The sequence below is a fragment of the Panthera leo genome, chromosome B1 (genome assembly GCF_018350215.1).
Source record: "Panthera leo isolate Ple1 chromosome B1, P.leo_Ple1_pat1.1, whole genome shotgun sequence".
Classification (NCBI taxonomy): domain Eukaryota; kingdom Metazoa; phylum Chordata; class Mammalia; order Carnivora; family Felidae; genus Panthera; species Panthera leo.
The window spans coordinates 52,258,202-52,402,380 of NC_056682.1; the positions used below are offsets into that span (position 1 = coordinate 52,258,202).

The 144,179-nt window shown below is 40.0% G+C and overlaps 2 protein-coding genes, 1 long non-coding RNA gene and 1 pseudogene across 4 annotated transcripts; 3 read left to right on the plus strand and 1 right to left on the minus strand.

Moving 5' to 3' along the window:
* Positions 1-1,041: 1,041 nt before the first annotated feature.
* Positions 1,042-35,903, minus strand: LOC122217680. The gene is made up of 3 exons (XR_006201626.1): positions 35,689-35,903; positions 28,731-28,785; positions 1,042-1,208 (listed from the first exon to the last, which is right to left on the minus strand). It is a non-coding gene; the product is annotated as an uncharacterized LOC122217680 (long non-coding RNA).
* Positions 35,904-36,337: 434 nt separating this feature from the next.
* MTMR9 (myotubularin related protein 9) lies at positions 36,338-86,588 on the plus strand. Of its 2 annotated transcripts, none has more exons than XM_042935021.1 (10): positions 36,338-36,927; positions 49,812-49,920; positions 54,244-54,369; positions 61,453-61,626; positions 63,948-64,165; positions 65,129-65,290; positions 67,856-67,997; positions 69,796-70,016; positions 80,170-80,321; positions 86,241-86,588. In XM_042935021.1, the coding sequence occupies exons 1-10, from the start codon at positions 36,746-36,748 to the stop codon at positions 86,402-86,404; spliced, it is 1,650 nt and encodes a 549-aa protein (XP_042790955.1). In that variant the 5' UTR covers positions 36,338-36,745; the 3' UTR covers positions 86,405-86,588. The 2 variants fall into 2 exon arrangements, with proteins under 2 accessions (XP_042790955.1, XP_042790956.1); XM_042935022.1 differs by lacking the exon at positions 36,338-36,927 and adding an exon at positions 39,072-39,157.
* A 14,546-nt stretch (positions 86,589-101,134) lies between these two features.
* On the plus strand, positions 101,135-120,848 carry LOC122217682 (L-threonine 3-dehydrogenase, mitochondrial). The gene is made up of 9 exons (XM_042935023.1): positions 101,135-101,217; positions 111,293-111,491; positions 113,511-113,553; positions 113,853-113,923; positions 115,704-115,853; positions 115,946-116,118; positions 116,949-117,039; positions 119,490-119,759; positions 120,335-120,848. Exons 2-9 carry the CDS (start codon positions 111,308-111,310, stop codon positions 120,472-120,474), a joined length of 1,122 nt encoding a protein of 373 aa, XP_042790957.1. The 5' UTR covers positions 101,135-101,217; positions 111,293-111,307; the 3' UTR covers positions 120,475-120,848.
* LOC122218374 lies at positions 108,382-109,500 on the plus strand (annotated as a pseudogene).
* Positions 120,849-144,179: the final 23,331 nt, after the last annotated feature.

Below are 144,179 nucleotides of genomic sequence, written 5' to 3' on the forward strand. Positions count from 1 at the left end.
TTTTTAAGCAATTAACATTTTTTAAAAGTTTTAGTAATCTCTACACACAGCATGGAGCTTGAACTCACCACCCGAGATCAAGAGTCGCGTGCCCTTCTGACTGAGCCAGCCAGGTGCCCCTGAAAGGATCTTTTGCTACTCACAGATTCCAAGAGGAGAGAGGACACTGAGCTGTGTGTGTGTTTGGGGGGAGGGGTGGGTGGGGGGGCACATGGGGAAGCACCAGAGTCAGTCAGGGGGCAGAAACAGTGGAGGGAAGTATGGTCAAAAGTCTTTATTGTGGTTTCCGTGGGAAGAAGTGGGTAAGACAGGGGAAGCAGGGCATAGGATTGGTTATTCTGAATAATTTCAGTGGGCTCTGGGGTCATAGACGCTTCCTTAGTTGTCTGGTACTGGCCCTGAGGTGAGTAGGGCAGGTGGATAAAGGCCTAGAGAGTGGTAGATAGCCTAATAGAGGAGGTGGTTGGAGATGTGGGCTCCAGATTGGCTGGTTTGCATAAGAAAGTCATGATTTTTGCTGACTCCCTCACTCTAAGAACTGGTAGCCATGGGAGGCGCCATTGCTTCAGGTCAGCAAGGCCCAGATGTCAAGGCATCAGAATAAAAAGACTTGCTTAATGCAAAGTCAAATAAAAATAATACCTCCCTGTGAAGTCCTAACTCCTGAAGAATGTGGAAACTAGAAGGTGCATCAGGCACCTCTGCAATTAACAAACATAACATCTAGTCCATTCCATGAGTCGACACTTGTTCATTAAATAGCTGCCATGAGTGAGGCACCGTACTGGATGCTGGGGAGACAGGCGTGAACCCAAAAGCCCTGACCTTGCCTCGTGGAGCCCAGGGCTGAGCTGCCAAGCCCACACAGGGACCAGCTACACAGGGTCTTGAGCAGTTGTCTGTGGAGCATAACAGCCCCCTGGGAACACTGACTTGCCATCTGAAAATGGAAGGTGCATTTCTCTGGAACACACTTGAGCCTGAAGGCAGAGTACGTCCCTAACCACAGTGGCATATTGGGCTGGAAAAAATGACCTTGCCTTTTGGAACTCCTCGTCCCACCGGAGACATTTCCAAAATTTCCTCAGCAGCCCCGACGACCCGCCTGAATCCTCCCATCTGGGCCTCAGTGTTATTTCTCTGTCAGATTCGATGAACTATGGCTGTAGCTGGTACAGTCCATCACTGCAGTTCTCTGGTGTGCTCTTCTGGAAAAAATGGGAAAAAAAAATTTTTTTAAGTGTTTCTGCAGCTCAGAAGTTCATTTGTCTTAGTCTGTTTGGGCTGCTATAATAAAACGCCATAGACTGTGTGGTTTATAAACAACAGAAATTTATTTCTCACAGTTCTGGAGGCTGGAAGTCCGAGATCAAGACACCAGCAGATTCAATGTCTGGTGAGAGCCTACTTGGTTCATAGACAGCTGTCTTCTCGCCATGTCTTCATATGGTGGAAGGAGTGGAGAAGCTCTCTGGGGTCTCCTCTATAAGGGCCCTAATCCCATTCATGACCTAATCACTCCGAAAGGCTCTACCTCCAGACACCGTCACATTGGGGGTTAGGATTTCAACACATGGATTTTGAGGGCACCCAAATTTCAGCATAAATAGCAGCATCCTAATTTGGGGTTCCCCTCCACTGTTATCTTCCCCCCACGCACCTCCCCCTTCTCTGGTGGGAGGAATAGACTGCTTTAAGAATTTCCCTCTGTAAGAATTTCCCTCTGAGGCCAGGTTGTCTTCAAGCCTTTGATGAAGGCACAGACAGGGGCTCAAGAAAATGCAGGCTACTCATAATTATGCAAATATAAACTTCTGGTAAAATACACACCAGTGCCCTAGTTTTAAAATCCTAATGCAGTGAAATGTTTCAATTTGGGTTTCTGGCAACTACTATGATCATCTTAAGAGATGTATAAATACATGTAAATAAGATATTAACACCACAAGATTGTTTTAGATCATTTCCCCATCTGGTTCGGTCCTGTAATTGTGTGGGAAGGAACAGTTCTTGGAATCTGGCCTGAGCATGAAAATACAGAACAGAACGATCACTCAGGGTTTTCAGCAGCCTGCAAGATGCTTACCTCTGAAAGCCAATTCCAAATTAAGTTATAACATCGTTGTAGTACTCATAGGCATTAGGTCAGCATTGTATTGTTGCCGGGGAGAGCGTTTCCAAACCTGGTTGATTATCGAGCTCTCTGGAGAGCTTCTAAAAATTCACATTCTGGGCTCTGCTTTTATCATCTCTTATGATAGTATAGGTATGAAGTGGGGGCTGGGAGGCTGTATTTTTAAGAAGCTGCTCAGATAGATACCCGTACTGATAAGCTGGTTTGAGACCCGTGGCTTTATTCGGAGAGTCTTTCTGTTCTAAGTAGGGGCCCTTGTCCGGGCAGCTTCAGCATTACCTGGGGGCTTGTTAGAAACACTGACTGCATTTTTACAGCAGCCCCGGGCAATTTGCAGGAAACTGAAGGAGCCCTGGTGGAGGGGATCCACAGGCCAGGTGAAGTCTTTGGGAGACCGTGACGATTTCACCGTTAGTAGGTCAGGAAGGATGTTATGAGGAAGTTGGGCTGCTAAAAAGATGGAAAAAAAAGGGAGGGCAAACCTATTGCTTCTTTTTGACCAACACAGAAATGGAGGAAACAGGGCAGAAAGGATGCAGGGAATGGGCTACATGTGTTCTACCTCCCCAGTCTTACCAAAAGATGAAATACAAACTTGATTTTGGGGGCAAATTTTTGCTGTTACGTACTCATTATTTGTATCGAGTGCTATAGGTATTCACTGCGGGTATTTGTGGAGTGCACTAATACTACTTTTTTTGTGGGGGCAGTTCTGACTCAACCGAGGCAGCTTGGTGCCAAAGAAAGCCTTGCAGAGATTAGGCTGGAGCGAGCGCTGGGTCCCAACTTTTTGCTAACCCACTGTCATCCTGGGAGAGTCACGTGGGCTCCCCAGGTCCCAGGTTCATCATCCATAACACATCTACGGCTCCCAATCTCATCCGACCCTATGCCCTGTTTTGAAATGAACTTTTGAAACATCCTCTTGGCAATCTGAAAATGAAAATCATAGATATACAGATATGTAGACAACTAGTTGTAGACCTAATTTTTATAAACCACTCTCATGCTCTAAAAGTAATTTAAATAGGAAGTTCAAGTGAATAGGTTATGAGAAAATAATACATATTGTAGTACACAAAGGCTTGGGCAGTGTATTAACCATGTCTTTGATGGTCTGTATTCTGATGCTTTGACATCTGGGGGCTTGCTGACCACGGAGGGGTCTCCCCCTGTCTCAGAGCTAGTGAATTTCTAGAGCTTGTAAGCAACTTGCCCCAGAGCAGACTTCTAAAATGCAAACCAACCAGTCCAGAGCTTACAACCCAACCAAGTCAGGCTTGCGCACTCCGGGCCACCATCTACCTGCCCTTATCACTGTGGGGTCAGGTACCAACAGCTAGGGACAGCTGTTATGCCCCAGAGCCTACTGAAGTTTTTCAGACTAGCCAATCCAAAGCCTGCTTCCCCTGCCTCACTTCTTCCTTCCCGTGGAAACCACAATAGAGACCCATGTGCACATTTCTTCCTTGTTCCCTCTGCCTCCTGACCTACCCTGTGCTTCCCCAAGTGGGCTCTCCATAGCACAGTGCACCCCCTTCTCTTGGGATCTATGAGTAACAAGCTATCATCTCAATAGTAGTCATCTCCTGGTCTGTCAGCTTACTATACCCTGAATTTTCTATTAATACAAATATTTTAAGAACAGAACTATATGGTGAGACATTTGAAAATGGTTTACTGCTCCCACTCACAATGAATAAGCTAAGATTTAACAAAAGTTGGGAGATCAGGAGCTATTTCCTAGAAGGACAGAGGAAAAGAAAGCAGGAGAATGTTACACAGAAGGATAAATGTTCATGGTTAGTATTAACAAAGCTGAGTGATTTGTATACGATAGGACAAAGAGGAAAAACCTTAGGTAGGGATAAGATGCCAAGAAAAGTTATAGACTATACAGGAAAAGGAAGTAGAATATTTTTTAATGTTTATTTATTTATATTGCGAGAGAGAGAGAGTGTGTGTGTGAACACATGCGTGTGCAAGTGTTGAAGGGACAGAGAGAGAGAGGGAGAGAGAGAATCCCAAGTAGGCTCCATGCTGTCAATGCAGAGCCTGGCACGGGGCTTGAACTGACAAACTGTGAGATCATGACTTGAGTCGAAATCAAGAGTCGGACATTTAACTGACTGAGCTACCCAGGCACCCCAGGAAGTAGAATATTCTTGCAAATCATCCAGGCTTTATTTATAAGTGTAGTGTCGAAACAATTCCTTTTGATGACACGGGATTTGGGAGTGATGAACTGTCGTGGAACAGACTTCCCAGATCTTGAAATCCCATGACAGATTGGAGTGGACATTTTCTTTCAAAATGTCTGGCAGGACACTGGAAAGTCTTATGGGACCTGGGTAAATTCTTCCTTGTGTAACCTGTGCTGGCATCGAAGGACACTCAGTGTCCCTCCCACTATACATCAGTAGCCACCCTCCAATCATTGTAACAGCCAACACTTCCTCCACGGGCTTTCAAGATACACACATTGGGAAACCACTAAATTGGACAACACCCAAGATCCTTCCAGAACTAGCTCATTTCAATTCTATGGTTCTAAGATTGCCGGGGCTTCACAGATGAAGTATGTTGCTAACGTTCCTTAAAGTTTGAAAGTTACTATTGCTAGACACCATAAGCCATGGCCATGAACTGAGCAGAGCATGTGAAGACACAAAAGTACCAAAAGCATGGGAAAATAGTGACAAACCAAGCCACGGTGGCTTACTTTTGAGAGCAAATCACAACCTTTAAGTGAACATCAAAAAACTACTTTTAAATCTTACCACCACAATGGGGCAGTTAACTATAGTTCTGGAAGCACAGTTTGGGTGGGCCCTCCTCCAGCCCCACGGCTCTAAGATGCAGAGCCGGTATTATGTCCGTAGTGCTTAAGAACTTGGCTCTGTTATGAGACAAAACTAACTTCAATCCCAGCTTTGCCACTTGCTAGCTGTGTGGCTGTGGTCAATTTACTTGACATTTTTGAGTTAGTTCTACAATAAGTAAAATTGGAATCAGATGCCTAATTTGTAGAAGGTTGTAAGGCTGGGATAATGCATACAAAGGGCTGAGCTCAAACACGGCAGTTAATAAACAACATAAGCTATCGTTGATTTACTCTGTTTGCTATTTCTATTTCAAACTGTTCACCAGAGGGCGGCAAACCCGGTTCTGGAATTTGAAAAAGCTGTTGTCCAGTTCCCCGCCTCCCCACCCCGCAAAAATTCCGTATTTGTAAAACATGCTCTAAAAATCCTAAGTATTGATGTCTGAGAAAAAGAATTTAGCAACATTCCATTTGTTTGCCCTTTCACCCTTGAGGGATCTTACATCTAAAATAAAAATGCTCAACTTCAAGACTTGGTTTAAACGAAGACAGATGTATAACCTTGTAGCTTTGAGGCTACCTCTTAAACTAGTGACAAACCAAGGACAGAGCTGTGACAGCAGTGTGACTTTGGGGCAGGCAGTAAGGAATGGATCTTTTGCAGAGAACTTAAAAGTCAGTTTTTCGGATCACTCTGTACCAGAAATTCTGAATGATGTCAGTGATAAAATTCTCCACACAAAAAAAAATCTTTTGTTGTTGGAAGTTCTAAACAATTTCTGCAGGTATGATTGCATTTTAGTAACATATACATAAGTTCCACTTGGTACATTTTCTTTTTTCTTTTCTAAAAAAATTTTTTGATGTTTGTTTTTCAGAGAGAGTGACAGACAAAGCGTGAACAGGGGAGTGGCAGAGAGAGAGGGAGACACACAATCCAAAGCAGGCTCCAGGCTCTGAGCTGTCAGCACAGAGCCCTATGTAGGGCTCGAACCCATGAACGGGGAGATCATGACCTGAGTGGCAGTCAGATGCTAAACTGACTGAGCCACCCAGATGCCCCTTCTTCTTCTTTTTTTCTTTTTCTAAAGTACAGGCACCTCCTTTGGGGCGAACCTATTCCAAGATGTCCTGCCCTTCACAAGGAAATGAGAACTCTCTCCCAGGGCTCCCACCAGCTTCTCCGGGATTGGTTGCATTCCTGCACTACATTTTCCTATTTATCCATCAGCAATTGTATTCTGTCTGGAAGCTAATGCAGAGAACTCCCAGTTGTGCAGAAGTTCCTGCCACATGGACCCAGCTCTCTGCATTTTCCTTCTTTTGTACATTTCTGTCAGTTCAGAAACATGGCAAGGGTCTGTAAAGTGACCGTCTCCAACCACTCTGCTTAAATAGTAGACTCAAGGGGTGCTTGTCTGGCTCAGTCAGTATAGCACGTGACTCTTGACCTCCCAGTTATGAATTCAAGCCCCACATCGGGTGTACAGACTACTTAAAAAACAAATAAAAAAATAATAGGGGCGCCTGGGTGGCTCTGTTGGGTGAGCATCAGACTTCGGCTCCGGTCAGGATCTCACAGTTTGTGAGCTCACGCCCCACATCAGAGCGTGCTTCAGATCCTCTGTCACCCTCTTTCTCTGCCCCTCCCCTGCTTGTACTCTCTCAAAAATAAGTAAACATTTTTAAAAAATTAAAAAATGATAGATTCAAAATAAACCGTGATAACACAGTGATTGTAAGGATGAAGAATAGGCCTTGAGATGTTTCATTTTTTACATTCTACGTGATACAAACTTGGGAGTTTTTGTTTGAGTTAAACATTTGAAACAGGGGTGCCTGGGTGGCTCAGTCGGTTAAGCAGCCGACTTTGGCTCAGGTCATGATCTTGCAGTCCGTGAGTTCGAGCCCCACGTCGGGCTCTGTGCTGACAGCTCGGAGCCTGGAGCCTGTTTTGGATTCTGTGTCTCCCTCTCTCTGACCCTCCCCTGTTCATGCTGTCTCTCCCTGTCTCAAAAATAAATAAAACGTTAAAAAAAAATTTTTGAAACAGTTCCAGCTAAAGGGTAAATAAGTCACAGGATGTAACATACGGCATGGTGACTGTAGTTAAGAATACTGTGTTGTACATTTAAAAGTTGCCAAGAAAGTAGATCTTAAAAGTTCTCATCACAAGAAAAAAATTTGTGACTGTGTGAGGTGATGAATGTTAACTAAACTTACTGTTCTGACCATTTCCTAGTATATCAGACTATGTTGTATAACTAAAGCTAATACAATGTTATATGTCAGTTACATCTCAATAAAAAAGAATTTTTAACAGTAAAACAGAGAACAATGTGAGATCTAATATCTTCTAGTGGCAAGGGAAATTTTGTTCATCCATGAAATAGGTTACTAAATTTGAATAATGTTAAATTGAAATGTTTTTGTCCTCAAAGTTGTGTGATTTGAAACTATAGACTGAATCCAGATTACTACTGGATATTACATGATCATTATTAAAAGTAATTTCATTGTATAGTGGAAGTGGGGGAGTGGATATTAATTAGGCTAGGTCCCCTTTGGTCTCAGATTCAAAATAATTTGCTTTCCTTCCTTTCTAGGAAGTATCCAGCTGGTGACAGCCATTCAAGAAGAAAAGGAAGTCTTTCATATCAGGAAACTGAACCCTGCTTCAGAGAAGCTGGGAGAGCAGTGCTCTGCTGGGAGAAGCATTTCAGAGGTGCAGAGACTATGACTGGGGGCTCTAGCCAGGCATGCGCTTTCTTCCCCCTCCAGCCCTCACCGCAGAGATGGTGTTTGACTTTCCCAATCCTGCCCAAAGCCAAGCTCATCCCACTCCCGCACCTTCCCTTCGTTTGAGGAAGCCCTATTTGGGAAGATTTCAGAGTATCTGACAAATACCAGCAACTTTGGTCTGTGAGATAGAGGAGGTCCCATCTGTGCATCCCAGACGGAGGGGCAGGCTCAGGGAGGGGACCATTCATTGAAAGACCCGCGGTGCGTGTGTTCTGGCCAGGAACACACTCCTGATACACTCCTGATACATGCTCCGTGATACGTGCATCTTGTTAAATCCAGACACACTCTTCAAAGACGGTGTAATTCACCCCTCACCCCGCGACCCCTGCCTGGAGGTCAGTTTTTACCCGTGGAGGGAAACTGACAAGGTTTCTGTCTCTTCCCCTTTGCATTGTTGCAATGTTTCTGCCCCTCAGGTTTGCTTTGGAACCAAGATCCTGCTCCAACTTAGAGGGTGTCTGGGAAAACTGCCTTCCTTCTTGTCTGCAGGGCAGGTTACCCCCAGCCCTAGTCAGCTTCATACCCCAGTGGTTTCTGAGCTAACAGCTATTACCATTTATTAAGGATAGGACTGCGTGTCAAACAGTTGTACCTGCTTTATTTCTAATTCTTGCCACGACTTCAGTTTGTGGGTACGGGGATTAAAGTCCAGGAGTCAAGCTAAGTTTTTCCATGTAACCCAGCTCACGATATGCACAGCAAGTCCTCAGGGAAGGCTCATGGGTGACAGGCAATCTTCCAGGGGTGGTTCAGAAATGAGCTCAGTATTCCTCTCCTAAATCTTTTTTCAAAAAAGGTTTTATAATTTTTTCATTTCATTTCATTTCATTTTTCATCATGACAAATGTACTTTTCAATCCCCATCCCCTATTTCCACCACTGTCCCACCTACCTCACCTCTGGCAACTATCAGTTTGTCCTCTATAGTTAAGAGTCTGTTTTTTGGTTTCTCTATCTCTCTCTCTGTCTCTGTCTCTCTCTCTTTCCCTTTTCCCATTTGCTCTATTTCTTAAGTTCCAGACATGAGTGAGATCATATGGTATTTTTCTTTTTCTGACTTAGTTCACTTACATCATGCTTTCATGCTCTAAGCTTTTATAGATTATTTTTAATTGTGGTAAAATATGCATAACATAGGATTTACCATCTTAACCATTATTTATTTATTTACTTAGTGCAAGCAGGGGAGGGGCAGAGAGAGAGAGAGGGGGAGAGAGAATCCCACTGTTGATGCAGAGCCCCACCGGGGGTTCGAACTCATAAACTGTGAGATCATGACCTGAGCTGAAACCAAGAGTTAGATGCTTAACCGACTGAACCATCCAGGTGCCCCCATCTTAGCCATTTTTTTAAAATAATGTTTATTATTTCTGAGACAGAGAGAGGCAGAGCATGAGAGGGGGAGGGGCAGAGAGAGAGGGGAACACAGAATCTGAAGCAGGCTCCAGGCTCTGAGCTGTCAGCACAGAGCCCGACGTGGGGCTCGAACTCACAGACCGTGAGATCATGACCTGAGCCGAAGCCGGATGCTCAACCGACTGAGCCACCCAAGCGCCCCTTAGCCATTTTTAAGTGTACAGTTCCAAGGCATTAACTATATTCACACGTTATGTAGCCGTCACCACCTTCCATCTCCAGAACATTTTCATCTGGCAAAACTGAAACTCTGTCCCCATTAAACTCTAACCCCACATTCTCACCTCCCCTCTTCCTCTGCCAAATCTTATAAGGCAGACACAATTATCATCACCATCCCCATTTTACAGATACAGAAACTCAAGCCTGGAGAGATTCCGTAACTCTCCCGGATCCTAGCTAGTAGGTGACAGAGCTGGAATTCAAAGCCAGACAGTCTGGCTCCGGAGGTCAAAAGCTTAATTACTCTATGGCCTCAGGGACATCTAACCAATACTATGCTTTTCTGTCTTTCTGCTATTGACCTTATTCTAGAAGATCAAGAAACAGAGCCTAGAAAGTTGGAACAAGTTGCAGATAAGTCCTGGTAAAGGCAGGAGGAGGATTCGTGTTCAGACCGCTTGGATCCCAGGCTGATTGGGCCTGTGGTTTTCTGCACAACCACTCAGATGACAGCAGTGAGCCTCTCCCTTTTGAGTCCCACTCTCTGCTTCCATCCTTATCCCAAGGCAGCTCTGGTTGCCTCCCCTCAGTCCCGTGTGCAGTCACGGGCTCCAGTTTGCCTGTGATGAGGGAAGCAGACACCGGGCTTTGGCCAGCAAGGGGCAAGCTGGGCCTAAAATGAGATGTCCTGTCTTGAGTCTTCCGTAGTTCAGGGGGATGCTGTCTGTGCTAGAGCAGGCTGTGCTGATCATATCAGAACGTGACGCCTGAGAGTTAGGGTAGCCATATAATCTATCTTCCAAACTGGAACACTTTTGAGAGTGAAATGGGGGGGAGGGGTTATGAAAAATTACACTGGAATAATGCATTAGTCAAGGTTCTCCAGAGAAACACAACTAATAGGATATTTATTTGTTTATTAATAATTAATTAATTATTGTAAGAACTTGGCTTCCATGGTTATGGAGGTTGAGAAATCCCAAATCTGCAGTCAGCAAGCTGGGAACCCAGGATCAGATGGTGTAGTTCTAGTTCGAATCCAAAGGCCTGAGATCCAGGAGAGCTAGTGTGAGGAGGGCAGGAAAAGACTAAAAGAGAAAATTCTCCCTCAGTCGCCTTTTTGCTGGATTGAGGCCTTCAACTGGTTGGATGGGGCCCACCCACAGAGGGGAGAGCAGTCTGCTATACTCAGTCTTCAGACTCAAATCTTAATCTCATCTAGACATACACCCTTACAGACACAGTCAAAATAATGTTTAACCACCTATCTTGGCCTCCTGTGGCCCAGGCAAAATGGCACATAAAATTAACCATCACAGGCAACAGCATAAACGAGGACTGTGCTGGGAAAAAACTAGGATGTATTGTCACCCCAAGTATTGTCCTTTCATGGGGATATAACATGAAAATGCAGAGGCCTTCCAGGAGCTATTTCATAAGGATTCAGTGGTATTTTTTGTTTGTTTGCTTTGCGCAGAGGAATGAATTCTCATGAGTAAAGAGGAAAGAGACCAAAACGTTTCAGTTTCACTCACTAGATCAGCCAATTTGGCTTTGACACTTGTATCAATGTGTTTCACATTTCTGTGTTTGGGAAATGTAGATATAGATATGAATAGTAAAACTGGTAAATGGCCCCAAAAACCAGCCTGATAAGGCAAAAGAACAGTTCAATAGGGGTGCCTGGGTGGCTCAGTTGGTTGAGCGACTGACTTCGGCTCAGGTCATGATCTTGTGGTTCTGAGTTCGAGACCCACATCAGGCTCTGTGCTGACAGCTCAGAGCCTGGAGGTTGCTTCGGATTCTGTGTCTCCCTCTCTCTCTGTCCCTCCCCCGCTCATGCTTTGTCTCTCTCTGTCTCTCAACAATAAATAAACGTAAAAAAATTAAAACAAAACAACAACAACAAAAACAGTTCAATAAAGTGAGCCTCTGTCTGCGGAGTGAGCTGACATCATTCTCCAGGTTGGAAAGAATGACATGCTGTCCTGATGTCTTTGACAGGATAAGGGAGTGCTTTGTGACAGGGAATGACTTCACCTACTCTGAAAATACACATGCTTATGAAGATGTAGTCAACAAGCACTGAAAATCCAATTCATAGGGACCCAGCAATGTGTAATGTCTTTACCACACCTTTATAGATATTTGAAGGTTATGCTGGTTGCAAGTGAGGCAACTAGTTATGCAAATGGAATAAAATTTCCCCACCTCTGGGGATTTTTGCACTTGGGTGTTGATTCTTGCCTTTGGAGCCTGCATATGTTACTCGAGCTGGAGGTATGTATATTCCTCCGGATATCACCAAATGGCCATTTTGGGAAAATCAAAAATGGTAGTCAAAAACCATTTAGGCCATTTTGGGAAAATAAAAAAACCCACCTGGTTCTCAATTTGGGGCTGGATGTCAGAAATACAACTAAAAGGGGCTCCTGGGTGGCTCAGTCAGTTAAGTGTCCGACTTCGACTCAGGTCATGATCCCACGGTTTGTGAGTTCGAGCCCCGCATCAGGCTCTGTGCTGCCAGCTTGGAGCCTGGAGCCTGCTTCAGATTCTGTGTGTGTGTGTGTCTCTCTCTCTGCCCTTCCCCCACTCGCACTCTGTCTCCCTCTGTCTCAAATATATATATATATATATATATATATATATATATATATATATATATATAAAGAAATACAACTAAAACTAAACTGAAAACTAGAGGAAGAGGTTTTGCAGGACAGAGAAACTATTCGACACAATACAAAAATCATGGACATGTCATTCCACATTTTCAAAACCTATGGAAGGTACAACACAAAGAGTGAACCCTAATGGAAACCGTGGACTTCAGTTAATAATAATGTATTAGTATTGGTTAATTATAAAAGAGGTACATTATAATACAAGATGTAAATAATAGGGAAAACTGTGTTGGCTTGGTAGGGGTGGGGTAGGAGTAGATGAGAACTCTCTGTAAAGTTGTTTTTAAAGTTTATTTATTTACTTTGAGAGAGAGCGCATGAACTGGGGACACACAGAGAGAGAATCCCAAGCTGGCTGTGCACTAACAGTGCAGATGTGGGGCTCAAACCCACAAGCTATGAGATCATGACCTGAGTTGAAATCAAGAGTCAGACACATAACTGACTGAGCCACCCAGGTGCCCTAAGAACTCTCTGTACACTTAAAAATGCTATAAAAAATAAAGTCTTTTAATTAAAACAGAAGAGAATAGTTAATTTATTAAGATACAAGCAAAGGTACAAGAAAACAAGAAATGTCCATTATCTTGGCTGCATGATTAACTGGTCTCATATATTTTATAACAACAATGCCCAAAGGTAATATTACAAACACTAGGAATTTGCATAAAGTCCGGAAGTATCCAAAAGGTGAAGCCAACTGTGTACAAATGTTAGTAGTCTTTTCCAGAAACCAGAGCACCCCCTAGAGTGGGGACAATCTCTAGGGGCTCTACAGCCAGCACAGAAGGCAAATCACAAGTCACCTGGGAGAGCAAAGTTCAAGCCCTCAGCTGGGAGCTCACAGTCCTCTGTAGGATCACCCAGAGGCCTATCATTTCCTCGTTGTGGCAAAGCTCTCCAGTAGGTACAGGGCTTGTCCTGGGCACAGCCCTACCCTGCAAGGCCCCATGGCAATCCTGAACAGGTCCCGTGCTATCGCGGTGGGGACCCCTCCCCGCAGGCCCTGACGGCCCATCGCCTCTTACTTCCCAGGGCTCCCCCATGACTTGCCTGGATTGGCTTTGTGCCCAGATAATGTTTAAATGCCGATGCTATTAAACCCTTTGAAACTCTAATTTTATACACATAATTCATCTTACCAGGCATGTTATTAGGCAATGTTTATAATAGATCGGTTTTTACTATCTTCACTGAGTGTCCTAAAGATACATGTGTTTGCTTTTTAAATTTTGTAAACATTTTATTTACTTTTAATGATTTTTTTCTTCATTTTTTCATTTTATTTAAATCCAAGTTAGTCAACATATAGTATAATATTGGTTTTTCAGGAGTAGAACCCAGTGATTCCTCACTTACATACAACACCCAGTGCTCATCCCAACAAGTGCCCTCCTTAATGCCCATCACCCACTGAGCCCATCCCCCCACCCAACACCCCTCCGGCAACCCTCAATTTGTCCTCTTTATTTAAGAGTCTCTTACGGTTTGCCTCCCTCTCTGTTTTTATCTTATTTTTCCTTCCCTTTCGCCATGTTCATCTGTTTTGTTTCTTAAATTCCACATGTGAGTGAAATCATAGGATATTTGTCTTTCTCTGACTGACTTATTTCACTTAGCACAACACATTCTAGTTCCACCCATGTTGCTGCCAGTGACAAGATTTCGTTCTTTTTGATCGCTGAGTAATATTCCATTGTATTTATATACACCACATCTTCTTTATTCATTCATCAGTCGATGGACATTTGGTCTCTTTCCGTACTTTGGTTATTGCTGATAGCGTTGCTATAAGCTTCGGGGTGCATGTGCCCCTTCGAATCAGCATTTTTGAAGCTACGTGTGTTTATATGGACAAGAAGATGTAGGCCAAAACAACATGAGCATGGGCCTTATTTTCTCTTTATTTACAAATTTGAAATTTTTCCTTTGAAAAATTTCCAGATACATAAAGATTACTCCCTAATTACCTCAGTGGATAACTTAAAGGTCTCAAGCTAAGTATGAATCTTAGGATTATACTTGAAGAACATATAATCACCGTTTTTATTAAAAATTTGTAAGAAAAACACGACACTTAAAAATTGATCCAGGCAGTAAAGGTGGAGTGATTGATTCTAGAGGCTCACATAATTTGCAGTGTTTCACATGTAGCCATTAGTTGTTGCAACTCTCATTAAATACACATGCTTACATTTACAGTTTTTTAAAAAAAATTTTATGTATTTATTTTCTAATGTTTACTTTTTTTCTGGGAGAGAATGAGAGACAGAGTGCAAGCTGGGGAGGGGCAGAGAGAGAGACGGAGACACAGAATCTGAAGCAGGCTCCAGGCTCTGAGGTGGCAGCACAGAGCCCGACGCGGGGCTTGAACCCATGAACCTCAAGATCATGACCTGAGCCAAAGTCGGATGCTTAACTGACTGAGCCCCCTCAGTGACAGGCGCCCCCTCACTGAAATTTCTATTGAACAGTGCTGATTTAGAGCGATTCTCTGAAACATGGCTTACTACAGGTTAAGCACGAACCCCTACATTAACTTGTATATCTGCCCTTATAGCTTTTCCCTCTCTCTGCCCTCTCCTTGTAACAGTTTTGTTGAGATATAATTCACATCCCATACCCATGGCCTATTTAAACTGTACAGTTCAATGGTTTTTAGCACATTCACAGAGATGTGCAGCCATCACCACAAGAAATTTTAGAGCATTTTTATTACCTCAAGAAGAGATGCCATATCCTTTAGTAATCATCCCCTAATCTTCACCATACATACCCTCCAGCTCTGAGAAATCAGCAATATATTTTCTGTCTTTCCGTGTAGATTTGCCTTTTCTAGACATTTCATATAAATGAAGTCATATGACATGAAGTCCTTTATGATTGGCTTCTCATTTAGTATGCTGTGTTCAAAGTTCATCCACGCTACAGAATGTATCAGTTCTTCACTCCCTTTTTGGGCTGAATAATATCCTATTGTATGCATAGACCACATTTTGCTTATCTACTCATCAGTGGATTGACATTTGGGTTTCCACCTTTTGGCTATTATGAATAATACTGCTATAAGCATTCTTGTATACATTTTGATTTTAGACATCTCAAGTGGTAGCTCATTGTGGTTTTGATTTATATTTTTCTGATTTCAAGCATTTTTCTTTAAAAAAAAAAAGGTTTTTTTAAAATGTTTATTCATCTTCTGAGAGAGAGAGATGGAGACAGAGTGTGAGTGGGGGAGGGGCAAAGAGAGAGGGAGACACAGAATGCAGAGCAGGCTCCAGGCTCTGAGCTTTCAGCACAGAGCCTGAAGTGGTGCTTGAACCCACGAACAGTGAGATCATGACCTGAGCCAAAGTCCAATGCTTAACCGACTGAGCCACCCAGGCACCCCTGATTTCAAGCATTTTTCATGTGCTTTTTGGCCATTTCTGTATGTTCTTTGGAGAAGAGTCTATTCAGACCTTATTCATCTTTAATTTGAATTATTTGTCTTTTTATTCTTTAGTTGTAAGAGTTTTTTTTAAAAATATATTCTAGATACAAATCCCTTATCAAATATATAATGTGCACATATTTTAATCCATTCTGCAAGTTGTTTTTTAAATTTCTTGATAGTGCCCCTTGAAGTGCAAAAGTTTTTAATTTTGATGAGGTCCAATGTATCTATTTTTTTGCTCATGTTTTTTATGAAATATCTAAGAATCTATGTCAAGATCCAACATCATGAAAATTTGGCCCTATATTTTCTTCTAAGAATGTTATAGTTTAAATTCTTACATTCAGGTCTGATTCATTTTGAGTTAATTTTTTGTATATGGTGTGAGGTAGGGCTCCAACTTCATTCTTTAGCATTTGGCAACACAGTTGTTCTGGCACCATTTGTTTAAAAGAATATTCTTCCCCACTGAATGGTCTTGGCACCCTTGTTGAAAATCAATTTACCATAGACATATGGTTTCTTTCTGGGCACTCAATTGTATTCCATTGATCTATAACCTATTCTTATGCCATTATCACACACTCTTGATTAGCATTGCATTATAGTAAATTGAATTCAGGAGGTGTGAGTCCTCTAACTCTGTTTTTCTTTTGCAAGATTGTTTTGGTTATTCTGGGTCTCTTGCATTTCCACATGAATGTTATAATCAACTTGTTAATTTCTACAAAGAAGTTAGCTGGGATTCTAATAAAGATTATGTTGGGTGTGCAGATCACTTTGGGGGGAATATTGTCAAACACTGTTAAGGCTCTCAATATACCAACATGGGATACCTTTCCAAAATTTCATTTAATGATACTTTGTAGCTTTCTGAACATAAATTGTATACTTCTTTAGTTAAATTTATTGCTAGGTATTTTATTCTTTTTTGTAAATGGAATTGTTTACCTTATTTTCAGATTGCTCATTGCACGCATATAGAAATACAATGGGTTTTTATGTGTTGATCTTGCATCCTGCAACCTTGCTGAACTTATTAGTTCTAATAGTTTCTTTTTAAGTAAATTCCCTAGATTTTCTATATACAAGAGTATGTTGAGTGTGAATAGAGATAATTTTATTTCTCTATTTTTTTAAATCTTTTTTCTAATTTGGATGGATACCTTTTATTTTGCTTTATTGCCTAATTTCCTTACTAGAACTTTTAGTACAATATTGAATAGAAGTGGCAAGAACACTTGGCCTCATTCCTGATCTTAGGGAACCATTAGTATAATGTGAATTGTGGTTTCTCATAGATGTCTTTTATCAGGTTCAGGAAGTTCCTTTCTATAGTTTGTTGAATATATTTTCTTTTTTATTATTATTATTATTATTAATGTTTTATTTATTTTTGAGACAGAGAGAGACAGAGCATCAGCAGGGGAGGGGCAGAGAGAGGTTGAGACACAGAATCCGAAGCAGGCTTCAGGCTCTGAGCCGTCAGCACAGAGCCTGAAGCGGGGCTTGAACTCATGAACTGTGACATCATAACCTGAGCTGAAGTCGGAAGCTCAACCAACTGAGCCACCCAGGCGCCCCTGATATGTTTTCTTTTTTAATCAAAAAAGGGTGTTAGATTTTGTCAAGGGCTTTTCCTTCATCTACTGAGATAATTATGTGTATTGTTTTTTTATTCTATTGATACGGTGTATTACATTAATTGACTTTCAGGTGCTAAACTAACCTGCATTCCTGGGATAATACTCACTAGATCATGGTGTGTAACCCTTTTTATATGCTGCTTGATTTGGTTTGCTAGCACTTTGTTGAGGATTTTTGCACCCATATTCGTCAGATATTGGTCTGTAGTTTTCTTGTGATGTCTTTGTCTGGTTTGGGTGTCAGGGTAATACTGGCTCATAGAATGAGTTGTCCTCTTCTCTTACTTGTAAAGAATTGGTATTAAATCTTCCTTAAATGGTAGAATTGATCAATGAATCCACCTGGGCTTGAGCTTTTTTTGTAGGTAGTTTTTTTTATTACTAACTTAATGTCTTTATTTGATATAGGTCTGTTTCAATTTTCTATTTCACCTTGAGTTGTTTTCAGGTGTTTGCATCCTGCTAAGAACTTGTTCATGTCATACAAGTAGTCTAAGGTCATCTAACCCTAAATGCATCTGACCTCATCATATATAAATTATTTATATATCACCAATTTTTCTTTTCTTTTTTTTTAATTACCAGTTTTTCATAGTATTCCTTATAATCCTTTTTGTTTATGTAAGGTTGGTGGTAAAGTCTCCTCTTTCATTCTGACTCTAGTAACTTGAGCCTTCTTTCTTTCATTCTTGGCCAATTGTTATTGATTTTATCAATCTTTTAAAATAATCAACTTTTGGTTTCATTGCTTTTTTTCCTACTGTTTTTGTATTCTCTATTTCATTAATTTCTGTTCTAATATTTATCTGGTATTTCCTTCCTTCTGCTTGCTTTAGGTTCAGTTTCCTCTCTCCAGGATCTTAGGATGGAAGGTTAGGTTATTGATTAGAGATCTTTTCTTTTTTCATTTAGACATTTTCAGCTATAAATTTTCCTTCAGGCACTCCCATAACGGCATAAGTTTTGGTATGTTGTATCTTCATTTTCATTCATTGCAAAATATTTTTTTAAATTTCCATTATTATTTATACTTTGATCTATTGGTTATTTAGGATTGTATTGTTTTAGTTTCCACCTATTTGTAAGTTTTCCAAATTACTTTCTGTTATTGACTTCTAATTTAATTCCATTGTGGTCATAGAACATACTCGCATAATTTAAATCATTAAAAACTTATTAAGGTTTGTTTTATGGTCTAACATATAATCCATCCTGGAGAATATTCCACGTGCATTTGAGGAGAATATACATTTTGTTGTTGTTGAGAGGAGTGTTCTATAGCAGATTCTATTTTTAAAGTTGTTATGTAAAATTTCAAATGCATACAAAAGTAGAGACAGCTTATGGTGAACCCTTCATGTACTCACCACTCAGCTTCAATAATCTCATGGCCAATTTCAGGAGTTTTGACCAGTAATACCTCGGTAGTTCCCGATCACTGTAACAACTTGGATTCTCTGGTCAGTGATGGCTTCCCAGGTGAGAAGGTCAAGAGAGACAAAGATCTTTTGGCATGCTGCCAAAATGTCCCCCGCTCAGGAGTTGAGGAGCAAGCTCTGAGTAGTGGGTAATCTCTGTTGGACCTCCAAAAATGTTAACACAAAGGGAAAACAGAATTAAGCCTTGTCAAAATTTTATGGTACGTATAGTAGACAATCAAATAACAGATCCCCTGAGGGTCTTGGAGGAAAGATTTTTAATGCAGAACTATGTTGTTTACATTAGGTTGTTTGCTAAAGTAATTGCTTGTAAAATACTATCTTGTCTAATATCAGTTAAGATTTTATGGCCATATCTTAGCATGTCTTTGTAGAGTGTCGAGCAGATACTCTGTAATTTTTGTTTGTGTATTACAAATCATGGCAGGTCTCATGGCAGGTCTCAGTTATTGCTTGTAAAGCTGGCAGAATGCTTTCATGTTTGCTCCAAGGTCATACTTCTAACACCCCATTTCTTTCAATCAATACATTACAACATTTATTTTGGTTTATTTTGTAATGTCTTCAGTCTTTTCCGAATGTTTCTACTGTTTCTTCTTTCCCTTGACTGTCACTCAAGTGACCGTTTCCTCGTGTGTCTTATAATTTATCATTGTGAGATCGTGTTCCATGGAGCCTATCTGTAATAGTTCCTTGACTCGGGTTTAAGGTGTAATCCTTGAGTGAATATTTACATTTGTTTTTGCAAGCACCTGATGTATTAGCAATCCAGGATGTCTTTAAAGTAAATTATCAGTTTGGTGCTTCCAGGATTCTCAAACAGTATACATTCTGGTCCTACACCTATGTGAGGGTAAAATGCAAATTCTTAAACATATTTGTCTCCCTTTCACCTAGAGGAAAGGGCAAGAGAGACAGGTTTCCTTAATATCTCAAGAGAGAAAGGATTTTTCCCCTGGATTACCAAATGAGGTGTGGTTTCCAGGGTCCCAGCCTTATAAACAAAGGTCTCTAGGTAGGTAGACTTCTCACCTGTGTGGGTACTAGGCTTTGTCTCCCTTTCCCCTCAACAAAACTCTTTATTTATTATTTTATAAAACTTTTTATTTACTTTAAGAGAGAGAGAGAGAGCATGCACAAGCAAGGGAGGGGCAGAGAGAGAGAATTCCAAGCAAGCTCCGCACCGTCAGTGTGGAGACCAACTCGGGGCTCAAACTCAAGAACTGTGAGGTCATGACCTGAGCTGAAGTTGGACACTTAACTAACTGAGCCACCCAGGCGCCCCCCTTAACGAAACCATTTAAACGGAAACTCCAGGCCTCCAGATGTTCCTTGAGCAGTAACTTTTCCATATCCTTGCTTGTTTCTCTGAATCCATGATTTATATTAATTTTGGTCTTTGAGGATTTTCTTTTACTTTTACTAAGCTGGCTAGGCACTTAATAGTTTGTTGTTTTTTTTTTAATATTTGTAAATATTTGTTGTTTTAGGGGCACCTGGGTGGCTTAGTCATGAATCATCTCACTTTGGCTCAGGTCATCATCTCAGGGTTCGTGATTTCCAGTCCCACATCGGGTGAGCCTGAGCCCCACTTCAGGTAAAAACACGAGCCCCGCTTTGGGTAAACCCCACTTCTCTCTCTCTCTCTCTCTCTCTCTCTCTCTCTCCTGCTGCCCTTCCTGGGATTCTTTCTCTCTCTCTCTGCCCCTCGCTCACTTGTGCCCTCTCTCTCTCTCAAAAAAAATTGTTTTAAAAATAGACAATTGTAGGTGTCTTATGCTAAAAGGATTAATAGGGTTTGCATTCTGCCATATTGCTGAGCATGGTTTCTTTAAACTTAGAGCTTTATTTCAGCTAGAACTTATTTCAAATTTTTTTTATTATTTATTTTGAGAGGGGGGGAAGGGAGGGAATGAGCGGAGGAGGGGCAAGCAGACTCCACACTTGCAGCACAGAACCTGATGCTGGGCTCGAACTCACAAACCATGAGATCATGACCTGAGCCAAAACCAAGAGCTAGACGCTTAACTGACTGAGCCACCCAGGTGCCTCTAGTTTGAGATAGGGCTATATTTCACTTTTGTAGACTCAAATGGCATAAAAGGAAAGGTGCAATGGGAAACTGGCACTGAGTGAGTGTGTGTTAGGAACTTTGATGAGTTCACCTTTACGGACAAAGGATACACAAAAGCAAATGTCAAGTAATAAACAGATTGCCTTCATAACTTTGGTTACCGTCTGCTACCCACACTAGTCCTGATTCCTTTTGATACAAAAGGTTGAAATGACCTTTATTCTTTTTTGTAGTGCTTCGTTCATTGCATTTCCTCTGTTCTCATACACTAGCTTTTTCCTGATGAGCTTTCCTGTTGAGAAAAACTTCTACTTGTTCTTCCTGACTCCTCTAGGAAGGTGGGACCTAAATAAAGATGGGTGATTAGGATCATGGATAGATTCAAACACTTTGGACTGAGTTTGGGTTCACATAAAGGCAATCTGAGGGTGCTAAGAGAGTAAGTATTGAATTTTCAAGCCCATCTAAATACAGAAACTTAGAACCCAGGATGAATCCCATTGCAATTAACTTTGGAGAACCATCCTAATTCTTTGATATATCAAATACATATAAATAAGCCATTGACCAGAACTTAAAGGTGGTTTTGCTTCAGAGTGATTTAAATTACAATGCACAACCTTTTTAGAAATGAGAGAACACTAAGTGGAGACTATGTTCTGTTTAAAGGTTAAAATATCCAATTCGGGATTCCTTCCTACACTTTGGAATAGAAAAAGTTTAGTCTTTCTCCTTTTTGAGAACACTGTATTTTATTGCAAACTAGATATTGTAATTAAGTTATATCTATATGATAGAAGTCTAACAGTCTATTTTTACTTTTTTTTTTCCTGCAGTGAAGCCTATATATCCCTTTTCTTATTTTCTGCTTCTCTACTCAGAAGGTTCCCCTGTTTACTTATCTCTACCTCGCTGGGCTTCATGAAGCATTTGCCATTGTGTTTCCATAGTGCTAACTTACAGACATTCCAATAACTACACACTTCCGATAGTTGTTACAGTCACTATTACAACAATTCTTCAGGTCCTGCTTTTGCACTTGGCTGGGCACTGCAGAACCATAGCAACCTCAGAGATGTTGTCGAATAAGAAGACAGCTTCTGCCCCCCCTACCCCTGACCAGCTTTACTGAGTTATTGATGACATAGAACATATGTAAATTTAAGTTGTACAGTGTGGTGACTTGATACAAGTATGTACTGTGAAATGATTTCCACAGTAAGGTTGGTTAACACAGCCTGGATGTGCCTTTTTAAGGCTGTCTTTGAGACCTAGCCTAGCTGCTTCTCCTATGTGATCTTTTTTTTAATTTTTTTTAAATATTTTGTATTTATTATTGAGAGACAGAGAGAGACAGAGCATGAGCATGGGAGGCGCAGAGAGAGGTTGAGACACAGAATCTGAAGCAGGCTCCAGGCTCTGAGCTGTCAGCACGGAGCCCGACGCGGGGCTCGAACTCACGAAGTGTGAGATCATGACCTGGGCCGAAGTTGGACACCCAACCGACTAAGCCACAGAGGCGCCCCTCCTATATAATCTTTTTTACTTAAATTGTGCAGAACTACCATGAGGGTTCTAAATGGAAGTAGCTGCTCCCATCTCAAGAATCGACCCAGTGGGCTGTTTGGTAATCATCTATATCTTCTCGGGTGTTCCAAAAATTTGGCAAAGACCTGGCTTGTCTGTCAATACCCTGTCTTCCAATAACCCACTCGAATTCGAGAGCTGGACTTCTCACCTGTATTTGGGAAAGAGACTGAGAATAGCATCATGTTGGGACATTTTAATGGCTGTCTTAGACGTCTACAAGACCGACAAGCTGTGACTGGTAGTATTCCTGTGTCAGGTATTATAGTTCAATCTGATGTCTAGCAGGAATCACAGGTCTTAAAACCAGTCAGTCTTGGGCACAGATCCTAACTCCTCCACCAGCTGTGTGGTTTGCAATTTAAAAATTGTTCCCTCATCAACAATTGGGATTGCAATTGGGATCCCCATTGGAAAATGGGGATAACACTAACCAACTCATAGTATTGTTCTGAGGATTAAAAAATAATGTGTGTGAATGATGCCCCCCCCCAAATATCCAGGTTCTAACCCCTGGAACCTGTGAATATTACCTTATATGGCAAAAGAGACTTGGCAGATGTGATTATTAGAGGTCCATTGAGAGGATGTGACCCACCAGCTGGACCCAGACAATTGGAGGCTCTTCATCCCCTTCCATGTGCTTGGAATGTACATTCTGCCACCATTTCCACAATGGTGTTTTCAAGAATGCAGCCTTGAGAGAGCAATGTGTTTTTGAGACCACCTAGATAGTATATGTGATCAAACCCAGTTAAGGCCTCTGTTTAAACTTTTAAGTTTCTGGTGGGTGAGCATGGAGATCCACTGGTCTTGCAGCTGCCTGATAGGAATCTTGTGTGAATTTCCCTTCTTTATTACACCTGTCATCTACCAATCTGGAACGGTCTGCCTCTTTCTTTGGTCTCTTCTTAAGCTCCACGTACGGGGACCGATTTGTAAACCAACAGTAATTAAGTCGAAGATCTTAAGATGGGGAGATTATCCAAGGGGCACTTGGGTGCCTCATCAGGTTAAGCGTCCAACTCTTGGTTTCGGCTCAGGTCGTGATCTTGCAGTTTTCTGAGTTCGAGTGCCTTGTCGAGCTCTGCGCAAGCAGCACAGAGCCGGCTTGGGATTTTCTCTCCCTCTCTCTCTGCCCCTCCCCCACTCACACTGTCTCTGTCTCTCTCAAAATAAATAAATAAACTTAAAAAAATAAAAAGATGGGGAGATTATCCTGGATTATTTTGGTGGGCCCTAAATTCAATCATAAGTATCCTTATAAGAGGGAGGCAGAGGGAGAGTTGACTACAGAGGAAGAAGGCAAGGTGGCTACTGAAGCAAGATGCTTTGAAGATGGAGGCAGGAGCCCCAGGCCAGGGATGCAGCTGTAGAGGGTAAAAAAGGCAAGGAGCCTTTGGGAGAGTGTGGCTCTGCCCACAAGCACCTTGATTTTAGCTTAGTGCAAATGATTCAGACTTCCAACTTCTAGAACCGTGAGAGAACAAAGGTGGGCTGTTTTAAGCCACTAAGTTTGTGGTAATATGTTACAGCATCCATAGGAAGCATACACAGTATGTAAGGGCCGGAACATAGTAAATGTTCAATAACTATTGTTGCCTCACCTCCCCATCACATACATATGCTAGCCACCATTAGTTGAATACTCACTGTATCAAGGTGACAGCACCTGCAGCTTCAGAGTCACCTGAGGAGCTAGGGGAACAAGCATAGGCTCCCAGAGGTTCTGATTCCATAGGTTTGGGGAGGAGCCTGGGAATCTGCATGTTTCCCTCTGCCCCCGCCCCCCGCCAAAATTCTGATATAAATGTTCTGCACACAGTGTAAGAAACACTGCCTACAGCTAAAAATAATCTGCAGTCACCGCCAAGGTGACCTCAAGGGGGTGAAGGCAAGCAGGAGGAGGCTCTCTTCAAAGGCAGTTCAAGAACAAGCTACAGAAATCAGTGTCCACACCTGTAGGGGTGGCCTCCAGCATTCCAGACCTGCCCTTCTAGAGGACCTGTACAGGACACCTGGGAACGAGATACTCTATCAAAATGCCCTTTCCTGGAATCTATAAAAATGGTCACAGGAAAGGTCTTGGCAATCCTCCTAGGAACAGAAGGAATCTGCATTTCTCACCATCATAAACAGTTCAAATTTACAGGAACGGTCCTAGGAGTCAAGGAGAAGGTGCCCAGAGGACCAAAAAACAACGATGCCCTGTTTCCAATTTTATCAATACTTGAGATGTAGCCAGCTGTGTGCTAAGCCTGTGCTGGCCGCTTTATGAATTTCAAATAATTACATAATTCCATTTCATCCTCTTGACAGCATGCGGGGCGGGTAATTTTCATTTTATACGTAGGAAAACTGAAGCTCAGAGAGGTTCAGTAAATTGCCTGAGGCCACACAGTTGATAAGTACTGAGGCAGGCCTCCACATTCTTTCTCTGAGTCGACTGCCTGTGGAAGAATTCTGGATTGCCACAGGGTACAATCTGACCCACACAGCAGCATCTCTCTGCCACTGGCCACTGCTGTCCCCAGGGTGTGCCCTCTGATAAAGTAGTATGGACCTAGGGGTCCAGCCTGCTTAGTCCACAGCATTCTCCAGTTTCCTCCATTGATTTTCTTCTCCCATGGTGGGCAGGCATGGAAGCTTGTGTCCAGGATAAGGGCTACTGCCAGGGTGGGGAAGCTATGAGGACAAACTGATGAGCTGTGGCTCAAACACGACCCAGAGATGAGAGTCACGTCACATGGAGAACCATGATGGAGGAGTAAGGGACACCGGAATCACCTGGATTGTTCTTGTCAATTTTTTCTTAATCTTTTGTGTTATATAGTTTTTGTTTTTGTTTTTAAATAACAGGATGACCATCTGTTCTAGTTTGCTAGGGCCACCATAACAAAATACCAGCCTGGGGGCTTAAACAACAGTTTATTTTCTTATGTTCTGGAGGCTGGAAGTCCAAGATCAAGGTGTTGGCAGGGTTGATTTCCCCTGAGGCCTCTCTCCTTGACTTGCAGGTGGCCATCTTCTTCCTGTGTCCTCACATGGTCTTCCCTCTGAGAGTGTCTGTGTCCCACTGTCCTCTTCTTATAAAGACATTAGTCATATTGGATTAGAGCCCACCCCAATGACCTCATTTAACTTTAATTACCTCTTAAAAGATCTTATTTCCAAATACACATCCTGAGGCACTAGGGGTTAGAACTTCAACATATGAATTTGGGAAGGACACAATTCAGCTCATACCTGCCTATTCAAGCTTTCTCCCACTCCTCCTCAAAGGAGAAAATAGTGGTTAAAGCACAGATCATCAGAGCTTGGCTTCATTAAGTCCTCCCCTATCATTTTCTCCTGCATGACGATAACCCGCTAGCTTCTCTTATGTGTACCTTAATTTTCCCTTTTCCTGCATGACTAAAACAATGAGAAGACGCCACTTGGGTTGAATGTACCATCATTCCAACAACACACTCAGCTGTAATAGAAACCTAAACATCATCTTCGTCTTATATTTCCATGGCACCTTACAGTTTACAGCTTTATTTCATAAACAGTACTCGATGCTTAGCATAACTTGGTTCTGTAGGAGTTGCTAGCCTGATTTTGCAGGTAAGACAAGAGTAAAAGTGACCATCCCACCCCTATGTGACTAGCAGCGTGTGTTAATATGATCTGTTGAGGCCTCCCTCTAACCCTAAACACACATGGGGAGAAAATGTTGTTTTACTACAGAGTCAATTTTCCTACCAATGGCCAGGATGGGTAATAACACTGTTTTTTTCTTTTTCTTTTCTTTTCTATTCCTTTCTTTTCTTTTCTCTTTTTCTTTTTCTCTTTCTCTTTCTCTCTAAGAATGAATTCTCTTTGGTTCTTTAGAAAACAAGGGCAAATAACTATCTTTGGTGATGGTGGTAGAGGATGCCCCAAGGAGATTATTCCTTTGAAATCAGTAGTGTGTCAGAACTTCCCTCACCTTGCTTCCCCAACTTTATCTTCTGGCCTTTTGGAACTGATGACTGACATGGTTACCCCTTTTTTGATTGTTCCTTTATTTCATTAATATTTGCCCAGTGTCCTCTATGCACCTGGCACTGTGAGGAGCTCTGAGAGGGGAGGAAGCACTGAGATAAATAGGATATAGACCTGTCATTCTAAAAAAGCATATGGTCTAGTGAGAAACTAATATGACTGGGAATATTACAAAGGAGAGAAAGGAGGGAATGAGTAAAGGAATGTCAAGTGTGAGCCACATAGATATGTGGCCATATTCAGTTTTCAGATTTAAAATTGAAATCTGAGGATGAGGCCCATTTAAAAAATATGTTTCGGGGCACCTGGGTGGCTCAGTCGGTTAAGCGACCCGACTTCAGCTCAGGTCACGATTTCACGGTCCGTGAGTTCGAGCCCCGTGTCGGGCTCTGGGCTGATGGCTCAGAGCCTGGAGCCTGCTTCCAATTCTGTGTCTCCCTCTCTCTCTGCCCCTCCCCTGCTCATGCTCTGTCTCTCTCTGTCTCAAAAATAAATAAACGTTAAAAAAAATTAAAAAAAATATATGTTTCATGTTTCCTTGGTAGCGATGACAAAAAGTCTCTCCTCAGTCAGACTCTAGTCAGGTCATCTGGGCCTTCTTGATCAGGCCTCATCCTTGGTCTGTAAAAACTGCAGACTCTGCACAAATGATTTTATCCAACCCCCTTCCTCCCCTCACCCCCACTCTGAATCCTTGAATACACACTAACTTGATTTCTTTTTTTTTTCAAAGGATACATGTACCCCTATATTTATTGTAGTATTATTTACAATAGCCAAAGTATGGAAACAGCCCCAGTGTCAATGTAATGGAATATATGGTCCATCAATGATAGTAATATTCATATATATTTTTTATATATGGATGATATTTTTTGTGGCTGAATAATATTCCATTATTGTATATATTTTATATACACACTAACTTGATTTCTAACAGTTCAAGACCACATCCTTGGATGACCCTTACCCACCTTAAAACACAAAAGCTCAAGGTGACCGAAAGAATTTACTGTTTGGGTGCCTGGGTGGCTCAGTCTGTTGAGCCTCCAACTTCAGCTCAGGTCACGATCTCACAGTTTATGAGTTCGAGTCCCACATCAGGCTCTGTGCTGATAGCTCAGAGCCTGGAGCCTGCTTCCGATTCTGTGCCTCCTTCTCTCTCTCTGCCCCTCCCCTGTTCATGCTCTGTCTCTCTCCCTCTCCCCAAAATAAATAAATGTTAAAAAAAATTTTTTTAAAGAATTTACTGTTTGTTCTAGCCAACACCTGATGATAGGCCCCCGTCAGCCTCTATGGAGTATTTGCTAAAAGGGGCTTATAATTGTGAATCCTTCCTCTGTCCCTCTGGATGGATATGTATCTCCTACAACTCAGGAATGAATTTCTCACAGACCTGAAATCCATTCCTTTGAAATACAATCCTCAGGAAGTATAGGGCCCCTGTCTCCCAGTCTGTGAGAGGATAGAACCTTAAATTCGATTAACTGTCCCCTAACAGACACAGCTGGCCTAATAGCATTTACACTGACCAAGCTTTTGTAATTTTTCACTTCCATGCCTCTGTACAAGTCCCCTTCCTATTCTCCCATTCTCCCTTGGAAATGCCCAGTCACCTCTGAACAAACTGAACTTGAGTTCAGTTCACTCTGGACCCTACCCTACTGCAATAATGTATTACTGATGACAATCTGTCCTGACCACTTTAGCTCGTGTCTGGCTTTTTGCATCTTTGACACTGATAATGACAGAATATCCTCTTAAATCTTCGGGTAAGAAATTGAAAGTTGTAGAAAATAGACTTCCATTGCTCCTTAGAAACAAAACCCTGAGGGAGGGACACACACACACACACACACACACACACACACACACACTGAAACCAAGGAGAAAAAGTGAAAGTAAATCAAGGTACCGGAGACTTTTCACCAGGGAGACTCTGATTAAAAATGCAGCAGAAATCCGGCAGAGGATGCAACTACCACATCTTTCCTGGTGCCTAGTCACATATACCTCCATGCTCCTTGGGGACGAGCAGATGGAGGAAGTGGAGAGCAGAGGCCAGATGAAGAGACATGTCCTGGGCCATTAGCTGGTATGTGTAGACAAACTGGCTTTTCATTCTTTTCCTGTTCCCCAGCCATCCTATCTCAAAAAATAAAAACTAAACTAGACTTAAGTGATGGAGAAGGAAGTTTTGGCAGTAGAAAGAGCACTGATAAGAAAGTTATAAGAAGGAGCACCTGGGTGGGTTAGTTGATTGAGCATCTGAGTCTTGCTTTCAACTCAGGTCATGAGCTCAGGTTGATTAGATTGAGTCCACGTCGGGCTCTGTGCTGACAACATGTAGCCTGCTTGGGATTCTCTCTCCCTCTCTCTCTGCCCCTTCCCCACTTGTGCTCTGTCTCTCCCTCTAAACAAACAAACAAACAAACACACACACCAAAAAATAAAGCCCCAAGGAAATGGGTTTCCTTCCCGGTCTGCCACTCACCAGTTGTTTGATTTTAGGCATGTTGTTTTGCATCTCTGAGCCTCGGTTTCCTCATCTGTAAAATGAGAGGGTTGGATTAGATTATTCTATTTCATTTACATGTATTTATCAAATATTTATTGTGTACCCATCACTGTGCTCAACTCCAGGGCTACAAAGATCAGTGGAACCCAGTCCTTGCCTTTATACAGGTGAAGGAGTGAACACTAGAGTGTCCCGGAAGCCACGGACGAGGGCATGGGGCCTGCGCAGGGAAGGAAGTGAGTTAAAGAAGGCTGGCAGGGACTCAGAGTCTACCTGAGCAGGGCAGGTTGAGTGTAAAAGAAGGCTAGGAAAAGGAAACTGTGGTCAGAAGGTGGAATTTCAGGATTTGAAAATGTCAGATGTACAGAAATTCTGGCTGGTATAAGTTTACACTGTGTGGACTTGAAATTTTGAATGCATGATTTGGCAACTCATATTTGAACTCCTACCAGTAACCCCTTACAATAAAACAATAAAACAATTAAAAAAAACCCAATAAAACAATGAAGTTCACAGCAGGAGTCACTAGTGCCCAGTCTTTCCGTAGTCTTTGATGATCTTTTGGAATCTAAACTTTCTCAGGAGGGTCTTCAATTATACTTCTCTGTCAGGGCTGTATTAAAATCGAGTTGCCAATCCAAGCCACTCCAGACTAGATACAGTGCTAAGCCGCAGCTCCAAGTCTGCTATGGTGTTTAGCTGCCAGAACTTGCATTAATGACCATTATATTACAGTATGTCTTTTTTTATTTTGATTCTTTCAATCTCAATTTTGAAAAATGTCCGCATATAGAAAAGTTGGAAGATTGGTACCTGAGATATCCTTAAATCCTTCCCCCAAATTAACCAATTATCAATAATTTGCCACATTTTCATCCTGTGTGTGTGTGTGTGTGTGTATTCTCTATGTATGTGTATATGTGTGTGTTCTCTCTATGTGTGCATGCATATATATGCACACATATACAATCCATATATATTTTTCTGAAACATTTGGAAGCTGCAGACATCGGGATACTTCATCTTTAAACATTTCAGCATGTATCTTGAGAAAGAAGACAATTTCCTCCTACACAATCACATTATTATTATCCCATCTGTAAAAAATCAACATTAACTCAATAATGTCAACTAACATACAATCCATGTTCACATTTTGCCCCAAAGTCTTCTGTAGTTTTTTGGGTTTTTTTTTTGGGGGGGGGGGGGTTAGGGATTTAATCAAGTTTCTTGCCTTGCACGTGGTTATTACATCCCTTTCTTTACCTCCTATGAATCTGGAATGGGTCTCTTGCCTTTTGCTTTTGTTTTGGTGTTCCACGGCACTGAATTTTTAGGGGAGCCCAAGCCAACTGCCTTGTAGAATATCCCATTCTGTGGATGTGTCTGGTGGTTTCTCAGGCTTAGATTCAAGGTAAGCACATCTGGCCAGGGCATATCCCAGGAGATGTTGTGTGCCTATTACTGTCTCACAGCAGGAGGCTCAGAATGACTGGATGTTGCATTGTTGATCACTTGGTTATCGTGACGATCACCAGATCTCTCCATTATAAAGATATGCTTTTCCTTTGGTAATTACTTTGTGATCTGTGGGGTGACACTTGTGGATCTGTCCTCTTTGGGTGGTCATCTCTGAGAAAAAACAATGGGGTAAGAAGAGCAGAATAGGATGGGAAAGGAAAGGACTGTGGAGGAAAGCCAAAGGAAGCACAGTAAGGGAAGACATGGGGAGGGAAAGTGGAACAGTTGTCATAGTCTATTGAACAAATTAAAGGACTGAAAACAAAACTACATGTCACATTTAAAATTATACGTAAAGCCTCCTGTAAATAATGTGGGGGAAAAATGGGAAGCGACGTAGCTGTGACTAAAAGAGTCGAGGGCAGACTGAAGTTGCTTCCCTGCTTTATTGGACACTGAGCCCAACTTAGGTTCAGTGATGATAAAATAAACTCCAATAGTGATCACTTAATTAGCATTGTTGACATTGCCACCTAGTAAATTCTCCCACTTCTTAATTATGCCTTTATTTTAGATGTGACTCTTTATTTTAATTATATCCAATTAGATGTAATTGCATATTCTTAGTTCATTTCATTATGGCTATGAGCAGAGAAGCACTTTGCCAAAAAGAGTGTGTTGACTTTCTGAATATTCTCTTTATTCCTCTTCGCAGCTGCCAGAGTGTGCAGGGGTGGTTGAGTTCATACATAGGTTTCCCACTATCAACTGCATCCCTGTGGCATGCATTCATTTGACATTGCTCCTGTTGAGACATGGGGTCTACACCCTCTCCCATTGAAACTGGGTGGGGTTTTGTGCTGTTTAAAATCAAGACAGTGCTGTGGAAGTGACATTATGTGACATCAGAGTCTAGGTCATAAAAGTTGATGCAGCTTCTGCTTTACCCTTGGGAATATTCACTCTGGACTCCAGAGTGCTTTGTATGCAGCCCAACTGCCCTGTGGCCAACTTACTAGGAGAAATACCAAATTGACTCCCAAGGAAACCATGGGAGAGCCCTGGAGACTACAGAGAAGGGTGCTGGGCAGTGCCCAGATGCTTCAGCCTCTCCCCCTCCTACTACTCCAGCTCTAGCTACCAACTGCTGGATGTTGTTTTAAGCAACCATGCTTGGGCTGATTTATTTTATGTGCAATAGCAACAGTCCCTCATCCGTCCAGTTTGTCACCTTCTTCTAAGATGCCGGGTTGCTGTTCTGGTTGGTTCCAAAAACCAAAGTGGCTCAGTGAACAGACATAAGGAATGTGGCTATTAGAATGTATCTGAATATAGGCCCATTGATCATATCATTGTCCCCAGAGCTCTCCTTTTGTTGTGGTTGTGTCATGAAACTTTAGCCCTCTTTTGCTGACATAGCAGTGGCTGTCTTCTCCTAACACCCATAGCTCAGGATCTCAACAGACAAAAGCAGTGCAAAGTAAGTCTAATTACATTAGTGTGATGGCACTGAACTTTAGACTCGTTAAGTGTTGTCTTTGGGTTTCTGCCTTTCTGCTTGGTTTTGCCATTTAAAGGACATCACCATCCCTTGGGCTCAGTTCTCCCTCTCTGAGCCAGGAACAATTCCACTCCTACTTCACCAGGTCATTGAGAGAGGCATATGTGATAACATATTTGAAAATATAACATGAATTGTAACATAGTGACCAAACAAATCTAAGAAATTATCATCATCACTGACAAGTTATTCATCTGCTCTTAATTTCCTCATCTGCAAGGTGGGAAAAATATAATACCACCTTCCTCCTACTCTCATCAGAACACTGCTATAAACATCTGCAATGATATCTAAGATCAGTCAGATTTGGGAGGAGAGGCCAGGGTGAAATATGTTCAGTAAAATACAGGGTATCTATTCAACAAATATACATTGAATGGCTTCTATGTATAGACACTAAGCTGGTTGCTGGACATACTATAATCAAGAAATGGTCCTTGCCCTCAAGGAGCTTATTGTCTAGTGGAATGTTATGGACACCTCAGGAATCTATTTCAATACAGTTTATTTATTTACTTTTAGGCTTATTTATTTATTTGAGAGAGAGAGTAGGGGGGAAGGGGCAGAGAGAGAGGGAGAGAGAGAATTCCAAGCACGCTCCACACTATCAGTACAGAGCCCGATACCAGGCTTGAAACCATAGCCATGAGATCATGACCTGAATCAAAACCAAGAGCTTGGACACTTAACCCACTGAACCACCCAGGTGCCCATATTTAGTTATTTTTTTTAATGTTTATTTATTTTGAGAGAGAGAGAGAGAGCAGGGGAGGGACAGAGAGAGAGAGGGAGAGAGAGAATCCCAAGCAGGCTCCACGCTATCAGCACAGAGCCTGAGGTGGCGTTTGATCTCACAAACAATGAGATAACAACCTGAACTAAAATCAAGAGTCGACGCTCAACCCACTGAACCACCCAGGCGTCCCTCAATACAGTTTATTAAGAGGTGAAATCAGGGAAAGTAACCAAGGTGGGCTCAGGTCTCATGGGTGGCAATGGAGCATGGTGATGAAGAGCACAGAGTCTGAACCCAACTGCCTGGGTCTGACTCCTCCTTCCACCACTTATTTCTATCTGTCCTGGGAAAACTTATTAAGATCTCTGTGCCTCAGTTTCCTCATTGGTAAAAGGAGAATACAAACTAATTTCAGAAAATTGTGCAAGGACTACATGAGCCAATATATGCAAAGCATTTAGCACAATGTCTGGAACACAGTGTGAACTATTGTTAGCATTACATAGGGCTGTGGAGCCTACATAAAGTGGAGCCCATAGTTTTGGGGGCTTTGGCGGGTGTGGAATCAGGAGAGGCTTCCTAGAGGCAGTGACAGCTGAGAGGAGATCTGAAGGATGACAGGAATTAGCAGGCCAAGGTACAAGGTATTGGGGGTGAGGTGAATGTATACCAGGCAGAAAGAACACCCAGATTCTTTAAATCAGTGCTTTCTCAAACTTTGATGTTCATAAAAATCATCTAGGCATCTTCTTTAAGTGCAGATTCTGATTCAGTAGCTCTGGAGTGAAACATTCCTTTTTTTTTTTTTTTCTTTCTTTTTTTTGAGAGAGAGACAGAGAGAGTGTGAGTTGGGGAGGAGCAGAGAGAGAGGGAGACAGAGAATCCCAAGTAGGCCCCGTGCTGTCAGCACAGAACCTGATGTGGGGCTCAAACTCATGAAACCATGGGATCATGACCAGAGCTGAAATCAAGAATCGGACGCTTAACTGACTGACCACCCAGGTGCCCCTGGAGTGAAATATTTCTAATAAAGTTCCCAGGGAATGCTAATGATGCTGGTCCCTGTCCTACACTTCCCCACCAGAGCAAGATTTGAACTGGGTGCAAAATCTCAAGAGGAAACTGTCAGCTATTTAAGGATAGCTGGTGTGCAAACTGCTGGGAATGGGGTTTGGGAACTGTCGTGCCAGGTAGAGAGAATAGGAACGATGAGATCTGTGATGCTGATCACTGCCTAAGGGGCTAGATCACAAAAGGACCTACAAGAAAAGAAAAAAGAAATTTAGAACATAAAGAGGGCTTTAGCTACCAAATGGAAAAATAGTCTTGAGGGAAACCCTGTTGGAAGAAATGAGACCAACTAAGAGGCTTTCTCCTTAAGTACTGTGAGAGATGGTGGTGGCATCAGCCTTGGCGATGGAGAGGTGGGGGATTTCAAGAGTTATTAGATCACAATTTGGTGATTGATTTGCTTACGGGATGAAGGGAGGAAGAACACAAGGAAGATAGGCACGAGGTGATCAAGTTTGACTCAGCTGCCTGCTACAGTCAAGCACATGGAGAAAAACTGCTCATCAATGGCACATACAGGCAGTGTCTTCTCTATCTCAAGTGCTCCTGCTACTTTTGGCAACTGTAGATCGGCTTTCTTCAAACTACTTTCAAACGCTCCATTTCTACTAACTACTCAAGGCCTGGTAGAGAAACACAGAGCCGGGAAAGTAAACCTGTACTTCAAAATTTCCGTACTTACTCTCTTAGTTTCTGTTCATTAGTTGTGTAGGGTGTGTTGGCCTTCCCACATTAGCTGTTACTTTTTGAGGGCAAGTGCTGATGACCCAGTAGGCACCTAATACATGCTAGGTGACTATTTGATAGAATACAAGATGATTACACATTAATGCCATTTATTATCTCACAAAATAATAATAAAAGTAATAATACCTGTAAGGTGTTGAGTATTTTACATGCATTATAAATGCCATCATCTTCTTTTGTTTATCAGAATCATCTGAGACCCTTACAACCAGGCTGTTTGTTTTGACTACAGCCTCCTCGAATTTAATGTAATAGAATGGAAGCCTGTCCTATTACTGTTGAGCTCGACTGCCACCTACTGTTCAGGTACTTACTAAGTTCACAAATGGCGCTCCGTCTCCGCTCTATTCTTTGCTATTGAATATTTGTTTTCTGCAGATCTCGGGGGCTTTCTATGCTTTGAGTTTCAACCCAGAGTAGGTGTAATTTTTTAAGTTTCCGGTGTTCCATTATAGCAATCCAACATGATACTGACAATTTTCTCTTGTGGGCAAAGAGTTTATGCCTTTATGGAATATTAAACATTTTAAAATGTAATGACACACTGTTTTTTTTTCATAGGCTTTTTTTTTTTTTTTTCAGTTAAACTAAAAGAAAAGGTCACAGAATTTTGGAAGAATATTTCCCTACCTCAAGCAGACATCATTAACTTAAGACAAGACAGACATCTTGGCTACATTCCATTCAGAGTATAAATCTTACTCATCTTTCAAGGTCATTGTTTCAAATGATATCTTCTCCATAAAACTTTCCCTGATTCCTCATTCTGGAAGTAAATTCTGAATTGTTATAATGAATCACAAAGTGGAAGGACGATAAAAATTCTAATTCGAAAAATAGCTTTATAAACCAGTTCCCTCATTTTCTCTTTTCTGTTGGTTCCTTTTTTTTTTTTTTTTCGTTTGGAGACAAATAAAACTGGACTCTCAGCTGTAACCATCTTATAAAGTGTTTGTTTTAATAAAGGAACATTTTAGGAAGGGCAAGGCCAGAAGCAGGGACACTGTTGGGGGGCAAGGCCAGAGGCAGGGACACTGTTGGGTGATGGGGTGAGATTTTATTTATTTCTCTCCCTATTTATTTATTTATATATATCAGGTGAGATTTTAGACAATTCATTTTGACTTTGATTGCTGTGAGACTTTAGCCTATCCGTTGTCCTCAGGTACTAGATGGTGAGGATTTCAAAAGTTAATGAAGTTACGAAAATAGTTTAAAGAAGGGGGCACTAAGCAAGAATTTATTTGAGTTAATTTCTGGTATAATTTAGGTATCTGGGAGTAGTTCAGTGGCACTGTATTTAATGGGGTGGCTATGTGGTGGTGACCAATGTCCTCCCCGCCCCCCACCCCAGGTACCTTGATTTCACAGATCTAGATGAAGTCCAGTCTCCGCTACAGACTAAGATTTAGCAAGCCATTTGAGCTTCCTCACAGGATAGGATTAAATTTTTCCTCTTCTGCGCATTGTGTGTTATTTCTACCTAGGTCCCTCTCATAGGTGTTTGCATGCTTTTTCTTACTCTCGTTCAAGGTCACAGAACCTTGGCGCGGCGCTCTCTGGGAGTCTGCGGGGCCGGCCCTGGGTTCCTCCCTTACACCTGCGGTTTCTCTACGGTCACAATCACTGATTCGATCGCACACTTGCCATCTCACGGAGAATGGAAGAAAATCCTCACACTTTACGTCAGCCCCACGTTGTGACGAGCCCTTGCAGGGACTACTAAAGTGCAGGGAGGCAGGCAAGGACCTCTTCTCGTCGTCCCTTCTTCCCCGGCCTTTTCTGATAAATATTTGGAAGGGGTGAGAGGGACGGCGGTGGGCGTGAAGGCAGAAAGGCTCTTTTTCCTGGTAGGAACACAAACCTTCGGGTCCTTGTTTCCGGAAACATTCTCTTCGGACCTGGGGAGGGGACCGACTTCCGGCTCTGACTTCCCTGCCTTTCTAGTTTCGAGCTCCACCGCTTCCGCCCAGAGTTGCCCTAGGCTCCGGCTCCGAGCAGCTACTTCCGCCAGGAGTCCCAAGCAGCTCGGTCTCGGAAACTGACCCTAAAGCGGCCTCCTCCTTCTCCCTTCAGCCTGCCCACCTGAGGCAGGGTCCCCAGGTGGCGGCAGAGGCTTGCTGGGCCTGTCGCGGAGCGTTCTCTCGGCCCGAGACCTGGACCTGGGGCACCGGGAGCACAAGAGAGACGCCCGGGCCTGGCCCAGCCCCAGCCCCCGTCTTCCCGCGGCCAGTGACGGTGGCCACAGGCCTCGCCGCGCCCACCTTAGCCTGGGGCGGGGCCCGGCCTCCCCGCCCCGTCCCCGCCCCTCCGGCCTGCCCGGAGCCTGGTCAGTCTGGTCCCCAGCCCTGCGGCGGTGTAACCGCCTCGGACCTCCGGGACTCGGCAGTCCCGTGGCTCCGGCCGCGGGGCAACATGGAGTTTGCGGAGCTGATTAAGACCCCGCGGGTGGACAATGTGGTGCTGCACCGGCCTTTTTATCCCGCCGTCGAAGGGACCTTGTGTCTGACTGGTCACCACCTGATCCTGTCTTCTCGGCAGGACAACACCGAGGAGCTGTGGCTTCTCCATTCAAACATCGACGCCATCGACAAGCGGTGAGTGCCCATCCCACCCCCTTCCCGTAGGGAGCTTGGGGGACCTTAGGTGGACGTCTGAGGCCACGCGATTCAGTGTTTTCCTTGCGCCCCATCGCCTAACCCGCCAGCAAAATGAGCCCTCTCTGGCCTAGATTGAGGATAGGAATTTTAGAAAGCAGAAAACCATTCAAACGAGATGCCTGATTTCCGTTAAATCTGGGTGGAATTTCCAGGGTTGTCACATGTTATCCTGATTATCATTTTTGGTACATAACATCATTTGGGTGGATTTTCAACCTTAAAAAAAAATTTCTTCTTGCACCATCATATTCCTTGTATTATTGATTATTGATTGCCTGTCACAGTTCTTGAAGTGGTTGAGTGTGATTTAGGTAAAGTCTTTAGTTGCCACTTTTGAGGAAAACTCCAAAAACTTCGTATGTAGTGTCTAAAGTTCACAAAACTTTTTTTTTCCTTTCCCTCAAACATGTTTGGTTGATCATATTTCTCCTTATTTCTTACCTTCTGGGTCATCAATTGAATACTTCCTACCATAGGAGATTTAATATCTTTTATTTATCCTTACTAAGGTCTGCTTTTGGAAGAAACAGAATTGGCTCTTAATCAAAAATATTAATTCGTTAACCTCTTTTTTTTTTTCTTTTTGCACCCCAGACTGTCTTTCCAAAGTGGTGTCTCAGAGTCAAAAAGTTATACATCCATCTGCAGTCAAAATTCTTACTTCCCCAATGGCTCTGTGTACTTAACTCTAGCCAGGAGAAGGTGAATTGATCATCCAGTTTACACTAAAGTATAAATGAATGACAACAGCCTTTTTTATTACCTCTCAGGAAAACTTGGATATTAAGAAGATTCCTAGAGAGGTTATGCCTTAAAAGAAAATAATTTCTAGTGGTAGAATTTGAATGGTATGGATGAATTGGTGACAGATTTATTTATTTTTTTTCAAGCAGAGGATTCTTGCTAGACTCCTCAGATCAACCTTCTCCTGTGTAAAAGTTTTCGATGGTCTCTTCCTGGCCTGCATAATAAAGCATAAACCTCTTAACTCTATCATTTGTGGTGCTCCGTGTCTGGCCCTAACTTACTTTTCCCACTTTGGTTCTTGCCATTCCCTTTCACGAACCCTTTTTATTAGCCAGTCCTCACTCTTTATTTTTGCTTGCCGTGTCCTGCATTCTCTTGTGTATATCTTATCGATGCTCTTCCTTCTGCCTGGAATGCCGTGTTCCTCCCAAGTTTGTTAAAGATTTATTGAATGTCCTTAGGGTCTAGACATTTTGGGAGGCTTTAAGAACATCGAGATGAATAAAATATAGTGCTTGTCTTTCAGGACTTCATAGGCCATCATCCAACCTCTATTCGTCTATCAATAACCCTGTTAACTGCCGCCTCTTTTTGTAGGTTCTTCTTACAAAGAAGGAATTTCCACAACTAGAAGTAATTCTCACCTTGAAATCCTTTAGCTCTTTAATTATACCTCTTTAATAAGTGTATGTTACCATTTGTATTTTGATAGTTACATAGATGTTAGCTCCTTGAAGTCAGTACTTAACATTTGGTTAATTTTTATCTCTTTCCAAACTCCTAACGTGGGCAGATAGGCATATAGGAAGTATAAGATGGATTGACCCCCGAATGGTCTGTGGCGCTATAGAATACAAATTACTTATTTATTTTTTTTAATTTTTTAAAAATGTTTTTTATTTATTTTTGAAAGAGAATTAGACAGAATGTGAGTAGGCAAGGGCAGAGAGAGAGGGAGACACGATATGAAGCAGCCTCTAGGCTCAGAGCTGTCAGCACAGAGCCTGACGCAGGGCTTGAACCCACGAACCCACGATATCATGACCCAAGCCAAAGTTGGATGCTTAACTGACTGAGCCACCAGGTGCCTCTGAAGCAGAGTTTCTCCTCACCACCAACTCCCTTTTCTTTTTTCTTCTTTTTCTATGGTTGCTTTTCACACTTTCATTTCATCATATTTACGTAGCATTTACTACATGCCAGGCCTGGTAAGGCTAACAAAGTATATAAAACATGACATTTTAACCTGTTAGGGCAGAAATGACAAATTGTGTATACATTTACCTTTTTCTCCAGGAAGCAGCACGATGTGATGGAAAGAGCACGAGCTAGGTGGTCAGACCAGAGTTTGTTTAATTGTTGTGGTCAAGAAATACTTCCATGTGTCTTCTATGTGCTGATCACTGTCTGGGCTCTGCAGGTACAGTGGTAACTAAGGTGGTTGAATAAATTGTGTACCAGTGGAGGAGATAGACATTCAAATAAATCAACAAATAAGTAGATAACGATGTCAGGTAATAAGTTCCGGGAAGGAAAATAAAGAAAGATGGCAGGGTAGAGAATGCCTGTGTATTTAGAAAGAATTTCAGAGAAGACAAGTGACATTTAAATGAATGACATCTGAATGAAGAGAGGAAGCTAGCAGTGTGAATATGGGAAGAAGGAGCATTCCAGCCAGAGGGATCAGGGAATGCAAAGACAGGAATATGCTGGGATTAGACAAGAAAAAACATAGAGACCAGTTGGCTGGAGGGCAGTGAGCAAGAGTAGAGGCTAGAGGCATAGCAGAAAATGGTTGGAGGGATAAGCAGGGGCCAGATGGTGTAGGGCTTTATTTGCCGGTGTGATGGTTTTCACAGGAAGCCCCTGGAGAGTTGAAAGCAAGGAAGTAAGAGCAGACAGACTTTGTAGATGATTCCGGCCGCTGGCAGAAAATGGATTGCAGAGGGGGAACAGTGGAAGCAGTGGGCCCAGTTAGGAGACTGTTGAATAGTTCAGGGAAAGGGCAGTGGTGACTTTAGAGTGGAAGCAGGGGCACCTGGGTGGCTCAGCAGGTTAAGCGTCGGACTTCTGCTCAGGGCATGATCGCACGGTTCGTGAGTTCGAGCCCCGCATCAGTTTCTACACTGGTGATGCAGAGCCTGCTGGGAATTCTTCCTCTCCCTTTCTCTCTGCTCCTTCCTCTCTCTCTCTCTCTCTCTCTCTCTCTCTCTCTCAATAAATAAATAAATAAATAAATAAATAAATAAATAAATAAACTTGAAATAAAAAAAGGAGTGGAAGCAGTAGTAGCATGATCAGAAGCAGGCCAGTTTGGGGTGTGTTTTGAAGGCTGAGCTGCCATGCCTCGTGAGTGAGTTGCAAATGCGATGTGAGAGGAAGAGCAGTATTAAGGATGCCTCTTTTAGTGCTGCCTCCGGTGGGGTAGGTGTCCTTGGACAAGCCACTTAACCTCTCTGAACATCACTTCTATCACACAGAGGAAGACAGCCCTTCTCGTATCTAGTAGTAACTTCTATTTGGGTAACACGTCACAGGCTCATGTAGTGCTGTCGTGCACGTTGCATACATAATTTGATGTGGTCCTTTCAGCACGCAAGGTGTTACACAGGTTTTACAATTATACCTTTTTCTTTTCATGGACCTCACATGTAGAGAGTTGAGTTAATCCTACTCAGTTGATGACTTGTCATTTTCAGGATGGATTCATTACAAGGTTTTCTTGTTTTTTTTTTTTTTTTTTTTTTTTTTTAATTTGATTCGTCTTCAAGCCCTAATTTTCATGCCTGTTTTCTACCTCATCCTCAGTCCCTATAGGCAAGTAATGCTGAGTGTTGCTATTTGTCCTTGGATATATGTATATTCCTATAAAATATATAGCACTATCATGTGTGAGTTTAATTTCCCTCAGTATGAGTATGTTGCAGATCTTGTTCTATTTCTCAACATTAACTCAGTACTCTTTGTTCAGGATCTCTTCCTATTGCTGTGTGTACATCCATTTCACTGTTTCTGATGGCAGAATAGAATCCCAAATTATCTACCACATTCTACTTTTCTGACCCTCCAGAGAACCTCCAACTTCCTGCTGTCACGACATATTCTGCCCCTCCCCCGCTTCATGTGTAAATTCTCTCCCTCTTTTTAAAAAAAATTTTTTTTAAATGTTTATTTATTATTGAAAGTCAGAGAGAGTCAGAGCGTGAGCAGGGGAGGGGCAGAGAGAGAGGGAGACACAGAATCCAAAGCAGGCTCCAGGCTCCGAGCTGTCAGCACAGAGCCTGACGTGGGGCTCGAACTCACAAACCTCAATATCATGACCTGAGCCGAAGTCGGATGCTTAACCGACTGAGCCACCCAGGCGCCCCTCTCTCCCTCTTAAAAAAAAAAAAAGTGCTTAAAAGTCTTTCTAGAATTGATTTGCACTGGTTCCATGTATACTCTTGAGGTATTATTCTTTACTTGGACATGGCAAATGTCTTCTAGTCTCTCACCCATTTGTTGACTTTTCTGTGGTGTTCTTTGTTGAACAAAAGGCCTTAATTTTAATTCAGAATTCATCAATTTTTACTTTATTGTTTGTGCTTTTTAAGTCATACTGAAGAAGATCACTAGGATATTCTCTACATTTTCTTCCATATTAGCTTTATACTTTTACCCTTCACTTTTAGTACTTTAATTCATTTGGATTCTACCTTAATTTCAAGTGTTTTTCTCCATGTAGCAAGCCAGTTTTCTTAATACCATTGTCTAGCAACCCATTCTTGACTGATGCATCATAACATATATCAAGTGGTTTCATATATGTATAGCTTTCTCTGTGTCCCATAAGTTTTGTAATGTTATGTGTTTGTTTCCATTTGTTTCTATTTTTTCTAATTTACTGTGTGATTTTTTTTCTTTGATCCCTTGGTTGTTTATGTGTTTAAGAAAATTTTTTTAATGTTTATTTTTGAGAGAGAAAGAGATAGAGTGTGAGCAGGGGAGGAGCAGAGAGAGAGGGAGACACAGAATTGGAAGCAGGCTCTGGGCTCTGAGCTGTCAGCATGGAGCCCGATGTGGGGCTCGAACCCACAAACTGTGAGATCGTGACCTGAGCCGAAGTCGGACACTCAACCGACTGAGCCACCCAGGTGCCCATGGCTTAGTTGTTTATAAGTGTAGTGTTTAATTTCCATAATTTTGCGAATTTCCCAGTTTTCCTTTTGTTGTGGATTTCTAATTTCATCCCATTGTGTTCAGAGAAGGTACTTTGTAAGATATCTATCTTTTTAAATTTATTGAGGCTTTGATTTGTGACCTAACATATGTCAATCCTGGAAAATGTCCCATGTGTATTCTGTTGGTGTGTAGCATGTACATGTCTGATGTGTCTAGGTGGTTTATTGTGTTAAGTGTCTATTTCCTTATTTATCTTTAGTCTGGTTGTTCTAGCCACTATCATGAATAGGGTATTAAAGTCTCCAACTATTTTTTCCTTCAATTTCTGTCAGTTTTTGCTTCATATATTTTGGTTGCCTGTAATTAAGTGTGTAATATTTATAATTGTTATATCTTCTTGCTGTGATGAATCTTTTTTCGCATATAAAGTCCTTCCTTGTCTCTTGTAACCACTTCTGGTTTAAAGTCCATTTTGTCTGAGATTAGTATAACTGTACCTATTGTCTTTTGGTTACTGTTTGTGTGGAATATCTGTTTTCTGTCTTTTCACTTTTAACCCCTTTGTGTCTTTGAATCTTGAGTCTCTTGTAAGCATATTGTTGGATCATACATTTTTTTAAATGTGTATTTATTTTGAGAGACAGGGAGACAGAGAGAGAGAGAGAGAGCAAGAGAGAGAGAGAGAGAGAGCAGGGGAAGGGCAGAGAGAGAGAGAGAGAGAGAGAGAGAGAGAGAATCCTAAGCAGGTTCCATGCTGTCAGTGCAAAGCCTGACACAGGGCTCCATCCCCCGACTGCGAGATCATGATCTGAGCTGAAATCAAGAGTTAGGTGCTCAACCGACTGAGCACCCAGGTGTCCCTAAACACATTTTTAAAAAAAGTTTTTTATTTTATTCTGATAAGAGAGAGTGTGTGAGTGGGGGAGAGGGGCAGAGGGAGAGGATCCGAGGCAGGCTTCACACTCAGCGCAGAACCCAATGCAGGGCTCGATCCCACCTGAGCCAAAATCAAGAGTAGGATGCTTAACCGACTGAGCCACCCAGGCACCCCCAGACCATGTTTTTTATTCATTCTTCCAGTCTCTGTCTTTTGATTGAACGGTTTGTTTAATGCATTTACATTTAAAGTAATTTTTGATAAGGAGGGACTTCTGTTACTGTGCTGTTTGTTTTCTATATGCCTTATAGCTTTTTAGTCCCTTAATTACTGTTCTATTTTGTATGTAGTTGATTTTTTGTAGTGAAATATTTAAATTTCTTTCTTGTCTACTTTTATGTATATTCTGTAGCTATTTTCTTTAAGATGATCATAGGCATTACATTTAACATCCTGAAGTTATAACACTCTAGTTATACCAGAATTTATACCAGCTTAACTTCAATAGCATACAAAAAATCTACTTCTTTATAGGTCTGTCCCTACTTTTTTTCATTGTTAATGTCACAAAATTACATCTTTATACATTGTATGCCCCCAAACATAAACTCATAATTATTGAAAATGCATTACTCTCTTAAATTATGTAGTAAACAAAATTTGGGGTTATAAACCAAAGTTATAGTAATACAGTAATATTAACTTTTATACTAATAATCTTTTCTTTGAATGTACTAATCTGTTAAATCATGTAGAAAACAGAAAGTGCAATTACACACCATTATTACATATTAGCTTTTATAATTACCCATGTGTTTACCTTTATTGAGATCTTTATTTTTTCATATAACTTCAAATTACTGCCTAGTGTTCTTTCATTTAATCTTGTAGGACTCCCTTGAGCATTTCTTTTTTTTTTCTTTTTTTTTTTTTTTTAGTTTATTTTGAGAGAGAAAGCATGAGGTGGGGAGGGGCAAAGAAGGAGGGAGAGAGAGAGAATCCCAAGCAGGCCCTGCACTGTCAGCATAGAGCCTGATGCAGGGCTTACACTCAGGAACCATGAGATCATGACCTGAGCCAAAGTCAGATGCTTAACTTACTGAGCCACTGAGGTACCCCACCCTTGAGTATTTCTTGTAAGATAGCTCTAGTGGTCATAAATGCCTCAACTTTTGTTTATCTGGGATTATCTTAATTTCTCCCTCACTTTGGAAGGACACTTTTGCTGGATATAAGATTCTTAGTTGACAATTTTTTCTCTTAGCACTTTGAATATATTAGCTCACTGTCTTCTGGCTTCCAAAGTTTATGATGAGAAGTCTGTTTATTATCTTATTGTGGCTCCCTTGTATGTGACAATTTACTTCCCTCTTGCTGCTTTCAAAATTTTCTCTTTGTCTTTTGAAAGTTTGATTAAAATGTGTTTTGATGTGGTTCTCTGAGTTTATCTTATCTGGATTTTGTTGAACTTCTTGGATGTTTATATTCATGTCTTTCATCAAATTGGGGAATTTTTCAGCTATTATTTCTTCAAATATTCTCTCTCTCCCTTTCTCTTCTTGTTGGTATCCCACAGGTCCCTTAGGCTCTGTTCTCTTTTTTTCAATCTTTTCTCTCTGTTCCTCAGACTCAATAATTTTCATTTTCTTATCTTCAGGTTCATTGATTTTTCTTCTGCCTGTTCACATCTGCCTTTGAATCCCTCTCGTGAATTTTTCATTTCAGTTATCGCACTTTTCAGCCCCAGCATTTCTTTTTGGTTTCCTTTTAGGTTTTCTCTCTCTTCATTGATATTTCCATTTTGTTCACACATCACATTCTTGACTTTCTCTACATCTTCCTTTAGTTCTTTGAGCATCTTTAAGACAATTGTTTTAAAATCATTGTCTAGTGTATCTGCCATCAGGTCTTTTTCAGGGAAAGTTTCTGTTGATGTATTTTTTTCCTTTGACTGTCCCATACTTTCCTGTTTATTTGTATGCTTTGTGATTTTTTTTTTTTTTGGTTGAACATTGAACATTTGATCTAATAATGTGGTGATTCTGGAAATCATGTTTTTCTCCTTCCCCAAGGTTTGCTCTTTTTTTGTTGTTGTTTTGTTGTTGTTATTTACTTTTGTTGTTGTTGATGTTGTTATTTATTGTTGTAAGCTTTCTCTATGCCAAGGATCAGCCTAGAGTATAAATTTAAGGTCATCTTAGGGTTTTTTTTGAGCCTTTCCCTGGGCATTTCCAATCCTAGTTTTCCTGATTTATGTAATTGTCTTTGAATGTCTTAGTCTTTAATGTCTGTCTCCTGAAAGGAGAAGAGTGAAAAATGAAATGCAGGCAGGGAGGGGAAAGGGGACTGTTGTTTAAAACTCTGGAAGTCACTTGTTGGGGAGAGGCTTACAACAATGGGGAAAGATGCAATAACAGATGCAATAACCAGATGTCCACTGGCCTCTGCTCTTCTGTGATCAGAAGCAGCAATCAGCTAGCACACAAATCCTGATATTTGTAGGACAGGATCTCTTTTCTCTGATGTTTGGAGGACAGGGTCTTTTTTGCCCAACCTAGCTTCTGCAAGCTGTTTGTAAGTTGCTCCAGGAACGTGTGCACAGCTGCCCACCTCATGGGTAGGATGCATAGCTGCTATTTTGCTAAGAGCTGAATTTATCCAAAACTTACCATCCAGGTCTCTGGAACTCTGGAAGTTGCAAGCCTTAGTAGACTCTAGAGTTACAAAACAGTCACATCAAACACATCATGCCAATGAAATTGCTGTCTAGGTTGGGAGACAGATTCCTGGTGCTTTCTATTCCACCATCTTCCCAGAATCTTTCCCTTTACTGAGTTTTGAGTGTTTTTAAAAATATATAGTTTAGATACAAGTCTTTTATTATATAAGATCTGCAAATATTTTCTGTCTGTGGCTTGGCTTTTCATTCTCTTAGCAGTGTCTTTCAAAGAGAAAATGACTTAAATTTTGAAGAAGCCCAATTTACCAGTTCTTTTATAGATTGGGGTTGCGGTGTCTTATCTTAGAAATCATTGCCTAACCCAAGGTCACAAAGATTTTTTCTCTTTATCTTCTAGCACTTTTATAGTTTTAGGTTTTATCTTTATGTATATGATACATTTTGAGTTTTTATATATGGTTTATCGTATATGTGTGTATGTATGTATATTGCATATAGATATCTGATTGTTTTGCCCTTTTTTCAATGCATTGTCTTTGCATCTTTGTCCATATATAAATAGAACTGTTTCTAGACTCTTTTTTCTGGTTCATTGATCTGTTTATCTTGATGCTGTTACCACACTACCATACTGTCTTAATTACAGTAGCTTTGTATTAAGTTGAAATTATGTAGTATTACATAATTGTTCCAATTAAAAGTTCTGTCTATTTCAGGTCATTTGCATTTCCATATGAATTTTAGAATCAGCTTGTCAATTTCTTTAAAAAAAGCCTCTGATTTTGATGAGAATTGTGTTCAATCTGTTGATAAATGAATTTGGTAAGAGTTAACATCTGATATCTAAATATTGAGTGTTCTGCCCCATGAACAAAGTGAATCTCTCCATTTATTTTATTTAGGTCTTCTTAAATTTCTTTCAGTGATGTGTTGTAATTTTCATTCATTCATCTTAGGCATCTTTTGACAGATTTTCCTCTAGTCCACATTATTAGATGCTCTTTCAAATGGTATTTTAAAAATTTCAATTTCTAATTGCTCATATGTATTAATTATGTTTTTTACTTTTTGTATTTTATAATACATTGATGTCTTAAGCCCCTTGCAGACCTGGAGTGGGACTGCTTCCACTCAGGGTTAGCTATTTCCTAGAGATAGCAAGAAAATTGCCTGCAAGCACACCTTTGATACGCAGACCAACCAATCTCAAGTCCATACCCGCATCTGCTTCCTCTTATCAGGCTTCTGCAGTCAGGACCACTATTCTCTTGTCCTAAATTCTTCCAGGGCCAGGTACCAGACAACCAGGGATCACTGGTATAACCCAGAGCCTGACAGAATTATTCAAACTCTAATCCTAAACTTGCTCAGCTCACCTACCCTGCCTTTCCCATTCTTTTCTGTGAAACATCACAGAAGTTCTGGCCCATCCTTTCCTCTCACTCTGTCTGCCTCCTGACTGTCCCAGATGCTTCCCCATGTGGCTCTGAGTGACATAGTTTGCCTCTCCTGTTGGGAAATGTGAGTAACAAAATAACTTTTCAGTGACAGTTATCTCCTGATTATCAGCCTCACCATCCTGAATAAAAACCAAATCCTGGGCGTTTTAAACAATTGTTGCGATAGTATATAGAAATACTATTGATTTTTGTGTATTGAATTTGTATCTGGCAGCCTTACTAAACTCATCTTTTAATTCTAATAGCTTTTATGTATTTTTCATTGGCTTTTCTAAATAGGCAATCATGTCATCCTCAACTAAAGACCATTTTATTTCTTTGTTTTCAATCTGGATGCCATTTATTCATTCTGGTTTTGTTTTTTTGTGGTTTTTTTTGTTTTGTTTTCTTTTGTTTTGGCCTTATTGCACTGGCTATTAACTGTCAATACAATGTTGAATAGAAGTGGTGAGAGTGAACATCTCTGTTATTTCTGATATTAGTGAAAAAGTATTTAGTTTTCACTGTTAAGTCTGTAATTAGTAGTAGGGTTGTTTTGTTTTTGTTTTGTTTTGTTTTGGTAAATGCTGTTGAAGATGTTTCCTTTTGTTCCTAGTTTGCTGAGAGTTGAGGTTTTTTGTTTTTGTTTTTTAAAATCAGGAATAGATGTTGACTTTTGTCAAATGCTTTTTCTATATCTATTGAGATGATCATGTGGTGTTTTTCTTTTTTAATTTAGCAATATGATAAATTGCTTTGATTTTCAAATGATAAACCCCAGTTGCTTATGATGTATTATCCTTTTCATGTATTGTTGGATTTAATTTGCTAATATTTTGTTTAGAAATTTTGCATCTGGGTTCATGAAATATATTGGTCTGTAGTTTTCTTGTAATGTCTTTTTTTTTTTTTAATATATATATTAGGGTTATGCTGGCCCCATGGAATGAATTGATAAATAATTGCCTTTTCTTCAACTTTCTGGAAGAGTTTGTCTTGAATAGTATTTTTTCCTTAAACATTTTGTAGAATTCATCAGTGAAGCCACCTAGACCTGAAGGTTATTTTGTTTTTGTTTTTTGTTTGTTTGTTTGTTTATTTGTTTGTTTTGGTGGTGGTAGGGAGGAGATTTTAATGAACATTTCAGTTTGTTTAATATCTATAAAACTAATTAGGTTCTCCTTGAGTTTGTGTCTTCTAGGAATTTGTCCATATCATTTCCCTTGTTGAATTTATTGGCATGAAGTTGTTACTAGTATTTCCTTTAATGTTTTTAATGCCTGTAGAATCTGTAGAGATTCTCGTTTCTCTCCTTACTGGTATTGGTAAATTGAGACAGATTTTCTTTTTTCCTGATCACTTTGGCAAGTGGTTTATTGCTTTTATTATTTTCAAACAATCATTTTTGCTTTTCTTGTTCCCTATAATTTTCTTTTTTCTCTTTCATTGATTTTGGCTCTGATCTTTATTATTTAATGTCTTCTGCTTTGGATTTAATTTGCCCTTCTTTTCCTAGTATCCTGGAATCTGAAGTCACTATTATGAAACTTTCTTTTTTAATATAGATGCTCTCCTCAGACTATCAGCCCCACCCAGGTTCCCTCTCCTGTGGCCTGGAAACTCAAAACAGTAAACTGGGGTATTTGTAGGACTCATCTTGTTTCCCATCTCCCAGAGATCTCTGTTCTTTGTTGCTTGATGTCCAGTGTCTTGAAAACAGTTCTTACTTATATTTTGTCCAGTTATTTTGGTTGTTTCAGGTGGGAAGGTAAGTCTGGTCCCTGTTACTCTACCTTTGCCAGAAGTAGAAGTGCCAAGAATGTGAGTTTTCAAAATAAATTTTATAAGCGGCATTCTAGTGTGTTGATAGGTTGTGGATGTCTGGTGGAATTATCTTTACTGGGATTTGACCCGTGCTGATAACGTCTGCTTGTCCAAATTAACAACGCAGTGGTGAGAGGCATAGGGATGCTTACAATTCAGATGGTGTTCAGAAGAGTGGCTGTAGGAGATGTCTTTCTAAACTGGGCAAAAAGTAGGTTAAATGAACAGCATTTGGACAATCTAAGAATTCCTAGTTAAGGAATACCCAGAACTATTAATGGAAAAGATTTAGGGCCAACCAGTGGCAAAGCAAAAGAAAAATCAGAGCTGTTAGCAAGTACTGACAAAACAAAACAACTACAATAAAAGACAAAAATTCCAATAAAGGTAAAATTACATTTGCACAAAATTTACTGATACAAAATTTGTGATTAGATATGACATTGGTTTAGAATAGATTATGCAAGCTAATAGTTTTTAAAGACTGAAAAAGAGATATTTATATTTAAAATCAACTATTAAACTTGGAAGTAAGTAAAATCTGAAATGAAGTGTTTTTCTACGTTTCAGAAATACCTCTGTACAAACACTTACCACATTAATTACAGATCTTTTTTCTTCATTCTTTGAAGCAAGGTCCCAAATAATTTTCATTAAATGAATTGGCCTAGTATGAATTACTTTATGAATTTGAAATGTTTTTAAGTACATATATTTAAAATAATTTATGGCTCACATTTTAGTAATGCAGGCTTGCCTCTTCCCTAACTAGACTAATTGGGGAGAAGAAAGGTGAATGTAGATGGTAATTCTTTTTTCTACATTCTTTTTTCAAGGAAATAATCATATGCTTAAAGATAGAGACATATATGGGGGTGCTTGGGTGGCTCAGTTGGTTAAGCATCCAGCTCTTGATTTCAGCTCAGGTCATGATCTCCTGGTTTGTGAGTTTGAGTCCTGTATTGAGATTCACACTGACAGTGTGAAGTCTGCCTGGGATTCCCTTTTCCTCTCTCTCAAAATAAATAAATATACTTTTTTAAAAAAAATAAAAATGTATATGTTCCTAAGCATAATTTGTAATTTTTTACAGATTTGTGGGACCACTGGGTACCATCATCATAAAATGTAAAGACTTTCGAATAATTCAGTTGGATATTCCTGGAATGGAGGAATGTTTGAATATTGCCAGTTCCATTGAGGTAAAGGTTTCAGAAGCAAAATCTGGTGAAAGTAAATAGTAATAAAAAAGAACCTTATATTCTTACTCAGTATAGCTCTTATGTTTGTTTTACTAGATATTTGGTCATGTTCTATGACTCACATATTGAAAGTTGTTAGGAAAAGCCTCACCCGGATTCATTGTTATAGGAATGTATTAGGATTTTATTGACTTATAGCAGTTTTTAGTGTTCTGGGTTCCTTATTCCTCCAGGTTCACTCATTGTAGCATTTGACAGAATTTCCTTCCCTTTTAAGGCTGGATGATAATCCATTGTATGTGTATATGGTAAGGCTTTTGTTAGAAGTTACTTCTTTTATCAAAGCAAATAATTATACCAATGATTATAGCCCTGTGTTTGTTTTTAGCAAGTCTGAAGCAAACAGAGAATGTTTGCTTGTCTTACGCAAATGTTTGCCTAAGACTAAAAAGTGTGTTTGTTTTATATTTGTATAAACAGTATTGACTGTCTCTTCAGATTTCAAATAATAGAAATTTTACTTGGATAATTTAATATTTAAATTGAGGAGCTCACTTCATTTTCTTCCCCATTCAAACCAACTATTTTGGTTTACACTCAAATTTTCAATTGCCTTATTTTAAATCATTGCTACTAAATTATAGTAATTAACTTTATGTTTATGGTATTTTCTAGATAATTATAGACACACTGATTTCTTTTCCTTCCGTCTATGAGTGACTAATCTGGTCTTTGTATCCAAAACAAATGCTAGTGGCTTAACTATTAAAAGGAGGCAGAAAGGTTTAAAAATCTATAACTAGGATCATGTTTGGTTTTTAAACAAGAATAGAGAAATAAAAAAAACAACTGTTGTGGTGCTGAGAAAATGGCATGTAACCATTTTACCTTCTGCCTTTGCTAAATTTTCCTTAAAGGAAATGAGAAGATGAGCTGAACTGTTTGTCTTACATATCTGTCATTTGGAAGTGACAGAGTAATGTTGATTTGGCCACATTTGCTAACGTGGGTAAGAAACACACTGTGGTTTCTAGGCTGTTAAGCTGAAATACTGTCCTGCTCTTTGGGCAAGGAAATGCTACTGACCCATTTCATTTCAGTTGTGGGTTTGGATTTTCACTGGCCAGTCTGCATTTTTCTTTTTATCTGTTTTATGGGTTACAAGATAGCTGGTTGGTGGGTGTCAGTGAAATTGCATATGGTGAAGGATAGTGGTGAAGAAAATATAGGGCAAAGCTATTAACCCACTTTCTGATTGCATTTACTTAGCTTTGTTAGCATCTGACACTAATCAGTTGTTTCATTAGCTGTATATAGTACCTAAAATCCTTTAGAAACTGATTATATAGAAACCCTTACAGCTGAAAAGAAGCTATGAATTACGAGCCATTCTCATAATTTGACCTTAGGAAGTGAATGCTCTACTGGTTATTTTTACAACGTAGTAAATGTCCATAGTGAACGTGGCCTCTTGCCTTTTGCTGGTATCTAATTTCTTTCCTATCTCCCCGATATATCTTGATATAACTTGGAAGTAATAAGTGAATTTCTTATATAACACAGTTGAACTGTTCTTTGCAATCAAGAATCCATATACCCAAATATATTCTGCTGCCATAAATAGAATCCCACTGAAGTAATAACTTGCAAGTGCTCGTTTTTCTAAATCATAGTAGGAAGGCTGATGAAGCTTTTTTCTATGTAGTTTCTACTGTCTTTTGGAGTTGAAATGTTTTCAGTTCTTTCAGTGTTAATGAGTTTAAAGGAAAAGTCCTACCTCTAGCGATACAAATTGTGATCACAACAAGTCAGAATATGAGTGCTTATTATCTGCTAAAGTGACTGCTGACTTGCATTAAAAATCACGGGAAACCTGGGTGGCTCAGTTGGTTAAGCATCTGACTTCGGCTCAGGTCATGATCTCACCCTCTGTGAGTTCGAGCCCCGCATCGGGCTCTGTGCTGACAGCTCAGAGCCTGGAGCCTGCTTCAGATTCTGTGTCCCTCTCTTGCTCTGTTCCTCCCCCGCTCATACTGTCTCTCTCTCAAGAATAAATAAAACATTTTAAAAAATTAGAAAAAAAAATCATGATTGTACCAGTATGCAAACAGTAGGAGGTTCCTTGAGAAATTAAAAATGGAACTACCATGTGACCCAGCAGTCTCACTTCTGGATATATAGCCGAAGAAAACAAAATCATTATCTCAAAGAGGTATCTGTACTCCACTGTTCATTGCAGCATTATTCATATTAGCCAAAATATGGAAATACCCTAAGTATCTGTCAACAGATGACTGGATAAAGAAAATGTGACACGTATCTATATATATAATGGAATATGATTCAGCCTTAAAAAACAGCAATCCTAATATTTGTGACAACATGAATGAAATTGGAGGGCTTTGTGTCAAGTGAAATCAGACAGAGAAGACAAATAATTGCATGTTATTACTTATATGTGGGATCCTAAAAAACAAAAACAAAACTTAATAGAAACAGAGTGGAAAAGTGGTTGTTGGGGGCTGGGGAAATAGGGACAGGTTGGTAAAAGTTACAAACTTGCAGTTATAAGATGAATAAGGTCTTAAGATCTAATATATACCATGGTCCCTCCAGTTGATAACACTGTATTGTATAACAGACATTTTCTAAGAGAGTAGCACTTAAATGTTCTTAACAACAAAAGGTAAATATGTGAGGTGATGGACATGTTAATTGACTCAATGGGGGAGTCCTTTCACGGTGTATCAGATCATCACTTGAAATATCTCTTAGGTTTGGTAGTTTTGCCTCAGCAAAGATGAAAAAGATTTTTTAAATATTGCAAAAAATATCTTAAACCAATGGAAAAAGTAAACCAATTAAATAAAATAATGTTTGTCCTGAACGATGACAGTTCTGGCCTAGGTCAGATGTGGACACTGGCCATTCTGTTTCTATTTAGTGTGATTGGAAGCCAAAGACTCTACAGAAGTGGATAATGGATTATCCAGCCCTGCTTCTCCATATTTTCTGTTTTATGAGCTCTGGGGGGAAGGTGTCATGATTTATGAACAGACAGAAGAATAGCTTTGGATGGGGATGTTTTTGTTAAGCTGCTAAACTACATGTCCAGTCTATTTTTTACTAAGGCTTGGGCCCATTCTTGTGTGAGACTGATCCTTCTGTGACCTAGAGGGAGGTAGCTTTATTCTGAGAGTTTTGGGGAGCTAGCATGATGTTGGGGCCCCGCCCTCCTCCAGAAGAGTGTCTCCATAATTCCTGGAATTTGAATTATGCTAATTGATTTTGGTGCCTTTTTTTGCAGCCATAGAAGTGCTTTTCATAACTCCCCTGTCAGAAGGTTGAAATAGCCTCCATCACCTGGAGGCTATTTCATCTGTCTGTTCCTCCCATTTAGTCAGATTTTCTTGGTGGTGTTACCCAGAATTCAAGAGTTCCAGATGAACACAGGCTCTTTTGGGGACCACAGAGTTAATGCCGCAGGTTGAGAATGGGTCATTCATTGTAACATAAAGATAATATGATACATGACCAAATGGCATATCATTCTAAGGAGGTAGAACATGAACATTGATGGAGCATATGTGGTGCATATATGTGAAGCATATAATTGCCAAGATCAATTTCAGGGTTTATCATGTGCCAGGCACTATTATTAACAGGCCTGTTTTATACGTTATCTTTCTTAATGCTACCAATAGCCCTATGAGTTAGGTACTTTAATTCCCCCCATTTTAGAGCTGAGGAAATGGAGGCATTAGAGTGGTTACATTAGTTAACCATTATTGCACTGGGATCTGGAATTTGAGTCTAGCAGTTTGGCTCTAGTCTGACTCTTTGGCCACTTACCTGTGACACCCTTATTTATGGTTATTAACAGACACTGATTTTATGTAATTTACATATGTTGATACAGTTGATAGCTGGGATTTTGAGCCATGACCTTGCTTGCTAACAAAACGTGTTTATTTTCTGATTTCCAGAAATATTTGGACCTTTTTATTAGGCTTTGTTAAGTGGTATCAAAAGGAGTTATTTAGTTTTTCTCCTAGAATAGGTGTACACACTTTTCTTGTCCTTGTGTTCATTCAGCAAATGGTAACTGAGTGTATGTTATGTGCCAGATACATACCTTGTTAGATGCTAAAGGCATGGAAATTAGCTTCGATAAACTATACATCTAGTGGTAAGTACAACGTTAAAGAAATATATTGGGTGTGTATCATTATTGATCATATTTAATACCAATTTGGCAGTTAGAAAGTGTTGAAATTGCAGTATGTTCCTTTTCCTTTCTTTAACTTCCTTTTTATGCCCTAGGCACTGTCTACCTTGGACTCTATCACTCTGATGTACCCTTTCTTTTACCGACCCATGTTTGAAGTGATAGAAGATGGCTGGCATTCTTTCCTTCCTGAGCAAGAGTTTGAACTCTACTCTTCAGCTGTGAGTTAACTTTTCTGAGAGATCTATATGTAATGAGAAATAACCCAGCACCGTACTTGTGAAAATGATCACTTCCTTTTGACAAGTAATAAGGTGTTGTTGGCTTATCTATGCCTAAAAGAAATTTCTGGTAGTGATTAGTAATGCAACTTCTGCCATTCAGAGATTTGCGTAATTTATTTTCAATGCTGTAGCTCAAGTGATTTTTCCACTAGTGGATTTGCTGTATTCCAAATACTACTTTTTTAATTTCGAAAATGACATTGATAAACCATTAAGATCTTCATAAAGGTAATCCTGACATGTTTGAATTAATTGTTGATTATTTTAAAAGTGTCTCCATAGATACAATTTTATATGTAGTAATTAGGGTCTGAGCTATCCCAAAGAAGTCTGTTGAACCCACTGTGTACCTAAGACAGCATTAGAGAAACATAGATCACGTTTGTTTCTGTGGGATAATTTTTATGTTTTTAGAACTTGGGTTATTAAGACCATGTTACTAGAACCAGGTTTTCTTTCTCATTCTTCACTATTTTACTTCTTTCTTTTTCCGTCACACCTATGTAAATGGACCCGGTGGGGGTGGGGCGGGGCATGGGGATGAAGAAGTAGGGACCAGGGTGCTATGTAATTTAAAGAATAAAGATGTTCATGGCAAGCAAAGTGTCAAAGGAACAGGAAGTTCACATTCTTATTTATGGGGCATTTTTGTGTAGTTTGTGGATAACTACCTGTATTTACACTTACATTTAGTGTTTTTATTGCATTACAAACTGCATAGTAAACATTCTTTAAAAAAAAAATTTTTTTTAATGTTTTAATTTATCTTTGAGAGAAAGAGAGAAAGACAGAGAACAAGTGGGGGAGGGGCAGAGAGAGGGAGATGCAGAATCTGAAGCAGGCTCCAGGCTCTGAGCTGTCAGCACAGAGCCCGACGCAGTCCTCGAACTCACGAGCTGTGAGATCATGACCTGACTGAAGTTGGACGCCCAACCGACTGAGCCACCCAGGTGCCCGCATAGTAAACACTCTTAAATGCATGATGCTTTTCTGTTGTGTCAGCTGCCACCTAATGGTTACCTTAGGGGAATCCTCAATTATTTCCTAGGTGGCAAATGGCTGTCACATGGTGGTCAGAAAGAGAGATGTCTGGATGATTTGCTTGGTTACCCAAAACTGTCCATACAGATGACCTGCCTGTGATTTATCTTGGAGATAGGTGCTGTGAGTGAACCAGTGTAATTCTACATTCTACAACTCAACATTCAAGTTAGTCTCCTATTCTGTGCAGAAATCTCCTGTTCGAAAAAACAACCATGATGTTGTTGTTTAGCCTCTGCTTGAACTCTTAGTGTGGGAGAATTCACAAAAACACAATGATGCCCCGTTTGGGGACAGCTCTTATGCTGAGCTGAGCTCTGTCTCCCTGTACACAGAGCCAATGTTTCTGATGTTACCTTGTGTTACCCAATTTATCTTATTCCTCTACCATGAACTGTTCCTCAAATTAAGAACTTTTATGTCCCCATGAAGTTTTCTGTAGATTAAATGTCAGTATTTACCTCAACTTTTCTTCTAGTAACAGTGACCTCAGGTCCCCACACTGTCCTGGTTGCTCTTCTCAACAGGGCCTTCAGTTTGTCATTTATTCTCTTAAACATATGGTACCCATAACACTTGGTGTAGATTGGAACTATGGCTGGTACTTTAAGGCAGCTTAAGTTTGAATTAACATTTTTGAGAATTAAGTTACTAATGAAATAAGTGAAAATTCCTGCATCTCACATGTGTTACTAAGGGATCCTCCCTATGTTTCTGTTATTTTATTTACGTACTAATTTTTACTCAGATTCAATACTTCTCCTTGTAGACATTTTCTTTTTGGCTCAGCTAATTATTTAAGCAATTTGTATGTTTGAAGTTCTGGTATTTTCCTGCAAATTTTGTAATCCACAGATTTAATGAGAACATCTTCAATGCCTTGTTTGAGGTATTACTAGATTATGGAAATTTAAGATGAGCAAAGCATGGTTCCTTCCTTCTACTTGTTCAAAGTCTAGCAATTATTTAAGTAATCAAGTACAATAAAAATAAGTGCTGACAAAAGTATCCACAAGGCACAGGGAAAATGACATAATTAAATTTGTGTTACAGAAAATCAATTCTGAAGCAAAATGCCAAGAAACTGCTTAAGAGGCTACTGTAATAATATAAAGGTGGTTGGATATAGCACAGAAAGATTCAGAAAGTAGAATTAAAAGGCGTTGGTGACCCACTTACTGGATGTGAAAAGGATGCTACCACTGAGATAGGAAAGGCAGAAAAAGAAATATGTGTAGAGGGAATGAGTTCAGTTTAGTTTGGGGCATGGCAATTCGAATGGCCTGTACGGTACATGTCATTGAATGTATACAAGAGATAGTCTAGAGCTTACTTGAGGGATGTGTTAAAAATGAAAAACTGAGACTAACCAGCAAATACATTGTAGAAACCATGAGGAGAAACTGAGATTGCCTAAGGAGCATCTAAAGTAAAAAGGATGCTAAGGATTGAACCATTTAAGAGGTAAATGGAGGAAAAATCCAAGAAAAGAGCAAGTTTCACATAGGAGGGAGTCAACAGTGTGGACAGCTTCTTATTCATTGTTTATTTTCTCTTTCACGGCGTAGAATATAAGCTGCTAGAATATTAACTTTACAAGGGCAGGAACAATGTCATTCTTGTTTTCTACTGTATTGCTAGCATATGATCAACGAAGAGTAAATATTTGTTGAGTGAATGAACGTAGGAATGTGTATTTATTCAGGATAGGGCAGAAGGACAGGAAAGCCTTCTATGTATCATTAAAAATCCTCTGCCAGGTTAGACATCTATCACTTAATATTCTTTGAGTAAGTTTTTTTTTTTTTTTTTTACCATGTAAAAACTTTATAATATTAGCCAGTCCCTACTTCATTATTATGTCCAAAAGAAATGTGTGGTATTGAATTAGTACTAAAGCTAGCTATCAGGATATTGTGGGTTGCATCCCAGATATATTATTGGCTGCTTGACTTTCTGGGACTCCGATTCCATGTCTACAAAATGAAAGTATTGAACAAAGTGATCTCTAGATTTCCTCCTATGTTAAGCATGCTTTTTATTCTAGGATATCATGAAAGATTATTTCAGGTACTTTGTTGAAGTACACATACACAGTATATGTGTACTCACCTAATCTACCACTTTAGAAATTATATATAAAAAGGTGATGAAGTCCTACTTTTGATTGAGTAGCTCCTATCTGACAAGACCTCCTGCAGAGATAGATGACAAACTATGAATAAAACACAAAAAACTGCCATCTGAAAGCTCTGGTAATTGTACAGAAAGCAGCATATTTTGGAGGAATCAAAACATAGAGACAGTGAAGGCCAGAGTGGGATTTCTATTTGGGCGGCTTTGTCCTCAGGTCAGCATAGTTGTGGGATTGATAATGTGGAACAGCTAACGTTCCAATAGAAAGCCCACCTTCTTCTGGTGGGAGGAGCCGGGTGAACGGTTTGGGGCAACCAGAGAGCCAGAGAAGGGGAACCTTGATTTTGTGTGCAGCCTTGAACTTCGGGCTGATCTCGAACCTTGCTTGCATGGGGTAGACTGAGATCAGTCAGAACCAAGATCTGAGCTGCCATGCACCTCAGGTGTGACAGAATTTGCAGTTTAAATCTAATGAAGTTATTTGCCTACTGCAACAATGGGTAGTGCTATGTTCCAATAGAACTTTATTTATAAAAACAGGCAGTGGGCTGGATTTGGCTTGTGGACTATTGTTTGCTGACCTCTCATTAAGATTACAGTTGTTTCCAGATTGCTTTATAGATTCAGTGCAATTCCTATGAGAATTCCAATACGTGTGTTTAATAGAAATTGACAAAATTATCCTAAAATTTATGTGGATATGCAAAGTTACTAGAATAGTCAAAACAATTGTGAAAAAGAAAGGATTTACATTATTTGATTTCAAAACTTAATGTAAAGTTATAATAATGAAGAGAGTGTGGCATTGGTATAAGGGCAGACTTATTGATGAATGGAATAAAAGCTAAAACTATAAAACTTCTTGAAGAAAACACAGGAGAAAATCTTTATGACCTTGGATTAGGCAAAGATTTTTTAGATAGAACACCAAAAGTGACTGAAATCAGATTAATGATTTCCTAGTTTGAGATGTGGAGGAGAGGATATGGACTGCAAAAATACACATGGGATTTTTGTGGGAAATGATTGAAATGTTTGTTATCTTGATTGTGGTGGTGGTTTCATGAGTGTATATAGCTGTCAAGACTCATGAAATCATGCACTCTAAATGGATCTAGTTTATTTTCCCATACAAATAATAAAATCTCAAAATTGATTAAAAAGAAGAGAAAAAACTTAATGTAAGGTTAAGTACCTGATTGGAAACAAAGAGTGATCTAGAATACAGATCTGAAGTAATTGCTCAGAGTGCAGAGCAGAGAAACAAGGAAGATGTGCAAAATGATAGAAAAGTTAGACACGTGTATGAATGATAAAGGGAAAAGATCCAATATTCATTAAATGGGAGTTCAAGAAGATAATAGAGAATATGGGAGAAAGGCACTATTCAAGTAGGTAATGGTTGAGAGTTCTCCAGAATTGATGAAAGCCACAAACTCTTAAAGTGTCCCAGGAAGCACTATGCAAGACAATAAAAAATAAATCTTTAGTTAGATGTGTTGTAGTCCAGCTATTAAATCGTAAGGCAAAGAGAATATCACAAAGTAAGTCGGAGAGAAAAGAGAAACTACATATTGGTGTAATACAATTAGAATAGAAAAAAATTGGATAGAATTAGACATCTATTCATGATAAAAGCTCTTAGCAGAATTGGATTTGAAGGGCATTTATATCATCTGGTAAATGCTGTCTGATAAGTCTGATAAAGCTACCCAAAACAAAAACATGAAAAAAGCAAGTCTTTTATCATTCTCTTTAAGTTCAAGACTGAGACAAGTTTGTCCACCACCACTACTTGCTGGTTCATTAAGACAAGAAGGAAAAATAAAAGATACAAAGATTGAAATGAAAGAAGCAAGACTGTCATTTTTACTTATATGTTTGTCTACACAGGAAACTGAAAGAGTCTTGAGATTGTGAGCATTTCTGTATACCAACCACAGTTTTGAAAAACATATGACTAAAATGCAACAAAAATATAAGGTTTCTAGGAATATATCGAAGAAAAGTTAGGCAAGGCTTTTATTGAGAGAATTGTACAACTTTGTTGAAAAAATTAAGTAAGCTTTAAAAAGGTGAGAGACACTATGCTCATGGACAGGGAGATAGAATATTTTAAAGATGTCTTTAAATGAATCCATAAAATCAATGCAGTCTTACTAAAACCACAATGGGTTTTTACATGAAATTAGATAAAAGTTGCACAGAGAAGCTCAGGTACTCTTGAAGAACAAAAAAGAGGGAGGAGGAGACTTAGCCTACTAAATATCAAGTTTATTCTAAAAGCTATGGGACTTACTACAATAAACCAGTGGGACAGAATAGCGAACCTTCTACGTATGGGAACTTAATATATACCGGAAGTGGCATTGCAGGTCAATGGATGATCATACCATTCTCCAGAGTAGGAAATCAGTAAGTAATGTCTAATAGTGAAATTCAAGAAGTAACAGTATAATCACGTTATTTAGAAATTTGGATGTAGGGGCGCTTGGGTGGCTCAGTCAGTTAAGCGTCCGACTTAGGCTCAGGTCATGACCTCACGGTTGGTAGGTTCGAGCCCCACGTTGGGCTCTGTGCTGACAGCTCAGAACCTGGAGCCTGCTTTGGATTCTGTGTCTCCCTCTCTCTCTGCCACTCCTCCACATGTGCTCCGTCTCTCTCTCTCTCTCTCTCTCTCTCTCAAAAATAAAACATTACAAAAAATTAAAAAAAAAGAAATTTGGATAGAAACACTAGAAATAAAAAGCTATAAGAGTTGAAAATGATTACCTCTGGGGAAAGGGAATTACGTGATGGAGGTGAACAGGAAACAGGTAAATTCCTTTTTTCTTTTTTTAAATAATGAATTTTTTAGAAACCGTCTTTAAAATTGGTAAGAGAATAACCGAAAAGTGTAAGTGGTTTAATTAAAAAATATATTGTATCTTGTAAAAAGGTTTTTAAAAAAATTCTCTTTTCCTATAGTATGTTGAATATGCTTCAATTTTATCTTCCTGGTACTGCACCTCTTGGCCAGTATGTCACGCCAAATCTGATTTATCGGAATGTATCAAAATTTGCATATTCATAACTTTATTTTTTTAACTGTAAAAAGTTTTTTTTTTACTGTCTTCAAGTGGTTTTTATTTTTGATGTTTAAAATAAGTTGTCATTTGATAATCTTATATTGTATACTCTTAGTCCTCAGTATATTGAGTTAGAAATTATTTCATTGATTCCTAAGTATAATTTTTTTTAGCATTAAGTGGTTATTGTTTTAAGAAAGATATCACCAGTCTTTCTGTATTTTTAAATAACAGAAGGGAACAAGGGATTTGATGTAGGTAGTAGCTCTATTGTTATCATCTGGTTAAGCATTATCTAGAATATTACAGTCTTCCTGTTGCTGTACTTAAGAATACCAAAAATAAAGTTAAATGCTACCCCAAAAAGGATGAATGGGATGATGTTGGCCTTGATAGCATGGATATGCTTAAATATATTTAACTTGGAGAATAGGCGACTACAGGGGAAACAACTGTCTTTCACATATTTAATAGGATGCCATGTGAAATAGGAAACTGGGACTGAAGCCATGTAAAAACAATAGAGGAAGTTACAGAGCCACATTTGCCCAATATAAGGAAGCACTTTCTAGGAATGGAGAATACCTAGCAATGTAGGAAACGGACTCTGAAGAATAGAACTCCTTTAAGTATGGGTTGGGTATCCTTATATTAAATTCCCCAGAGATGGCTTCTTCATTGTATGAAAATTGATCTCTAAGGTCCTTTAAAATTTTCAGATTATTTTGTAACATTGAGATACTTGCTTAGCTTTGAAGTATTTTGTGTTTTCCAGACCAGTGAATGGAGGTTAAGCTATGTCAATAAGGAATTTGCTGTCTGTCCTTCTTACCCGCCAATTGTCATAGTGCCCAAATCCATTGATGATGAAGCTCTTCGGAAGGTAGCTACGTTTCGGCATGGAGGACGCTTCCCAGTACTCAGCTATTATCATAAGAAAAATGGAATGGTATGTGTACAGTATTGCTGCTTGATCTATGAATGCCTTGGTTTACAGATCTTTCCTTAGAAATGCTCCACTTTCTGTGTACTTGTTCATTGATGCGATTAGTCTCCCTTGCCAGAACTTCCTTCTTTTAAACATTAGGGAATCAGGAGTAGAGTGTTTTCCATGATTAGGATATGACTTTGAATTCTTCTCATGATGCTGCTGAAAATTAGAAAGGCCAGACAGGTGGGGCGCTTGGGTGGCTCAGTCGGTTAAGCGTCCGACTTCAGCTCAGGTCATGATCTCGCAGTCCATGAGTTCGAGCCCCACATGGGGCTCTGTGCTGACAGCTTGGAGCCTGGAGCCTGCTTCGGATTCTGTGTCTCCTTCTCTGTCTGGCCCTCCTCTGCTCTCTCTCTCTCTCAAAAATAAATAAATATTAAAAAAAAAAAAAAAAAAAAGGCCAGGCAGGTTTATTTTAAGGACTCAGTACTAAGGGAACTAATGTTTATTTGATACTTAAAATAACACTGTTAGGTAGAAAAATAAATTTCTCTGACCAGAATAATGGCAGAATTCTTTTTTAAAATTATTTTTACCCAAATTTCCCTGTAAAAAGTAAATTGAGCAGACATTTTTATTTTCAAAAAGGAGAAGAATGTCACGTTATTAGTTACAATTTAAGTAAACACAGGAGTCAGTAATTGAATAGTGCTTGCTGTATGTATGTTTCCTAAATATTTTCTAAATCTGTTTCTGTCCTCTTATTTTCTCTCAGTCAATAAACTTGGCTTCTCATTTTGAAACCAATAGTAAAATAGTGGATAAGTTATGGTCATTTTCCGTTGCCTTTTTTCCCCTGGATAATAAGTCAAGCATGGATATTTAGGGTAAAAAAATTTCCAAAAAATTTGCTACTTTGGCATCAGATCATCTATCCCATTTGCATAGTAGTATTTCTGTTTGTTAGAGAGTTCATTACAAAGCATTTTAAAAAGGGATATTAAATATACTATATGTCCATTTACATGGTTAGTGCAGTCTGGGAGTTAGCCATTGTCATCCTCTGGATGACCTTTCTTGATCATGTTAAATTTCAAGGTAGTGAAGATAACAGCACATGTTATGGGGAGAAAGTGAAATAACTCTAAACCATTCACCAAGGAAGAGATCTGTATAATATTAATTTCTTGAGAAAATGAAAGGTTTCAAAATCAAACCTTTCAAAATATATAGTTGATGGTCTTTGGAAATAAGTTTCTAAATCCTGAAATATTGAACAGGATGAAAGAGGGTAACAGGAGAATAAATAATAGACAAGCAGCTTTAAAGATATTAAAAATGATTCCCCAAACACAAATAGTACATAAACTTTATTTTACCATTGGTGGCTTTTCTCTTTATAGTTTTTCTCTCTTTATAGTTCTTTCTTTTTTTATTTTTATTTTAGAGAGAGAGAGCATGAGAGGGGAGAGGGGTTGGGGGCAGGGGGGAGAGAGAGAATGAATGTGAATGAATCCCAAGCAGGCTTCACACTCAGCACAGAGCCTGATGCAGGGCTTAATCCCATGACCCTGTATCATGACCTGAGCTAAAATCAAGAGTTGGTCGCCAAATCTACTGAGCCACCCAACCGCCCCTCTTTTTCTTCTTCTTCTTCTTCTTATTTTAGAGAGAGAGAGAGAGTACACTTGAGCTGGGGAGAGGGACAGAGGGGGAGAAAGAGACAGAGACAGAGAGAGAGAGAGAGAGAGAGAGAGGGGGAGGGAGGGAGGGAGGGAGAGAGGGAGGGAGAGGGAGACAGAATCCCAAGTAGAGCATGCTGAGCATGGAGCCTGATGCAGGGCTTGATCCTATGACCCTGGGACCATGACCTGAGCCAAAATCAAGAGTTGGACGCTCAACTGACTGAGCCACCCAGGTACCCCATCTCTCTCTTTATAATTCTTGATTAAACCTGCCAACCCTCTTTATGTAGTTGAAGCAAAAGTTTACTGGCACATAGGCCATTATTATTATCTCTGTTACAGGGCTATGTCCAGTAAACAATTTACTAACTAAACAAATTGTGGTAATTGATCTCTTTAGCAATTGTAATTTATTATGTGGAAGTATTTTGAGAAGTAGGAAGAAAAATTGTGTTAAAGTGCAAGGCTTATTTTTGTTCTACAGTTATTAACTATTGCAAATATGTGGAAATATTTCTTTGTTTTACGATCATATTCATCTTCAAAGTGCCACACAATTGTTTTTGAGATACTCTTAATCTAGCTAATTTATTTCTATTTTCAGAAACTTTCAAAGCAGCTACTCTTAAATTTTAAACTGCATCGTGCTTCTAGGTAATCATGCGAAGCGGTCAGCCACTCACTGGCACAAATGGGAGAAGGTGCAAAGAAGATGAAAAGCTGATAAATGCTACCCTCAGGGCAGGGAAACGTGGCTACATCATTGACACACGGTCTTTAAATGTAGCTCAGCAAGCTAGAGCCAAAGGCGGCGGCTTTGAACAAGAAGCCCATTATCCCCAGTGGAGGCGGATTCATAAGTCCATTGAGAGGTAACAGACTCTGGAGACAGTAGTAGGCTCTTATTTGAAGCGAATTAGAATGGGTGAGCCCTTAGCTGCAAAAATCACAAGTTCTCAAATGAACCTACGCATTAACTTAGAGTCGGAAATCGGCTGGATCTCCTGTTGCGTTTTATAAGATAAGCAGGAAAAGTATCTTGGATGCCCACAGCTGACTTTTAGTCAGGTAGCATGCTTTTCTCTCTCTCTCTTTTTTTTTTAATGCTTCATTTATTTATTTATTTTTATTTTATTTATTATTTTTTTTAATTTACATCCAGCATGCTTCCTCTTAAGTTAACTCTGAAATTTCATCTCCGCAAGGTCAGAGGTCTGCTCCTCTCCTTGTAAGATCAGTGGTCATCAAACTTACTGAACAGATACGCCACGGATAAGTATATTTTTCTAAGTCAGAAGACTAGACACTTTCCCCCACACCCTCCTATTCTCCCACCCTGTTTCCTCCACCTACATCTTGTTTATGTCTACAATTAGAGGTTTATAGGGACTTCTGGAAGGGTGGGTGGGAGTTGGAGCTAATAAAACAGTGGGGTCTGAGCTGGCCTTGGGCATCCCTGCTAAAGGTACTGGGTATCCAGTGTTGGATCTGTGGAAATAGGATTGCAGGTGTCAGTGGTGCGGCCTCGTGACTTCTTACAAAATGCGGTGTTCTGGCCCACTCCCCAGTCAGGTAATTTAGCTATGTAAACTGGGTTTAATCTGTTCAGGTGAGGAATGGTTTACCATGACAGGCATTTTAAGTATCTTTGCTGCCATGTTTACATATTATTTTTTCAGTGTTTAATCATCAAGTTATTGTCAGTAAGGTAAATATTTTTATACCATTTTGAGCTACTTTTCCTCTTGGATATATTGGAGGTTGAAGTTTTGGTTGGTTTCTCTCTTCATCAGTGTGTTTTCTATTTTCTTTTTACTTTTTCTTATTTTTTAAAGGTATCACATTCTTCAGGAGAGCTTAATCAAACTCGTGGAAGCTTGTAATGACCAAACACATAACATGGACAGATGGCTCAGTAAATTGGAGGCTTCTAACTGGCTGACTCACATCAAAGAGATTCTTACAACTGCCTGTCTAGCGGCTCAGTGTATTGACAGGTAGAGTGTATTTCGGTGTTCTGAAATGGGACACGCAGCGCTAACTAGACTTTGCTTTTATCCAGACATGTGTTTATATATTTGTTAAAAGTTTTTTAGTCTCTATTCTATGTTGAGATCATTGCATAAATTACTGTATAAGGTGGTCAATGCCATTCAGTGCTATCAATGAAGTGTGTGCATAGAGTCTGGCATTTAATTGGTGATTAATATTTGTTGAACAAATATGAACCACAGGCACACATCTTCAAGGACACAAAGCTTTTAAATACTAAAGGAACTCTTTTTTTCTATAAAATCCTTGAATTGTGAATCTACCTATTTTCCTTTGCTTAAACTGTGAACAAGAGTGAAAAGAAGTTTTCTTATTTGTTCTCAGAGGGCCAGGCTTGCCTTCTTACTTTCGAAATATCAATGAGAGGAAACATGTAATTTTGTTACACAGTAAAATGATTCTTTCTAATCTCTCAGATATCTTATTACAAAGTACTTGATACGTGCCATTATAACAGGATCTCAAGTTGAGAAAACCCGATGGCAGTGACGTAAAGTATATGAAGTGATTTTAGTTTATTCATTCAGCTGAAGGTTGCTAATCCTTGAGACTTGAAGCAGAGGACTTGAACAGAGAACTCTGGTATAAGTTGTTGCAGAAGCTTAGAATGCCCCTTTTAAGAAGGGGATTCTTCTGAGACAATAGGTAGGTGTAAGTATTGCCACTACATAGTTGGATGACACTTTTCCTTGAAACTGTAACTTGTCTTATTGGTGCTTCCAAATTAGGGAAATAGACATATGTAATTTTTTTGTGGTTAGTGAGAAATTGGTAATAGAATGGGTTGCTTAAGGTCATGTGGTGAATTAGTGACAACACCAGAAATGGGTAGAGATTTTTGGTCTGGATTCTCAGGCTGTCACTAGTTTTTTGTTTTAGGCAAAGCTCAAAGCTCATTTATCTAACGAAATATGGGAGTTAAAGAAGAGGTTCTACGACAGACAAATCAATACTACAGAATGATGAGGTGTTGATATTAAAGGTTCTGTTTCTTTTTAACCCAAGTTAAAAAGATTTCCCCTTACATGATGAGTACAGAGCTTCTGTTTTCTTATGAACCATAAATTGTAATAAACATTTCTCACCGTGTTGTCCGAATTTGCAGCCGTAATAATGGGATGCTGCAGATTAAGGGAACCCTAGGTGCAGAACAGTATTTGCTATCTCCATCTTTGTTTAGAGTCAGCTGGCCACCTTAAACAAGGACTTCCACATTCTTAACAAGAGTTGAAGGTTTTGGTTTATTTTGCCATGATTGAGTTACCTTTTCTGATATTAGGCTTATTATTTATACCTCCATAAAAGTCTGCCCTTATAATTAACTGCTCAAAATGTAAAAATAGACCTTAAATGAATTGAATTGAATTTAAAATACGCCACAGATAACTAAGATATATAGATTCAATATATACATCAGAAGCCTTAAACTATTTACTCATACCGTTCTACCTAGTCATGAGGTTGCATTCTTAGAATAAGGTTGTTAACCTAACCAGGGACCTTTATTTTCAAATTAAGAACTCTCAAATGATCCAGCAAAAGACAAAAAGCTAAGTATGTCATCTGTAGTGTAACAAAAATTGACAATGACCTAAATGTCTAATTCTCAGACATTTCAGCAAATTATAGTTGATCACCTAATAGAATATTATATAACCATGAATACAATACTTCTAAAGGTGGTATAGAAACATTGGAAAATGTTTATAATAAAAGTGGAAATAGTAAGAAATTACCTTATGTTATAGCTACATAAAGTATATATGTATGTGGGAAAAGAATTAATGGTAACCAAACTGGAGACTCTTCTGGGAAATTTTATTCACTGTCATTTCAATATAAGAGGTAGAAGGGGAGAGGAAAGAATGTAGTTAGTTTAGTTTTTGGTGTTTCCTTCCACTCTCTTTAGAATATTGGGCCCCAGACTCCTCCTAAATATTGTGGTATAATAGTATCATTGCCACTGAGTTTCTAGATTGAAATTTTTATGTTTTGTTTTATGTATCTTGTTTTCATGTTTCTAAAAATGTGGTTTAGGACTTGTTTCCTAGATTCATTACATTACAGTTTATGAAGGCATCCTTACAGTCAGCTGAGGTGGAAAGATAGAATCAAGGTCAGAGAGATACAGAAAAATAACTTTAAGTGTGTGTTCCTAGGTGTGATGAGAAAAGGCTTTAGTTAATTTAATAGGCAGAAAAGGTAAGTGCTTACTGTGTGTGCATGATAAGGACTGCTTTTGGGTTTTGTAAAGGGAGAAAAAATTCAACTAAAAAGTTTTGTGAAACTTGTTGTAAGTTAAAGAGGTTCTTGCCATGTGAAATTTGGAACTTATAGTTTTATTTATTTATTTCTCCTAAGAGAAGCTCTCTTCATTTGCCTTACTTAGACTCTAAACCCTGCTGGACAGAGCAGAATGCATGAGTTTGTACTCAGGAAATGTTTATTATTAACAGAGTTGATTGACCATGTTGGGAGTATCCCATTTGTACTCTGGATTTTCCTATCAGGGAAGGGGCATCCATATTGATTCATGGAACAGAAGGAACTGATTCCACACTTCAGGTTACCTCCCTGGCCCAGATCATCTTGGAACCGAGAAGCAGGACCATCCGTGGTTTTGAGGCCCTGATAGAAAGAGAGTGGCTGCAGGTGAGAAACACTGTTTGATGTGCACAGGAACTGCTAATAATAATGGGTGTGATCCTAGTTGTAGGACAGACATAATGTATGAAGTTTTGATTAAAATGTTTACATTATATGTTTAATTTTCTGGAGGCAAATAATCTGTCTTCCTCTCAGTAAATGTTTATAATCTTTACTGCCTCTCAATTTTGTACCTGTCTTTGCTTATATTGCTCATTTGGCATTTTATTCCCCTAACAAGCTCTCACTAGTTGTACTTTGTTACCTACAAGGGAAAGAACAAAGAGCGTAAAACGTAGTCTCTGTCTTGCAGAGCTTAATTTTGCTAGAGATAAAAAACATAAAGCAGGAAAGGGATGTGGGGATTTGTAATTATAAGACGTGTGCTTTAGTGCTTTCTGCCTTTTGCTTGTCTGGTTCCCCTCTATCCTCTTGCCCAACCAGGTGAAATCCTTCTCATGCTTTAAGATACAGCTAAATGTCACTGCTGTCCTAAAGTCTTGGGACCTTAACCTTCTTCACAGATAAAATCCATCCATTGTCTTCATGATTTGTTTCCTAGACCCAAATAAAGTGATTCCTTTGAGGTCAGGGAACCATGCGCAGCTACTCTATTATCCCTAGGAGACAATGCAGTGCTATCACGTAATGCTGAATGACAACTGAAAGAAAGTTCTCATGAAATAGATTGAAACCTCCAAGTCAGAGATTAATTTATAAATGTATATACACTGTGTAACTTAGCAAATAATTGTGATTAAGAACAGATGTTTAGATATATCTTGAAAGTGGAAGTATCTCTGGAGAAAAATAATTTCTGGACCTTCTAGTTAAAATTCAGGTTTGTTGCGTGTTAATGCTGTTATGGATACCTTGTCTATCTTGCCTGACAACTGATTTGTATCTCTGTTCAAATCAGACCATCCCAAATATTTGGCAAAAATCTATTCAGCCACATTCCTCATGATGCATAGCAAACAAATAAAATGAATATGACTTACTTACTCATATATTACCATTTTAATGAGTATCGAAGTACCATTAGCCACTAGAAAATGCTGATGTCATTATCTTTGTCTGGTAAAGTAGTATAAGGATCCAAAGATAAAGCAAGTTTGTGAAATACCTAGAAGGGTGTCATTTGGGACAAGGTCAGTACTCAGGTTCTGGGTGGGCCAGAGAGCCAAATGATTCTTGAATTTCCTTTAGTCAGTACATGTCAGACTCCTCCAATTCTTTTTGAGAGAAGAGGGGAGCTAGGGACAATTTTTATCTCTAATATAAAAGTATTCATAAATATCTCTTCACACTAACTTTTTTCCCATATGTAATTAAAAATTGAATATCAGGAGTGACTTTACAAAGTTTGTCTGTGAGAGCCCCAGATTTATTTCCATTTAGTAGTGAGGCTTACGTAGCTTACAACAATCTGCAGTGCTTTGGACAGATAAAATGTGATAGCTGTCTTTTGTTTTGTACTTGAAGACCTTACATTCTTTGACTTTGCTACCAATTACAGAGACCTAGAAAATTTTATTTTATGAAGTTCACCAAGGATAATTGCAGTTCTTATGGTTATGCCGTAACTGCATGGCCTTGTTACATGTTTGGAAGTTGTGTTTCTTTCCTTAGATGCTAAAAATTGTTTTAAGCCAAGAAATCATTAATGTAAACAGCAGCCATCCAAATTACATGATGTTCCATTTAATAAGTTTTGTTGTAACTGTGTGAAATATGTTAATAGAATGTTCTGTAATGTGATCTCAGTAGGCTATGACTGTCACCTTTCCATCTTCTGTCTTAGGCTGGTCACCCATTTCAGCAGCGCTGCGCACAGTCAGCCTATTGTAATAGTAAGCAGAAGTGGGAGTCACCTGTATTTCTTCTCTTCTTGGACTGTGTGTGGCAGATACTTCGTCAGTTTCCCTGTTCTTTTGAATTTAATGAGAATTTCCTCATCATGCTCTTTGAGCATGCATATGCCTCACAGTTTGGAACATTTCTCGGCAACAATGAAAGTGAAAGGTGAGTACACTGTTTACATGGGATGGGGGCCATTTTGTTTGTAATTGTTTTGGTCACCTCCTAAAAGAGACCAGGATTTGGTTCCATATTAATGTTATTTGTAAGATGGTAGAGGTTACAATTAGTATAGATAAATTACATAACGTGTGTTCTTATTATGAGCCTATCACATGCTAGGTGAGAACATGTCCTAGATTTTGTTCTGTTAGATTAAAATTAGTCTACCTACTGATTTAAAAGCTTTGAGTAAATTCGGCAACCATTTAAAATGTTAACTTCCTTATCTAAGATCATGGTAATCTTATATCTGGAAGAGGCCCCTCCATCCAATTTTATAGATTAGGAGGGTATCCAAAAAGTTAAATGATGCAGCCAGTTGGTCACCAGTAGTAGGGCTAGGATACAGGTCTTCTACTCCTGCTCCAGACTTTCTTTATTACACCTGGAAACTGCCCTCAGGCCCAGAGTGACAGTCTCACTTCACAGCCTACACTCTGTCAAGTTCATAGGTTTATTTAGAAGATTCATATCAGAATGCTCTTTAAAGGTGATCAACTGGTAATTTCAATTGGGTACAGTCAAAAGGCTTTCTCTTTTTTCTGTTGTCATTCTAGCTGAAGAGACAGTTTTGTTGATCTTTTCAGAGAACTGACTTTTGGTTTCATTGATGCTCTCTATTATCTGTTTATTTTCTGTTTTGTCCATCTATTCTCTACTGTTCATTTTTTTCTTCTTTCTGCTAGCACTGGTTTAGTTTCCCCTATTTTTCTAGTTCCTTAAGATATAAAGTTATCGATTTAAAAGTTTTGGGGGTGCCTGGGTGGCTCAGCTGGTTAAGCCTCCAACTTTGGCTCAGGTCATGCTCTCATGTTCATGTGTTTGAGCCCCATGTCGGGCTCTGTACTGACAGCTCAGAGCCTGGAGCTTGCTTTGGATTCTGTGTCTCTCTCTGTCTGCCCTTCCCCGCTTGCACTCTGTCTCTTTCTCTCTCTCTCAAAAATAAAAAAACAGACACTAAAAAAAAAAAAATTTTAAGTTTTTGATTTGAGGTATTTGTTCTTTTTTAATAGAGGTTTTTACTGCTATAAATATCCGTCCGAGCACTGCTTTTCACTGGGTCCCCATACGTTGTGTTAGCACGTTGTGTTTTTCTTTTCATTCATCTGTTAAGTGTTTTCTAATTTCTCTTGTGATTTCTTCTTTAACCCATTGGTTGTTTAAAATTGCTTTATATAATACCACATGTTTATGAATTTTCCATTTTTTCTTATGTTATTGATTTCTAATTTCATGCTGTTGGAGAAGATACTTAGCTGGCTTTTAAACTTTTAAAATTTATTGAGATTTATTTTGTGGACTAACATGTGATATATCCTGAAGAATGTTTTATGTACACTTGAGAAAAATGTGTACTCTGATGTTGTTGAGCAGAGTATTATATATTTGTTTTACATTTTATTCAAATCCTGTTATTTCCTTATTGATCTTCTGTCTAGTTCTATACATTATCAAAAGTGGGATATTGAAGTCCTCAACTATATTGTAGAATTATCTATTTCTCTCTTCCATTACATCAGTTTTTGCTTCATATATTTTGTGGCTCTGGTGCAAAGTGCCATAAATTATATGTTTGTAATTATTTGATCTTCTTCATGGATTGACTCTTTTTCCAGTTTATAATGTCCTGCTTTGTCTCTTGTAAGAGCTTTTGCCCTTAAGTTTATTTCATCTGATGTAATATGTCCTCCTTAGCTCTCTCTGGGTTACTATTTGTATGAAAAATCTTTTTTCTTCCTTTTACTTTCAGTCTATTTGCGTCTTTTGTAGACAATATATAGTTGGATCATGTTTTAAAATCCATTCTGCCAATCTCTGCATCTTGATTGGAGAATTTACTTCATTTATATTTAAAGTGATTACTGAAAAGGAATGGCTTATTTCTGCCAGTTTGATATTTGTGTTCTGTTTATTTTATACTCTTTTGTTGTTCATCTCCTCCATTACTTGCCTTCCTTTGTGTTTAATTGATACCTTATAGTATACTATTGTGATTCCCTTCTTGTTTCCTTTTGTGTATATTAAAACAGTTTTTTGGGTTTGTTTTTACTGGTTACCAGGTGGATTTCAGTTAACATCCTAAATTTATAACAATCTACTTGACTACAAACTTAGCTTCAGTGCATATGGCATACAAAACTTTGCTCTTCTATACTCCACTCCTCTATGTGTTATCCCAAGTTATATTCTCATATATGCCCATTAACATGGATTTATTATTATTTTTATCCATTTGTCTTTTAAATTATGTAGGAAATAAAAAGAGGAGTTACAAATCAAAAATACAATAATAACTTTTATTCTTTCCTATGTAATTATCTTTGCCGAATTGTATGTTCACATGGCTTGGAGTTACTGTCTAGTGTCCTTTCATTTTAGCTTGAAGGATTCCTTTTTGCATTTTTCTTGCAAAGCAAGTCTTCTAGCAATGATCTCCCTCAGTTTTTATCTTATTGCCAGATGTGTAATTCTTCGTAGGTAGTTTGGTTTTCTTTTAGCACTTTAAAAACGTTATTGCCCTCTCTTCTGGCCTCCATGGTTTCTGATGAGAAACCTGTTCTGGAGGGATCATGTAGGATCCCTGTATTTGAGAAGTTGCTTTTCTCTTGCTGCTTTCAAGATTCTCTGTCTGGCTTTGACAATTTGATGATTATGGTGTGTCCAGTATGGGCAGTGAGTTGCTTTTATCCTTCTTGGAGCCTGTCGCGCTTCTTAAATATGTAGATTTGTGTCTTTTATCAAGTTTGGGGAGTTTTCAGTCCTTAATATTTGCATGTGTGTGTGTGGTTCTTTTTGTGTTTGTGTTTTTTCCCCCATTTGTGTTGAGGTATAAATGACAAATTGGCCATGAATTCTTTATATATTCTTTTGTTCCCTTTCTCTCTTCTGTCTCTGGGACTCCCATTATGCGTATGTTGGTATATTGCTTAGGCTCTGTTTGTTTTTCTTTATTCTTTTTTTGTTCTTCTCAGAGTGGGGAATTTTTGTTGACCTGTCTTCAAATTTGTTTATACCTGTGCCTGCTCAAATCTGTAATTAAAACCCATCTAGTGCATTGTTTTTTTTTTTTTTTTAATTTCAGATATTATACTTTTCAGTTTCAGAATTTCTGTTTGGTACTATTTTATAATTTTGTCTATTGATATAGTCTAGGTTTTGAGACCTGTTCTCCTGGTTTCCTTTAGTTCTTTGTCCTAGTTTTTTTTTGTTTCGTTTTGTTTAGCTCTTTGAGCATATTTCAGACAGTTGATTTAAAATCTAGTAAAACCCACGTCTGTGCTTTCTCAGGAACAGTTTCTGTTAATTTTTTCCTATGAATGGGCCATACTTTCTAGGGTTTCTTTTTGCATTATTTGTAATTTTAAATCTGGACATTTAAAATATTATAATGTGGCTCTCTGGAAATCAGATTCTTCCCACTCCTCAGCATTTGTATTTATTGCTTTCTGTGGGCTGTAGCTGTTTATTTAGTCATTTCTGGGTTTTTTTAAATATAATTTGCTGTCAAGGTAGCTAACACAGTGTGCTCTTGGTTTTGGGGGTAGATTACCGTGATTCATCGCTTTATTTAGTCATTTTCTAAACTATATTGTAAAGCGTATTTTTTTTTCATGTGTGGTTTCTGAAGTATCTGTTCTTTTAGTTTGTGTTCATCTAGTGTTTGACAGCAATTTTCTTGAGTGCCAGGAACCAAAAGAGAGAGATGAAAAGAGGGAGGGAAAAGAGAAAGGGAAAACCACTCAAGACAAAGGAAAAATCCTTTTGCAGTCTTTGCAGATGGGCTTTTTGCTGGAATATTTCTTCAGTGCTTAAGCTTCAGCCTTCACTTCTGGCTCTCACTGAGCCTTGAGATCAGCCAGAACCAAAATCTTGGGATCTTCTTCGGCCCTTGCGAGCAGGTTTCCTGCATTGGGCATGCATGTGGCTTTCTGAATTCCTCAGTATACATGGGCACCTTTGAATACTCTGGTTTTCCAAAGAATCTTATTCCCTAGGCTTTTGGTGCTCTGGTGTTTCCTTCACCCATCATCTTTTCCCCTAGAAGACTGCAGGTTGCCCGCTCATCTTATGTTTTCTAAGAACGCCCATCACCTTTCTGCCCACGGTGGTTTCCAAGCTAGACATGACAAAGACAAGTCCGAACCCTTGGATAAGTTAGAACAGAGAGACACAATTCTTTGTGAATAAGGACTGCTGTGTTCCCTCTGGAGCCAGGACCAGGGTCCCATACTGAGAACATGGGCTGCCCTCTTCAAGACCTCCAGGAGCTAGGAAATGGGTGAGGCAAGAGCAAATAAAAATGCCATAAAGCTTTGTGATTGTTTTTAAGTCCCCTTTTCCTCTTGATTCTTCATTTGCTTGTGTGCTATAAACTTTGGACTATTTCTGAGAAGTCTGACAAAGTAGGGGTTTTTTTTTTTAATTTTTTTTTTTTTTTAATGTTTATTTTTGAGAGAGAGGTAGACAGAGTGTGAGCCAGGGAGGGGCAGAGAGAGAGGGAAACAGAATCCAAAGCAGGCTCCAGGCTCTGAGCTGTCAGCACAGAGCCCGATGCAGGGCTTGAACCCACAAACCGTGAGATCATGACTTGAGCTGAAGTTGGATGCTTAACCAACTGAGCCACCCAGGCGCTCCTGACAAAGTAGGTTTTAACAGTTTCTGCTTGCATTATCAATGTTCCTGTGGAGGGATGGGCATTTGGAGCTGCCTACTCTGCCATTTTTGCTGGCATCACTCTTCATTTTTGAAGTAATAGTCTTTATCTTGCAGCACTTTGAACATGTCATACCTGCTTTCTGGCCTCGTGGTTTCTGATAAGTCAGCCACTATTTTCATTGAGGGTCCCTGGTACATAATGGATCATTTTTCTCTGCTTTTACAATTCTCTTTTTCTATGACTTTTGACAGTTTGACATTGATGTGTCCTAATGTGGAACACTTTGAATTTATCCCACTTGGAGTTCCTTGATCTTTTAGGGTATGTAGATAATGTCTTCATCACACTTGAGACCTTTTTAATTTTTTTTTAATGTTTATTTATTTTTGAGAGAGAGAGAGAGTGAGAGAGACAGAATATGAGCAGGGGTGAGGCAGAGAGACAAGGGAGACCCAGAACCTGAAGCAGGCTTCAGGCTCCAAACTGTCAGTACAGAGCCTGATGCAGAGCTCGAACTCATGAACAGCAAGATCATGACCTGAGCCAAAGTCGGATGAGCCACCCAGGCTCCCTTTTTCTCTTCTCCTTCTGGAACTCCCATTATGCATATGTTGGTATATTTGGTGGTCTTCCACGGGTTTGGAGATTCTTTAGAATTTTCTTCAATTTTTCTTTCTTTTCCTCAGAAATTAATAACCTCAATTGACCTATCTTCAAATTCTAGCTTACATCTACTGTTGACCTCCTATGGTCATTTTTTCATTTCAGTTATACTTTCAAATCAGGGTTTCTGTTTGGTTCTTCTTTATAATTTTTACTTCTTTACTGATATTGTCCACTTGGTATAGCATTGTTATCATACTTTAACTTTTCAGGCATTTTTCTTTAGCTCTTCGAACATATTTATGATAGATGATATAAAGTCTTTGTCTGGTAAGTTCAATATGTCCTTCCTCATCCAAGGGACAGTTTCTTTTGACTGCCTTTTTTTTTACCCATGCATTCCTGTTTCTTTATGTGCGTTATAATTTGTTTTTTGGAAAACTGATGTTTTAGATAATATGGCAAATCTGGAAATTAGACCTTCCACCCTCTGAATGAATAACTCATTCACCCTTTGCTGAGGGGCCCTATGTGTGTGTTAGGCATGACTTCAACTCTCAGGTGGTTTACAACTCTGCTTTAGCCTTCAGCTTGTACAGGGCCCCAGGTTCAGCCAGAGGTGAAAGACTGGGACTATCTCAAGCATTTTCTGGGCATGTGCACACCCGTTTAAATTCCCAGGAATATGTCAGAGCTTCACATAGCCCCCTCCCCACCTCACCCCCATCCCCTGTTGCCCATGGACATCTCATTCCCCAAATCTTACTTTTACGATTTTTCCCAGGCTCTTATTTGCCCCAGTTGTTATGGCAGCCTCAAGCAGCTGTGATGTTAAATAGTTTCTGCTCATTATTTTTGACAAACACCCTGGGGAATAGGGTTTTTGCCTCCAAGAAAACTGTGAGTCAAGTCAGATAACTACAACACTCTGCAAAGGAGGCTTTGCCAGGGAGCTGTAAGACGCATCAAATAGTGACCGTGCTCTGGGGGTAGTATTTTTTTTTTTTTAATTTTTTTTACCATTTTTTATTTATTTTTGAGACAGAGAGACAGAGCCTGAACGGGGGAGGGGCAGAGAGAGAGGAAGACACAGAATCAGAAGCAGGCTCCAGGCTCTGAGCCATCAGCCCAGAGCCTGACGCGGGACTCGAACTCACGGACCGCGAGATCGTGACCTGAGCTGAAGTCGGACGCTTAACCGACTGAGCCACCCAGGCGCCCCTGGGGGTGGTATTTTTTGAGGAGCTCCAAACTTGGCCTGCCCTTCCGGTGGCTACAAGGCTACTGCAGAGCTGGGGAAAGGGTGTTGGCATTGACCAAGTTAAAATGCCACAAATCCTGCTGTTCTTTCAGAGTCTCATTAGTTTTTCTTGAATGAGTATTCCTCAGATTGTCCCAAGCCTTTTGTTAATTCCCAGGGTTTTAAAAGTAATTAATTTTGACCATTTTTGCCACTGTTTTCATGACTTTTTAGAGAAGATACACAGAGATCCTCACTACCATTCCAGAAGTCCCACACCCAAACTCCACATTTTAAAATATACTCCGAGAAACTTGAGGGACTTTTCTTTTTCACTGCCATCAGCCCCTTCCTCATTCTCTCCAATGTACTTTAAAAGGAAAAAGTTCAGGACTTGAAGTTAGGAGATTTGAGTTTGAATCTCCACCATACCACCTACTAACCATGTGACTTCTCTGAATCTATTTCTGTTAATGTTAAAGGCAAAAATTAATCTCTGCCAGACTGGGTTATAGGGAGGTTCAAATAGCACACATGTGAAAATTCCCAGCATACCTTTCACAAAATGGCATTTAAAAAATGTCAGTTCATTCATTCATTCCTCCTTCAGTCTTCTATCACCTGCTTAGACATGAGCCCAAAGCTTACCACTGATTTACTGTGCTCTGTGTCACCTGATGCTTAAAAAAAAGGAAAGAGAATTGGTAACCTTTAGCAGTTGGGAGTCAGCACGTGAAATGAAACGTATTTACAGTTTCTTTGATAGACACTAATACCAAGCAATGTTAAAAGGTATTACACCAAAAAGGATTCGTGGTCAGAAATACTTTTTAAATGCTGAGCAAGGGGCATGTGGGTGGCTCAGGTCATGATCTCCTGGTTCTTAAGTTTGAGCCGCACATTAGGCTTGCTGCTGTCAGCGCAGAGCCAGCTTCAGATCCTCTGCCCCCGCCCCCCCCCCCCCCCCACTTGTGTGGGCATGCTTGCTGTCTGTCAAAAAGAAACAAACAAAATGCTGAACAAAACGGGGGCACCTGGGTGACTCGGTTGATCCTCCAATTCTTGATTTCAGCTCAGATCATGATCCTAGGCTCATGGGATTGTGCCCTGCATCTGGCTCCACACAGCATGGAGCCTGCTTAAGATTTTCTTGGGATGCCTGGGTGGCTCAGTTGGTTAAGCATCAACTTCAGCTCAGGTCATGATCCCACAGTTTGTGGGTTTGAGCCCCACATTGGGCTCTGTGCTGACAGCTCAGAGCCTGGAGCCTGCTTCGGATTCTGTGTCTCCCTCTCTCTCTGCCCCTCCTCCACTCGTGCTCTGTCTTCCCCTGTCTCAAAAATAAATAAACATTAAAAAAAATCTTGAAAAAAAAAGATTTTCTCTCCCTTTGTCTCTTTCTGCCTCCCCTCCTCTGCCCCTCTCCCCTGCTTGCACAGTCTCTCTGAAATAAAAAATACTTTTTTATAAAAATGCTGAGTTAAAATAATAATTAAAATAAAAAAGAACTGAACAAAGTCGTATGTCAAGGCTTTGATATTTTATTTTGGTTTTAGCCTGTTTTTTAGGGGATTAAAAATTACATCCCAATAATCATCACAAAGGCAATTCTTTTTATGGCACTTAATGTTTTAGAAATCTAATATCTTCCACCATTTCTTTTTTTAATTTTTTTAATTTTTGAGAGCTAGACAGAGCACGAGAGACCTGAGCTGAAGTTGGACACTTAACCGACTGAGCCACCCAAGCGCCCCTCTCCTGCCATTTCTTAAAACATGTTTGACTCAGCCCTGGACTATACTCTGATGGGGCAAGGAAGAGAATTGATGATTTACACAGATAAATTTGGGGAATGTGGCATAATGTAGTCCCCTCTCAGAGAGTCACAAAATAATTATTAAAAGCTTTAAGACACTCTTCAATAAAGCAATGTACGTAACTTTAATTCAGCATTTATTTATTTAGTTAGTTTTTAAAGTTTACCTATTTTAAGGGAGAGGAAAGAGAATCCCCAGCAGGCTCCACACTGCCGGTGCATAGCCCTACATGGGGCTCAGTCCATTGAACCGTGAGATCATGACCTGAGTTAGCCAGATCCAGTGGGATGCTTAACCACTTAAACGACTGAATCACCCGGGCGCCCCTTTAATTCAGCATTTAAATTAAATTATACGTTTGACTATGGATTTTTTTTTGGAATTATACTTACTAACATCCTTCAGAACTAGCTTTTAATAAAGGCATCACAAATGCATTTTATCTCACATTCTGATTGCCATTTGGTAGATTCTACCAGTAGGGCTGATTGAGAAGGATTCTAAAGCTGTATGGGGTGGGCTCAGGTGGAAAAAGTTCAGTGATTGGTTAGGGCTGGGGGGCAGGGCCAAACCACTTTCTGCAGGAGCAATTGGTGCAGTGGTTTCCTATTCTCTCCATGCCTGGTTCCGGGGGACATAGTACGGGACTTGCTATCCTAGCAGTTAAGTTCCAGCACATGGGTTCTGGGATTATGTGGATTGTTTTTATTGCTGGCATAAAAAGGATGCACATAATTAACTTGTGTGAACCTTATAAATGGCCAAGTAGTTTCAGAGACAAAACCAATCTTATAGTAAAACTTCAATAGGATCCTGTGAAAATTGAATGTACTATCTTTTCGCTTAATGTAAGGTTGACCACAAATTATCTTCCAGTTGTTATTAAAATTTATTTTTTCAAAAAATATACCAGTTTATTTTCCATCCCTGTGAGTTTATTCCATGATAAAAGAGTGTTACAGAACTTCAGGGTTATTATGAAGCTGTTCATTGTATATAAATGTAGATTAAATCTGTATTTGTATTTACACAAGACACATCTTTATTTTTAATCTTTGACAGTCCATGTATATTTTATGTACATGTAATTTATTTGTCCTAAAATCTCAGTGTCTAAAATTTTTAAGTTTTGAGATTTGACTCAACCTCCGTTTGTAGTATGTCTGTAATCTGTTCTTTGTATTCTAGACTTGTCAAAACAAAAAGGAGAGTTAGTTTTATATTTAGCTATTTTAAATTAAAACACAATGCCAGATGCAATAAAGGGCTTTTGGGTATAGTAATGTTCTGCTTAACACCATACCTGACATGACCAGATTCTGGTTTTATCCTTTTGGCTGGCTTTGAGAGCCTGTGGAATAGTTTTGTTGTTATTGAGAGTTGTAATGTTGGTTGAACTTTCTGACAAATATTTTTATTTTAAAGTTTATTTACTTATTTGAGAGAGACAGAGACAGCACGAGTGGGGGAGGGGCACAGAGAGAGAGAGAGGTGGGGTGTGAGAGAATCCCAAGCAGGCTCTGATGCCAACACAGAGCCCGGCAGAGGACTCGAACCCACAAAACCTCGAGATCATGACTTGAGCCGAATCAGCCACTCAATGGACTGAGCCACCCAGGCATCCCACAAATATTTTTATTTTGCAATATTTTATTCCTCTGTTAAAAGTCCTGTGTTCTGCCTTCTAACACACGTAGAGAAGCACTTGTCCTATTAGGAGCATTTAATAGTGGTGGTTATAATTTAACTGCTTTAATGGCAGTTTTCTTCCTTAATCAGATGTAAGTTAAAGCTGCAGCAGAAAACGATGTCTCTGTGGTCCTGGGTCAATCGGCCCAGTGAACTGAGTAAATTCACCAATCCTCTCTTTGAAGCCAACAATCTCGTCATCTGGCCTTCAGTTGCTCCGCAGAGTCTTCAGCTATGGGAAGGTAAGCTGTGCATCCTTTGTAAATTTGTTATCAGTAGCCAAGGATCCTCTGTGAACATGCTGTTGTTTGTATTTGAAGATGGTAAGTGGTGGACCTGACCCTCAAACCTGTGTGTTATTGCTGTTTTTTCTCAATGTGGGGAATGGTTCTCTCTTTCATATCCATGATCTGGTCACACTTTTTTTGTTCAGTCCCCATTTCAGACATTAGCGGTGATAATTCAATGGATACTGCTGTTTATGTTGGTTATTTTCCCCAGATAGAAAGATACATTTCTATTTTTAATTGTGATTACAAATTTACCAACTTAACCATGTTTAGGTATACAATTCAGTCTTGCCAAGTATATTTATACTGTTGTGAAACAGGTCTCCAGAACTTTTCATCTTGTAAATCTGAAACTCTCTACTCACTAAACAACTTCCCATTGTTCCACTCTGCAGCCCCTGGTTAACTACCATTCTGCTTTCTGTGTTGAGTTTGACCACTCCAGGTACCCCATATGAGTGGGATCATACAGTATTTGTTTTTTTGTGATTGACTTCTTTCCCTTCACATCATGTCCTCAGATTCATCCATGTTGTAGCATATGAGAGGACTTCCTTCTTTCTAAGGTTGAATAGTTTTCCATTGTATGTGTAGACCACATTTTGCTTACCCATTCATACTTTGATGGGCAGCTGGCTTGCTTTCATCTTTTGGCACATAGGTGCACAAATACCTCTTCAAGATCCTGCTTTTGATTCTTTTGGGTGTGTACCCAGAAGTGGAATTGCTGGATCATATGAGAATTCTATGTTTAATTTTTTAAGGAACATCTGTACTGTTTTCCATAACAGCTGTACCGTTTTACATTCCACCAACAGTGCACAAGCGTTCCAGTGTCTCTACATCCTTGCCACCACTTCCTATATTTTTGGTTTTCTCCCCCCTTTGGTAGTGGCCAGTCTGATGGGTAATGAGGGAAAGTACGTTATTTTTTGTCTGAGAGAGTTGGTAGGTAGCTGGGACAGGAATAAATTATAAGCTCCAAGGAGATGGTTTCTATTTCCTTTATTAAGCAGCCATTAGGATAGGTTTTTCTGTTGAAGGGTTAATTAGCTAGTTATTCTAGTAAGGTTCTATAAAATACCAAAGCTTCTTCTTAAAAATATAACCAAAATCTATTTAGACTATATTAGCTATCCATTAAACAAAGACTATAAAATACCGTTTCTTTTTAATCATCTTGAAGGTAGTAATGCATCTTTATTCATCTTTGTATTAAACAGCACAGAGCCTACACACAGGAATGGTAGCTGTTTGGTAATTGAACTGAATTACCATACATGTCAGTTAACTATACCACGGTTTCATATGTTATGCCCACAGGGCAAATCCATGTGTGGGAAACTGCCTTTTGTGTGCAAAAAGGCCTCAGATCATTTTGCTCTCTCAGTTTGGGACTGAGTCTGTTTCTGTCACTTCTCTGAATGTCAGCCCTCAGGTCTTGTTCCTCTTGGCATATCTGTCATTAGCTGCTTCCTTCCTCCTCAATTTATGCTTCTAATCTTATCTGTTGAGGTGTCCCCAAGTTAGAATTGTGGGGAAAGTGGCCTCAGATAGTCTGCAGATTCTCTGAGCCTGAGCTTTGGTGCTTTGGGAATTTTGGGCTGTTCAGAACTTCTCTTTGCTTACTTTCTTGGTTGTTGTAGATAGTCACAGGTGCAGGATAAGTGATTTCTTTGTTAAAGATTTCTGGGACAATTTACCTAGAAGCCACTGTCATGTTTAATAACTGAAGTGAGAGACTAGCTACTTGGGAGAAAAGCCACATTTTGGAATTGAATGGCCTGAAGGACAGTTTAACTTGTTTACTAGTTACAATGAGTAAACCTCATTGAGAGTTTAGAAATTAAGAGACTGGAGGAAATCTTTGTTGTTACATGAATAAATTCCTACCGCTCCATAAAGAACAGAGTTTCCATATGTGTTTAGTGCCTCAGCTTAGAACTGGAAGAAATTTTGTTAGGGAAAATCTTCCCACAGTAGGTATTTGGATTGTATAATGAGACTACTCTTTGACCTTAAAATGTCTCTCTCCTGTTTATATTTACATCATAGTTAACCATTAATTTAAGGTAATTCCTGGGTTGAAGAACAGGATTTTAAATACAGGTTCATATAACAGAAAAATCAACAAAGGAGATAGTCTTTAAGCTATGTTTCTATTTTCCTTTTCTGATAGAGAGTAGCATTTGGACATACAGGATTTAAGGCCCTGGCAGTTTGGTTTCTAAAAAGTGTTTTAAAGAAACATAAAACCTTTGTGAACTTACCAGCTACTGACATGTTGCTGCCTGGAAAGTTTCTGTACCTCCTTATTTGACTATCTTTAAGCCATTATGTTGGGCTGATATAGTTAACGTAGATCTATATGGAGGAGAAAATGTCTCCTTTTAGTCTATAATAAAAGGATAATTATTAATGGGGGAAAGAAGACTTGCCTGTAGAATTGGAAAGACCACCTCTTAAGAAACAGGGAGGGAGAGCATTATTTTTTCTATCCTTTTCTTTAATTGGAGTGTGGCTGACATATATTAATTTCAGGTATACAACACAGTGATTCAACATTATGTATGTTACAAAGTGATAACCACAATAAGTCTAGCTACAACCTGTCATCAAAGGCATTACACTATTATTAACTATGTTTCCTCTGCTATATGTTGCATCCCTGTCTTATTTATACCTAGAGTTTGTGCCTTTTAATCCCCTTCCCCTGTTTTGTCCGTCGCCCCACCTCCCTCCCCTCTGGCAACCATCAGACCGTTCTCTGTATCTGGGAGTCTGTTTCTGTTTTATTTTGTTTGTTTTGTTTCTGTTTTTTAGATTCCACAAATAAATGAAATTCTATGGTATTTATCATTCTCTACTTGACTTATTTCACCTGGCATAATACCCTCCAAGTCCATCTATGTTGTTGCAAATAGCAAAATGTCATTCATTTTTATGGCTGGGTAATATTCCATTGTGTATGTATACCACGTCTTCTCTATTCATTCATCTATCAATGGACACTTAGGTGGCTTCCATATCTTGGCTGTTGTAAATAATGCTGCAGTGAACATAAGGGATGCATATATCTGTTCGATTTGTGTGTGCATTTTCTTTGGATAAATACCTAGAAGTGGAAATGCTAGGTCATATGGTAGTTCAATTTTTAATTTTTTGAGGAACCTCCATACTGTTTTCCATAGTGGCTATACAATTTAGCATGTTCACTTGCAGTGCATGAAGGTTCCTTTTTCTCCGCATCCTTGCCAACAGTTGTTATTTCTTGTCTTTTTGATAATAGCCATTCTGACAAGTGTGAGCTGATTTCTGATTGTGGTTTTGATTTGCATTTCACCCTGATAATTAGCGATGTTAAGCATTTTCTCGTGTGTCTCTTGGCCCATCTGTATGCCTTCTTTGGAGAAATATCTATTCAAGTTGTCTGCCAGTTTTTTAATTAGATTGTTTTCTTTTTTTTTATTTTGAGTTATATGATTCTGTTATTTCTTTTGGACATTAACCCCTTATCATTTCTATCATTTGCAAATATCTTCTCCCATTCATTAGTTTGCATTTTGTTGATGCTTCCCTTTATTGTGCAAAAGCTTTTTAGTCTGATGTAGTCCTATTGTTCATTTTTGCTTTGTTAGCCTTTGCCTGAGGAGACATATTCAAAAAGTTATTGCTAAAACTGACGTCAAAGAGCATACTGCCTATGCTTTCTTTCAGGAGTTTTATGGGTTCTGTTCTTACATTTAAATCTTTAGTTCATTTTGAGTTTATTTTTGTATATGATGTAAGAAAGTGGTCCAGTATCGTTTTGCATGTAGTTGTCCAGTTTTCCCAGCATCAATCATTTATTGAAGAGACTGTCTTTTCCCCATTGTATATTCTTGCCTCCTTTGTTCAAAATTAATTGACCATCTAAGTGTGGGTTTATATCTAGACTTCTTTTTTTTAAATTTAATGTTTATTTATTTTTGAGAGAGTGAGAGAGAGACAGAGCACGAGTGGGGGGAGGGGCAGAGAGACACAGAATCTGAAGCATGCTCCGAGCAGTCAGCACAGAGCCTGACGCGGGGTTCAAACCCACAGTGAGATCATGACCTGAGCTGAAGTCAGATGCCCAACCAACTGAGCCACCCAGGCACCCCTCTGGACTCTATTCTGATTTATATAGATCTGTGTATCTGTTTTTGTGTTGTTAGCCTACTGTTCTGATTACCGTAGCTTTGTGTAGTATAGGTTGGAATCAGGAAGGGTGATACCTCCAGCTTTGTTCTTTTCTCAAGATTTCTTTGGCTATTTGGAGTCTTTTGTGGTTCCATATAAATTTTAGGATTGTTTCATGTCTGTGAAGAATGCCTTTTGATAGGGATTGTATTGAATTTGTAGATTGCTTTGGGTAGTATGGACATTTTGACAATATTCTTCAATCCATGAACATGGTATGTCCTTCTATTTATTTGCGTTTTCTTCATTTTATTTCATTAATGTCTTACAGTTTTCAGAGTACAGGTCTTTTACCTCCTCAGTGCAAGATCTTCCTCCTATCCCTAGGTACTTTTTTTAATGCAACTATAAATGGAATTGTTTTCTTAATTTCTGATAGTTCATTCTTAGTATACAAAAATGCAGATTTATGTGTTAATTTTATATCCTTTAACTTTACTGAATTTATTAGTTTTAATAGTTTTTTGGTGGAGTCTTTAGGGTTTTTTATATATAGTATCAGGTCATCTGCAAATAGTGGCAGTTTTATTTCTTCTTTTCCTGTTTGGAAGCCTTTTCTTTTACTTGTCTGATTTCTCTGGCTAGGATCTCCAATATTGTGTTAAAGTGGTAAGCCTCCTTGTCTGTGAGCTAGAGGAAAAGCTTTCAACGTTTCCCTGTTGTATATGATGTTAGCTGTTGGTTTGTCATTTATGGCCTCTATATCCACTTTGTTGTGAGTTATCATAAATGGATGTCGAATTTAATAAAATGCTTTGTCTGCATCTGTTGGGATGATCATTATTTTTATCCTATTTGTTAATGTGCCGTATTGTGTTGATTGATTTCTGGATATTGAACCATCCTGGCATTGCTGGAATAAATCCCACTTGATTGTGGCATAAGATGCTTTTAGCTTTTAATGTATTGTTGAATTCAGTTTGCTAAAATTTCATTCAGGATGTTTGCATCTATGTTCATCAGGGTTATTGACCTATAATTTTCTTTTTTTGTGTTGTGTTTGGTTTTGGTATCAAGGGTAATGCTGGCTTCATAGAATGAGCTTGGAAGCATTCCTTTCTCTTCAAGTTTTTGGAATGGTTTGAGAAAAATAAGTATTAACACTTCTTTAAATGTTTGGTAGAATTTACCTCTGAAGCCATCTGATCCTGAACTTCTGTTTGTTGGGAAGTTTAGGTTTTTAAATAACAGTGTGTGTAGTTTTGCTGTTATTGTAACCGTCATTTTCCCAGTGAATGATTTTATACATGTATGAGGTCCTACAGGTCTGAGTAAAGTTCTATAATTGAATAAAAAATTTATATTGTGAAACTGTAAAGTTTATGGCATTGTAAATTATCAGCTTATTTTCCTGAATACATCAGAAAATGGTATTGTAAAATCATAATTTTATGGGGGGGGGGTTGAAGAATGAATGATTATGTACATAGAAATAGTGATGTTTTAAATAGTGTATTTAATTATACTCTTTCAGTACACCAATATTCCTGCTTATTTCAGAGTATAGTAAAATATAGATGTGAACTGTAAAAAAAAAAAAAAAAGAAGAAAAGTAAAGAGAAAAGAATGTATAATGCATGGAATAATGTCAATGTTAATTCACCATATGTATCTTTTTCCCTTCTGTCTTCCTTTCCTGGAATTCAATAGGTATTTTCCTACGTTGGAACAGATCCTCCAAGTATCTGGATGAAGCATATGAAGAAATGGTTAACATCATTGAATATAACAAGGAATTACAAGCAAAAGTAAATATCCTTAGGAGGCAGTTGGCAGAACTGGAAACTGAGGACGAGATGCAGGAGAGTCCATGAAAGACCTCCCTATGACCTACATAAGGACCTTCCTGGACCTGTATCCACCTCTTTTTCCTTTGGCCCTTCAGTTCACTTTTACAAAGTAGCCTTGAACTTAAGGCTTTAGATGTGAGAACCCCCTAAATGTAGTGGACTTCTCAATACTTTATGAATGAAATATACTGTAATTACTCATGTTTCATGTGGCCTGTTAGGCCTCTTTACTTTGGGAGCAGAAAGGAGGTGCTAGTCATTTTATTTTATGTGAAACAGGTGACCTATTTAATGCCACTTGCGTTATATACCATTTATTCTTCTGTGTCTACTTTCCAAACACTGCTCTAGACCGGTCAAGTATATGATTAATCTCTTTAGGAAATATTTGGTAGTTTTAAAAAAGATTAGACTTTTAAACACTCCAAATATAGAAATATTTTTCAAAACTGAAATGGTTGAAAAACCAAGAATTTTGTGATTAACATGCCATTTCCAATACCTTTGCCCTTCTCTTTAAAATAGCTTTGGATTAACAAAGCTGAATTCATTCTCATTCTGGTTTGTCAAGAAAGGAAAATCTGAATATTTATTCAAGGTAAATTATTTTTGCAAGGGTTATAGGTTTAATCCTCTGATATTTACGTTAAGAAGTAAATTTTAACAGTAGACCCGTAAAAGTATGTGCAATATAGAAACAAAGTAGGAATTTGTTACTGATATGGTATTGTTACTGTTGAATTGATTTTTCAGGTTTTTGAGAGTACATAATAAAGTGCATATCAAATGCTGGATATCGTATTAAACCATCATTTAGGGTAGATGTTAATTTGTTATAATTAAGCTACAAATACGGTTTCCTTAAACCAGAGATGCACTGCCCTTATCTGAAATTCTTATTGCACTGGTTTATGTATCTGTGTTTGTTAAGTTTTATTGTGTCTTATTTTTAAGTATTCTGAGAGTTTACTAATACTAAGCTTAAAACTTTCATGTTGGCTTGAGCCTTTTGAACATTTATCTGGATTCTGCTGATTTGTCCATTATATGTTAGGCAAATCTACTTGAAGTGGAGGTGAAAGTTTATGAACATGACAAAGCTATGTTTTAAACTTCAGAAACAGATTGAAATGTTTCAATGTTATGACCGTATGCTATGCTAGTTCATGCCTGCTACTCTAAAAGTCTGTGGTTCAGTTCTTTCTGTATACATTTGTTTTGTGACACTGTTTGTTTTAAAAAATACTATGAATTCTAGTTTTCCATTAAAAGGATAGTTGAAGAATAATGTTTAATACTATTTCCACCCCATCTGTATATAACCATTTCAGTGTAAAGCACACCAAAACTGAACCCTGCTTTAGAGCTGTGTATTAAGCTAAAAATATAATTTTAAAAAATCACCTCTAGCATCATCTATGGCCACATTCAGAAGCCTTAGAAAGTAGCAAAGTACTTTCTATCTCCAGTTGCCCAAGCTTCATCTTTTTTTTCTGTTTTCTCAGACTTGTAGCAAAAGGCTTGGAAAACCATGCGTATCAGAACTCTCTTTTGGTATATTTGCCTGCCTTCTCCTTCAAGCCCATATTTATTCTCTTATTTTCTTGGCTATAGTTATGAGTCTCCAGGCATGAAAGCTCTCACAAAAAGGCTAAGGCAAGGAGCAAAGGAAATCATGCTCTCAGTATCTCTGTATTGTACAAAATGTTTATATTAATACTTTAAAAGAGGAAATATCCTAGCTTTTTTATCACCCCTCAAAATTGCTTTCTGCATTTGTTCATGCAGCTGACCTTTTTGTTTTCTCCTATTTTTGTCTCAAGAGTAGATATGAAGGAGCCTTTTTCTTCTCAGCTAACAGATCCATAAGGAAAAACATTTAGAGAGTTTTCTTTTTTAAGTGATTCTTTAGAAGTGACTGCCACTGATGATATTGATTGGCCATAGGGCTTCTGTGGGTGGAAGTTTTTATTAGGCTTGATCATGGAGAAATTGTATGCCATCGATTTTTACCTGTCTTCCTGATGAACGTTTTATTTGTGAGCCAGAGTCCAATAGTAGAATAGTGTTTCAATTTCTTTCTTTTTTTTTTTTTCTTATTGAGACAACAATCTTAAGCTGTTTGGACAAGTTTGCATTTTAGTACTAATTTATAATTAAGGGTTGTAACCTTCACTTCCGTTTATAGGTCATAAAAACAAACTTTGGTATCCATTTTCAAAGGGGACATCTAATGCAAATATTAGGATTTTCCCAAACTCAAGAACCATGTCAAAAGTACATTATCAATATAATTTAAAGAGGGGTTTTAGTAATACTATGAAGTTACTCATCCCATGCATGAGAAGAATATATACAGTGGATATACTCATGAGAAAATACTTACTAAACATTAAGTTTGGAGAATCATCTTTGATAAACGTGGCTTTAAAAACTTTAATGAAGGGGCTCCTGGGTGGCTCACTAGGTAAGTGTCCTACTTTGGCTCAGGTCATGATTTTGTGGTTCAAGCCCTGCATCAGGCTTTGTGCTGACAGCTCAGAGCCTGGAGCCTGCTGCAGATTCTGTCTCCCTCTCTCTGCCACTCCCCTGCTCGCGCTCTCTCTCTCTCTCTCTCTCTCTCAAAAATAACATAAAAAAAAAAAACAAAACTTTAATAAAGAGAGTGGTGGCAGAATTAGCAAACAAATTGCCCCACAGGAGCCAATAATAATCAAGTGAGATATAATCAAGTTTATGTATATTAAGCATACTATAAATGAATGCATAGTAAAGCCTGGCTTACATTTCTGGGATGCAAATGAAGGTCCTACAAAGAATACTTTAAAAATACAAAAGATTGCTAAAGTCCTCTGTCAGCAATACAAGGATCCTTAGATTTTAAATTAACAATTTTTGTAGAAATCAGAAGAACATAGTGGGTTGTTAAGACTTTGAAACTTTTTGGGTGGTAAGACTTTTCAGTAATTAATTGATCAGAATTTTTCATTCTGTTTTTATTAAATGGGAACAAAAGCAGAAATTATAAAATTTAGCAGGATTAAAACACTTAAAAATGGATGTTACTTCTAAGAAAAATTAGGCTTTGAAGCAAGAGTTCAAAGTGATTTTGGGGAAAACTTTGGAAGACAACAGATTAGAATCATTTCAGATCTCATATGGGTAATTTAAAAGCTTTTCTTTGAACTCTGAATCCTGATTTAAAGAGGTGATATGTCATTGCTTTTCATTTTAAAGGATGAAATTTAGCGATATTTTAGTCTTTGATTCACTCATTATTTATGTTACATAAAAAAATCAATGTCATGGAAAAGATCTGACCAGTAGTTATCTTTTAAAGTGAAAAATAGAAGGAACATTTTGCTGCATTTAAAAAAAAAATCTGCTTAAAGATGTAACTCTTGGGACGCCTGGGTGGCTCAGTCCATTAAGTGTCCGACTTTGGCTCAGGTCATGATCTCACGGTTCATGAGTTCATGAGTTTGAGCCCTGCGTCGGGCTCTGTGCTGACAGCTCGGAGCCTGGAACCTGCTTCAGATTCTGTGTCTCCCTCTCTCTTCACCCCTCCCCTGCTCATGCTTTCTTTCTCAAAAAAAAAACAAAAACAAAAAAGAAAGAAAGAAAGAAAGAAAGAAAAAGAACAAAAGAAAGATGTAACTCTTGTAGTTAATCTGGTTTGGGGATTAGCTATTTTATTATTATTATTATTTGTTTAATGTTTATTTAGTTTTGAGAGAGAGAGTGAGAGAGAGAGACTGAGTGCGAGCAGGGGAGGGGCAGAGAGAGAGAGAGGGAGACACAGAACCTGAAACAGTCTCCAGGCTCTGAGCTGTCAGCACAGAGCCTGACCCGGGGCTCTAACTTGAGATTGGCAAGATCATGACCTGAGCCGAAGTTGGATGCTTAACCAACTGAGCCACCCAGGTGCCCCCAGGATTAGCTATTTTAATTGTCAGGTTTTTTAAAAAAATTGTTAATGTTTACTTAGTTTTGAGAGAGAGAGAGAGAGAGAGAGAGACAGAGCATGAGTGGAGAGGGGTAGAGAGAGAGGGGTACATAGAATCAGAAGCAGGCTCCAGGCTCTGAGCTGTCAGCACAGAGCCTGATGCAGGTTTTGAACTCATGAGCATTGAGATCATGACCTGAGCTGAAGTTGGATGCTCAGGTGACTGAGCCACCCAGGCGCCCCTTATTGTCAGTCTTAACCAGGTTACTTATTACCAGACCCCAACCTGAGGCAAAATTTTGCTATTTACCCATATCCAGATTTAATGAGTGAAAACTAAGAGGGTGTTATGAGCACCCTTATCAGAAGTTATTTCCTGGACAAAAAAAATCGGCAAATTTTAGAATAGTAGATCCCTGTTCTGGCAGCTTTGAAATTTACCAGAGGATGAAGTCATTCAGTACATCTGGTATAGGTTTATGCTATACCTCAAGATAACATAGATAATTTATTTTTTCTTTGACATGGGTTAGATCTTTTCCCCTCTCCGGAGCTGATATGCTAACTTATTACCAGATAGTATTTTTATGTAATTCACCATCTTAAAAAACATTTAAAGACTGATTTCTCCATTAATATTTATTCTCAGATGACACGAAATGCTAATTTTCTTACAGTATCAGTTTTCTGATTTTTTTTTTCTTGAATAAAACTACCGTTACTTAGTCCTTATGATCTAGTGTCCACCACATCTTCTTCTTTGAAACCAATGGCTGGGAAGAGACCCTATGAAACTGTAGGATGAGGTTTTAGAAAGTTTGAACTTAACTAAATTCCCCTTTAAGAAAGTACCATTTTTGAACTACATTGTAGAACTATAGTTTGTATAGTGAAAGATAGTGGGGCTCACTGTAGACACTACATTGTCCTGAAAAAGAATTCCTGGAGCTTACGGACTTCTAGAACCATTTTGTCTAGCCATCTATGAGTATACAGATGAACTGTGTTGGTAATTTGTAATAAAAGCAAGTTGTGCCACACTGCCTGTGTCTTTCTGCCCAAGACATTTGTCATTTGTTTCACTTTTAAAGTGCACATATCTTTGGAGACGTGGATTATTCTACATGAATACACCCTGAGTTCTGTTGCTTCGAATCCTTATAGATCTATCACCATCTACACTAAAAATGTACTTGCACAATTTAATTACATAAAAAAAGAATATGTATTTCTTCAATAGCCAGGTATTTGGATTGTATTCTTGATATATTTGAATGTGACTCTTGGATTTAAGTGCACTATGATTCATGTCTTACACAATAAAATTGCACTGTATGGCAAATATGTCTATAATGTATGCTTTGCTAAAACCTCTGAGTGCTGTAATGTACAGGTTTCTATTATGTGAACCATGTCTATATATAGTCTTAGGGAAAAAAATATAAACTTTTTAAAGTCTCTGTAACATTTTAATATTGTTTGTAATGTTCCCTATGTAGTAACTTCACTTATGTCCTAAAACTGGAATCATCCATCGTGAGTTGGCCGCTTTGTCAAGCTTGGTTTACTTAATCATGAAACAGTCTTGTTGAACATGGTACCGTTATCTTAGTATGTAAGATTTGTGCGGTGTGCTCTCTGCCTCAGAGGACTGTTGCACAGATGCTAGTTTAAATGTCTATAGACAATGGTAATAAAATTTGAATATATTCAAATGCTGGTAAATTAAACCTATAGGCTGACTTTAATTTTTTTCCAAATATTCGTGAAGGTTTTGGCAGTGTCTCAATTAAAACTGCTATGTCTAGACCTTATATTTTGAAAAAATTCAGATCCACAAAAACAGTTGCAAAACAGTACAATGATCTCCCATATATTGTTCACCTAAGTTGAATAATTAACAATTTTCACATTTAACTTGGCACTCCTGATTATGTGAGTGTGTATGTTATTACTATTATTTTCCTGAAATATTTGAGGGTAAGCTGTAGACATCATGACCTTTCTACATAAATATTTCAGAGGTATCTCTCAAGATTTAGGTGTATGTCTTATTCTATTTACCTAGTTTGTATTGATCTGAATAAATTAGTAAAGAAAAAGAGAAATCTCTCTGTTAGAATAGATTGCCAACTAGGAGATATAGGAAGAATGACAAAATTAGAAAGTCACTATCTTGCAGGCATCACAGTAATAATTGATCTAGGTGGTCATCATCTGTGGGTGCTAAAATTGGCAGGTGAGTTTGTGAGGAAAAGCATATAGTCCCAAAGTGTCTTTCCATAAAATACTTACTAGTTAGAAAGGGGGTTAAATAATATGTGGAGAACCTGAAATCCTTGTGGACTCTGCTGGGAATGTCAAATGGTACAGCCACTATGAAAAAGAGTATTAGCAGTTCCTCAAAAAACTAAAAACAGAATCACCATATACAGCTACCCCACTTCTGGGTATATATCCAAAAGAATCTAAAATAAGAGATATGTGGACACCTATATTCATCGTAGTGATATTCACAATAGCCAAGTAACCCAAATACCTATATCTATCAGTGGATAAACAGATAAAGAAAATATGATATATACATATAATGTAATATTCAGTGTTTAAAAAGGAGCTTCTGTCACATGCTACATCATGGATGGAACTTGTTTTTATTACATTTTTATTATATTTCATTTAGAAATAAGCCAGTCATAAAAAGACAAATGTAAGATTTCAATTATGTAAGGTATCTACAGCAGTCAAATTTGTAGAAACAGGAGAATGGTGGTTGCCATAGGCTGGATGGAAGGGGAAATAAGGAGTTACCGTTCAATGATATAGAGTTTCAGTTTTGCGAAATAAAAAAATTCAGTATTGTTAAGTATATTCACGTAGAAATTCACAATTTGGATATACTTAATACTGAACTGTACACTTAAAAATGGTTAATATGGTAAATTTTATGTTATTTTAAAAATGTATAATGAAATAACATGACTTTAATATACCTACTTTCCAGTTTACAAATATTTTTAAACTATTGCAATGTTCGGAATAAAATCACTGAAAATGCATATACAGTGATATTAACAGATTGATGGAATAGGCAGATCTAACCTTGTATCCTCACACAGAAACGTCCAAAAACAAGTTCAGATCCAAGCTTGTCAGAACTCTGGAAAAGAGTCAAAGGTTTGTAGCAACAAAGCAAATGCTGAATAAATTAAAAGATGACTTGAAAACTAGGGAAAATTTGTAGCATTTTACACGCCACTCTCCCACCCCATCTCCAGCACAGTGGCAGTCTTGAAATAGGGCCAGCCTATGTTAACCATCGTGGACCCTGGTATCCGGTTCTGAAGAGAGCAGAGTACACTTGAGTCAAAAATACACTTAAGTCTGCTGTAACCTGTCTAGAGGATACCTGAAGGGTTAACAGAACGTGTTCATCTCTCTTTTACCTAACTCAGAACTCAGGCTGAAAGGCAGTGGGGCTTTGATCCAAAATACTGTAAGGAGAACTAACAACCAGCAAACACCTGGGGCAAAATATAGTCAAGATATGTAACAGTCAAGATACTTAAGGCCTGATAGGAAAAGCTGGGGAAGATTCTTTGGGAAATCAAGACATTCAAAAGAACTTGTATACATACCTAAACGAAGATGCATGTTGAGAAAAGTATTAAGATCCTAAGTTTTCACTTACAAGTGATCCCTAGGCTCAGTGCAAGACTAGTGTTGGAGGAGGGCCACAACACAGAACAGATATGCAAAGACTGGAAGAAGGATTTTTTTTGGTTTGTTTTCAGTTCTTTTTTTAAGCTCTTAGCATTCCAAGAAATCTCTGCCAAAACATTAAGCTAACAGGAGCTGAAGGAACAGAGACCTCAGTGGCCACATATGACAAGGAATACAGTTCTTGCAAAAATAGTTTGGGAAAGTAACAAAACAAATAGACTATTACAACCTTAAATAATAATAAAACAAAAAGCCCCTAGCAAACTCTGGGGAAGGGTAAGAATCTAATTTCCAGTGACCACATTATAACATTTAATTTTTAACAATAACAGTAAAAAAAAAATCTCAAGGCATGCAAAAAAATGAAACCTAAAAAAAAAAAAAAAAAAAAAAGGAAAGTATGACCCATTCAAAGTAACAAGTTTTACAAAATTTAACAAAATAGTCTCCCTGAAAAATTCTAGACATTGGAGTAACTAGAAAAAGATATTAAAATCACTGTCCTAAATAGGCTTAAAGAGCTAAAGGAAAACATGGACAAAGAACTGAAGGAAATCCAGAAAATGTATGAACATAATGCAAATACCAATAAAAAGATAGAAATTATAAAAAGGAACCAAACAAATTCTTGAGCTGAAAAGTACAAGTGAAATGAAAAATTCACTAGCAGGAGTCAACCAATTATTTGCTCAGGCAGAAGAAAGAATCCGCTAACTTGAAGATTGGTGAATTGAAATGATTAAGGAGCAGGAAGAAAAAGAATGAAGAAAGTGGACAGGCCTACAACACCGATGGGACACCATCAAATGGACCAACATGGGAATCAAAGAAAGAAAAGTTAAAGGAGTAGAAAGATGATTTGAAGAATTAAGGGATAAAAACTTTCAAATTTGAAAAACAGACATGAATTTAAAAATCCAAGAACCTCAATGACTTCCAAGTAGCATAAACTCAGAGACCCACAGTGAAACACATAATCGAGCTACTAAAAGTCACAGAAAAAATCTTAAAAGCAGTAAGAGAATCAACACATACAAGGGATCTTCAATGATATTATCAATTTGATCTTTCATTAGAATCCATGGAGGCCAGAAGACAGGTAGATGATACATTTAAAATATTAAAAGAAAAAATCTTGTCAACTAGGAATTCTATATACAGAAAAATGTCCTCAAAAATAATGGAGAAATTAAGATATTCCCAGATTAACAAAAGCTCAGGGAGCTTGTTACCACTAGACCTAGTCTACAAAAACTACTAATGGAAGTCATTCAAGGTGAGGTGAAACAACACTAGTTGATAACGAAACCCATAAGAAGAAATAAATATCTCCAGCACATGTAAAATAGTGGACAAATATAAAAAGCAATCTTACTGTAATTTTGGTTTGTATCTCCACTTTAATTTTCTACAGAATTTGAAAGACAAAGACATAAAAAAATAATTATAAATCTATGTTATTCAGCACACAATGTATAATGATGTAATTTGTGATATCAATAACAAAGAGTGAGAGACAGAACTACATAAGAGCAGAGTTTTTGTAAGCTCTTACAGTTAAGTTGATGTCAATTCAAATTAGAGTGTTAAAACTTTAGGTTGCTATATATGAGGCTCATAGTAACCACAAAAACAATATCTACAGAGGAGGAAATGAGAAGAAAATCTAAAGTCACTACAAATAATAAACACAAAAGATAGTAATGATGGAGGAAATGAGGTACAAAAAAGCTATAAAACGTACAGAAAACAAATAGCAAAATGGCAGAAGTAAATTCTTTTTTATCATTAATTATTTTAAATGTAAATAGATTAAAATTTACAATAAAAGGAAGGTAATAGAAGGATAAATTTGAAAAACACCATGATCCCCTGGGTATGCAAGTTTGGTTCAGCATTCAAAAATTAACTAATGTAATTCATCACATCACAGAAAAACAATAAAAATCACATGATCCTATTAATGGATTCAGAAAAAGTATTTGACCAAAAGCAATTCCAATTCATTATAAAAACTGAAAGTTCTTCCTCAGCTTTATAAAGAACATCTACAAAAAGCCTACAGCAAATGTCATACTTATTGGTAAAAAACAGACAAAAAAACCCAGAAACTTTCCCACTAACATCAGGAACAAAGCAAAAGTGTCCCCTCTCACCACGGCTTTTCAACATTAGATTGGAAGTCCTAGCTAACTCACTAAGACAGGAAATGAAATTAAAGGTATACATATAGAAAAGGATGATATAAAACTGTTTTTGCAGCTGACATAATAATCTATGTAGAAAATCAGGAAGCATTGACAAAAAAATGGAGCTTATAAGTGATTATAGCAAGGTTTCAGGATACAAGGTTAATATACAAAAGTCAATAATTTTCCTATATACCAGCAATGAACAAGTGGAATATGAAATTTAAAACAATACCATTTACATTCACACCTCCCCCAAAATGAAATATTTACAAAATCTGTACAAGATCTCAATGAGGAAAACTATAAGATCTGATGAAAGAAATCACAGAACTAGATAGTTTCCATGTTAATGATAGGAAAATTCAATACTGGCAGCATGTCAGTTCTTCACAAAATGGTCTATAGATTCAATGCAATCCCAAGGAAAAAAAAATGTGGTTATTGACAAAATGATTCTAAAGTTTATATGAAGAAGTAGAATAGTCAACGTAATAGTAAAGGAGAAGGCCAGAATCAGGAGACTGATGCTACCCAACTTCAAGATTTACTATAAAGCTACAGTAACCAAGACAGTATAGAATGAATAGACAAATAAATCAATGGAACAGAATAGAGACCCCAGAAAGTTATACAAATATAGGCAATAGATCTTTCATAGAAGTACAAAGGTAACACAATAGAGAAGAGTCTTCAATAAATTGTGTTGAAACAGCTGGACATCCATATGCCATATATATATATACGTATATATATATATATATATGTACGTATATATATATATACACACACACACATAAATATATATAATATATAATATAGACACAGACCTTACACCTTTCATAAAAATTAACTCAAAATGGTTTATAGACCTAAATGTAAACAACAAAACTATAAAAATCCTACATAGGAGGAAACTTAGATGACCTTAAATATGGTGATTACTTTTTAGTTACAACACCAATGGCATAATTCATGAAAGAAACAATTGGTAAACTGCACTCATTAAAACAAAAACTTCTATTCTGCAAAAGACATTGCTAAGAGAATGAGAAGACAAACCACAGAGAAGGAGGAGTTATTTGCAAAAGACCTATCTGATAATGGACAGTTATTCAAAAAGTATTTTTTAAAACTTTTAAAACCCAAAAATAAGAAAATGTACAACCAGTTAAAAGCGAACAAGAGATCTGTACATATATCACACCAAAGAAGATTGATGCCAAGCAAGTATATGGAAAGATGCTTAAAATCATGTCAATAGGGATTTGCAAATTAAAACAAGATACCACCACACATGTACAGTGAATATCTAAAACAACACCAGAGGGGCGCCTGGGTGGCTCAGTCGGTTAAGCGTCCGACTTCGGCTAAGGTCATGATCTCGCGGTCCGTGGGTTCGAGCCCCGTGTCGGGTTCTGTGCTGACAGCTCAGAGCCTGGAACCTGTTTCAGATTCTGTGTCTCCCTCTTTCTCTGACCCCCCCCTGTTCATGCTCTCTCTGTCTCAAAAATAAATACATGTTAAAAAAAAAAAAAGTAAAAAATAAAGTAAAAAATAAAACAACACCAGGGGCACCTGGGTGGCTCAGGTCATGATCTCGTGGTTTGTGGGTTCGAGGGGCTCTGTGCTGACAGCTGGGAGCTGGGAGCCTGGAGCCTGCTTTGGATTCTGTGTCTCCCTCTCTCTCTGCCCCTCCCCCACTCACGCTCTGTCTCTCAAAAATAAATAAGTGTAAAAAAAAAATAATTAAAAAAAATAAAAGCAACACCAAATGCTGGTGAAGATGTATCAAGCACTTTTATTATTAGCTGGTAGGAATGCAAAATGGTACAGCCACTTTGGAAGACAGTTTGGGAGTTTTCTCACAAAACTAAACATACTCTTACCAAACAATCCTGCAGTTGTTCTCCTGGGTGTTTACCCAAAGGAGTTGAAAACTTACGTCCACACAAAAACCTGCACATGGATATTTACTGCTGTTTTCTTCACAATTGAGAAAGCTTGGAAGCAACCAAGATTCCTTGTAAGCAACCAAGATTACAAGGGAGCGGTGAATGGTTAAACTGTAGTATGTCCAGATATTGGAGTATTTTTCAGTGCTAAAAAAAGCAATGAATATTATTCAGAATTATGACAAGACACGGAGGAAACTTTAAATGCATATTACTATGTAAAAGAAGCCAATGTGAAAAGGCTACATAGTGTATGATTCAGCTAACGACATTCTGGAACAGGCAAAACTATGGAGACTATATGATGGTTAGTGTTATATGTTAACTTGATGGGGCCATATGGTGCCATGATTTTTTTGTTTATTTGTTTGTTTTTTAATTTCTTAAATTAAAAAAAAATTTTTTCCAATCTTTACTTTTGACAGAGAGAGCATGAGCAGGGGAGGGACAGAGAGAGGGAGACACATAATCTGAAGCAGGCTCCAGGTCTGAGCTGTCAACACAGAGACCGATGTGGGGCTTGAACTCACGGACCACGAGATCATAACCTGAGCCAAAGTCAAAGGCTTAACCGACTGAGCCACCCAGGTGCCCCTGGTGCCATGATTAAATATTATTTCTGGGTGTCTGTGAGGATGTTTCCGGATGAGATCAGCATTTGAATAAGTGTGTTTAGTAGACTGCCCTACTCAGTGTGAGTTGGTATCATCCAATCCTTTGAGAGCCTGAATAGAACAAAATGTAGAGGAAGGGAGAATTTGCTCCCTGCAGCAACTATTGCTGTGGTGTTCTTACAGGGAATGTCTATATCCCTCATTTCTTCTACATTTATTTGTTGGAATTCTTCTGTAAGAAAGAGTTGTCTCTTCTACTTCATTTATTTACTCAGTGTTTATATCAATATAGACTAGATGATATTTATATTATTTTTTATTATTTGGGTTTGTGATCTGAGAATGAAAACCTCAACCCTGAAAATGGAGGGAAAGTCTGAATATTATCAGAATCTAAATTAGAGTAACAGAAACCTGCTCTGATGACTTAATCCAAAGGATATGAGGAAGACAGACTTGGCAAAGCTGGAGAATTAGCCTGGAAAGGTGTCTGGGAGTCTGGAAGCCCCCAGGCAGTGGCCCCCAGGCAGGACTGACCTTCTTGGAGGGGACCTCGGTTGCTGGGGACCGGTTCTGCTGTTTTCAGCCTCTCTAACCACTCCAACCAGGATTCAAATCCACTGGAAGTGCCTCTCTCTTGGCTGGAAGAGGAAGAGGGCTGATGATGTTACTACCAGACTGTTTCCGTGAGAAAGAGAGGAAATTGATGGTAGGTAGCCAGAAACCACCCAGCTTTCAGTCCCTTGTAAATCCACCCTCCTCCTTGCCCTGGTCCTCGGAAACAAAGGCTTAAGCCACGCCTCTCTCTCCCCTACCCCATCCCGGATCCCGATCAGCAGCAAAGTCAGTGGGTTGCTCCACTCAGCAACTTCCCCACCTCCAACCCCACTCAAAGCAAGCTCCGGATCTCTGATGCCATCACAAGGTTTGAGGAAAACAAACAAACAAAACCAAACAACAAAAACAAAACAAAACAAAACCTCGTGATATGATACGATGTATTAGAAAGGACCCAGTGCCTGGGGCAGCATTCTAGTCCCTTGGCCTTGAGCAAATGTCTTTACCTTCTGGAAGGGTCTTTGCCTTTTCCACTGTGAAGGGGGTATGGTGCACTTCATAATCTCTGAAGTCTCCTGAGAGGTTAAAAAGCCTGTAATTAAGATTTTAGAGTTCAAGTGCAACAGAGAAAGACATAATGAGGATTATGTCATATGATAAAATGTTGAATGGAGCATTCTAAGTGTCTGTAAAACCAAATTAGACCTATTTCATGAGGTCATAGATTCTTAATGTTGGAGGAGACCTTCCTTAGAGCTGCTTTCCAAAATCCTGATGTGCGTGAGAATCGCTTGGGGATCTTTTAAAACGCAGACAGTGATTCAGTAGATCCGGGTGGGGGGATGGGCACTGCTTTGTCTCAGCTTTGACTGCACACTGGAATCTCTTGAGGAGCTTTTAAAAAATACTTAAGCCTGGGCTCCTCCTCCCCCAACCCCACAAACGAGATTCTTATTCATTTGATTCAGAGTACCGTCTGGTTATTGGGAGAGTCAAAAACTCCCAGGTGATTCTAACAGGCAGCGAAGTCTGAGAACTGGGGCCTGAGACCAGCGCTTCTCCAACTTTAGCGCGCATGAGCATCACCTGGAGGACTTGTTAAAACACAGCTGGCGGGACCCCGCCCCCAGAGATCAGGACTCTGCAGGTCTGGGATGGGGCCCCGGATTTTCGTGTCTAACAAGTTCCCAGGTGATGCTGACTCTGCTGGTCCCTGGCCTTGGGGGCCATCTACTTTGACATTGATGTTTCCCATGTGGGAAACCAAGATGAAATGACTCGCTCAGGGTCTTCCCATACCAGGTCTCCTGTCTCCGGGTCCCGGGGTATTTCCTGAGCCAATCCTTCCAGCTTCCTCTTCGGCGTCCCGCCTTCATCCCCAGGTTCCCTGCGGAGCCGCTCAACAGCAGCCCGAGCCGGTTCTCAGGCGTACGGCGGGTCCGATTTCCGTGTAGTGGGACGCCCTCGCAGAGCTGCCGGCACCCTGAAGGTGCCCCGTGAAGCCTGGCAGGCTGGCACCGCCGAAGCCCGGTACACCGCGCGCGTCCCTCGCAGTGGCTTAATTCTCCACCGGGTCGGTCGGAGGCGGAGGCCTATACTGGCGGGGAAGGGTTGCCAAGGCAACGGGAGCCCTCCCTCCGCACACACCCCTCCCGCACCCCGGCCCCTTGCTGACCTGGAGCCGCCGCCCGGGCGCGGGCTGAAGAAAGGGATTGGTGAGCGGAGGGGCGGGTTCGGGCGCAGAGAGGATAAAGGCGCTCGGGTTTCCGCTCGCGGCGCTAGGATCTCGGGCCACGTGCTGCTGCAGCGTGGGCTCTCGCAGCTCAGCATCTCTGGGAGGCTCCTTCGGAAGGTCAGTGCGGAGGTGGCCGGACGCTACCCCGGCGGCTGTACCCAGGAGCAGATCCACCACCGCCCCCCGCCTTCCCCGGCTCCCGTTGGGACTCCGATCGATGTGACCCGGCCGTGAGCGCGGGTCTCCAGCCGTCGCCGCGGAGCTGGGAGCCGGGAGCCCGGGGCCGGGGGCGCGGGGGCGGGGGTGGACTGGGAGCCGCTCGGTCGACCGGACGCGACCCCCGACCCCTTCCACTTTGCAAGGGCAACCTCCACCAAGGAGTAGAGATAGGCGCGGCTGTTCTCGTAAAACCGGTTTACCCGGTCAACTCCCTGGGAGGATGGGACCCCACACCCTTTTCCCCGGGAGCCAGGCTGAGGTCGGGAGACCCGTGTGCGGCTCACCCCCAGCGTCTTCTTGGGTCCCCTCTCCCCGGCAAGTGTGCATGGGAGGAGGACACCCGCTCTACAGAGCCGGACTGCCCTCTGAGACCCTCTGTATCTCATGCTTTTTAAAACTCTGGCATTTTTTTCTAGACCATTTCTGGCTTTCTGCTCATCCCCACAGTAAGTCCAGATTTTACCAGCTCGTTGATGGAGTCTTTGCGTTTAGCAGTGTGGCTAAGTGCTCTAACTAGATTGCTCCATTAAATCCTCTCAGTAATCTAGTGTGGTGGTCCCATCATTTTCCCCTTTCTAAAACTGAGGAAACTTGAAGTTTGGCAAAGGCGTGTAGGCAGGCTCTCACAGCAAGAGAGTTGGCGGTGTCCTGAACCCCTTAGGCTGCTCGGGTGTCCTCCTGGGGAGGGGCGCAGAGGAACCGCATTGGAGGGGGTTTTGGGGGGCATGTGGAGGGTACCTTCTGCGCGACCACGGGGATGTTCCTCTTTGTCGTCTTCTTGGGTACCTGATCGGATCTCTTTTCTTGTAGGAGAAGAGTAGGGGTGGTGGGAAGGAGTGTTTGAGACTCAACGAATCTGGTTTTCTACCCCTTCTTGTTGATTAGTGTTTGCCTGACCTTGGACAGGTCAATTCATCCTGCCAAACGGAGAAAAGATGTCAGCTTCAGGGTTACCGTGAGGGTTCAGTAAGATTTCAGGAAAGCAGTTTTTTGATCAATGGTCAGTAGTTATGAGGTGCCTGGTTTTTCTTTGGGTCGGTACTGTTAAGAGTACACATTTAGTATTATTTAGTCAACCGGAAGATTGAAAGGAGAGATTGCCTTGCATGTGTTTTATAAGTGTTATTGGTCCTTAAAACAGGCTAAGAGGGAGAAATGAAGGTGGGCGTGGTCAGCAGTTTACTGGAGCAAAGAAAGTAATCGTCCACTAGGCTAGGGCACATCTTCCTTGAAAGCCGTTTCCCAGATTGCAGGGTTAGGAAGCCCCACTTTGAGGAGTAGGGAATGAAGGTTGGGAGCAACCGGTGGGTCCTGGAGACACCTGAGACTGGGAGAAAAGATGAAGCCGGTAGAACAAAAGAGGTTTCAGCAGAGGGAGGAGAACAAATTGGGGAGTTAAGTGGGAAAAGGGCTTGGGAGTTTGGGTGAGACTGGAGTTGGTAGGCACCAACTGAACTGTTAGGTCTCTGGAGACAGCATTGATCTCTACTGGGCAAATTTTCTAGCTCCTCAGCAATATATGTCTGTGCAGACCATTTGTTGGTGCTGGAAACTTTTTCTAAAAGTGCATTTAGGGGTGCCTGGGTGGCTCAGTTGGTTAAGCGCTGGACTCTTACTTTCAGCTCAGGTCATGATCTCAGGGTTGGTGAGCTCCAGCTCCGTTTCAGGCTCCCAGACCCTGTTTGGGATTCTCTCTCTACCCCTCCCCCGCTTGCACACAGTGCTCCCTCTCAACTTATTTATAAACATTTTTTTAAAAAATGAATTTAAATTTTATTTTAAATTGTGGTTGCAATTGCATAATGTAAAATTTACCACGTTAACCATTTTTAAATGTACAATTCAGTGGTATTAAGTATATCCATGTTACTGTGCAACAGATCTGTAGAACTTTTTTCATCTCAGAAAACTGAAAGCATATGTCAATTAATTAAACACTGATATTCCTTCCCTGTTATCCCCCACTCCTTGGCAACTACCTTTCTACTTCCTTTTTCTGTGATTTTCATTACTTTAGATACCTTGTAGAACTCGTAAGAGTGGAGTCATACTGTATTTGGCCTTTTGTGACTGACTCATCCATTTGCCATGTTCTGGGGGTTTATCCATGTTGTGATGTGGCACGATCTCCTTTTTCAAGGCTGAATAATATACTGTTGTGTGTATATACCACATTTTGTCTATCCATTCATCTGTCAGTGGCTGGATACTTTTACCTTCATGCGTTAGTGCTGGAGATATGACTTAATAGTTCTTAGTTACTATCTCCATGGCTAAGAATGATTAGGGCTAGAATCGAAGATCACAAGGCAACAAGCACATGAAGGGAAATTGATGGTGTACCCTCAAGGAAAAGGCCTATTTTGTTGGACTGAAGTGTTTCAATTTAGAGTTTCTTTTAATATTCCTGAAACAGAATTATCTATCTTCAGAGCAATCACAAGTGAAGTAAGTTTTTCCCCTGAGAAACTGAAGTAATTTTTTTCAGAGAACAGGGGCATTCTGTACTTTTTGTGTGGTGTAGACAAACCCTTGATATTTCCTGTTTTCTCCTTCCGGTCTATCTATTCCACACGGTATTTGGTGAGTACTGACATACATCAGGTACTCCTAGGAACTGCTCATAAGCACTCACAACTTTATGAGAGAGACAGCCATATTGTCTCCTGGCACCGAAAACCAACATGTCCAAATCCAAACTCCTTGTCTTCTCACCTGATCTGCTTCTCCAGGGAGCCCATTCTTACTGTAGCACAAATTAGAGACCTCAGTATTATTCTCCTTAATTCCTTAACTAGCCCTGCCATATCTGTACAATGACCAAAGCCACTTGAGCTCTGAGTCTTTATCTGTATCACCCCCACTCTCTTCCTGATGTCACTGCTGTCTTAGAGTTCTGTGGTTCATGCAGATAGGGTACATGCCAGGAGATGGGAAAAGTGGTATAGTAACCACCCTGGAGAGGCCTGGGTTTGGGAGGCACTTCATTATTTCTGGGGAGGAGTCTGTTGTTGACCTTTTTCTTTTTCATCCCTTTGCAGTTAAAGTAAACAAGGTGCTTGGGAGCGAGTCTACGGACTATAATCTGATCTTTAAAGAGGGACAGAGAATCTTTCATGGTTTCCCTTTATACATTTAATAACTAGGTTGGCAAGGCAAATTTTACTTTAGAGCAGCTCTCCTCAAAGTATGAGACAGATTTTAGGGTCTATGAGGTCAAACTGTTTTAAAAATAAGACTGAGATGTTATTCACCATTTTCATTCTTTCTCTGACAAGCATACAGTGGGAGTCTCCATGACTTGTGATGAGCCTTTCCTCTGATGGCTAATGAAATGTGTGCTTGTGTCTTCTAGAATCTCATGTTTCTAGAACTTTCTAAGGGTAAGTAGGCTTGGAGTATAAATATATGTTTTCAGAGATAAACTCAGTTTATTTTTAGTACTTCTACTCCATGCTTACTAGCTATCCAGTTATACCTACTATCACCTCTGTGACCTCGTTTTCTTTTATTAAGTCATTACTTTGAAATCTCTGAGTTTTGCATATATGGAAAAAAAAACCCCACAAAAAGTAAGTATGCTTTGTAGTCTTGATTTGAAAACTTTTCTAAATTTTTAAATGATATAAAATTATTCTAAAATAAAGGATATTTATATATTTTTTATATATAAGGATAGATTGTTGGCTAAACAGGAAGATATTAGAAAACTTGATTTTTTTCTACTCAAAAATGTACCATTCATGTCTATAAAAGCTGGGGGGGGGCGGGGGAATGAAATGATCTATCAAAATTGTCTGAATAATGGAAGGGAGGAATTTACTCCAGAGAAGTAGACAGAACTAAAAAAGACGTAAAAATGTGACAGATTGTGTCAGTTTTACATATGTTAGAAATTTACATTATATGTCTTATGCAGCAGAACCTTTTTTGAATAATATTATGGTACCAGTAGCATTATTCTGAGATCAACCATGCAGAGTCCTCTAAAGAAAAAAATGAATTGAATGGCTTAAATGTAGCTATGATGAGCTCTTTAAAAGCCAGAAATGATTTGTCACAGCTTTCCAAACTAGCAACGAAAAAGCTATTGAAGCTTCGGGCAGGCTAGGTTATCCAATTGCGGTGGCTGGAGAAACACAATAAAGCCTTGTTGGGATGAAAAAGCATTGAAAGGAATCATTAGCACTGTCACTTTCTAATAATACAGAAGCTTGTCAAATTAAAACTTTCGCTGCACACATGAAGACCACGTTAGTATCTTAACAGAAGTGAATTTTACCTTACAAATCAATGGAAGAACTAGCAGCCTTGGCTAGATTTGTCATTTAGTTTGTATCCCTTTGGTATCAGCACCAAACCGCTCACCAGCGAGCATCTCTTCAGGAAGTGCTTGGCAGCAAATACAAGTGCTGCCAAAGTATTCAGCGTGGAATAACACTTTTAAATTTCAGGCTTTATCTGGGGACGACTGCATTGAATTTGCACTGCTGGGGCAAAAACAGTGGTGACTAAAACCACTGGGTGCCTTTACAGGAATCGAGGCCGTGGCATCAAACGACCAGTAGATGGTCTTCTTCGTGGACTTTCAATAAAAAAATAGAAAAGAAAAGAAAAATTTGCCAGATTTACTTAAGAATGCCCTTTATATAATAGTAAAAATGTGAAGCTTTATTAAATCTTGACCCTGGAGGACCTATCTTTTTAGGATGCCATGTGGTAAGTGGATGCACCTGTTCTATGTCGAGGTGGGACAGCTTACTTGAGGTAAAGCACCTGAATGATTGAATTGTGAGGTGAACTGCCCTCCCTCCCCACCCCCCCCCTTTGTTTTTCATGGAAAATTATTTTTGTTTCAATGAATAACTGAAAATCTGGGGCTATTCATACTTGGATGGTTGGAATACATTTTCTTTCTCTCTCCCAAAAATAAACATTAAGAAAAGAAAAAAAGTGTGTGCGTGCAAGCGGGGGAGGAGGGCAGAGAGAGGGGGACAGAGGATCCGAAGTGGGCTCCCCAATGACAGCAGCGAGCCCAATGCGAGGCTTGAACTCACAAACCGTGAGATCATGACCTGAGCTGAAGATGGGCCCTTAATCAACTGAGCCACCCAGGCGCCCCTGGAATACATTTTCTAAAAAAATGAACCAAGTGAGCTTGTCAATTCAAGAAAACAGCTAATGGTATTTATTGCCAAGTAACTTATATCCACCACTGCGAGCTTGATAGCTTCCCAGTATTTAGAAGTTTTCTGATGAGATCAGTGTGACTTGTTGATATTGTATAGTGAAGTGTGTTAACATTTGGAAGCCCTGCTTAACTTGCTGAACCAGTATATGAGATTACAAAATCATTCAGGGGTAAAGGATCCATTCAAAGCACTAGATAGACCAGTGGGTTTTAATGTAATGGGGTGCATTGATAATGGCTTCAGATTCTACTTTGCAGGTAACCTTTAAGAAACTACCATGTGTTGAGTTTGGGATAGCAAAGATGACTATCCAGAATTCTCTGAAAAGGCTTTTATTTATTTTATTTTTTTAAGTTTTATTTATTTATTTTGAGAGAGAGAGACAGCACCGAGTCGGGAGAGGCCGAGAGAGGGAGAGAATCCCAGGCAGGCCCTGCACTGCCAGCTCAGAGCCCAACGTGGGGCTTGAACTCACTATACTCTCGTGACCTGAGCCAAAATCAAGAGTCTGATGCTCAACTGACTGAGCCACCCAGACACCCCTGAAAAGGCTTTTAAAACACTGCTCCCTTTCCCCATTCTTTCGCCGTGTGCTGGAGTTTTTTATACATACTTCAGTTTAAGTCACAGATGGGGTGCAGAAGCATGTGTGAGAATCCAGCTGTTTTCCATTAGGCCAAACAACAAAGATGTACAAAATGTAAACAGTGGCACTCTTCTCACTAGGTTTTTTAAAAAAATGTGGTTATTTTCATAAAAATATGTGTATCTGTTTACTGGTTTTAAGTGAATTTTATGATAAATGTTTCTCGATTTTGCTTTCTAACACAACAAACGTCCGATGTAACCCACATAAACAAAAGCTCTTTTTCGTCTTCAATTTTTAAGAATGTAAAGGGTCCTAAGACCAGAAAACCTGAGAATTGCTGCCTTAAGACTATGAAATTGAACTTGGCCGTAAGTAGCGAGGTGATAATCTTGACTTGGAAATGCGACATGCTATAGATGGTTGGCAGTTTTGTTTTCAGTGCCCATGCATGGTTAGTCAGAGCGGTCCCATGATGGCGACAGTACTGCGGCTTGGTGTTTAAGAACTAACTGGTTGACTCCCTGGCCCGTGGCACATAGTGGGAGTGCGAGTTTCAAATGTTAGCTGTTAGTAGTAGTGAGATAAGAAGAACCAACTCAGTTATGAATTGTCCACGTTGTTAACCTAAAATGCTTTATATTCGTTTAAGAATGTGAGCCTCCTCCATGCTTTCTCCTTGTGGGGAAAGAGATGAATGGAGTCGCAAGTCTTTTGTATCTTCGAGGTTTGCTTTTTCCCTGACTTCAGTCTCTTTAACCTTTATTTTCATTTCTTTAAGGGTTATTTTTGAGGGGGGGGAGGGGCAGAGAGAATGGGGGACAGGAACGGAAGCTGGCTCAGAGCTGACAGCAGAGAGCCCCGCCCATGGCTCTGACTTATGAACCACAGGCTCATGACCTGAGCCGAAGTTGGACGCTTAACCAGCTGAGCCACCCAGACACCCCCCTTCTTTAACCTTAAAAGAAAAAAAACTAGAGGCGCCTGGGTGGCTCAGTTGGTTAAGTGTCCAACTTTGGCTCAGGTCATGATCTCGCGGTTCGTGAGTTTGAGCCCCATGTTAGGCTTTGTGCTGACAGCTCAGAGCCTGGAGTCTGCTTTGGATTCTTTGTATCCCTCCCTCCCTGCCTCTCCCCCACTTGGGGTCTCTCTCTCTCTCTCTCTCTCTCTCTCTCTCTCTCTCTCTCTCTCTCTCTCTCTCTCTCTCTTTCTCTCTCTCTCAAAAATAAACATTAAAAAAAAGAAACAAACCCACTTTTTTCAACTAGCCATCCATTATTTGCTATGGGGAATGGAGAATTGTCTTTAATATTTAAATGTTCTGCCAAATCTATCTGCTTCTTGGCTTCCTTGCCATCCCCTTGCCACTTGCTGAAAAAAGCAGCTTTAAGCGTCAGAGATCTGGGTCCGAGTGGGGCATGCTGGGTGGTGGCATCTCAGAGACCAGCATGCAGCACCAAGGAGCAGACGGCAGAATCCCAAGAAGCTTTTCCACCATTTGGCAAGGATGGTGATGGAACCATAACAACAGAAGCATTGGGAACTGTAACCGGGTCTCTCGGGCAGAATCTCCCAGAAGCAGAGTTACAGGACACGATCAGTGAAGTGGATGCTGATGATAAGGACACACTTGACCTCCTGGAATTTCTGATAATGATGGCAAAAAAAAAAATGAAAGGCACAGTGAAGAAGAAATTGGAGAAGCAGTCCGCGTGTTTGTTAAGGATGGCAATGGCTGTGTGAGTGCGGGGCTTGGCCATGTGATGACAAATTTGGTGGAAAAGTGAGCAGATGGTAGGCTGATAAAACGATCAGGGAAGCAGATATTCAGTCCAACTATGAAGAGTTCGTACACGCGGTGACAGCAACGTGCAGATACTGCACAATGTGTTCCAAGTTATTTGCCTTTTTTTGGTAACTTGTCTGTAAAAGGTTTCCCCCTGCTGTCCAACAATATGCATGTATAGCAATTAGGACTTCATTCCACCGTGTTTCCTTCCCTTATCTTACTGTCATGGTCCTGAAACCTTGAGAAAACTGATCTAGTCACATGTGGCATGCAGCTGCCTCTGGATTAATCTGGGCCCTTCTGAACACCTAAACTGAGATGGAGTGGGTCAAAGGAGGAAAGATCTGGGTTATGCCTTTTTTTAAGTAGTTTTCTTTAGGAAATGTCAGCATGTTGTAGAAGTGAGGAGCCAAGACTCAGTGTGGAGTATGGACAGTCAGCAATATGTACTTGAGCGTTGCACTATTGCAAAATGGGTGTATTATCCAGGTATTCACACGCTGTTTCTTGCACTACTGGTCCCATACTAGAAACATTTTTTTGATAGCTCCTTACTTTTTGAAGAGCGTTTTTTTTTTGTTTTTGTTTTTGTTTTTTTTAATGAGCGAGAGGAGGCGGGGGAGAACCTTAAGCAGGCTCCACGCTCAGCCTGGAGTCAAATGCGAGGCTCCATCCTGTGACACTGGGATCGTGACCTGAGCAGAAATCAAGAGATGTTTAACCCACTCAGCCACACAGGCGCCCCACTTGCTTTTTAAATTTTGTGTAGCCACTTAAAGTGCTATGGCACAGTTTGCCTCGAATCCATTCCAAGTTGTGTGTTTGGTTTCCAATTTAAAAAAAATTACAATTTACTCCACTCTGCTTCCCAACCCGGCCCCGCAAAAAAAAAAAAAAAGAAGAAGAAGAAAACTGTTCTTACCTGGTGTCGGGTGACAACCATGACTAAAAGGATGATTTCTCCAAAGGTCTTTCTGAGATGCTTGGGCCTTTCCTGTAATGCAGTCCAGAGGAGGGGGGGCCTTTTGTCCAGTCCTGACCACCCCCACAGCAAGCTAGAGAGGCTCCAGCAGAAGGCTCTCCTCTGCTTGTTTGGCAAAGTTGGCTGGGACTAAGGGTCCCCGTGCTTTAAGGGCTGTGTTACTGTTCCTGCCTCAAGGCGCTGAGCGGAGCGTGGTAGCTGGCCAAGGTCAGATCTAAAACTGGCATCTACCTTTTCTCCTTGTATGATGCAAAACAGAAGGTGGTGGAGATCTGGTCAGCTCTTTGTAAAGGGGCAGGCCAGCAGGATTGGCTCTGAAGCTTTATCTCCCAGCTCTGTTGGAAAGCTTACTGTGGAAGCCACAGGGCCGTGTGCAGAGTGCGGTAGGCCTGACTTTAGAGGGTCGGAACCAGCAGAGCAAGCGGGGTAGCTCTGATTTACTCTTGTGACATGCTTGTCTGGGTGCAGGGCATGGAATCAGGAAAATGGAAGCCCTGCATGCGGATCTGGTCTCAAGCCATGTATGATTGGACCATCTTGGCCTCCTAAGGCCAGAACTGATTTCATGGTCAGTAAGCAATAAAACTGGTGAGGAAGAGGAGGGAGACTAAAATAAAATGTACGTGATCTGGAAGGAAAGGAGAAGATGGCTTTTTTGTTGTTGTTGTTGTTGTTGTTTATTCATCTGTTTTTGAGAGAGAGACTGAGAATCCCAAGCAGGCTCAGCACTGTCGGTGTAGAGCCCGACGCAGGGCCGGAACTCACGAACCATGAGATCATGACCTGAGCTGAGAGAAGAGTCAGATGCTTAACCGACTGAACCACCCACGTGCCCCAAAAATGACTTTTCTAAATGATCCTTTCTAAGGAGATGGCAGTACACAAAGTAGTTACAGCTTATTAAATATCGCCACGGGCCTTTTTATCTTAACCATCTGCTTTTCTAGTCTGGTTCATTCTCAAGGTAACATCTGAGTGTTAGCACAAGATCTACAGGGCACTGGCTTATGAAACCTGGGACCTGTTTGTGCCTTGTGTTGGTGCGTGGGCAGACTGGTAACAGTTGTAAAGATTTGAAGGCTTCACTGGAATCCACTGACTTGGTGTTTCTGGCTGTATATACGGTCACCTCCGCTGTGACCTTTAGATGCCATTGATGTCCACATTGTGCGATTTCAGTTCTAAATCTCTGCCCGGCTTTTGTTTGCCTACAGTGTTTGATGCCCTTTTCACAGAGCACGGCTCATGGCAGGCTCTTGACCGGCTTCCCACTCGGTAGCCTCTTTAGTTCAGTTCACAACGCCAAACAGTTTTTGGGTCATGAGCTGACAATCTTAGTGTTCATTTCAGTTAAAGAGCTTGAGTCTGGACGCGTTGGGAGAATAGAAGATTGTGTAGTGAGCTCTGCTCCTTTATTATTGCAGGGTATTTGAAGAGCGATGCCGGTCGCCAGGATGCTGCGGCAGGTTGTGGGCCAGATGCCGGGGAGACCAGCCTGTGGCTGCTGGACCTCTGCCCCGCTGGCCCGGTTTCTGGGCACCTCCCCTCGGCAAATTCCAGCAGATGCCAACTTCTACTCTTCTTCTTTCTCTGGAACAGACCAGCCACGCGTCTTAATTACAGGTTGGGGTGTTTTTTGTTCTTGTTTTTTGTTTCTTTTTTCCACATTTGAAACTTGATTCTTATTTTCTTTTCTGTGCTGTCTCTGTGTGACTTTGTGTTTGGAAGGGCTGCCAGGTCACCAGCTAACATATTCATCAGAAACTACCTGTTCCGCTATTGGCTTCCTCCAGAATCTTGCAAGCCCCAAATCCTTATTTTGTCACGGTTTCCGGTGCTTCATTTTCTTGTCACAATCTTTTTTTTTTTTAATGTTTGTTTGCTTATTTTGAGAGAAAGGGGGGTGGGGAGAGCATGAGCAGGGGAGGGGCAGAGAAAGAGGGAGAGAGAATCTCAAGCAGGCTACGTACTTACTATCAGCGAAGTGCGCAATGGGGGACTCAATCCCACGAACCGCGAGATCATGACCTGAGCCGAAATCAAGAGTCCGATGCTTAACCAACTGAGCCACCCAGGTGCCCCTCCTTGTTGTAATTTTTTATGGCCTGAAGGGAGGATAGAGGGACCTGGGGGCCAAGAAGCTGCTGTGGAGCTCCGGTGTCCTTGTCTGCTGGGATGGCCTGGGGGGCGAGGGCTCACAGATAGGTCATATGCAGGGACTAGGGCATGGACTGTGCATCAGGCACAGCTTTTCTTGGCCAAACCCCTCAACCTGAACCTGGTGTCACCTGTCCCAAGCAGCTGCTGCGTGTTTGTGTGTGGGCAACAGAGAAGGCAGGTCAGGGCCTGAGGAACCCGTTGCCAACATCGCACAACGTTGTTGATCTCGCCGCCGGACTCACACCCTGTGCTCCTGGCCTCGTGTACACCCAGCCCCTGATGTACGCTCCTCGCTCTGGGCTTCACAGGGCGCTCCGCATCCTTCCAGCCCCCCCAAGCCCACCTCTGATTTGACGGGCACGCTTTATTTCCTCCTTCCTGCCAGGTTGTCTTCCCTTGGCTTCCTACCTTCTTCACACTGTGTGTGTGTGTTTCTGTCACTGCCGCTGCCTCTTCTGCTGGAGACTGACTTCAGGTGTAGTCAGTTCCCCTCTGCACTGTCCTCCCTGGTTTACCTGCTTCTCTGGTTTACTCCTTCCTGCCTCCACCAACAGAGCATCTTCTAGAACCCAGTGGTGATGTTAGTGGGCTTGGTTCTAGTCCCACGGTAACAAGTGCTTACAGGAAACCCCACTTTCTGTATCTCTCCACCTTGTTTATTTCTCTCAGATGGAATTTGCAGTTACATTCCACCAAATGTACCCATAGCCCCAATCTCTCCCACTTCTGTCAATGGCATATTTTGTTTTCAATGTTTATTTACTTTTGAGAGTGAGCGAGCATGTCCACAAGCAGAGGAGGGACAGAGAGAGAGAGAAAGAATCCCAAGCAGGCTTTGTGCTGTCAGCACAGAACCCAACACAGGGCTTGAAGTCACAAACCGTGAGATCATTACCCGAGCCAAGATCAAGAGTCCAACGCTCAACAGACTAAGCCACCCAGGCGCCCCCGTCAGTGGCATTTTTAAGCCTCTAATCAGGAAGCTCTAAGATGCATTTTTAATTTTCTTCATAGCTCCTTGTCGATTCAGATGTTTGCCCCTTTTTCAGATGACTTCCTAGTTTGTCCCCTTTTTCCCCTCTCCTGTCAGCCCAGTTCTGCTGGAGGATGGGCTTCTGGATAATCCCACTGGAGGCTGACCTCAAACCCTTATATTTGAATGTCTTGGCACCTGTCGCACACAAGCATCAGAGCCCATCAAATAATGAGAGGCAATTCCTGGCCCAGGGAGCTAGGAGGTTGTCCGGCTTTCTTGTGATTTTTCTCTTCCTTCACCCTTGCTTTCTTTTGTCTCTGAAACTAATGTTACCTGCATTGATCTCTGTCTTAGCTTGGAGGAGGTAATTTAGTTCTGTCAGGTCAGACTAGCACTTTCCCTAATTAGCTGAGATTGTCATATAGTCGTCGTGTGTCATTGTGTTCTGGGAATAATTGAATCGGTTAGATTTGGATTAAAGGTCCACTTTTTTCTTCTTCATCTAGGGGGTCTTGGCCAGCTTGGAGTGGGGCTTGCTAACTTTTTGAGGTAAGAGCCCAAAAAGCTAAGATTGAAAATCTGAATTCTTCAGTATGTACAGCTTGCCTTCAGTGCCATTTTATTATTTAATTTTTCTCTTCCTTCTTGCCCCTTACCATTTTAAAGGTGTCCCAGCTAATTGGCCGTTTAGAATACGTTTTATTTTGCCTCTTAACATCATACACTTGTAACAGGTCCATGGCTCATCCTCTCCCACGCTGGTCCTTTTCCCTGTTTGAAAGAGTGTTTTCATCGGACCAGTTATATCCTAGATGTACCTACTCATGTGTTTTGATTTTGTCCTTCAGGAAACGGTTTGGGAAGGACAATGTGATTTTGTCCGACATAAGGAAACCACCTGATCACATCTTCCATGGTGGTAAGAGATCAATATGTCTTGCTTTTGTTTTATCTCTTGATTTTCAGATTGCAGTTAGAGAAGCAGTTCATGGAATCACTGTGTACAACAGCTTATAACCAGGCTTGTGATGAAAAGAAAGGCATTATTGGGGCACCTGAGTGGTTCAGTTGGTTAAGTGTCCAACTCTCAAGCTCAGCTCAGGTCTTGATCTCAGGGTTGTGAGTTCAAGCACCGTGTTGGGCTCCATGCTGGCAGTAAAGCCTACTTTAAAAAAAAAAGAAAAGAAAAGAAAAGAAAGGAAGAAAGCACTTTTGAGGCAGAGTTGTGTCACTGTTAAAAATCTCCTATGTTGTGGATGCCTGGGTGGCTCAGTCAGTTAAGCATCCAACTTTGGCTCTGGTCATGATCTCACCTGAGATCATCTATGAGGTGTCCAAGGTCCACGTGGGACTGTGCTGACAGCTCAGAGCCTGGAGCCTGCTTCAGATTCTGTGTCTCCCTCTCTCTCTGTCCCTCCCCTGCTCATGCTCTATGTCTCTCTCTCTCTCTGTCTCCCTCTCTCTCTCTCTCTCTCAAAAATAAACATTAAAATAATAAATGAATAAATAAATAAAATAAAATAGAATAAAAATCTCATACATTTGTCCCTAGTAGTTCTGGGAAATGTCTGCAGTGATGCTGTTGTTTGCTCAAGTGTTACAAGAACAGTAGAGTTCTGAACATGAAGTAAAGTTTTGGAATAATATTTTGGGTGTTATCTGGGATAGTATTTTTGGAATACAAACTTTGATTCCTGCCTTTTTGAGTGCTTAGTTAACTTCTTGGCTCAGAGGGAAAATAAACAAAAATCAAGTGCTCTAATGAGGAAAGGGAGCTTTAAAAATTTATAGAAATTAATCGAAATTAATCTATTTCTGCATAGGCTTGCTCTTAAATTACTGGGCATACACACAAGGCCTCCAGACTCCTCTACTCAAGTTTTCTCCTACCTTGGAAACCTTTTTATAACGTCTGCGAGTCCTTGGTGGCTCCACGTCAGCATGTGGCTTACCGGTACTTACCATAACACCAAGTTTGAAAATTATTTCCACCAACTGCCAGTACTGGGAGCCTGAAAGACTAGACCAGTACACAGAAGAGAGGCAGCAATGGAGGAGAGGGTGCCATTCGAGGGGCCTCTAGGAAGGGTTGAGTGTTATCATGTGGCCCCTGGGGGCAGTGGGGGAAGTTGCCACTGAACCAAACTGGCTCTTCCTCCAGCCTGACCGGGTATGATGAACTCCTGCTTATGTTTCTTCTCTACCGAGCTGTATATTCTTTCAAAACTCCACTTTTATATTCCTTTCAAAATAGGTAACTTTTCAACAGAGTGAAATCACTGTGCGCATGTCGGGTAGTATTAACGGCACCAACTCTGGAACCAGCTGCCTGGTTGTGACCCCAGTTCTTCCACTTGCTGTCTGTTTCATCCTAACTAGTTCTTACTTCTCTGTGCCTCAGTTTCCTCCTCAGTAAAAGGTATCTCCCTGAAAAACTGTAGGAGAGCTAGAGAGAGAGAAAGCCCATAGGATGGTGCCTGGCAAGTGTAGGTCTTGTGTAAGCATTAGCTATTAGTACCTGTGGGGTGGTTGGGGTTTGTTACTCTTTTCATAAGAAAAATGCTGCATATTGTCCAAGTGGTTTAGTTACCAAGTTGACCCTACTGGAATTCACAAGTCAACAGGAGAGGGAGAGAAAGTTCAAGTAGCTTTTTAAACCCCAAACTTGCGCATCTGTGGTCTTGCTGTGTTCCTCGTAGGCCCATTTATTTATTCTGACATTCTGGATTACAAGAATCTTCGGGAGATCGTGGTAAACAACCGCATTACCTGGTTGTTTCATTATAGCGCTTTGCTCAGTGCCATTGGAGAAGCAAATGTGTCCTTGGCCAGAGCCGTAAATATCACTGGTAAGTTTCTTGCCCCAAATGATCTGTTTGCCAGTGTTTACAGTTCACCGGGAAGAGACTTTTCAGACTGTGACCATGTCTGTTGGTTTCAGGGTTGCATAACGTCCTGGATGTTGCAGCAGAGCACAATTTGCGATTGTTTGTGCCTAGCACAATCGGAGCTTTTGGACCTACTTCTCCCCGGAATCCAACTCCCGATATCTGTATTCAGAGGCCCAGGACTATCTACGGGGTGTCCAAGGTCCATGCGGAGCTCATGGGAGAAGTAAGCATTGCTTGGCAAGATAACTCCGTGTTGCCTTTTCTGTTCGTTTTTGCCTCGAACACTTGCTGATTCATCCTTGGGGTGACTTTTCCCTGCCCCCGCCCCTTCCCAGCCCCCAGAAGTGCTCCTAAACTGATTGTGTTTGCCAAGTGGCGGGTCCTGATAGCTCCAGAAGAACTCCTCAGCCCTTGGCCACATGATAACACTCAGCCCTTCCTAGAGGCCTCTCAAATGGCACTCTCTTCTCCACTGCTGCCTCTCTTCTGTGTGCTGGTCCAGTCTTTCAAAAAGCTCCCGGTACTGGCAGTTACTGGAGGTGATTTTAAAACTTTGTGTTCTAGAGAACGTCAAATGACTTTGGGTTTTAGTTTTTTAAATAATCGTTGTCTTTATAACTCTACAGCAAATGTCAATTGGTGTTTGCTCCTTTAGCTGATATATCAGTTATTGCTCTCCTCTCCCCCTGCCCCCCCACCCCCTGCACTTTCCAGTGCTGCATTGAAGGAACATGCCCGTGGAGAATTGTTCAGGACAATGAGCAGTGACTTGCTTCCAAACAAAGTCAGAAGTCCTTAGTGCGGGCTGATTTATTATTTACCGTGTTAATATGTCACCAGAGTGATGATTTTTTGAAGACAAAAACCTCAGGATTATTTATTAAAGAAAAATGAGTGACTCTTAGAAATCCTACAGTCTCCTTTCCTTAAGGAATATTTTAATAGAACTGCATGGAAAGATCTTTCACCAAAAAAAAGCGTTTTTCTGTTTGTTTGTTTTCTTTGCTCTGATTGAAAAGACTGGTTTTAAAGTAGTTTTTCTCTTTTCTCTAGTATTATCATTACCGGTATGGGTTAGATTTCCGATGCCTGAGATACCCTGGAATCATCTCCGCGGACTCCCAGCCTGGTGGAGGAACAACTGGTAAGTGTTGTTTTCTGTTTCTGTCCCGTGTGAGAAGGGCTTTCTTAGTGCTGTGAAGAGGTGAGGGACTGGCCGTCTTTTAGCTGTGTGCTCACAGATGTCCCACATCCCCTCTGGGAGGTGCATCTGAGAAGCTCAGGGAATCCTCTTGACTTGAACTTGTTAAGGGCAGCTCATGCTGGTGCTGCAAATCCAGCTCAGGATTGGCCACCCACAGTGCTGGAATCAGATCGGGTGTGAGGACATATTTGTCACCCGCAATGTAGGAAGACACCAAACAGGAAATAGCCTCCTTTTTTTTTTTTTTTTTTTAAATGCAGCCCTTTGTTTCTTCATGCAGAGAGGGTTGGGGTGTTTTTTTTTTTTTCCATTTTTTAATTTTTTTTAATGTTTATTTATTTTTGATAGACAGTGTGAGCACGAGAGGGGCAGAGAGAGAGGGAGACACAGAATCTGAAATAGTACTGACAACTCAGAGCTTGATGTGGGGCTCGAACTCACAGACCTTGAGATCATGACCTGAGCCGAAGTTGGATGCTTAACTGACTGAGCCACCCAGTCGCCCCAAGAGCTTTGTTTCTTAATGCAGAAAATGGACTGTATACGTTGCATATTTTATTTTATTTTTTATGATTTTTAAAAAATTTTTGCATACAGTGCAATATTGGTTTCAGGAGTAGATGCATTTTATTTTATTTTATTTATTTATTTTTAATTTGTTATTATTTTTTTAACATTTATATTTATTTTTGAGACAGAGACAGCATGAACAGGGGAGTGTCAGAGAGAGGGAGACACAGAATCCGAAACAGGTTCCAGGCTCCGAGCTGTCAGCAAAGAGCCCGACGCGGGGCTCGAACTCAGGGACCGCGAGATGATGACCCGAGCCGAAGTCGGCCGCTTCACTGACTGAGCCACCCAGGCGCCCCAGTAGATGCATTTTAAAAGGAGCTTAAGTATTATAATTAATTTGGACTCAAGCATGCATTATATTCAGTAACCCCTATATGAGGGGTCCTGAGATACAATATAAAAGATAAATCTTGACAAAATCTGAGGGATTTTATTTTTATTTTTATTTTATTTTTTTTTTTTTTTAAATGTTTATTTATTATTGAGAGTCAGAGAGACACAGAATGTGAGCAGGAGAGGGGCAGAGAGAGGAGGAGACACAGAATCCAAAGCAGGCTCCAGGCTCCGAACTGTCAGCGCAGAGCCCGACGCGGGGCTCGAACTCACAAACTGCGAGATCATGACCTGAGCTGAAGTTGGTCACCCAACCAACTGAGCCACCCAGGCGCCCCCAAATCTGAGGGATTTTAAAGGAGATTTTGGTTTGGGTTACTTTTGAAAAAGCTTTTGCCTTAATACAGTGCCTCTCCTAGGAATCCCTCGGGATCTTTGGTGTTTTTCAGGGGGTCTCAGAGGTCAAAACTGTTTTCATCTCAGTACTAAGATGTTGTTTGCCCTTTTTTCACTCCCTTCTATGAGGGCACGGAGGACTTTTTTAAAAGGCTGGGTGATGTGTGGTGGCCCAGTGGCCTGGACGCACAAGCAGGCCGCAGACCCCGGCTGTCTCCTTCTAAACCAAGCAGCGGAGAGATTGTCAAATGAGTAAAACATGCCATTTTTTTCACTAAGTTTTCTTTTGTTTGGAAAATATATTCTTCATATAAAATATCATATATATATGAACATGTGATGGGTTTATTGTCATTTTAAAATGTAGTAATATTTTTTTTAATTCTCAGTTAATTTCTGGTGCGGTAGGTACTGATATAACTCCCACTAATAAGACCTCCTGGAGGGGGGTCCTCAGTGTTGTTTAAGAGCATAAAGAAGTTCTGGGGCACCTGGGTGGCTCAGTCGGTTAAGCGTCCAACTTTGGCTCAGGCCATGATCTCGTGGTCTGTGGGTTCAAGCCCCGCATCGGGGTCTGTGCTGACCGCTCAGAGCCTGGACCCTGCTTCGGATTCTGTGTCTCTCTCTCTCTCTCTCTCTCTCGCTCTCGCTCTCGCTCTCTGCTCCTCCCCTGCTCATGCTGTGTCTCTCTCTGTCTCAAAAATAAATACAAACATTAAAAAAACATTTTTAAGAGTTGGATGCTCAGGGGCACCTGGGTGGCTCAGTCGGTTGAGCCTCCGACTTCAGCTCAGGTCATGATCTCGCAGTCCAGGGGTTTGAGCCCCCTGTCAGGCTCTGTGCTGACAGCTTGGAGCCTGGAGCCTGCTTCAGATTCTGTGTCTCCCTGTCTCTCTGCCCCTCCCCTGCTTGCACTCTCTCTCTCTCTCTCTCTCTCAAAAATAAATAAACGTTAAAAAAAAATTTTTTTTTTTTTTTAAAAAAGAGCATAAAGAAGTTCTGAGACTAAGGCTTCTGAGAACCACTGCCCTAATGCAAGAGGTTCATTCACTGTTTTAAGAAGACCCACAGACAGGATTCTCTTTCAGACTATGCAGTCCAGATCTTCCACGATGCTGTAAAGAATGGCAAATTTGAGTGCAACCTGAAATCCAGCACGCGGCTCCCAATGATGTATATTGATGACTGCCTCAGGGCCACCCTGGAAGTCATGGAGGCCCCGGCAGAGTCCCTGTCCATGAGGACCTACAATGTCAATGCCATGAGTTTTACCCCTGAGGACCTGGCCCAGGAGCTTCTCAAGCACATACCAGAATTCCAGATCACGTACAATGTGGATTCTGTTCGACAGGCCATAGGTTGGTACATTGTTGCAAACCCCATGACAACCAAAGTTAAGCTTCAGTCTGGGCTGAGAGTCCCCTGAGGACACAAAGCGTGGCGGATAAGGAGGGCCTGACACTTTCTGTAGAAGGAGCTGCTGTTGAGCCAACAGTTGCTGCAGTTTGGGGAAATCCTACCTAAAGGGGGTGGAATAGTTCTGTTCCAAATAAACAGCTTATCAGCATTTTGCCATTTTATAGTTTAGATGTAAAATAAGCAGACAGCGTAAGAAAATATCCCTGGGGTTTCCAATGCTGGGACTCTGCCACTGTGGCCCTTGAGCACTGTTTGAGGATAAGATTCCTACCTTACAACTTCGTGTCACATTTTCATAGTGTGTCACAATTCACAGTGTCTGACAGGAGGCATGTTAAGAGAAGGTGACTGTGAATGCACATGATGGCCACTCTGGTCTGCTCAAAGGAAGAATTTCAAAGAGTGAATTTCCTTGGTGTACCTTGTACAGGAGACCTTCATATAAAATGTTCTAGACCTTTTTGCAAATCTAGAGCCTGAGTAACTTAAGTTTCTGTTCCATGTCTTTTCCTAGCGGATAGTTGGCCGATGAATTTTGATGACAGCAATGCTCGGAAAGACTGGGGGTGGAAACACGACTTTGATCTTCCAGAGCTGGTGACGACGATGTTGAACTTCCATGGCTCTGATACCAGAGTTGCCCAAGCTAACTGAGAGAATCATAAGAGAGAACTCCTGTATCCTGGACAGCTGTCAAGGGAAAACCATAATGACCCCAAGGTTATATACCCCAAGGAACCTCGATTATCAGGAGTGGACGGACTAATTGGAGGAAATTTTGGCAGCTCATATTGAATTGCCAGATTGGAGAATCAAGTAGGCTTTTGCATTTTCAAAGTGCTATAGGTTTGGTGGTAGGAGTTCTCAATCTTTGCTGTTTGCCTAAACTTGCCCAAACACGCATATCACAGAATGAAGGCTTAAGTCATAATAGTTTCCATTTAGGTTAATTAAGATGAAGTGACCATTTTGGGGAAGGTGGAAGTATGTGATGTTTGTCTTTAATTAAATTTAATTTTCGTATCACTCCTAAGACTCCATTATTCTCTTGACTAGAGACCAAAGATTACATTTTAAAGACTATCCAAGATGATCTCCTAATTTATAAGTATACTTTACTATCCCATCAGGACTTTAAAAATGTTTGACATATAATCCCATGTTCATAATATACGTGAGATTTTAATACTTCTTCAACAATTATCACTTCTCATTTATTTTTCTGTAAAAAGACATATCTGTAGGAAATTAGGAGTATCAAAGATGATCTAACTAATAATGGGTAGCACCTCCTACTTTGATTACCTTCCCGGTCGTGAGCTAAGTGTTGATTACCAGGACTGTAGTTCTCTCACCTGGCCTTGTCAATCTCCCCGAGGAGCTTCTCTCAATGTTCAGGTTTCTGGGCCCCATCCCTTCAGATGACTCAACAAATGGGGGTGGGAATTTCAAAAGGCCACTGGTAATTCTATTCCAGCTATGGCCTGCTGGACCAGGTCCAAACACTATTTTCTAAAGAGAACTTTTCTTGTGATAGCCTTTTTGTTACACACTTAGGCTGAGCTTTCAGAAGACCTGCTCTATACCCTCTGAAGCAATTCCTATGTAAATATATACAGGTTGACTTTTTTCCAGCTACCTCCGGATACCTGTGGAATTACTGGAGAGTGAAATTCCAAGATTAATCATGAGCATATTGGACAATAGCTGTCATGGACTAAAAGACATTTCTATTATGTGCTTACTGTCAATGTTTTGTATTTGGATTTTTTTTTTTTAATGTTCATCTTTGAGAAAGAGAGAGAGAGAGTGTGAGTGGGAAAGGGGCAGAGAGAGAGGGAGACTCAGAATCTGAAGCAGGCTCCAGGCTCTGAGCTGTCAGTACAGAGCCCAACGTGGGGCTTGAACTCATGAGCCATGAGATTGTGACCTGAGCCAAAGTCAGATCTTAATCAACTGAGCCACCCAGGTGCCCCTGTATGTGGTATTTTTAACTGCAGGGTAGAAATGTGAACTTTTTTGGAGGTATAACTGGATTTAAAATCTATTTAACTTTTAACTGGAGAACTTCTAAATAATTGAATTATTGGGGCACCTGGGTGGCTCAGTCGGTTGAGCGGCCAACTTTGGCTCAGGTCATGATCTCGCAGTCTGTGAGTTCGAGCCCCACATTGGGCTCTGTGCTGACAGCTCAGAGCCTGGAGCCTGTTTCAGATTTTGTGTCTCCCTCTCTCTGACCCTCCCCCGTTCGTGCTCTGTCTCTCTCTGTCTCAAAAATAAATAAACGTTAAAAAAAATTTTTTTTTAATAATTAAATTTTTTAATAGTTATTTTGATATAGCTTTTTATCCTACTTAATATAATGAAGCTTATATTGACGTGTATTATTTTCTAAAGCCAAACAGTAATGAGTTCTTTTTTAATGTTTATTTATTTTTGAGAGAGAGAAAGTAGAGGAGGGGCAGAGAGTGAGGGAAAGAGAGAATCTAAAGTAGGCTCTGCACTATCAGCTCAGAGCCCCATGTGAGCCGAAGTCGGATGCTTAACTGACTGAGCCACCCAGGTGTCCCGTTTTTTTGTTTTTTGTTTTTGTTTTTTTTTTTTACAACTTTATTGAGATATATTTCATATGCTGTTGAATTTACTCATGTATAGTTTTGTTTGGGTTTTTTTCTAGTTTTATCGAGAAATAGTTGATGTACATCACTGTATAAGTTTAAGATGTACTGCGTGGTGGTTTGATTGGGAAGTGATTATGACAATAGGTTTAGCTAATAGCCATCATCTCATAGAAATACAATAAAATGAAAGAAAGATAAAAACGAATAAAGAAAAAAAGTTCTCCTTGTGATGAGCACTCTTAGGATTGACTGTTAACACCTGTCCTATAGCTCATACAGCAGTGGTAACTACAGTCATCACATTACACATTATATCCCGAGTACTTATTTCTCTTATCATTGGAAGTTTGTACCTTTTGACCACTTGCCTCCAATTTCCCCTTCTACCATCTTCTACCTCTGGTAACCACAATTCTGACTGATTTTTCTGTGAGACTGGATGGGTTTTTTCTCCCACTGTCCTAGGCTCTAAGTCTAAAGTTCTGTTTTGGCCAGCAAAAGAGCAGACACAGGATTAAAGCGAGAGTTGGCTATGTCTGGGAAAAGACAAGACCCCTGAATAAGGGTCCTTGCCCCGTATTTATTCAGATCAGAAGGCTTACAAACGTGATGGACGTGTACAAAGAGACAAACTGGGAACATTAACTTGGGGACGTGAGGGGAAAGGGGGTTTTTGAAGATATAGTGTTTGGGATTTGGGTCAATATAAAACAAAATCTGGGCGCCGGGCAAGTCGGGAGGAAGGTTGTTAATGGCAGACAGGAGGCACCTTGCCTGTTATCTTAGCTAGCCTAGAGGATAAGACCGTGGGAATAACCTCAGGGTTAATAAGGCACCTGTTCTTTTGTTAACCATCTCCTCTCTGGGCTGATTTGCCTGCAGCGCAGTGGTCCGTAATCCAATTCACCAATTGACCTAACCTGGTCCTATTCTGTGAAAGCAGCTTTTCTGCCATAGTACTAAATTGGGGGTGTTTCTGCCCTGAAAATCTAATCTTGTTCATTTCATATACCTGAATATTGGGCACCTTTGTGCCATTTCTATTTTAGGCTTTTGCCTCTCCCTCTATTTTGGGGGCTCTGCACCCCCTCTCTATTTTGGGGTGCCTTTGCACCTCCCTAATCCTGGCACATTTGCTCCTCCCTACTCTTGGGGTGTCTTTGCACCCCCCCCCCATTCTTGTGGTGCCAATCTGATTTACCCAAACTCAGGAGTGAGCATTTTATGACTTTGTATTTGTTTATGCCTTGTTAACCCATTGGTGTAAACCTGGGGGATTCCTAAACTTTATCCCCCACACCCCACATGTTAACTGAGGTCATACAGTATTTGTCTCTGTCTGACTTATTTTACTTAGCATAATGCCATCGAGGTCCATCCATGCTGTTGTAATGGTAGGATTTCCTCATTTTTCATGGCTTAGTAATATTCCATTGTGTATATATACCATAACTTCTTTATTCATGTAGCCATTGATGGACACTTAGATTGTTTCCATGTCTTGACTCTTGTAAATGATGCTGCTGTGGACATGGGAGTACAAGTGTGTTTTCAAGTTAGTGTTGGCTTTTTTGGATCTATTCTCAGAAATGGAATTGGTTGATCATATGGTAGTTGTACTTTTAATTTTTGGAAGGATCCTCCATACTGTTTTCCATAGTGGCTGAACCAGTTTACAATCCCACCAACACTGCAACAGTACATAAGGGGTCCGTTTTCTCCACACCCTCGCTGGCATTTGTTATCTCTTGTCTTTTTGATGATGATCATGCTAAGAGATGTGAGCTGATACCTCAGTGTTGAGTTTAATTTGCACTCCCCTAATGACTAGTGATTGAGCACCTTTTCATGTACTTGTTGGCCATCTGTATGTCTTTAAAGAGATGCCTATGTAAGTAGTGTCCCCACTTTTGAATTGAGTTATTTGGTTTTTTGCTATTGAGTTGTATGAGTTCCTTATACATTTTGGACATTAACCCCTCATCAGATGTGTGCTCTGCAGATACTTTTCCCATTCTGGAGGTTGTCTTTTCACTTTGTTGATGGCTTCTGTTGCTGTGCAGAGCTTTTTAGTTTGATGTTTTTTATCTTGCTGCATGAGCTTTAGGTGTCCCTGCACATCCAAAAAAAGGACATCATTATCAAGATGCAAGTCAAGGCTTTTCAGGTGGGAGGGGCCAGGAGCTATCCTCAGCCTTGGCTATGGATTAATCCCCCTGCCTGTATGTGTACGCACAGGACTGTCCCATGTATGGTACTGGCTTTGCTCTGGGAGCAATTGGCTCTGCCCACCTGCTTGTCACTTCAACCACCGCTGGACCACATAGCTTCCAGCTTCTGGTCTGATGGGACTGCAAGACACTATCTCCAGTGGGTGGGACTGTGATTCAACGCCTTGCCTGGGTATGGGGAAACCAGGCTCTAAGGCTGGCAAATTTTCTAGTTTCAGGATCTATATCAGGCAGATGTATCTACACCCTGCCAAGGCCCTTAGAGTGCATCCCCAACTTGGTTCTGGAGGTGAGCAGTGCTGCTGGCTGGGATTACTACTTGGGGACTACAGATATGAACTTGGTCTGCCAAAATCTGTGTGCTGCTGTGTTGCAAGCCCCTCTGCCCTCTGTCACAATCAAATTCCCAGTGGCTGAGCCCTGTAGATTCCCCAGCAATCCCTGTGGTGCAACATTAGAGTAGAGGCTCCTGCAAAGTGACCCACAATGCTGGCGGTAGCTGGTGGTTACCTTTGGGTTCTCTTCCTCCTGGAAGAACCGAGAGGCTCAGGGGAGGCCTCCCTCCGTGTGGCGCTGCACTGGCCTGGGGAAGGGGCGGTGAGTTCAACGTGTAGCTGCCCCCGTTACCCTTCTAATGCAGCATGTCTTGGTCTGTGTGATGAGAGGTAGAGGTGTGCTACTGCCTCAGCCCTCTTCTAGGATTCTCTCAGTGGCGTCTTGTTCTCGAAGAGTCGTTAGTTCTTATGAGGGAGGGTGAGCAAAGTCAGGAACAACCTGCGTTGGCATCCACTGGACTTTATAGTTCAGTGATTTTTCAGTATCTTCACAGAGTTGTTCAACCATCACTGTAATGTTAGGCCATATCAACATCCCACAAAGAAGGTGCCCATTAGCCCTCTCTACTTTAAGCAAGCATGTCTTTACTTTCCATGTCTGTGGATTTGCCTGTCCTGGACACTTCACATAAGTGGAATCATAAAATATGTGGTCTTTTTTGGACTGGCTTCCTTAATTTAGCATAAAGTTTTAGCATCCAAGTTCCTCCATGATGTAGCATGTGTCAATACTCCATCCATTTCATTGCTCATAGTACTACGTTGTATGGGTCTACTCCATGTTGTCCTTCAGTTGGGAGACGTTTAGCTGGTTTGCATGCTTCAGTTATGGATTAATGCTGTTACAAATATCTGTGTAGATAAGTGTGTTTTGAAGCTCATTTATTATTGTTCACAGTTTGAAAAATAGTTCTTAAGCTCCCCTGATTTACTTTCTATTATCATAAAGGAACAGAAGTGAATTCTTTCCATGAGAAGGGAAGAAGCAACTGACTTGAGGCTGACCTTTGACTCTGAGACCTTAGTCTCCAGTGTTTCCACCAGCTTCCTTGAATGACCTCACAATTGGGGCCTTTTGGAGGGATTTGTTCTAGAATGGCTTCCTTCAGTCTTTCTAAATCTATACGTGCACCTTGAGGAAAACCTGAGAGGAGTGTAAAAGAATAATGAATACTTAAAAATTTAGGAGTTCTGCACTGGCATTTTGCACTCTAAGACTAAAATTAGGCATCTGGGTGGCTCAGTCAGTTGAGCATCCAACTTTGACTCAGGTCGTGATCTCATGGTCTGTGAGTTTGAGCCCCACGTCCAGCTTACTGCTGTCAGCACAGAGCCCACTTCAGATCCTTTGTCCCCTCTCTGCCCCTCCCCACTTTCTCTATCTCATAAATAATAATTTTGGGGCGCATGGGTGGTTCAGTCGATTGAGCGTCTGACTTTAGATTTCGGCTCAGGTCATGATCTCACGGTTTGTGAGTTCGAGCCCCACTTCAGGCTCTGCACTGACAGCACAGAGCCTGCTTGGGATTCTCTCTGCCCCTTCCCCACTCACTCTCTCCTTCTCTCTCTGTCTGTCAAAATAAACATTTAAAAAAATAAATAATTTAAAATGACTAAAATTAGAGTTGCCCTTTCTATTTAAACATGCAATATCTGGGGCACATCTTGGGATCCCAGGAGATGACTCAATGTTGTGCTATAAAAGACTCCTTTCTGTTGGGAGAAAAGGTTTTTTACGGTTCATTTGGAAATGATCTGGGGAAGGAAGACTGGGTGGCTCAGTTGGTTAAGTGTCCTACCCTTGATTTAGGCTCAGGTCACTATTTGTGGGATCGAGCCCCATTTGGGGATTCTCTCTCCCCCTCTCTTTGCTCCTCCCCTGCTTGCATTTGCTCAGGCTCTCTGTCTCTGTCTCTCTCGAAATAAATAAATAAAAACATTAAACTTTAAAAAAAAAAAAAAGAAGGAAATGATCTGAAGAGCTTCTTAGAAGGGGAAAGTGGGGATTTAACTACAAAATAGTGTTTTGATTTTAGATGAAAAAAGGAAGACTATAAAGGTTGACTTTGCTTGCTTGGCTGTCTTAGATCTTGAAGATTTCCCCAGACTACCAACGTGGTCGTTAGTCGTGCTGCCATGTTTCCTGTGTGGCATGGCCGCAATGTGCCTTTGTGTCACTCCACAGACGGCACAACTCACGGCTGCCATCAGGAAAGTTCAACATTGAGAAGCAGGCTCTGGGCAGAGAGTATTACTGCTGTTTTGGACATTTCCTGTAGAAGAGGGTGGACGCTAATAGTTTTTTAACTTGCATAGGCCAAGTTGCCGATTTGTTACTGTATTTTATGGTAAGGGCATGAGTCTTCAAAAACAAACAAAACCCTTTTAGATCTTTTCAAAATAGTAAGAATTCAAACAATTAAAGATATATAATGAAAAAAAAGTTGTCTTCTCTAAATCCAATCAATAAATGATGTTAACAGCATAATGTGTATCTATATTTCCCCCCTGTGCTTCTACAGTATAGTATCAGACAATCAAACTTTTTTTTTTTCTTTTTTAAACTGTAAAAGGGCTAAGACAACATTGCCAAACTTCTTGGGAAAGAATCACTTGCAAACTTTGCCACCTAACATACTAGTTTTTTTAAAAATATTTCCATCCAGTCTTCTCATATGTGTTCCAAGTAACTTAAATGTAGTTTTAATAGTTACCACTTAAAAAATAGCTGCTTAATAATTGAATAAAATACCATAATTATGTAACAATTTTACATTTTAATTGCTTTTCTTTGGAAACTAGAAATACAATTGCTTCTTGGCCTTTTGGCTAAGTGTGGAAACTAGAAATACAATTACTTGGCCAGTGTATGTGAACACTATTTGCCTCTTAATTTTATGTAGTCAAATGCTATTGAGGGGCACTTCGGTGGCTCAGTAGTCTAAGCGTCCAACTCTTTTTTTTTTTTTTTTTTAACATTTATTCATTTTTGAGAAACAGAGACAGAGTGTGAGTGTGGGAGGGGCAGAGAGAGAGGGAGACACAGAATCCAAAGCAGGCTTCAGGCTCTGAGCTGTCAGCACAGAGCCCGATGTGGGGCTCGAACCCACGGAGTGGGAGATCATGACCTGAGCCAAAGTCAGAAGCTCAACCAACTGAGCCACCCAGGCGCCCCTGTGTCCAACTCTTAATTTTGGCTCAGGTCATGATCTCCCAGTTCGTGAGATGGAGCCCTGCGTCGGGATTTTCTCTCTCCCTCTGTCTATGCCCCTCTCCCACTTGTACTCACTCTCTCTCTCTCAAAGTAAATGAACTTTTTTTAAAAATGAAAGAAACTGCTATTGAGAAAAAATTGAATTAATGTATGAAATTAGAAATTCTGCTCTACCATCAACATTCCTTCTTGTGGTACATATTTATTTACCATGATATGGTCTACATTTCTTTAAACGTTTTGCTTTAGAAAAAAAGTTTTATTTTGTAAAAATTTTGGGGAATATAAACTTAGTTTTTTGCTGGAGAATCTTAAGAGTCTAATTGAAAGAGATTTGAACTAATGTAATAAATATACCAGATCTTGGGTAACTACCTCTAGCTCGGGGTATTGGTTCCATAAGCCACCCATGAGATAGTAATCCTGTTTTTAAATCACATTTTATTAAGATAATTTTGGGTACTCACTTTTTTGAAAATAGACATATGTGAGTTTTTGTGGTTCTAATATGTGTGCTTGACCATGAGGGGACTAAATTAAACAGGCAATGCCTCATCTTTCCACTGTGAAGATCCCACAAAGCCTTTCTGCCCAACTTAAATATATAGCTTTTAGGGTTGTAGATGAGATTATAAAATATATACCTTTAATATTAGTTGTGTGTTTCAAATTTGTTCATCTGTTAACTAAGAAACGAGATTTTTCCTTGTTATATTCACCTTTCGTGAATGTTATTCAAATATCAAATTCACTTTTGACATTAACTTTTGTGTTTTCACAAGTCAAGAGCAAATAATCTTTTGTTCCAATTTGTTTGACATGCAGCGTTGTTTCTGTTTTATTAAAGTAAACTCTACCCCCAACATGGGGCTTGAACTCGTGACCCTGAGATCAAGAGTCACATGTTCTACTGACTGAGCCAGTGGGGCGTCCCTACATGCAGCCTTGTTTAATCCATGTGTGATGCTGTGGGTGGAAATTTAATCCCAAACCACAAGTACTCCTCTGCATAATACCATTCAAAATCCATCCTGTGATTGCCACACAGTCACTTACAGTATTGCTTTCAGGGATTTTTAAACACCTAACACTTGAAATTGTAGCTTCATGATCCCAGGGAGCATTCGCAAATACGTTAATTTACCGCCGTCTTTATAGTCTCTTCCACCAGCACCAGGTAATTAGCATCGCTGAAGGTCGTCTGAGGCTAAAAATAGATTTCCCCAGATAGCATTCTGTTCAGGTTATTGAGGTGCTTAGGGTATTGAAAAGACTTTGTGATGTCTCATTTATAAAACGACCCTCTCTAAGGAATACTTTTGGAAGAAAAATTTGCCTTATATTGGGGCACGTGTAATATATTCTCTATTGATATATTTAAGTCCTTGAGAAAAAAAGATTTAGGAAATTTATTAACAAGAAACAAGCATTTTTATTTTTTCCCAGTTCTTTATTTAAATTTAAGTGTAGGGCTGCCTGGGTAGGGCTCAGTCGGTTGGGCGTCTGACTTCAGCTCAGGTCATGATCTCACCGTTTGTGAGTTCGAGCCCCGTGAAGGGCTCTGTGCTGACAGTCAAGAGCCTGGAGCCTGCTTTAAAAATTCTGTGTCTTCCTCTCTCTCTGCCCCTCCCCCACTCATGCTCTGTCTCTCTCTGTCTCTGTCTGTCTCTCTCTCAAAAATAAACATTAAAAAAAATAAATTTAAGTGTACTTCTCATGTAACTTCAGGAATCTATATAGATTATTGAGAAAAGTTTAAGGATAATTTACAGTGTGCAAGAATTCACCAGGGTAAGCTCCCCTCCCCCAAGAATTGTGCTTTCCCAATTTTTTCACACTCAAGGCACTGAGAAAATATATCATTAAAAGCATAATTTTAAAATGTCATTAGAATATGCTATTTTTTGTAACACACCATTTTTCCACTAAGAAACAAAAAACTTTTCCAACTGAACAGACAATGCTTTTACATTGCTTGGAATTTTTATTTTATATCTTACTGGAGCACTCTTTTTGACTGTACCAGATACAGATTTTTATCACTTGTGCATACATAAAAAGAGAAATAGTCAAATGCATCTTTGGTATACTTAAGACTTGGGGTCTGACTTTTCTGTGTCTCTTTTGACTCAGTGTCTCTTTTTCTACCCAGCATTATTCTCTTTGCCAACAGGAGTATTGATGATAGGGCATTTCTTAAAAGAATTCATAAAAACTAAAAATCATTGGTGCTGTAAATCAGCTTTACAATTACACCAAGTTAGTGTGCTTTTGAACCTACTTCAGGAATGTGGCTAAATAGATCTGATTCACCCCAACCTACATCCCTCTGGCTCCCAAGGGTTTGAAATCTGACACCCACCCTGCAGATTTCTAGACTGTGCTTTTGAAGGTGCCTTGTAGGCGATGCCAACACTATTAACACTTTCACTAGTCAACAGCAGTTATAAGGTGCAGCCTGATTTCAAAGACATTACAGTGTGGAAGACAATGTGAGTCTTAGCACAGGTAGCTATGATGGATAGATATGGTTGCAATTGTACCTACTGGAGTCCAAGGGCAGCCCCCACCCTGCCCTGGGTGTCATTTTGAGGGCTGAAATGAAGAAGGAAGCTCAGCCGTTGTTGGCCACTGTTGGCCACTGTTGGGCCAACTACCTGCCTTTGACATTGTTGGTGGGTGGACAGGTAAGGCGGGCACCAGACTTGCTAAGGATGCCACTTCTCTTGAGACACATTAAAGTTATAATAAAAGATGAGCCAATATTTCCATTTCTTTTTTTCCATTAGTGTCAAAATACTTTTCTTAAAATTATTTAGCACGTTCCTATGAAAGCGAAATTATTTGGTGTCTTGCTGGGGAATACATAATTGTTAAATAATGGATTCCAGGGGCGCCTGGGTGGCTCGGTCGGTTGGGCATCCGACTTCAGCTCAGGTCATGATCTCACAGTCCGTGGGTTCGAGCCCTGCGTCGGGCTCTGTGCTGACAGCTCAGAGCCTGGAGCCTGTTTCAGATTCTGTGTCTCCCTCTCTCTGACCCTCCCCAGTTCATGCTCTGTCTCTCTCTGTCTCAAAAATAAATAAAAGTTAAAAAAAAAATTAAAAAAAAAATGGATTCCATTCAGTGAAATAGGTAGAACCTATTGCAACAGTTTGAAAATTCCTAGTTTCCTCCTTAAGCCCTAGAGTTGTTCGGGAAAAGGAAAATTTGCTAAAAATCTGCCATATGCTTTGAAACTAACTTTGCAATGTTTACTAAATTCTGGAAATGAAGTACTATGCTGACATATGTAGTCAGTCTTGAAACAGATGGGATTCTGTTTGAAGGGCAGAAATGAATAATTTTTGAGAATCTGTTTTAATAAAAGACTTAAAAACTGTCCCTGTTAGTGTTGAATTCCTGTCGTGTGGTAATAGTTTATATAATTGTACAGAAACTGTTTCCAACACTTCCCTTCAATAAAGCCAATTTACAATTCCCTGGAAAGACTCCTTCACACAGATAAACAGTGTTTTTTATTTTTTGTGTGGTTTTTTTTAATGTTTATTTATTTTTGAGACAGAGAGAGAGACAGAGCATGAATGGGGGAGGGTCAGAGAGAGGGAGACAGAATCTGAAGCAGGCTCCAGGCTCCGAGCTGTCAGCACAGAGCCTGACGCAGGGCTTGAATTCTCCGACTGTGAGATCATGACCTGAGCCGAAGTCACTGAGCCACCCAGGCACCCCTTTATTTTGTGTTTTAATAGTCTCTTTAGTAAGTGCTTCTGTTTTGCTAGCATTTTTCACAACAAATACCAGGGAACCCAGAATGACTTCATAATTTAAAAAATATATCACTTACACCTATCCTATTCCCATAGACATTTTAAAATATTGTTTGGTATTTCTCCCTTTTCACTTAAAAGATGCGTGCATATCTACAATCTTGTTTCCCCTTATTTTATTCACCTGTGTGCCATGTGTTGCTACCGACTCTAGTGAGGGTAAATGCATATGTAATTTTACTAGATCCCAATATTCTTAAACACTTTTTATCAAAGTATAACATAACATAGTATACGAATCTTATGTGTCTGGATGGATGCATTTTTATTTTTTTAAATGTTTATTTATTTTTGAGAGAGAGAGAGAGAGCATGAGAGCATGAGTGGGGGAGGGGCAGAGAAAGGGAGAGGGAGACAGAGAGTCCCAAGCAGGCTCCATGCTGTCAGCACAGAACCCAATGTGGGGGGTCGAACTCACGAACCATGAGATCATGATCTGAGCCAAAATCAAGAGGCGGACGCATAACTGAGCCACCTAAGCGCCCCCAAACGGATGCATTTTTAAAGATGTGTAAATCTATGCAACCACTACGTAGAATCAAGACATAAAATATATGAGTTCCCAGAACCCCTCCCATACCCCCTCTTTGTCACTACCAATCTTGCCCCAGAGGTAACAACACCCTTACTTCTAACACTACAGATAAGTTTCGTTGTCTTGGACTTACATATAAATAAAAGTGTAGAGTCCTTTTTTTGGTGCCTGGTTTCTTTTGCTCAACACTGTGTTCATGAGATTCATCCATGTAACTATGTATAGACATAATAGTTCATTTCACTGCTGTATAGTATTGCAGAATATGACAAAATCAACATAAAAAAATCAATTTTCCCAAAGACAATAGGCTTTTGAGGATTATAGTGATTTGCAATATGCCCCTCTGGGTTTAGGCAGAGTGTGCCCTCCATTCCTCCTTTCTGAGCCCAACACTGATTATCCTCCTTTTGCAGACCCCGGAGTGGGTCTGGGAGTAGGAGGAGGGACTTTCCTAGGCCTGCTAAACCTGGATACTCCCCCTCGATCCCTGGGGGCTTGGCCCAGCCTCTGCACCACTTCTCAGATTCCCTGACACTTGAGCCTTACCCTCTGCAGTGCCTTTCACTTGTTTTTCTTCCCCAAAAATCCAGGGGTGGGGGTTGGTGGGGATGAGTCCTGTCAAGGGGGGGCCCAAGGGAAGGGAGGGCGGAAGGTTCTCAGGAATCCTTTATTCCTGTAGTAATAATAATACTAACACTGGGGAAATGGGTGGGAGAAAACCAGGTCATTAAATCCTCCCCACCCCCAGAAAAATCAATTTTAATTCTAATGGACATTTGGGTTATTTCCAGTTGGGGGCTATTATGAATAGGGGTGCCATGAGCTTTCTTGTATGTATCTCTTGGTGAATGTAAGTTTTCAGTTCTGTTGAGTGTAGGCCTAGGCTCTATATAGCATATGCTGGGTCTAGTGTAAGCTCACTGTTGGTGTATCCTACCTAACGGTGCCAAAGAACAGGACGTGAGCTCTGCACATCCTTGCTAACATTTAGCATTGGCAGGGTCATTAATTTCAGTTATTCTGGTGAATGACTAATAAGACCTCATTGTGGTTTTTATTTCTTTCTCTAATTTCTATTGAGATATATATGCACAAGAATGTACAAATTCTATGGGCAGAGGAGCTTGGTTAAATTGTTTTTTAGAGCTTAATAAAAATTTTTTAATCACTTCAATAGTATTTATTATTTAGAGCAGTTTCAGATTCACAACAAAGTGGAGCGGAAAGTAGAGAGTGCCCATATATCCTCTGGTCCCCAACATGTACAACCTCCCCCACTATCAACATCCCCCACCAGAGTGGTACATTTGGCACAATCAGTGAACCTACCATATTGACACATCATAATGACCCAAAGTCCATAGTTTACATTAGGGCTCACTCTTGGCGTTGCAGGTTCTATGGGTTTGTAAAAGTGTATAATGACAAGCATATAGCATTATAGTCTCATACAGAACAGTTTCACTGCCCTAAGAACCCTCTGTGTTCCACCTACTCATCCCTCCATCCCGGCAACCACTGATGTGTGTGTGTGTGTGTGTGTGTGTGTGTGTGTGTGTGTGTCCCTGGGTGGCCCCAAATATGACTGATTTTTTTTTAAGGTCTCCATAGTTTGGCCTTTCCTAGAATGTCATATAGTTAGACTCATAGGTATGTAGCCTCTGCATATTGGCTTCTTTCATTTAATAACACGCACTTAAGTTTCTTTCGTGTCTTTTCACAGCTTGATAGCTCATTTGTTTTTAGTGGTAAATAATGTTCCATTGTGTAGATGTACCACAGTTTATCCATTCTCCTATTGAAGGACATCTTGGTTGCTTCCAAGCTTTGGCAATTATGAATAGGGATGTTATAAACATCCTTGTGGAGGTTGTTGTGTGGATGTTAAGTTTTCAACTCCTTTGGGTAAATACCAACCAATCAGATTGCTGGGTCATACAGTAAGAATATGTTTAGTATTATAAGACACTGCCAAACTGCTTTCCAAAATGGCTGCACAATTTTGAGTTCCCACCAGCAATCAATGTCACATCTTTGGCCGCATTTGGTGTTGCTAGTGTTTAGAAATGTGGCCATATTGGGGTTCCCAGTGGCTCAGTTGGTTAAGCGTCCACCTCTTGGTTTCAGCTCAGGTCATGACCTCACAGTTTGTGAGTTCAAGCCCCACATTCAACTCCATGCTGACAGTGTGGAGCCCACTTGCGATTCTCTCTCTCCCTCTCTCTCTCTCTCTCTCTCTCTGTCCCTCCCCATTGTCTCTCTCTCTCTGTCTCTCTCTCAAAACAGATAAATAAACTTAAAAAAGATTAAAAAAAAAAAAACTTGGCCATTCTAATAGGTGGTTAGTGGTATTGTCATTTTGCTTTTCCAATTTCCTAATGACATGTGATGTGAATATCTTTTGTATACACTTATTTGCCATCCATAGGTCTTCTTTAGTAAGGTGTCTGTTCAGGTCTTTGCCCATTTTTTAGTTAGATTTTTCATTTTCTTATCACTGAGTTTTAAGTGTCCTTTGTGTATTTGGGATAACAATCTTCTATCAGATGTGTCTTTTGCAAATATTTTCTCCCAGTCTGTGACTTGTTATCTCATTCTCTTGACATTGTCTTTTGCAGAGCAGAAGGCTTTAATTTCAAAGAACTCTTGCCAATCAATTATTTCCTAAAGAAATTTTTACATACACATATCCTATGGATCCACCACCCAAATCAAGATATGCAATATTTCCAGCACCCCAGAGGCTCCCTTCTGCCCCCACTTTCAAAAGTAAACCACTGTTCTAGGATTTATCATGGTTAGTTTCCTAGATACTCCTTTTTTTTTCAATGCAATTTAAATAGTATCTCTAGGGGCATGTGGGTGGCTCAGTCAGTTAAGCATCAGACTTTGGCTCAGATCATGATCTCACAGTTTGTGAGTTAGAGCCCCGTATCGGGCTCTGTGCTGACAGCTCAGAGCCTGGAGCCTGCTTCAGATTCTATGTCTCCCTCTCTCTCTGCCCCTCCCCTGCTTGTGCTCTCTCTCTCTCTCTCTCTCTCAAAGATAAACAAACATTAGGGGTGCCAGGGTGACTCAGTTGGTTAAGCTTTGGACTTCAGCTCAGGTTCATGAGCTCATGAGTTCAGGTTCATGAGTTTGAGCCTCAGGCTCTGTGCTGACAGCTCAGAGCCTGGAGCCTGCTTCAGATTCTGTGTTTCCCTCTCTCTCTGCTCGTGTTCTGTCTCTCTCTCATTCTTTCAAAAATAAATAAAACATTAAAAATTTTTTAAATAAAAATAAATAAACATTAAAAAATTAAATAGTATTTCTAAAATTTTTTATTTTGTTTTGTTTTTCTTCTGGAAATACAGTTGACTTTTGTGTATTGGCCTGTTGACATTCCTTATTAATTTTTATAGTTTACTTATAGATTCTTCTGGATTTTCTATTTTTAAAAAATCATGTCAGTTGTGAATCTTGACAACTTTCTTTCTTCCTTTCCAATCTTTATGCATTTATTTATCTTGTATTTTAACACTGGGTACAACTTTGAGCATGAGGTGGAATGAAAGGGATACCTGTAGGTACATTTGTGTGTTCCCGTCTCAGAGGAAGGCTTTCAAGATATCACCATTCAGTATAATATTTGCTGTAGGCTTTTTATAGATATCCTTTATTAGATTAAAGAAAATCCCTTTCTGATTTGCTGTAAGTGTTCTTACTGTGGATTTTATTAAATGCTTTTTCTGCATCTATTAAAACAATTACATGAGTTTTCTCCTTTATTCTGTTGATGTGGCCGATTACATAGATTAATTTTTGAAGGTTAAATCAAATTGCATTCCTAGAGATACTAGTTTTCTCTACATTTTTGGATTTGATTTGCTAATATTTGGTTTAGGATATTTGCACCTATGTTTATGAGGGACATTAGTCTATAATTTTCCTTCTTTGTATGCCCTCATAAGATTTTTGTTACCGAAATCATGCTGGCCTCACAAACATAAGATTACTCTGAAAGGTGTAGAGAAGAGGGCAGACTGACTTGGGAACCTGAGACCAAAGAATGACATGGTGCTTAGTTCCCTGGATTTTTTTTTTGCCTTGCATAAGTGTTCCTAAAAAAAAGTTAAAAAATACATTTGGATACAATTTAACGAATTTAAATACAACATATCAGAATTTTCTAGAGAAGCTGGCAACCTGGAAATGCCAATGGGTACAGACAAAAGAGGCCCAAGAAAAGCTTGCTCTCTCTAGCCAAAGAATCAGGAAAGAAGCAACCTAACAAGACAGAAAAAATTTAGAAAGTAATCACTCTGGGGGTGCCTGGGTGGCTCAGTCGGTTAAGCGTCCAACTTCGGCTCAGGTCATGATCTCGCGGTCTGTGGGTTCAAGCCCCGCGTCAGGCTCTGTGCTGGCAGTTCAGAGCTTGGAGCCTGTTTCAGATTCTATGTCTCCCTCTTTCTCTGACCCTCCCCTGTTCATGCTCTCTCTGTCTCAAAATAAATAAATGTTAAAAAAAAATTAAAAAAAAAAAGAAAATAATCACTCTGTTGAAGGCAAAGTCCGCAGAAAAAAAATGTGGCCCAGCTCCCACCCACACGAACAAATATCAAGTGGAAAGCCTAGACTTCCGCCCTTGTCAGACTATAAGAGAAACTCAAAAACGGTGTTAACCAACAGGACATAATTGATATTTATTGAACACTCCACCCAGCGACAGCAGAATACACATTCTTTTCAAGTGCCCATGGAGCCTCTAGCAAGATAGACCATATCCTGGTCCATAAAGCAAACCTCAATGTATTCAAAAGGACTGAAATCATATAGAATGTGATCTCTAACCACGATGGAGTCAAAGTAGAAATACATAACAGAAAGATAACAGGAAAATATCTGAACACTTTGAAATGAAACAACACACTCCTAAAAAATCCATGGGTCCACAAGGAAGTTTTAAAGAAATAAGTGATAGGGATTAAGGAGAGCACTTGTCGTGATGAGCACTGGGTGTTGTATGGAAATACTGAATCGCTGTACTGCACACCTGAAACTAACATTATTGTATGTTAACTAACTGGAATTAAAATAAAAACTTAAGAAAATTTTAAGAAAAAAAGATATGTGTTCCTAAAAAAATTTAAAAAATACATTTAGATACAATTTAATGAATTTAAATACAACATATCAGAATTTGTGGGAAGCAGGTGAGGCAGTGCTGAGAAGATGTATAGCACTAAATACATATATTAGAAAAAAAGAGAAGCCTCAAATCTGTCATCTAAGGAACCACCTCAAGAACTTAGAAGAAGAAAAGCAAAATAAACCCCAAGCCAGCAGGGGGAAGAAAATAAAAATAAGAGCAGAAATCAATGGAATTGAAAACAGAAAAAAAAAAAAAAAAAAGAAAGAAAGAAAACAAAAAGGTGGTTATTTGAAAAGATTAATAAGGTTGGCAATCCTCCAGGAAGGTAACAAATTTAAAAAGAGAGAGCAAAGACCCAACCAAGCAGCATCAGGAATGAAACATGCAAGGGGCGCCTGGGTGGCTTAGTCAGTTAAGCCTTGGACTTCGACTCAGGTCATGATCTCCCAGTTTCTGGATCAGAGCCCCTTGCTGGGCTCTGTGCTGATGGTTCAGAGCCTAGAGCCTGCTTCAGATTCTGTGTCTCCCTCTCTCTGCCCCTCCCTTGCTTGCACTCTGTCTCTCTCGCTCTCTCTTTCAAAAATAAATAAGCATTAAAAAAAAAAAAAAAAGGAATGAAACAGAGGATATCACTACAGATCTTGCAGATGTCAAAAGGATACCAAGGAAATACTCCAAATAGCTCTACGAACATAAATTTGGCAAATCAGATGAAATGGACCAATTTCTTGAAAAACACAAACCACCATATCTCATGCAGCATGTAATAGGTAATTTGGATAACCCGATAATTGTTAAGGAAGTTGAATTCATAGTTGTAAAAATCCCATAAGGACTTCCGGTTTCCGGTTTTGCATGTAAGATGCTGGAAGTCATGACTCTGTCCTCACAACAGAAAAAATCAGCAACTCTTACATCTGTCAGAAAAGTGAGGTCACAGGGCAAACTGCTGTCTCCAAAATCGGAGAAACTGACAGGTGAATATAGAGAATTACAACTCCCCAGAGCAGAAACCGGGAGCGCAAACCTCTATGGCATTTGCACGAGGTAGGAAGCTTGCACTGGAATTGATGAGCTGCTGGAGGCTCAGCATGGGTAAGATTGGAAACTCCAGGTAGACTTAGTCATCAAGGGCCCCCTACTCTTGTGAATTTTACTCAGGAGCTTGATTGGGTTCTCACAAGAACATTAGAAAAAATTCCCCTCGTGAGTCTGGCAGGAAGAGGGGGAAATGGAACAAATTTGAAATATGCCAGAGCATTCTGTTCTTCCTAACAAGGAGAAACTGGTTAGCCAGAGCCTGCTTCTATCAGTTAACTGCCCTGGTTCTAGCCTTCCATATAGTCGAAGGGAAACACCCAGCTCCAGCCCACTCTAGCCAGCGGGTCCCACCTAAGGGGGGTGGGGCTGTGGGACTAAGAAGCTTTTGTGAAATTCACAGTCCAGAGGTAGGGCTTAGATAAGACTGAGACCTACTCACAGGACTATAGAAAGCTCCTTCCTCCCCCACACCTTACCAGCACTTTCCTGCAGGCCTATTTACAGCATTTCCTTTTACCTAATACTTAATGCTCAGTTACCAAAAAATTACAAGACGTACTAAAAGGTATAAAACACAGTTTAAAGAGCTGGAGTGAGCATGAGAACCAGATTCAGTTATGACGAGGATGTTGGAATTATCAGATTGGGAATTTAAAATAACTTTGATTCCTATGTTAAGGGTTCTAATGGGTAAAAGAGACAACACACAAGAACAGATAGGTAATGTAAGCACAGAGAGAGAAATTCTAAGAAAGAATAAAAGGGAAATGCTAGAGATCAAAAACATTGTAACAGAAATGAAGAGTACCTTTAAAAGGCTTATTAGTAGACTGGACATGGTTGAGGGAAAGACAATCTAAGTTTGGGAATATCTCAATAAAAACCTCCAAAACTGAAAATCAAAGAGAAAAAAAGACTAAAAAAAAAAACAACAAAAAACCCTCAGAATAGAATATCTAAGAATCGTGGAACTACTGTGAAAAGTATAGCACACACATAATGGGTATGCCAGAAGAAGAGAAAAAGGAACAAAAGAAATATTTTACTTTAATTTGTTTTATTTATTTTTAATAGAATTTATTGTCAAATTGGCTTACATACAACACCCAGTGCCCATCCCAACAAGTGCCCTCCTCAGTGCCCATCACCCACTTTCCCCTCCCTCCCTCCCCCCATCAACCCTCAGTTTATTCTCAATTTTTAAGTGTCTCTTAGGGCTTGCCTCCCTCCCTCTCTGTTTGTAACTATTTTTTCCCCTTCCCTTCCCCCATGGCCTTCTGTTAAGTTTCTCAAGATCCACGTATGAGTGAAAACATATCTGTCCTTCTCTGATCGACTTATTTCAGGCAGCATAATACCTTCCAGTTCCATCCACGTTGCTGCAAATGGCAGGATTGCATTCTTTCTCATTGCCAAGTAGTATTCCATTGTATATATAAACCACATCTTCTTTATCCACTCATCAGTTGATGGACATTTAGGCTCTTTCCATAATTTGGCTATTGTTGAAAGCACTGCTATAAACATTGGGGTACAAGTGCCCTATGCATCAGCACTCCTGTGTCCCTTGGGTAAATTCCTAGTAATGCTATTGCTGGGTTGTAGGGTAGATCTATTTTTAATTTTTTGAGGAACCTCCGCACTTTTCCAGAGCAGCTGCGTCAGTTTGCATTCCCACCAACAGTGCAAGAAGGTTCCCGTTCAAAAGAAATATTTTAAACAATAATGATTGAGGATTTTCCCCAAATTAATGTCAGAAACCAAGCCACAGGGACTCAGAGACTAAGCAGAGTAAAAACTCCCATAAAGGAAATCTTCTGGTACAATCACTGGGGAATTGTGCCAAATGTTAAAAGAAGAATTAACACTAATTCTATACTATCTCTTCTGGAGAATAGAAAAGGAGGGAATACTTTCCAGTTAATTTGATGAAGTTAGTATTATACTGATAGCAAAACCAGACAAAGATGGTACAGAGAAAGAAAACTACAGACCAATATGTATAATGAATATAGATTCAAAGATCCCTATCAAAATATTAGCAAATAGAATTAAGCAGTATATGGAAAGAATTATACACCATTGCAAGTGTTTATCCCAAGGATACAAGGTTATTTCAATATTCAGAAATCAATGTAATTCATCCTATTAACAAACTAAAAAATTAAAATTACATGATCATATCAATCTATGCAAAAAAAAAAACCAACTTTAACAAAATTCAACACCCATTTATGATAAAATCTCTCCAAAAAAACCCAAAAAGGAGGAATAGAGAGGAATTTCTTCAATGTTACAAAGAATACTTACAAAAATTCTAATATTATTATATTATTAATATAATATTATTAGCTGATATTATACTTAATGGTGAAAAATTGAATGCTTTTCCCCTAAAATCAGGAATAAGATGGGACACCTGGGTGTCTGACTCTTGATTTAGGCTCAGGTCATGATCTCACAGTTCATGAGTTCGAGCCCCGGATCAGACTCTGCACTGATGGTGTGGAGCCTGCTTGGGATTCTCTCTCTCCCTTTCTCTCTCTCTCTCTCTCTCTCTCTGTCTCTCTCTGCCCCTCTCCTGCTCATATGCTCTCTCTTTCTCTCTGTCTCTCTCAAAATAAAAAAAATCAATAAATAAATAGGAATAAGACAAGGAGGACTGCTCTCACCACTACTATTCCACACTCTACTGGAGGTTCTAGCCAGTATGACATAAGTCAGAAAGAAAGAAGCATGTAAAAAAAATGTATAGGATGCACAAGATCCTACTGGAACTAATAAGTGATTTTAGCCAGATTGTGGTGTGTGAGACTCATGAGCTGCCTTCATCACTCTGCTCCTAGTTTCATCTTCTTCTGACATGGGGCTCGAACCCACGAATCACGAGATCATGACCTGAGTGGAGGCCGGACACTTAACCAACTGACCCACTCAGGCGCCCCTCACCTCTTCTAATCAAAGATTTGCACTGATAAGCATAATAAATCTGAGCCATACCTCTGATCAGAATTCTTCAGTTAACTTCTTACTGCCCACAGCAGTACGTCTCATGCCTGGCTTATGGGACCCTCCAGGTTTCTGCTCCTATCTGCTATCCAGCCTTGTTTATTCCCACTAGCTCCCTTGCATTCAGCTCAAGTAATGCTGACCAATCTGTGGCTTCCCAAACATTTCCTGTTCCTTTGCTTCGGAATCTCTATATCCATTCTCTCTTTTTCCTAAAACATCTTTTCCTGCGTGGCCATTCCTACTTCTGCAAGCCCTAGCTCAATGCTTCCCTGATTTTCCAAGCCACTAGTTCATTCATTAATTTGTTAACTAATTTATTCATGACTGGAGTGGATACAGTTCATTACATTCTTATCATTCCAACCTCTTCTCTGACTTCCACCGTATGACACAGAGGACCGTGACGTCAGCACGGGATTATCAAGTTCCTTATCAAACACTTAGGTAGACCTCAGAATGGTAGAACAGTGTGGCTGCAACCCTATCTCTCTTAATTGTTTTCTTGGCAAGGGTTTCTGCTGGGTGCTGGGGATCCTACACTAAAAAAAGAAATGGGCCCTCTCCTGAGTGCCTGAGAGTCTAGTGGAGAGAAACAGGAACAAGTCAAAAGGCGGTTACAAAAAGCTATAATAGGTACTAAATAATAGTTTTCTTTTTTAAGTTCACATATGGGGCTCCTGGATGGGTTGAGCGTCCGACTCATGATCCCAGGGTGTTGGGATCGAGCCCACATCGGGCTTCATGCTGGACTTGGAGTCTGCTTAAAATTCTCTCTCTCTCTCTCTCTCTCTCTCCCTCTGCCCCTCTCCCCCTCTCCCCTGCTTGTGTACTCTCTTTCAAAAAAAAAAAAATTCACATATGATTTATAGGAAGGAGTATATAGTCTTGTGGTGAGGTGGGTTCCAGGGGGATGTTGGTCAGAAGCCTTTTCCTCAAGAGGTGAAATCTAACACCCACCCGTGTGGCTCAGTCTGTTGAGTGTCCAACTTTGGCTCAGGTCATGATCTCACAGTTTGTGAGTTCGAGCCCCGAGTTGGGCTCACTGCTGTCACTGCAGAGCCCGCTTCAGATGCTCTGTCTCCCTCTCTCTGTCCCTCCCTGATCATGCTCTCTTTCTCAAAAATATATAAAAACATTTTTAAAAAAAATTTTTTTAACGTTTATTTATTTTTGAGACAGAGAGAGAGACAGAGCACGAACGGGGGAGGGTCAGACAGAAGGAGACACAGAATCTGAAACAGGCTCCCGGCTCTGAGCTGTCAGCACAGAGTCCGACGCGGGGCTCGAACTCACGGACCACAAGATCATGACCTGAGCCAAAGTCGGCCGTTTAACCAACTGAGCCACCCAGGCGCCCCTATAAAAACATTTTTAAAAAGAGGTGAAACATAATACTTAGCCTCGGTGCTGCGAACTTGTACATCTAACTGAATTTTTAACATCTCCAGTTGGGCATACAAATGGCATCTCAAACTTGGATTGTCCACAATAGATCTCTTGTTGCTGTCAGGAAAATTTGTGAAAGGACTGGAAATGGGCAAGAAGATTATTAGCACACTCTTCTGGGTTATCTGTGCCTTTCATTTCTTTTTAGTTATTTCACAGCTCTGTAAATTAACTGCAAGTGATGCAGATTATTCTTGTCCATAGAAATGCAAATGGATTTTACTTGGAGTTACAATTGGGTTCCTTCATCAAGAAGCCAGTTAAAAAAAAAATAAGGAAGCCAGTTTTGCATCTATTAAATTCATTTTGGCATTCTTTATTGTGCATGCACACGTGTGTGTGTGTGTGTGTGCCCTCTTTTGAGTCACCTGTAACACCTTACTGGTTCCCTCATTCATTAATGAGTTAAACATAATCTTTGTGTATTTTATGTTTGTATGAGAGTCATAATTTAATCTTTTTAAAAAAAAATCTTTCAATCGTATCAAAGGCCATCCACCTAGATGTACAACGTATCCACGTGACAGAGCAAGGTGAACTGTGTAGCCAGAGAAGGGTACCTCTCTGCTGACATAAGCCTGGGCATGTCTTTTCCAGATTTCTCCAGGAAATCCAAACAGCAACAGAACTGTAACTGTGGTGATTCTTTGTTTCTTGAGTTTTATTTTTTCTCCTCTCTATTGATCTTGTGTTTTCTTTTTATTTCTGATTTCCATGTGGCCTGTAAACAATTCCCCCAAGTAGCAGCAATGAGGGAATTTGATTTTGTGAGTTTTTTGAATCTGTTCTCTAGTGAGTAAAAGACAACAGAGAATCTGGTTTGTTCGTCTTTTTCTAGTTTTTCTGTTTGTCTCTTTTTCGCTCAAGTCGGTCAAGAATTCTGTGATCATTGGGAAGAACAGCCCTTTAATATTTTGTACAAGGTTAAGTGATACTCTTGTGTTTGTGCAATTTGATCTTGAC

Bases quoted from the DNA above. Each gene is read 5' to 3' on its own strand.
- MTMR9 (XM_042935021.1), top strand. From the start codon at position 36,746: ATGGAGTTTGCGGAGCTGATTAAGACCCCGCGGGTGGACAATGTGGTG. The intron at 54,370-61,452 runs GTGAGTTAACTT...TGTGTTTTCCAG, and splicing joins TTGAACTCTACTCTTCAGCT to ACCAGTGAATGGAGGTTAAG. The intron at 65,291-67,855 runs GTAGAGTGTATT...TTTTCCTATCAG, and splicing joins GCGGCTCAGTGTATTGACAG to GGAAGGGGCATCCATATTGA.
- LOC122217682 (XM_042935023.1), top strand. From the start codon at position 111,308: ATGCCGGTCGCCAGGATGCTGCGGCAGGTTGTGGGCCAGATGCCGGGG. The intron at 111,492-113,510 runs GTTGGGGTGTTT...TTCTTCATCTAG, and splicing joins GCCACGCGTCTTAATTACAG to GGGGTCTTGGCCAGCTTGGA. The intron at 115,854-115,945 runs GTAAGTTTCTTG...TGTTGGTTTCAG, and splicing joins CAGAGCCGTAAATATCACTG to GGTTGCATAACGTCCTGGAT.